The sequence below is a fragment of the Oxyura jamaicensis genome, chromosome 10, assembly GCF_011077185.1.
Source record: "Oxyura jamaicensis isolate SHBP4307 breed ruddy duck chromosome 10, BPBGC_Ojam_1.0, whole genome shotgun sequence".
In the NCBI taxonomy this organism is placed as follows: domain Eukaryota; kingdom Metazoa; phylum Chordata; class Aves; order Anseriformes; family Anatidae; genus Oxyura; species Oxyura jamaicensis.
The window spans coordinates 13085329-13224979 of record NC_048902.1 but is presented as its reverse complement, the minus strand read 5'-3'; the positions used below and the strand labels follow the sequence as shown (position 1 = coordinate 13224979).

General features: G+C 40.4%; 1 protein-coding gene across 6 annotated transcripts; it reads left to right on the top strand.

Moving 5' to 3' along the window:
• The first annotated feature begins 29328 nt into the window (after nt 1-29328).
• ARNT2 (aryl hydrocarbon receptor nuclear translocator 2) lies at nt 29329-132913 on the top strand. 6 transcript variants are annotated; one of them, XM_035335626.1, is made up of 22 exons: nt 29337-29575; nt 47827-47858; nt 53729-53840; nt 60037-60084; nt 63114-63158; nt 63270-63314; nt 65817-66030; nt 68299-68512; nt 87998-88100; nt 90734-90799; nt 91243-91328; nt 100139-100215; nt 102290-102424; nt 103289-103363; nt 109551-109702; nt 117406-117478; nt 117638-117761; nt 121627-121726; nt 124256-124394; nt 126520-126685; nt 129329-129465; nt 131898-132913. In XM_035335626.1, the coding sequence occupies exons 3-22, from the start codon at nt 53731-53733 to the stop codon at nt 131994-131996; spliced, it is 2208 nt and encodes a 735-aa protein (XP_035191517.1). In that variant the 5' UTR covers nt 29337-29575; nt 47827-47858; nt 53729-53730; the 3' UTR covers nt 131997-132913. The 6 variants fall into 6 exon arrangements, with proteins under 6 accessions (XP_035191512.1, XP_035191514.1, XP_035191515.1 ...); XM_035335621.1 differs by lacking the exon at nt 47827-47858 and having other exon boundaries at nt 29329-29575; XM_035335622.1 differs by lacking the exons at nt 29337-29575; nt 47827-47858 and adding an exon at nt 47676-47699.
• Nucleotides 132914-139651: the final 6738 nt, after the last annotated feature.

Sequence of the window (139651 nt, the reverse complement as noted above, 5' to 3'; positions counted from 1 at the left end):
TGGGGAAACTACAGGGGAATTGCACTCACTTCCCTCATATCCAGCTCGAGGGAGATGTATGGATGGGCAGTTTTCTGAGGCTGCTCTGCTGCCCACTCCAACCCTGACCTTCAGAGGGGCTCTCAGGAGAAAAGACCCATTTCGGTGCTGTGCTTGCTTGTTACCCAGGCCTCTTGTGACCTGCTGGTGCTAATTGTGCCTAACCATGTGTGGTGAATTTGTGAAAAAAAACACATAACAGCCCTGGAGGTAAAAATGTAATGTTTTCTCCACCGAGGTGCCCTAATATATAACACGGCAATCATTAATTAAGATTTCCTAAAATGAGACATTGTGTAAGATGTTGATTTAATCATCCCACTAAGACTCTTGGGCAGGGGAGATTTTGTGTACATAATAAACTTTGTAGGAAGATTAACTGGACCCCTTAGGAAAAGGGCAGGCAAGGACAGGCATCTGGAAAGCACGTCACATTTTTTCCTACAGAAAGTGTTTTATGAGCTGGACTTCTTCTTTTTTTTTTTTTTTTTTTTCTCTGGAGTTACTGTATTGATGCAGTTTTCTACAATACCCCTCAGCATCATTAGTGCTGTTGGTATCATTTTCAGGGCCATACATTTCTGCTTGTAAAAATGCCAAAGATGCTCAGTCTTTCTAGCCCACAGATGTTGCTGGAAGGGTGGTGGTTTGCACTTTCACAAAAATAACATCTTGGAGGAGAGGGGAAACCTACACACAGGATATTGGTGTCAGCATCAGTGGGTTCCTACAAAATGAGAAGACACTCCTATAACAGAAAAACTGACCTCCCCCCCCCCCTTGTGCTCACAGCTGTGTTCAGCACCTCAGATTTGTTGAGTCATAGAAAATAAGAACCAAGAAAGGTGCCTTGAATGTTAAGTTTATTGTACATAGCATTTATGCACTGGTGCTTCTGGTTTAACTCTTACAATGCAGAGAAGAAACGGTCTGTGTCCCAAGTTACTCAGTCAAAATTGGACAAAATTATTCAGACGTAACAAACAGGATTGCCAGATGACAGCCTTGTTGCAAGAAGATGAGGAAAACCTGACTGCGTTTGTGAGCTGCAGCATTGGTAGCAGAAATAATTAACTCATCGTCAGGGCTCTCAGCTTTTATAAGACCCTATAGAAAGACCCTCAGTTTCTCCTCTTTATTTCTCTCTCACCCTTTTGGAGCATATTCATCCTTCCAGTAAGTCCATTTACTTCCCTTGGTTGGGGGATAAGTTATAATGAATTTCTTTGAAGTTGGAGTTGGACAAAAAGAATTGAGTCAGCACAGTAATTAGGAGTGAACCTTTTTAACATTCCAGTAGACACCAGAACTGGCCATGGGTAGATAAGTGGTTATTCTAACAAGCAGAATAATCTCATGCTATGGAGCTGTGGTGAGGGCAGAAGGAAGGATTATAGATTTCAGTGGATCGTTTTCATCTGGTTTTCTGGGCTCCTTGCCTCAGCTCAATAACACAGCAAGTTCTGCTGTGCTAACACATCACTTTACTTTCTGTTAGTAGCAGTATTTTAAACCCTGAAAACAAAAAGAATCAAGCAACTGATTTACTGGGGAGAGGCACAAAGGACAGCATTTACCATCTTTAGGAGACGTTTTAAATCTAAAAGCACGGTTGCATGCTTTCCCCCCACCCACCACCCAGTTAAGAAAAAAAAAAAAAGTTGTAAAATAACTATTACATTTAAGGAACAGACCAATAAATACCCTGGAAGTGCAGGGCTGTCAGTTTGTTGTTGAATAGGAAAGTACCAGCACCTAAGAAGCAGTGTTGCACAAGATGATTTAACTAAAAAGCTTTTCCTAGCCAGCTGGAGAGTATATTATATTTGCAAACTGTAATAAAAGAGAATTGAATTTTAACCTTCCTGCTAGGGAAACATAAAAGGTTTATAATTGACTCTGGCTATATAATGGTGAAGAGAGCCAGATAGTGCAGAGTGCCTGTCTATGAGGAAAGTAAACTAGTTCACGTATGGATTTGTTTATCGTACCCATCACTCTCTCTCTCTAAATATATATATCTCATAAATATATCAAGATTTATATAGTAGCAACATAGTTGTGTCAAAAACAGATTCCATAAGCTTTAAAGAATTTGGGAGCAGACTGGATATCCGTTTATTCAGTTCCTCAGTGTGACAGTACAGGGCACATTTACTGTGGCTGCATTTAGCGGCCTTACCAATAGTTGGAGGTAACTTGAGCTAGGTATTGTAGAGCAGAGAGAAGGTCGTGGCCAGAACCGTGGGCCGCTGAGCTGGAGGCCAGTGTTTGCAGGAAGGTTATCTTGTCCCTCCTATTTCAGGTAGGGAATATAAAAATGGGAAGGAAGAGACCGAGCAAAGCCTGCTCAAACCACTTTGAACCCTTAGAGAATGAGGCTCTTCTGTGCCTTCTTCCAAACAGTTAAGCAAAACATCATCTGTTTTCCTTATTTAAGTAAATGATGTATATCCAATGTGAAATCTTCTCTCTCTTCATTATCTTTCATCTGGCTTGGCAGTCAGCTGCTAACTGTGACCCACAGAAATGGAGCACTCCAAAAAGGACTTCCTTACTACACATCATCTTGTGATAGTAATTAGGGGAAAATCAGCCTCGTATTGTGTCCCGGAAGAAAAGTGGTTATAAAAAAAATAGATATTTGCATATTAAGAGTGAGGACATTAATACTTTGATGGGTGAGATCAGATTTGCATACACGCTAATGAAACAGTTATCGTACCTAAACTGTGTTTAAACGTGCGGGGTGCACGCCCATGCGTAACTATAATGCTGATAATCAGTTTGCTATTATTCTGAAATAATTTAAACTGAATGAAGAACACCTTAATTTTCAACAATAGTGTATAACTACAAGCTAAACAGGAATGCAGTTTTAAGGAATCTGCTTTAAGTATGCACCTTTGTAATTTCAGATTAATTTTCTAGAATAGATCGCCATAGGAAGTCCCTGTGAATGCACAGGAGTCATTGCTATCCCATCTAGAAGGACATTCTCAAGTCTTTCTCAAATTGATTTCATCCTGTTCCATTGGAGATACTACAGCTTGTGGAGATGTGCAAAGGGAACTGAGCACTCCATCACTGAAGAACTGTATTTGAATTAGGGATGTGCTTTCTAATTTCATGGGGAAATTAACTGTGGGGATCATTATCTTAATTAGCTTATATTTTTTTCTTGAATTAGCAGATTGTGTAGTGTTCTATATTCTGTTTCTGCTTTTTTTCTTTTGTTCTCTCAGTGCTGATACACTTACTGACTTGCTACAATATATATATATATTTAGTCTACAAATTTTCATCCAGAACATTTTCTTTGTAAAGCCCTGAGTTCAGCTTTTACTTTACTTTTTCACTTTCATGAATAATCATCTCTCTCAGGTCAAGAATGAGGGGAAAATCTTCCTGGAAAAATCCAGGTATGTCCCCAGTAAAACTGAGGCAGGGATCGTAGAACTTGAATTGGGTCTAGCTTAAAACTTTTAAGACCATTTTACAAAAATTGCAGTTCCTGTGCCCAAAAATGTATTTGGCACTTCAGAGGTGACGAAAAGGCAGCACTAGTCCTAATGAGCCTTCAGTTTGGCAAAGGCGTGCATTGAGAGGATGTACTACGGAGATGTGGGAAGCTCCGGTTTTATATTTCAGCATGGGAGAAAGAAAAGCACAGAGTGTTACTGAGGAAAAAAGATGATGTGAACAGAAAGGTATGCAGACAGCCCTGATTGTCTATGAGATCAGAGAATGTCTTTTCTCCAAACACATTTTGGATTTGGATCTTGCTGTTTGTTTTTTGGGGGGAAGTGGTTGACTTCAGGCTCTGAGGGCTTATGTGTTCAGTTTGAAGGTATTTTTGACTTGAGGACCAGAGCTAATCATAGCCTGAATGATAATTTAACTGGAGCCCTTTGGGTTTTGGCAGCATGGGGATGAGAACTTGAGGTGGTCAAGTTCAACAAGAGATAGGAGCTACTTGGAGGCCTGAAGAGGAACTGAGGAGAGTGGCATTTGAGAACAGTGTTTCAGCTGCATCTTAGATTTGCTGAAGGAAGAAGGAAAGTGATACCTGGAGGTTGTGAATAAACCATGGCCACAGCTGTCATATACTGGACACATACCATCACATACTATTTCCATCCCGGACAGGTTATGGGCTGAAGCTAGGACAAGTGTCCAGTCCTTTACTGGGCTTGTGTTACAGTTATTTATTGCACAGCAGTGGGAAATAATGAAGTTCATTTCCCATATGAATAGAGTTAATTTTACCTATCAGGTTTCCTTTGGTATGGAAAATTCAGAAGTATTAAGACAATTTATTTTTACGTAGCCAGTTCCCAAAAGCATCCAAGGGAAAAAAAATGGCATGATCTTTTCTGAGAAATATTTCCTTCTCTTTCTCCTGTGTCTTTGGGAAAATGTACAGTCTGATGAGCTCCTTATCTGTGCATCGTTACTCTTATTCTCTTCAGAGCTGATGTCAAACACTCAAAAGTCTGGGTCAAAAGAAGTGCAATATCAGAGAAAGTAATCTGGCTGCAAATGCAGCCAGAAGAAAGACAAATGCAGTGCTGCTGTGCTCGTGCTGTCCCATTAGCATTCTTCTGACCTAATCTAGAGCAGCAGGGATGAGAGAAGATTCAGTTCTGAGGGTCCATAATTTTCTTCAAGCCTGGCTGGCACTGGTAGTGGTGGTTTCATGCAAGCAATTTGTTAAAGACTCTAGTATCAAATGATAAAAAGGAACACCTGCGAGTTATGTTAATAGCTCGGTGTTTCTCCTCAAAAGAACCAGATTGCTCCTTTTAATATCACAGGGCTGAGAGCATTGAGCAGAAAGCTCAGTGAGCACTCACGAAAGCAAATACATCTTGCTGCTTTGCAGAAACTGATGTTCTCAGTTTTTTTTAGTGGAAGTGAGACTGAATGGCTGTGGTTCGTTTTGTGGTTGCTCTGGGAAAGTTGGTGAGTCCAGGATTTACTTCAAGTAACAGTGAGGGGAAAGAGACTTCCGTTCATTTCAGCTGGCCTCTAAGGGCAGCCACAGACTACTATAACTTGTTGCAACACATGAATTTTGGCTTATTAGCTAATGTCTGGATACATCAAGTGGTCAATATTGGGTGCAAATCTGTTTTTAATGCTTTACGTTAAGCAGCACCTAAAATATATGTATTAATATGTCTAGTAAACAAAACGTAAGAAACAATTATAAGAAGTTAGACTTTCTTAAGATATGGAGAAAATCTCAAACCAAAAATAGGTCATTACAGAACGGATCATAAGACTTGCGGGTAGTAGGATCATACATTACCCCAGAGTCCCTTCAAAAACTTGCCCATGTGTGTATTCTTTGGAACAGTATGCAGGTAAAAAATGCATAATATGTGGAATGTGTAAGTCATAGATTGAGGAATAACAGCTATGAGCGAGCTCATTCATCTGTGCATAATTTTCAGATTATGTTGTTGTTACTCAGTATCACAAGATGTTTCTGACTGCGAGAACCAAGAAGAAAATAAGGACTTGGAATATGAATTGGTTCATCATGCCAAGTGGAAGGTTTTTCTTCTGGAGATCAAATCACATCCTTCTGCCATATATGCGTTGGGGTTTCTGTGCAAGAAGCAGGCATCTTGCTGTAGTTCAGAGGATTGCAGGAAACATGTCTTAAAAGAACATGAACCTTCCAGTCTTTGCCATTGTCAAAAGGAAGATACAGGCTGTTGGGTGGAAGAGTAGTCTGAATGCATTTCCAAAAATGAACTAAAAGTAAGGCTGTTGTTCTGTTTAGCCTAGCATAAAGAAAAGTAGAAAAGATGGTAGGTTGGAGATGAGTTAAGAAAAGGTTAGAGATGTCTGCGGGGAGTTATGATTCTCTTTTGTACAAAGTCAACTTCATATTGCACAAGTAGTGATGGAAATAGGAAATCGGTTATGTTAACTGACGTCTATTGGAGAAGACTCTTCTGTCTCCATTCAAACTTACTTTCAAAAAAAATATTATTATTTTCAGTGGGAAAATGGCATGTTTTTTACATACTTTGCCTTAAGTAGGAACAGGAGAAAGAGGTTTCACCTGCACACAGTTTCCTGCTGAGGTTTTGATTTGTGCTTAGAAGTAGACCACTGTATAAATGATAATCAGGCCTCAAGTCCCCAGCTTTCCTTTCCTGTTGTAAAAAGCAGAGCTGGGATTCAAATGGAAAAACCATATACCCCAAACTCATGGATTGTTTTGCAGTGCATTCAGTGGGGCTGATGCTCCTCTGGAAGTGAGGTTAAGCTAGGAACTGGCCTTTAATTAGTGATCCAGTAGGTGATGGGTTTGGGGAGGTTCATGTCTCTTTGGCTGTCACAGTGCTTTTATTTCAATAGAGCATTTTTTGGCTGTATCAAAAGCAGCACATATATGCCACGTTTTTTTCATTAGACAAAGTCATTTTCCAGGCTTATCCTCTGTGATTTCCAATGGGTGCTGTAAAACAGCATGCCAAGCCCAATTTAGACAAGAACTATTATCTCTGAGGTTTTCTATCTGATGTGCTTGGTAAGATGGTATTTAAGTTGTACCTGTGGGCTGATTATCCAGCTACACCACAAACCTCACTATGGTCCTGAGATCAAGCTGCATAAATAAGACTTTGTTCTGCTTTTGTATCTGTTACGTATTGGTCTGTGCTGTATGTGGGTTCTTGATTTGGTACAAATGAGCCGCTCTGAGCAGAAAGGTAGTTGTAAAGGTTAAGAGCAGAGATGTCTATATCTTGATTTACCTACTACCTGTAGCTCCTAATAAAACATTATAGTTCCAAAAATTAACAGGCAGGGGAGGGAAAGACTGCATTCAGATTGGGAGTTTTCTGAGATACAACTGGTGCGTTAGGATTTCGTTCATTGCACTGCCACAGCATAAGATGCAAGGTAAGTTTCTATCACAAGTTCTGATAAAATCAGCTCAGTTTGGAGAGAAAATAAATCAACCTAAGGCACAGCTAACAACAATTCCACCTGAGACATCTATTTCTTTATGATTAAACTGTCAGACATTCTAAGAAGATCACGAACACAGTTTTTCTGCAAACAAAGAAGTCTTCATTATAATATCCACCATCTGATCTTCTCTGCCCGGTATATATTAGCAATGAAAATAAAATGCCTTTCCTTGAAAGAGAAAATATAAAATAAAAGCAACATAATTTCATTTTTCATTTTACAAAGGACCTGGTTATACCACACACATGTTTATTCTGCTGCAAGCATCGTTTTAAATCAGAATATCTCAATTTCTCAGCTGTTTAAGAAAAAAGCTCTGCTCCAGTAAAGTTGAGCTCAATTATAAAACTTTATTACAGCAAACAAAACTCTCAGCTCCCGAGAGAATAATAACATTAAGAATGACGAGTTGTTTGTTGTTTTATGACCAAGTATCTGTGAAAGGTCCAGTGCTGAACTAATTTCTCTTAATTTTTTCTCATATGAGGATTATTTTTCCTTTACTAAAATAGTTTTTAAATCTCTGCCACAAATTGAAAGCCCAGAAAAAAAATTCCCTCTAGACCTCAGCCTTGTTATTGTAATAGTTTTAGGGTTTTGAGCTTTCAATATTTTTAGTAACCTGCAACTTATTTTCTCATTTTAAAAAATAAATGAGGTTTGCTATTATTTAACACTGCTAGACATTTTAGTATAATGAAAATTCAGAAAAAAATCTAGATAAGAGTGCTGTCTCAGTTGAGTGTAAGACTGTTCTTGATGGAGTAACCATACCAGTGTGACTGATGAAAATCTTAATGGGAATCCCTTTTTTTTATTCATGGCTCAACTAAGAAGGGAGGTTGTCCTGTCCATTTATAAGAAGCCTTACACATGGATAAGAACTCTTACTTCTTTCGTCTACTCAGACCATGTTGATGGATGTCTTCCTTTCTTGCTAAGGAGAATATCATGACTTCCTACAAGGAGTCTCCTTGTCTAGGAGAATCTGAAGACTAGGATATACTTCTCAAGGCCATCCCACAATCTATTTCCACATCCTACTCCAAGAGCAGCTCAACAGAAAGCCTTCAAAGGTCGGAAAAGGACTTTTTTCCTGCCATAGTGTCAGTGCACAGATACAGTCCATGATGCAACTGAAGCTATTCCTGATGTGCTACATTCCCATCTCTCTCTTTCCTATCTTCCTCTCTCAAGATAGTGCAGCTTGTGCACAAGGTTTAAAACCACGCCAGTGCCAGGAGGCTGGGAGACTACATGGGGGCAGGAGGTGAGCAAGCCCTGGCAGCTGGCTGCGGCAAGAGCCACACTTCATTTCTTCTAGCACGGCTCCTGCCAGGCACCCTGCACCGCTGTGCTCACACGTTCACACTGTCTCTCACACTCACCCACTCACTCTTCAGTGGATTAACGTTGACATTCTTCTTGGAAAGAATGTGTTCTTCAGAAGCTCATGACTGCAATACGTGGCTATTTATAAATACCAGCAAGTTGAATAGTTTTCCTGCATTGCAAAGGAACATTTCCTAATTCTGCAGTGAGATAGTGCATTTTATAGAACAGTTGGGTGTTTTGTCTGGGTGGATTTGGCAATGGCTCCAACAGTTTCTTATAAAGTACCATAAAAATCCTGCATTTGCTATTCCAGCTGTTTCAGTTCTACTTCGGTGCTGAATTAGGAGAAAATGGTTGAGACTGGCACTGAGTGAAAAGAGAGTGCTGGGCGTTACCACAATACATTTATTATAGTTCATACAAGGATCCAGTTGACTTTGGGAAGACTTTTACACTTTCTTCTCACCGCTTCTGTTGAAGTGTGCCACCTTCTTAGCAGTGACTGAGGATGGAGCCATATTGGTGTCATCAAAAGACACAAAAGATTTTAGTATAGTGTTACATAGACCTGATCAGCATAAAGTTATGGTAGTGGTTGTTGCAGCCCTATCTTCTCTTTCATTCTCACTGCAGTTTTTGTAGCCTCATGTCAGGTGTGTTCACCTTATAACTTAACTGTACATGTCAGCTGCTAAAATTGACATATATGCTGATTTAAGCTATGTTCTTCCAGAAAACTGAAATGGATTTACAAGTTCTTTTTCCTCTTCCAGCTATTTATGCTTGTCTCCTTAGATTTTAAGTGTATTTTATTTTAATAGGAAGCAGCGGGTGAGAAATCAGGCAAAGAAGTAAGATGCAGTGCTTTGTGTTTTCAGTGCATTGCTTTACCCACAAATAGTGTCTTTCAAGAAGTCTTGAAAAATATTTTCCATCTTATGATGGGAGCATTTGGTTCCCCCCACTTTTAAGAAGTTTTTTTTTTTTTTTTTTTTTTTTTTAAAAAAAAGGCAAGAAACCTCCAAATTTCTTGGAAAAATATTGTTGGTATAAAATGGGTTGTAAAAAGAAACACTATGAGAAGATTATCTTTTGGGGAGGGGCGTGGGAAGAAAGATGGAGAAACAAGTGCTGGAAAACTAGAAAATGCTGAACAAAGGAGAAATCTAGCAGGTGAATTTACAAAGTATGAAGGCTCTGGTTGCTATGATTTTATTTTATTTTTTTTAAAGAAATTACCTACCTAGACAATACCCCAGGTGATGACTTGCCTACCCCTCACTCTTTTATTCATATGAATAACAGAGAGCAGAGAAGACCAACAAAGGAAAGCAAATTCAAGAGTCAAAGAGCCTGCAGGACAAAAGTCTTTTCCACCAGTGATCTAACCTATAAATCTGGGAATTGTTAGCATAGCATTCTAGATAACTAATCTTAATTGCTGTGGTTTGGAGAACCAGGGGAATTAAGTATACCATTTTCATGAAGAGCCTATATGCATCAGTCTGTGCATGTGAAGATTATTTATAGAGTTAAGTACAAGAAAGCTGTTTAGTCTGGGAGAAGATGGAAACCAATGGGCAACAAAAGAGTGGCTGAGACATGATACCTGGGGTAAACAACTTCAAGGGAGTTAAAATAACAAAAACTCAATAATCAGTTGGGAAAATGCTATTTTTCAGACCCCAGGCAGTTGCACAGCTGGCTTGCCAAGTCTGAGAGCCCAGAGATCAAAAAGAATATGAATCTTAAAAGGACCTTGTTGGAACAAGAAAGGAAGGAGTGGGTTGTGAGCAGCTGTCTGGGGATGAGTGGAAGAGCCTGAAAAAGGAAGGGAATGCAGCTGAGCCCAATGATGGAGAAAACTGAACAGACTGCAGAAATGTAGGCTGAAGCTCACTGCTGCACAGTGCTTATTTCAGCAGCAGGTGGAAGTAAATCCTAGTGCACCTGGGAATATGGTAACTAGAAATATCTGATTACCATAAGGACTTGCACTGATACCCAGGCTTTTGACAGGGCTTAATTTTCAGTGATCAAGGCAGAAGACAAAATCTAAAACTGGATTTTGGTGCTGAAATTCCCTTACGGTTTGAGATTCGGCTTTGTTGTTGTTGTTCTAATATTTCCCTGAATTAGTCTGTTTTTTCTATGCAGTTGAGAAATTTCTTGTTGGCTTTACTCAGAAGGGTCTGTAAAGTGCTAATGTCTTTGTCCAGTCATGTCCATGCTATTAATTATGTTGCAGTGCAGTTGTAGGGCAAGGAAAGTTTTTTTTTGTTTTGTTTTGTTTTGTTTGTTTGTTTGTTTTTAAGCAGGAATTGATTCTAGGAGATGCCTATTCAAGAAAGCAAAGCTGACTGTTACTTACTTATAGGAACTATAACTTGCTTATAGGAACTAAAACCTGTAGTGAACTAAGCTAGGCAACCAGTCATTTTGCAGATGGTGCGTTGTTTGTATACCCAGTAAAGAAACAATGTCAGTTGTAGGAAGCTTCTGATTTCTTCCTCTGAATGAAAATTAAATATTTGGAAACTAAAGAACATCCAGTTATGTGCTCTGAGTCCATGCCTTAGTCTCATGAACATAAGGCATTTAGGATTTAACAGTATTCTTTTAGCGTATTTTTTCCAGAATTAAGATATCAAACCAACAAATGATTTGAATAACTGACAAGGAGCTCTGCTCGTGGCAGTGTGCACAGTTTCTTAAATTTTCATCTGCTGCAGGTTTGGCTCACTCAGACATCAATGTAATACCATAACATGCTTGTGCTTTAACACCGTCTGACTTAACATTCCCAATAGTGACTACCGGCTCTAATTCCTCATCTGTTCTTTGCTCCTTTTATTTATTTTCTGTTACAGCTATAAACTCAAATTTTAACAAGGGCTTAAAATCCGCAGAACGTGGGAATTAGTCATCCTTTCTGTCTTCTTTGCAAAATGTTTTCTGTTTCTCTCATTCCTTTGCATTGCAGATCAGGTAGGTGTGTTTTAGGTCTCCCATCTACCAGAAACTAGAAATGAATGTGAAAGTACAAGATATGCACTTGTCTTTCTCAGGAGACCTTTTGCGCTACGGAAAATGGAGTACCTGCATTTTCTGGCTCCATTAATGTTTATCCTTAATAAAAGATAAAACATAATAAAAATAGACAAGCAAAAAGCTTTGGCAATTGTGTTGTAATTTTCCCCTTGTGAAGTTAATCGAAATACAACGAAATCTCTTAATGAGCCTGCTGCTATTATTGGTAATGATCAGTAGGATCTGGGCTTTGAACCAGTGAGCCAGGAGGCTCTGAAGCTTAGATTTCAGAATGGATATAAACTACATTTTACCAGGTAATTGGAATATTAGGGAAGAATTGCTCCTAGATAATACCCTTGTGTTGGAAGCTCATGATTTTTTTTCACCTTAACAGAAATAAAAGCACTAACAGCATCCCTGTAGTGACAAATTTGTGTGAATAGACAGAGAAATACAGAGAAATAATTAGCAAAGCCAGTTGAGAAAATATCATGGATTTGCATAAAGAAGAAACTTGGTCTTTTACAGTTAGTGATATAAAAGCCACACAGAACTGTGAGTTAAGGATAGAGAGACTTGTAGGGAGTGCTCAGATCCTACATGGATGAATAATTCAAACAGTACAATCAGTGTAATTGGAAAGGGAAAAAAATATGCTAAATAGAATGAAAAAAAAATATGATCACATAAAGCTATTTCTTTAGTCCAAGAAGTTTAGGAATACATTATAAATGAAAAAAAAAATAAAAAAATAAAAAAAGTAATTAAAAAGTGAAAGTGAAGGCTCAGGTTTCCAAAGAGAGTTATCAGAGGTAACAAGCTCCTGTTGGCTGACCTGCACTATTTGCTGGTGTTACTGTCCATTATTGGCGAGTGGAAAAATTCTTCAAGATTTGCTTAGAATCTCCTTAAAAGAATGTATTGCATTGAAATTGTCCGGAAAGTAAGTCCCTTAAGGTTGTACTCCTCTCAAAAATACATTGAGGTTTTTTATTTTTTTATTTTTATTTATTTTTTATTTTTTTAATTTATATTTTTATTTTATTTATTTATTTATATATATATATTTTTAATTTAGGTTTTTTATTTTTTATTTTTATTTATTTTTTTTCTTTAACTCTGACCCTAAGCCATACAGGTTAGGACAAGCCATACTCAGCCTTTTGGTAAATGAGTTGTGATCTTCTACATGCATCACTTCTCTGCTGTCAACATCATGTCTGCTAACTCAACTCCCGGCAACTATATTCAAATGCAATAAGGTTTTCTGCTGGAAACAAAAGCTCGCTGAGACAATAGCATGTAAGTACAAGCATCGTCTGTGTGGGATGAGAGTTTATGTTTGGAATGATTCTTTTATCTTTGAAGCTTTGCAAACCATAATAAATATCTGGGAAGCAGATTCCCTGACTTGGGTTTCTTTGGGATTTTTTGGAGTCCCATCGTGCCTGCCTCCGAACCCATCCCACAGATTTGTCTCATCTCTCTGCTGTGGTGTGTCAGTCGAGCTGCAGGCTCCAGAGAGCAAGGATCATCACTTCCCTTGTGTCTCAGTGAGCTGGCTGCTGCGTGCTGTAAACATTTGCTGCAAAATAATAACAGCCTTACCAAGTGGGATTCGGTTAAACATCCAGTTATTGCTTTTGAATTTGGAAATCATTGTTCAAATTTTCAGGAAAATATTGGTTTTTCTGAGAGGAAATCCCTCTGCAGCCTAAAAGCCAAAGCCCACAGCAGAAATGGGATCATTCAGTAGTGGCCTCCACACTGGAGTCAGTGCAGTTGGAACATAAAGCTCTAAATATGCTGCCAACCTGTGGTGAAAGATCACCATTTTGGATTCAATCTTTGGTGGATATTGAGATAAATATTGTATTTTATGGGTGCTTAGAACTGTCCCAGTGGACCCGAGCAGCAAATCAGTTTGCTGAGCAGTTGCTAACAGACCCTTCTGGTGTAACCGAGTCCATTCCCTCACTTTTCAGTAAAATGAATATATGCCAATTTTATTATAGGCACGCATCTGCCCCAGCTCATGTCAGCGTGGGCTCAGATGTCCAGGTCCACCCACAGATTAATGTTAGCAGGGAGTAGCAAGCAATGCAACAGCTCATTTTTTTTCCATCTCTGTAGAGGACTAGCCTAATGTTTCCACTGGACATAAAACTATGCTAGCTCATGCAGCAGAGGATTATAAAGTCTATCAGAAATACTGTGCCACAGAGTGACGTATATCCTCGTTCCATCTGCCTCTTCAAAATTACCATCCACCTAAGCAACTTTTCTGCATCTTGGTTAAGTGCCAAGCATGTTCTCAGCACCAGACAGGAAAAAGGAAGGCTCAGTCCTGCTCCTCAGAAACCACCATCACAAATCAGGCATTGACAGCCTTGTGAAACCCATGGGAGAGCCAGGTCTTAAATCGTCACACATTTGCAGTTCCAAATCGTTACTCGGTGGCATCCTCGCTGGCAGAGGTCTGTGGACATGGAAAAAGCAAGGCCTGAAGGGTGGTTTGAAAAAAAGATATGATATTAATGGATCTGGTTCTGCACAACACTCACACGGCCTGCTTTGACATCCTGCTGGGTATGTTCGGTGACTAGGTAGGGCTGCAGAGTTAGCTGTGGTGACATTTTAGTTAGTTGTGTGGCATTTTGCTACTCAGATGCTCTGAACCAGTGTGTTGATCCCTTCAGCAGTGTGAGAACTAGGAGCAACCCGTGGTGTTTCAGGGACGTTCATTGCATTCCATCAGTGGTGATTTCCACGATTCCTACTGCATTTTTGCTTTGGCTCCATCTGCAGCTCCTGACCCTTTCCCATGAATTCTCTTGCTTCTTTCCACCCTCATTCAGCATAACAGTACCAAGCATTCTGTTTGGTTTTGAAATGTAATGAGTTGTTTGAACTCACCACCAACAAAAACCTTTTCCTTGGGAAAAAAAGACTAAAATTGCTTACAAATAAATAATGAAAAGTTTAAAGGATCAAAAGCATTCAAGCATCTCTGACTGATGTCAGCTGAAGTCTTCTCATTGACACTAACATCATTTATAGCTAGATAAAGGTCAGGAAGATATGCACAGGGATTAAATATATATATACATTTTAAATCTGTTCTGTGTTGAAAAATGACAAAGCACCTGGGATATTGAGATGAGGGTTAAATAAATAGCAGATTAGATAGATTAATGGTGATATACTTAAACAGGTAGGATAGGTTATCAATAACTTCATAACAGCTTGCTGGAGGTATTTAAGGCTGTCTATTCACTTCACACAAATTTCATTTTCTGTTTGACAACAGGAACAATATATTGCCTATTGCCAGGAGACAGTGCGTGAGTAGGGCTGGGAGGGCCAGATTTTGTGTTTCGTCCTCAGTACCTCATTGAACATAGCACCTTGGTTTGTATGGAAAAAAAATATGTCTTAATTTGATTGATAATTTTTACTGTTTGATGGAGGGAAGTCTGTCTTAGCTCTAATAAAATTCCAAAATATCTTTTTAAGCATTTATCCAATGCTACTAATACTCACTGAACAGCGAAATAAAAATGTATTTACTGTCTTCCAACACCCATTCTCACAGAATGTCCTCCACAGAAAGAAGTTGCTTTCATGCTCTTACAGCTCCCATTTATTCTTCTGAATTGTTCTAAAGTGATCCAAAAGGTAGAAATGCAGTGTCTTTCTATCTGTTCATGCATTTTCTTCTTCCAGCATGTATTCCAGAAGTAATCTTGTGTCATAAGTAAATAAAACCAACAACATATATCATTACCTTTTGCTGCTCTGTGTCTGCTGTCCAACATTACTTCATAACCCACTGAGTTTATTAGGGGGATTTTTGTAAGACATTTCTGGAAATGCTGGTCAGATGTAATTCCACTGGAGTGAAAGAAATATTTTTTGACTTTGTGCTTTTCTGTGTCAAAGCCAAATTTATGTCTGGGTAATTTTTATTTTATTTTTTATTTTTTCCAGATTAGACAGTAATACAACAAGGCCACTGTCTCTGCATTCCTCATATTTAGGGATGATTGGTTTAGCAAGTTTTTATTAACAAGCTGTTTTATTTGTTTCTCAGAAGTATACCAGAGATGACATAACCAATGCCAGAATTTAGCTTTGTAGATCCTAAACTCATTTTCATTACATATTTAAGTTGGGGGGATAGTGATTATCCAGAAATCTTTGCACACAGGCTGTATTTACCTTTGCATCTTAGAACTTTTATTTACTTTGCGCTCGTTCTTTGCATCAGTGCTGTGTTTGCCTCAACATCTCAGATCTTTTATTTCCATCCAACTGATGGCTTTCCTTGTACGAATTGCCTTTGAGCTCTTCTGTAGATCCATAGCTAAACTTATTTATCTAGATGGAAATTAATTATGCCTAGTCCTTAGGGAAATTGGATTCATGAACTGAATCTATTGAAGTATTATTGCTGATAAAATAATCTGTGTTTCATTTCTGGCCATATATCACACTCCTGAAAGAGTAGAACAAGACAACCTTTTACTCATCAATGGAGCAGACTAGGAATAAAATGAATTATATTGTCCTAAGTGCTGCTTGTACCTGCTGTAAACAGGAATGATGTTCCCTGATTAACTTAGAGGCAAGGTGGGCAAATCGCTCCATCCCTCTCTGCTGTTTCTGCCTCTGTGATCTTTGTTCAGGAGCCTGGCCAAGAGCTGAGCCATGAATTAGAGCTCCCTTTTCCCACACGTCCCCCCTGTGCCCCAGCTGTCTGACCTTGCTGCCTCCTACACGTGGATGTAAAATAATATTCAGTGGAGGAGGCCAGCTGTGTAATTCATATTAATACAAGAAATCGCACTGAGACAGACAGGATTCTTTGTGAAACTAAGGGTTACTTGTATGAGTCAGAGACCGAATGTTTTTGTAGGTGCAAGCAGTGTCATTAACGGAAACGAGGAATTCAACTAAGTAAGTCTTGATAGCTGGAATACCTCAATGCCAGACAGTCAACGGCCAAATATACTGTGTGCTAACAGGGTGGGAACAGGGAAGCAAAAATATGGAAGTAAATAAGGAAGAGATCCCAATAATAATCCCATAGTGTTTAGTAACACTATGATTTCTTTTAAAACGTTTTGTTCAGTTTTAGTGCATTTTTCTGTGTCTCGCAAGTCTGGTGCACTAGCTAGAGTTGCTGTCTTTATTATTTAAATTAAACTCAGTATCTCAGTCTCATTTTCTCTTCATTTTACTCATTCCTTACAATGAGAAGGTCTTGCATCAGTATATTGCTTTAAACCACACACTAATGAGCACTTCCTCATTAGGCAAGAATTGCAGAATTTCACTTAATACTAGCATGAAGCAGTGAAGATACCTTAAGAAATGTAATCTGAAATTCTCAGCATTGTAAACCTATCTTTTTTTGTAAGGCAAATTCAAATGATGTTTGTTTTGTTTGATTGCTTTGTTTTTTAGATTGTGCAATTGGTTCTCCCCTCTCTGCTGGACATGTATCTGTCCTTTTCATATCCACATATTGAAAATCCTGGAAATCCTGAAACAAAGCCCAACTTCTGTTTTCTGGAAAAGTTTTCATGTTGCTGTGATCTACTTGGACACATCAGTGGGTACTTTGCAGACAATTTAATACATTTGCTACTGTCTGGGTATTTAGGCTCATTCTATTTAAAATATGCACCATGTATTTCTGTGTTTCCAGGTTATTTCTCTAAGACATCAACCTAAATTATCTTCCATGTTTGCCAAGAGTTGCCCTTACCTGCTGAGAGGCAAGGGTAGATCAAACCCCTGTCAGCCCAAAACTTCACTAAAAGGGGTGAGATGAACAGCCAAACCATTGGCCTCACTGAAGACAATGGAATTTTGCCATTGACTTTGCTGGATTCAAGTTCTTGCCTATGTACTCCAGCACTTTGCTTCAGGAATAATGAACTTAGTGAACAGGCAATGCTGGAAAGGGCAGAGCACCGTCCAGTCCGGTGTATGCAGCTCTCCAAACTCTGTAAAGCTCTGCTGAGCTGTGTCATGGGTTGGTCTTTGCAATAAACTCCTACTTTCCATGAAAGTGAAAAAGGAAATGATTTGCTTTTGTCCTGAACTGTTTATTCATGAGAATAATCCCACGCAATCAAAAGAATTACTCAGATTGAACCATTGTATAGCTGCAAGTCTCATGGAAAGTGACAGCCATACAATATTTACTTCTTTATGATGTTGCCGGAAGTTTGTATCCAGGCAGAAATGTAAGATGCCTGTTTTCCTTGTAGTTCTCTTTCCAGCCTTAAAACTCTAAGCATGAGAAGTAAGCAAAAAAGGTCTCTTACCTTGACTGTTGCTTCCTTTTTTGATTTAAAGCTTTGCAAGTAGGAGGGCATGGTGTTGACCGTAAGGAATTTCTGTCCTATGATTTGTGAGACAGTTTGTTTTTCTCAAAGCTTCTGGCTGTCCAAAGGAACAACCCTGTAGACCTGCTTGTTCATATGAGTGAGGGACTTGGATTCCAGCACTTGTGGCTATTAACTCTGTTTCCAGCATGCTACAGCTTACATTGTGAACTTGGGGAGAGATATAGCCCAAGCTGTAATGCTACAGCTTGACGTTTTGTCCTTACATTTTCTTTTTAATGAAAGTGTTTCATGGCATGTTACCCTATAAGCACTTGCATCAACCTGCCATAAAACTGCTCTATGAGTCTTCTTACTTAGCCCCTTAGCATGATATACCCTAGAGAATTTCTGGGACCTGACACTTCTGCTGATGAAGTTAGACCTTGCATATGGAGTAATGTCCTTGATTCCTGCAGCTCAGCTGACAGATTAATGTACAGGACAACCTGTGCAATGAAATCAGGATCTGGGCATCCGTTTACATCGGGCATGACATTTGTGTAATTTAAATAGCCTCCCATGGCCCTTGTGTGAATGTTATTGGTCGTGTAATTACAGACAGAAACGGTTGTGCCCATAAATCAGGTGAACTGTGTATAAGTCCTTGGTATTAGGGAGTAGGATCTTGAAATGTAAGTTATAGGCAGAAGGAATATAACATGCAGAAGAGATTACTCTTGCCAGAAGAAAAAGGTTGATTCACAGAGCTCTATATAGTTTTTAAATTATAATAAACTTCCTTTATCTCAGTTTTTGTACCTTCTGTTAAAATATTAAACAACTTTATATCAAATGTATCCCTTGTGGTATTGGAAAGGAAATGGAAAGCTTAGCCACACATTAATTACATTCCAGAATGTGGTATGTAGCTTAATAAGTTTAATTTAAAGAACCTTAGAACAGAGACGTTTACGTTTTAACTACAGCAAACAAAAGTTGTGCTGCACACTTTTAGACAAACAATTTTTCCTGTCGAGCTAGGCTTTTCCAACAAGGTACACTTCCCTGCAGCATGGCAGACTTGTTACATAGGCTAAATTGACTTCCTGGAGATGGCCGTTGGCTAAGGAAAAGAAAAGAAACAACAACAACAAAAAACACAACTACCAGTAACTACAACAACTACATAAACACCAATAAAAAGCATTATGAGAACCAAGCAGAGAGTACAGGCAGCTTTAAAGCAAAAATTTCTAAAAAACAGATTGGACTTTCCCCGGAAAATGAAGTCATTTATTTCTGTTTGAGGAGAAGATATTAAAAGGACCAGATATCTTCCAAAACCAACAATAAGTGTTTAAGATGATAAATGTTATTTAAATGATCCCTTTCTGCTCTGGTATTCTAATATCAGCACATATGTCTCAAATAAGAAACATCAAAATTTGCAAAGAAACAATTGACATGAGACAAAGATCCCATGCAAAATCAGAGACAGATTAATAGATCTAATTTACTTAAAAGGTATTCACAAACTGTTATAAAAAACAGATTGGTCATAAGACTTAGAGTTGCTACCATATGCATCTCACAGATTCTGTTATGTTCCTTATGCTGGCAAACTGACTAATGATTTCAGGATTGCTCTCCAGACAAGAACATGGCAATTCGTGTGTTGTGCATTAAAGCTCTTCGTGCTTTGCAGCAGGGTGAAACATAAATTTTACGCAATTTAGATGTTCTACCACAATCTGGTCTGGGAAAGAGGAAATTGTGAAGCAGCTCAACATATATTTAAAACAGAGACTCTTACAGAGGGTAGTAAGTATACTGCCCTCATATGTAATTCTGCTTTTTCAGGTATTTGGAAACATATCCAAAATATTTCATTAAAAATCTGATCATAAAATAAAATGACCATTTCTTAGGGAATTCTATCATTTCAAGGATTTTCTTCATTATTAATTTTAAATCCTTAACTTTTGTGGCGACTGAGGTCTCAAAAATGCATTCAAGTCCAGAAAGCTTTAGATTCTGGAAAAAATGGTTCAATTCAAAAAAATGTCAATAGCCTCTATATTGGGGTTCATTCAGGCAGTTTAGTGAATATGAAAACTAACACTTTTTTTTTTTTTTTTTTTTTTTCTCTTTATAATCTAGGATTATAGGACTAGAGCTACAATTTTTTAAAGGGAAATTCATTTTGGAAAACACTTGGACTGTAGAACCATCGGATGTATGTGGCATCAGGCCAAGAGCTTGGTATTAGCTGTTAATTGGAACTCAAAATCTTACTCCTTTTTGCAGGCATGTGTGCCTGAAAAGTGATAAAACCAGAGCAGTTCTATACAGCACTGTGTGCTACAGAAGTTCCTTAAAGCCTTTCCTATAAACTGCCCTACCTCACTAGCAAGAGGTCTACTTATAAATCCTGGTAGACTAGAAACTTAGAGTTCATTTATCTTAGACTGTTAAAGTCCTAAGTATTAAGAGAAAGCCCAACCGCCTACAAAATGTGCTCCCATGCTCTTCTGCACAAAAAGATGATGCCGATGAGCTATGCAATTGGTGCCAGATGATTTGAGAGTGAAGCTCTAAGCCCATGTGATCCAGTGGCGAGGAAAAGCCATGAATTTACCAAGCATTATTTCTTCTGCCTGGCAGTGAAGACAGGAATAAATGAGCAATTACCACTGAGTTCCTCTCCTCCGTTTTAATCCTGAGACATGCCCTGCAGCATCACACTTAAGAATTTGAAAACATTGAATCACACTATTTAATTGTGGTTGCTTAAACCTCCATTTGATTGCGGCAGGGTTTTGATTCTGAAGACACTATACAAAAAAAAAAAAAAAAAAAAAAGCAAAGAAACAAAAAATGAGTTAATCTATACTTATAATTATGGCGTAAATATCATGTGAACTCTGGAAACAAACAAACAAAATCATCAAAATCATTAGTAATTTAAGAAATGTCTTTTCTTCCCTGTTACTGCTATTTTGTTGTAACACAACCTGGCGGAGTGGGTTTTGCATGTGGCTATGTGTTTCCAAGGGATGGTTAGATGATTAGTAATTCAACATGACCTTGAATGCTATCACCCGCAAGCTGGTAATCACACAGCTTATGTCTATTTTGCTATTGCTTTGAACAGGGGAAGATGGAAGGATTTCCCTTCTTCATGAATATTTTAGCAGCAGGGCTAATCTGATTCCATATGGTATTAATAGAAGTTCACTTTTTTATATTTTTAATTCAAATAATGTCTGGGAACAGCATTTGATATTAGTCATGATAGTATGAAAATATTGTGTCAATATGTTGTCCATGAAAAATATTGCAAGCAAAGATGTATTTTGTGGATGCTGGTCTCCAAGACACATCCCTACTGCTCCTGTGGTAAGGCATCAAATACTCCAAACACATGCCAAAGGTTGCGTTCACAGGGAATAAGAAGAAGAGGGTGTTCTTAATTGGAAACATAACTTAATTTTTAATGACCGCCTTTCATTCCAGGCTGAGATTCTCAAAGTCCTGATTTGCTCAGGCCTTTTGAAGATCCTAAATTCAGTGATGTAGCTGAGGGTAAATCAAAGGATACAGCATTTATCCAATTCTCATTTTGGCATGGGACAGTGTCAAAAACGTGCACACATTTCTCACTTGACTACTGAAGCGGTGAATCCACCTGTGTGCCTCTACAAACATTTAGCAGCTTTTGGGCAGCCAGACCCTGATTCGGAAGTCTGTCCATTCTCTATGGAAATCATCTATTTCGGGCAACAGGGACAGCAGAGGAAACACTAGACCGATGCTGAGTTTGATTAAAGGCAAATTTAGACAAGGATCAGCTGTGTCAAGCACCATTCCAGGAAGCACTGGGAACAGTGCTTTCCTGTGATCCTGTATTATTACTGAGGCTCTGGCTAATCACATTTCATATGGCTCCCTCCTGCACTTGCTCAGTGCTCTGGTCTGTCTTCATCATGCATGGTCAGTGCCAGAGATGCTGGTGATGTAATTGCAACATGTGGAACATGTGTAGTCCTGTCCAGATGGACACAGCTGTGTGACCTTAACATTCTCCCTAGCTGGGTTCGGAAATTAGCACCACCTCTGTGGTCCCCAATAGCTCTAATGCACCAAGGGCATTTCTTGAAAAGTTTTTTCTCTGATTTTGCTTTCCATCACCATACAATGCTCTAATTGATGGATTGTAACTTTGAAGAACAGTGTGCCTAGAATGGAAAATCTCTAAAAAAATCTGGAAACATCACATTGTGAAACGATAGCTCAGGCTCTAAAGAATGTCACCAATCCATCATTCTTCTTCTGATCTCTCTGTCTTTATCTGTCCTTCTGCCTCACACCCATGGACATGATAAAGCACATCATGGAAGAGGCAGTATGAAAAAACAGTGACTTGCTTACATCCCACTGACAAAGTTTTAAAGGCATCTTCTTTCCAAGTTTGTTGCCAGCATGCTGCCTTGCAGTGAATTTCTTGCACACCCAGGGAGAAATGCTGCTCTGGAGTGGGTCTTACAGAAGTCTGAATTGATCTTCTTGCCAAACAGGACATGTCCAAAGTAGCATCCCAGCCCTCATCACATTGCATTCCACAATATAGTGATTTAATCGTCAAAAAGCCAACTACTTGATTTTTATTTATTTTTTCTTAAACAGAGATGTGTGGGAAAAGGAAGAAGCTTATATTTCCACTTTCAACACCCCCAAATACATTTACTTAATATTGTCCAGGAGGCTTATCTTCAGCAAACCTCCATGGATGTGAAACAGGCATAGTGAATACACATGGAATGAAACCCAGGAAATGCCTTTCAACCTCAGGATACCAGGGTATTTTGTGATAGATTTCCCTACTATTTTGTCCAGTTCACAGCACACACCTCAGGGATTGCTATTCCACAATCTTTTTCTAATAAGCATTTATCTCCATGTGCCTTTCAGCACTGTTTGCACTGTATCGTTTCCTGTTACACCAGAAGATGCAGCTATGAAACAGCAATCTGTGTGCCAGCTCTATCACTCTACTGTTTAAAATCCTGATGCTGAGCCTCCTATTTCAGGGGATCAATGCACAACACAGCCCAGGTGGGTGGAAATTAATTGATGTGACATTCTACAATTAATTCAGAACACTGGGCTAATGTTAAGAGGGGTTTTAATTATGCAGATGAAACCTCTAAGGCTTCAGAGTATGGCAGAGGGAAGTAAAACTCAGTATTTGCCTTGTCTTTGCCCTTTCTTCTCAAGCATTGCAGAATTAGTGGACATTGCCAGAAACAAAATGATTGGGCAGGTGGAGCTTTGCTCTGATTAGTTCTTGTATATTGACAACTTTTTTCAATGTATGTATTTCAATGCACCTTTATTTTAACATGTTAGCAGATACAGTAAAAGAATTAGATTATATATGAAGTGATCTAGAAGGGCTGAGAAGAAAGAAAAATGTTCTGTGGCTATATATCCAGCTATTAAAATATTCAAGATGGTTTTTCCTTCTTTGTAAATGCAAATGCAAGAACCGTAAAGCATATGGTAAGGGATGCTCTGTCACTCTTAAAGCACACTTTTGCTAATGTAGAAATGAATTATGTCACATTCCATAATTCAAGGATAAGATTTTTGAACATAATTAAGCATGTACTGTCTGGTCTACGAGACACAGGTGCACGTATTCACTTTGTCTATTTCAGAAATAAAATCAAGTGGGAAGCTACCAAAAATATTTTGCACACTCTTTTAAATGCAAGGGTCTGCTGAGAATTTGCATAATATCTTACTTATGAAATGTAAAACCTGTCATAAATCATAATTCAATTTATAACACAAATGCATGTGGTTCTGTTCTCTTTTATGGTTCTTGGAAATTGTTATCTTGCATAGCTGAAGAAAGGGGGGCCGCAGAAAGCAGAGAATGAGCATATTAGAATAGAGGGCAAATATCAGACAGCCATTTCCTTATATATTTAGGCTTTGTTGTTGTTGTTGCTGTTGTTTTTCCAGCTGTCCACTCAACTGAAATAGTGCCACATATTTCAGATTCCTCCTAATTTCTTATTTTATTTAGGACACAGTGTGCCAATTGTAACTTGTGGGACTCAGGCTGTTTTGCTGCAATTATTTCTGAGAAATTTTCTGCGTTTTTAGTCTTTTTGCAGCTTATGATCCTCAGCAAATCTCTCTGGTAAGATAAAGAAATTCTTATCCTCTGCAAAAGGGATAAGATGATGTTTATAAAACTTACCAAAATACCCTTCATAAATTCTCATTTCAAACCAGGTGAAGGCCTCCATTAAGTTGGCAGCAGTATTCTTCTAATACACTGTGTTTTTAAAGTATACTTGTAAAAATGCATTGCCAACAATGTAAACTTGTTCTAGTCCTACCATTAGTTTTATTGTTATGTCAGAACACATTAACCTTTTGTGGATTATAGGAAGATCAGTTCTCGAAATATTGTTGGTTACCAGAAAACCTGAACTGAGAAATGAGAATACTTTTGTCAAAATGTGGATGTTACATTACTTTAACCTTTACATTTCACTGCATTCATGGACTTTGCTTTTGAGCAGCTGGGGCAGCAGGAATCTGGGAAAATGGTAGTTTGTTCCTACCCTAAGCATTGAATATGAAAAAGGCCCTTTTTTCCATGCAAAAGACCACTTCTGGCTTTACTGATCATTTTTATTAAACTGACTAAGTTAATTTTTTACTCCAACTAGTATTTTAGAGCTAGTGAGCTGGATGGTTGTCCCACAGAGGCAGAATTGCTAATGAAAGCCTTCATCTTGCTGTGCAAACTGGTTTCAGCAGAATTTAGCTCAGGCCGTTATTTCTGAAGGTGGAAAGGGATAAAAGATGTTGAGGAGGATCTAGTGACATCAACTCCACTTCTGTGACTCCGACCCAGGTCTCACTTCTTGTTTTAAATCACAATGTTCTAATTACAATATATCACACACACAAACAAAATCCCTTAGAACGGATAAACTTTTATTGTATTCCAAAGTAACACGTGGCATTTTGGTGAAAAGGGCTTTACTTCCACAGATCTGATCTCTGCATCATTTTGCTGATTCAGATCCCAGTGTTATTTCTGGGATCTATCCCGTTGTTTGTGTCTTGGTGTTTTGGTGAGGAGAACAGTGTTGTTTATACCTTTTTGGTTTTTGCCCAGTTGCTTCACAGAATGGTTTCAGGGAGGTAATTAGGTATGCAACATGGAAGCTGCATTCCTTTATGCTCTGCGGTCTGTTCTGCCCGAGTTAACCAGCAGCAGCCTCTGTCATCCTAAGGATGTCACTTGTTGGCAGTTCTCCTGACAGTAAATCGTGTTAACATTAGGAAAGTAAAACATAATCAGCTTAGTAAACCTTGTACAGCAAACAAGTGGTCTGTTAATGTGTTTGTGCCAGCTACTCCTCTCTTAGGCTTGATAATCATCAAGTTTCATCATTTGAATTTTGGTTGTTTAATATGTGGTTAAATTTGCACAGACCTGGAATATATAGAATGCTAGAGCTGATGATATGAAATGAAAGACACCCGTGTGCTTGGTTCCTAGTACACACTAGCATAGGAATGTTTATCTGATCTCAGTTACATTTCTTAGGTAAGGGGAATTCTGCCACAGACATTCCACCTTTAGGAGCATTTCTCCAATACTTAATGTCATTTTCCCTAAAGGAAAAGCACCATAGAATTTAACAGCACTAACTAGAGAACATCATAGAAATTGCATTTCTATACCTCCAGGACTGAATAGAGATTAATGTATCTTCCACATTCTTATCGAGGTATTTTATTGCATTTTATAGGGATAATACAATTTTCTCTTAGATTATATGGGATAGTTTAAAGAACAAGGTTGTAATTTCCTTAACAAATGCTTTTAAGACCTTCCTACAATTGTTCATTTAAAAAAAATCATTATTTTCTCTATAGCTTATTTAGGCAAGGGTGGTCATCCATATGTGACGAAACAAATTTAAAAATGGCACTTTATGTTCCAGTTGCCAACAGTTGGGTGGATGGGGTTGCTTAATATCCAAGACTTTTGGATGAATTACGAGCAATTACAATGGTAACACAGATCAAAGAATGTAGCTAGGAGGTCTTATTAAAGTATGAGACTTTATTAAAATGTCCTGGTTTTGATTATATTAGATTAAAATATCTGAAATATCTCCTAGTTTCTTCATGTCCCCGGAAAAGTAAATTCTGCTGGGGAACTGAATCTTCAAGGTTTCAGACCTTGGCTTTTAATTTTTATAAAGTGGATTTGTCATAAATTGGAAGAATAGCCACATGACCCTTTTTATCTATTTTTTGACATTGAACACATATTTTCATTCACTTCAAATTATTACCTTCTTCTTTTGTGTCTGGACTTTATTGATTCAGATGGAGTAAACCAGCTTGGAAAGACCTCATTTTTTCAAAGGAAATAATTTAACAAACAAACAAAATAACTTTCCACTACTTTTAAATAACTAAATATTTTATAAATTATTAGTGCATTGCATGGAATGAAAACACATGGGAAGATTCAAGTTCAAGTTTTCCAACTCATAGTTCAGTGTGCTGTAGTGCTTAACTTATCCATTTCTAGTTCTTGTGCCAAGATGCAGAAAATACATCTATGCTGCGCACTAGTATCAGTGATTATAGGCCTCTAAATTGGAAACAATCAATGTAAAGACACCTAACAGACTCTTCCTCTGGCACGTAATAACTGGATTGAGATAAAAATCACTTTTCCTAGTTGATTCACTTTCTGTGGCTGTGTTAACATGGTAAGGAAAGCATCCTGTTTTGCCACACAAACAGTATATTTTTTTAAATGCTGTATTGCATATATATATTACATTTTGCACTTGGTATTGATAGAGTGCTGTTTAATCTCTCAGCAGGTGTACAGGTAGAGACTGGCATTGCCCTTGCTTTTGCTATGATGAATCCTGTTCCCTATGAATTATGCTTTCAACCTGCACAGCTAGGCATAAGCTTGGGGAAACAGCAACTAGTTTATTTCATGCTATACTGTATACCTGTTCTTTGTATTGCAGCAAAAGTAAACACACACCGTGTATTTCCACAATTACTAGAACATACTTTTAATAGCAGTGGTGATTTCTTTCTCCAGTTACCAGCATTACAGATCTCGCCACAGATATGGAAAGGCTCTGAATGAGATAGCAAGGAAGTAGTTTATTACAGACAAATAGAGGTCAGTTTCATTCACCTATGGATTGTTTCTGGGATTCTGAAAAACCCTGCTAAAACTACCTAATAAGGTAGAGAAAATGGGGAGGAGGGAAAATCAATCTCATTTCTCAGTCTAAGTGAACAAAGAATTGCATGTGAAACAGAACAAAGTGAGTCAACAAAGCTCACACTGAACCAAAAAAAAAAAAAATAAAAAAAAATCCTTACTTTGCATAATTATGTCTGAATTACAGTAGATTTGACAGAACATGTTCCATTCTAAGCCCTAAGGTCTTATTTAGATGGAGCACGATATCAAATGTAATGGCTGCAATGTGCTCTTTCTGGGCTAATCTAAAGTCTCAGGGGATATCATGCATGGGGACAGCACACACTGCTGTATGGCTTCATTGGCTTATACTTGGCTGTTTGGCTTATTCAATACATATGTTGAAAGCTGGGATAGCGCACTGTCAGATCTCTCTAGGCTTGTTTCTTCCGGGGTGGATTCCCTATCCCCAAAATAGAAATGAAATATAAATTATCAATGTTATTCTGATAAGAGAGGGATAAGGCTTAACCCCTAAATACTTGAAAATTGCTTCAGAGGATACTTCAAAAGTGCCTAATGCTATAAATCATGTTTTTATCAAATGGTATTTTATCAACATTATTGTGTTAGGGGTTTGGCTGTTTCACCTTTATGCATGTAATTAACTTGATGCCACGTGGCTCATGGCAAGGCTTTCATGAGCAGCATTACCTGTGCAATTTGAATAAGGGACTTTATAGAAACCTAAAGGAGCTGAGCTATGCCCTATTTCCTGTTGCAGGGTAAGCTACTTGGAACATGGCTTTTCCTCATGAAAGGTATGAATCTAGAAATACTGTGACCAAAGTTCTGTAAAAGCACAATAACAGAGTTTTATCTGAATGAAAAAAAGTTATATTTACAAAATTGCCAACGCTAACAAAGTCTTCTAGTATTATCAGCATATGTGCCTTAAACCATAGGAATTAAGAATGCTTGGAGAATATCCCAAACTCTACAGCATCGGGAGGCACTACAGCAGTAAGATGCTTAGAAAAACAGCTCAACATCTCATAGGCAAAAGCACAATAAATCAAAGATAAAGTAAGCTTTCTAGATAAGCAAGAGCATTTTAATGTTACTCTGATTAAACTTATCTACAGGAAATGAGTAAACACAGCCTCCATGCTTTCTGTCTTGCTGCCAATTTACAGCTTAATGGCGAAACTGTTGCAGGTTACTTATTCAGCAGAGCAAGGGACTGATTTGCAACTTTCTGCTTTGAGTGCTGCCCTTAAATTCTGCAGGACTGTTCAGGGCAAGTGCGCACGGCGAACAGAGCCGCTTAACTATTAACAGGCCTTCGCAGTGCTACAGGGGCGTGACAGAGTCATTGCAAGACAGACGTGCTTTTTTATTATATATTACATATCACATATGTCTGGTGCAGACACTGGGTGTCTTTGATGAATCTTGAAGTTTGTTAATTCTGTGATACTGGTTTTTAATCTTAAAGCCATGAGGTATAAGATTACGAGAAAAATCTCTGATTCCATTAAAAAGCGTATTTCTTGTCCTTGTGTTTGTACCAGAAAGCCTTAAGACGCCAACTGAGCTATAAAGATCAGTTACAGCTATAGTTATGCTTGAATGTGAACAAAACGTAGGGCAAACCATTGATATTTAAAAGCATGTGACAACTACAATCCGTATACATCCCCTATGAGGAGCACAGAGTGGCCTGTCTGAATTCATGTTTGTTTTTGATCCATACTGAGGAACTCCAATAGTTACTACATTTTCATTAGTAATACAAGGAAAATCATAATAATAATAATGGACCCAGAGGTTTCTGCATAGAATGATCCATTTGAAGCCCCACCTTCGGCTCAGACACAGGCGAGGCACACCACCACACCTCAAAACCTCTGGGGCTCGCTTCACACCCAACCCACCCCAACACCACCCCCGTGCCCGGGGCTCCCCTTATCGCTGGGACCCCCCAGAAACAGCGCTGCCGAGCGGAGAAAGCCCCCACAGGCTGCCGGTGCCGGCGCCCGCTCAGCGGCGCCCACACGGCCGCGCCTCATCGCCCCCGCGCGGGCCTGGGCTCGAGACATCTCCCTCAGGGGGCTGCGCGCCGGGCGAGGAACCGCTGCCGGGGCCGCGGGTTCGAGTCCCGAGGGGGGCGTCTGGTCCCGGACCGGCGACGGGCGTTCGCCCGCCGCTCTTCGCGGGGGGCGGCGGCCGGGGGTCCCGCTCGGGCGCGGTCCCAGCGCACATGTGCGGCCGCCCGGCACATGCTCACTGAGCGCGGCGCATGAGCAGACGCGGCGCGGGGCCATCGGACATCTTGGGCCGCCCCGCACGGAGCGGGGAGCGCCGCCGCCGCCGGGTCCCCGGGGCGGGAGCAGCCCCGGCGCCCCCCTCGCCTCGCCTCGCCCCGGCTGCCTCTCCCTCCCCCGCCTCCCCCGGGCTGCTCAGAGCATCCCTCCTCCCCTCTATGCATTTATCTTAATCCTTCTCAGAGACAAGATGGCAACGCCGGCGGCTGTAAACCCTCCCGGTGAGTAGCTGCCGTTGCCCCCCTGCGCCGCAGGGTCTCCGTCTCGCCCCACGTTGGCCCCGCCGCACCACACGCCCCCGGCCCGCTGTAGGCACACACCGCCCCTGGGGACCGGGACGGGCACGGGGACAGTCCCGCGGCTCTCCCCGCTCCCCCGCGGCTCGGAGCGGGCTCGCCCCGGGACCGGCGGCGGCCGGCGGCAGCCGGGAGGAGCGGGCGGGCGGGCGGCCTCGCACTGAGCCCGGGGGAGACCTCGGGAGCCCGGAGGAGTTGTGCATAAGCACCCGGGGGCAGAGGGGAGCGGGGAGAGGCTGAGGGCCGGGGGCTGCTGTCGGTGTATGGTGCCCTACGCCCGGTCTTTGGTGCCCTGCCGCTGTCCCAGCCACGCTATCTGAAGGGAAAGCAGCATGTCAAAACCCAAGGAAAGCACCTCAAGGCCGGCAGGTCCTTTGGTGTGCTCCCGTTTCCCTGCCAAAAGATGCCATAAATCAATTTCCCATAATAACTTATTATGAGAAAGACCTCACTAAAGTTTTATCTTTAAATTCTTTGTGGAGGGAAGAGGTTCCCTGGGGTGATGTGTGTCTGTGAGGCACAACATCTGGTTCATTAACTGCGTGGTGGTGTAAAGTGGGCTTGTGTGAGGTGCCGTAGTACGTGTTTGGGTAAGGTACTTGGGTCAATGTGGTATTGTATCATCGAGTATCCAACATAAAACACAAATGGGACAGCGGATCTTGCGCTGGGCTCAATACTAATGGGGGACACTTTTACCAAAAGTGGATTCCGGTCCTACCTGTTTTAATACTGGGTTACGTTTTGTCACTTTTCGGTCAGTTTCAGTTCTGGCTGTTAAGGGCTTCCTGGAGGAAATGTCAACAATCGTTCAAATGTTCTTGTAGCTTTCACTCTGAAGGTAAAGGTTTTGGTGTACACAGTTGGTTTGTTTCAGTAAGTGTCAATAAAGTAAGCAGGAACAACAAACCTTTGCCAATCAGATTGAGTTTTCATTTCAGAATTCTATATATTAAATGAAAATCAATATTTAATGACAGATTATTAAATGAGTATTATGTAGCTTCCAGGCTACCATGTCATGCATGATAATGGAGAATTCCGGTGTGTGCACGTGTAGCTGGAATCAGTGAGTGGTTTTGCAGGCACAGGCGGATACAAACAGCTTTTTTGGGGGAGCAGTTTGGTTTACCCTCTTCCTATCTGCTCCTTCAAGGTACGCATAGAAGGAACAGCCCTGATTGCTTAGAGGTCTGTGCAGAAACTGCTGAGGATTTGTGGCAGCCTGGCAGCCCTTTGGCACCACCCTTTTCCACCTCAGTTTCTACCCACCTGCAGCTGGAGTCACCAAAGATGTGGTTGAAGGAGTTTGGGTACGCACGTGCTGCAGGGCAGCCTTGGAGCAGGGCTTCCTGGTCATTCCCCTGTGCCCCAGGTGTTGTGAACTCAGGGAGAGCAATGGGAAACTTACTGAATGCGAGCACCAAGCGTGCTGGCAGTGCAGTGATCCAGCACAACAAGGCTGGCTTGCTGTGCAGTCATCAAGTGCTCCTAAGCAAAGATTGCTGTCCTCCGGAAGGATGAGGAAGCGTGTTGGTTTCCTGGCACGAGCCTACACATGCATATGCGAAGCTGAGGTTGCAGAGCGTCTTCTCACTCCTCGTCTAGGCAGCGGGAGCAGATCTGGGCTGACAGACAATTAATGACCCTCCCACGTTATCTGTGCGCGAGCGTTGCTGTCAGACAAACGTAGCTGTGCATGGGCAAAGGCAAAACGAGGAGACTTTGAGCTGCGAAGAGATGAGAACAGTAGACTTCCCTCTGCAGTGCAGTGCTGCGTTTGCTCTACCACGGACAGCAGAAGATAGAGCTGTGTGCATGACATATCTAGACTTATATTTTTTAACATGATAATCTGTTGCTTTTGTTATTCTATTTTTAGATTAAGCACCAAGCAGTATAGAGAAGCAGAATCAAAAGCTTTACTGAGAGGATTTTAAGGCTGCTCTTTTCTTTTGGGGCCGGATCCTCAGTTGGAGTTGAATGAAAGTAGCCCTATTAGTATTGGTGAAGCTGTGCTGCCTTACGCCAGCTGACTTTCTGATCCACGATGTTAGGGGAGCACAATAGAGAGATTAACTTGTTAAGCATCTTTAATGATGATTAGAAATTACAATATGATTAAATTTTTATTAAGCAATTGTCTGGGGTTCTAATAACATTTGATAATTTAGGCAGGACATTAACCTACAGCTACCACAATACAAATACATGGGGCATTAGTCATATTCTAGGTAGTGGAATGGGGATTATCAGACACAGAAAAGCTGGGTATTCTGTAATTCTGGATGTGGAAATCTTTCCCTGTGGTATCTCCTGGTACAGAGCTGTGCACTGCTCTGTGATGTTATGTTCTCTCCCACGTTAGATGCAGATTTATCCATTTCCCTGCTCTTTTTGCAACAGGGTGGGAGCAGTTTGCAGCACGTCCATGTTAGGGTTCGCAGGAGCTGCATTGTCAGGACCAGATTGTGGCAGGGACACGGCCACCTCTGCGACAGGTCTTTGTGGTGAAGGTGCTCGTCCACTGCTGCAACGAGGCATCGCACTGGGAGCCGGGGGCTCTGCACAATAATCTCTTTTCTTGCTCTCCCTGCACGCTTAACCTTAGGAATAGGATCTGGTTAGAAGTACTTTGTTCGTTTGTCGTAATCTGGATGACTAACCAAAGTGTGAAACACAATACAAGTGTGTGGGAAGCTCATCTGCATTGGCACAAAGCATCAGAGTTAATTTATTTCCTCCTGAAATAAGATTGGCATATTAAATGGGTTTTAAGAACAAAAAAATTGTGGAGGTGTAACAAGCATTTCATAAATTACTGCTTGCAGCAAAGTAACTTAGTGCCACGTCTGTTTTAAATACATGTATTTTTGGAATGCAAACTTGTCCATAACTGTTACTACTTCAGGGTCAAATTTTGCTTAACTTGCGATGAAGTATGTGATGTGGTGGTTCTTGTAGTAGCCCAATTGGGAAGAAAACATGAAACTCTTGATGAAATCAACATTGTCTTTTCCTGAGACTTTATGTGGCCTTGGGTGACTAAGTTGGCTCAAGCTTACAGATGGTACCCGAGCAACAAATTTGTTGTGCTTAGGTGATGGGAGATGGTCTGGCTTTACCCCTTCAGCTCTTCCCCACAGGGAAGGGGCACCCTAGGTAGTACCCACAGGTACACTGCTGAATGCCACACGCTCATACGTTGGATCTGTAGAAACAGTGAGATTAAACACTCAGAGCTTATCTGGAGTTACACCAGAGGGCAGTTCCCTTAGGATGTTTTTGGCTATCTTTGAAGATTTTGTGAATCCTTAGGATCGTACTCTTATATTTAATTGAAAATACAAAACCAAGCAGTAGCTGAGTTGTTCACATAGTCACTAAAGTTCCTGTAATGATTTATTTTTCAGCAGAGAGCCCAAGGTCTGACAAGTAAGTACAGCAACCTGTCTGGCTCACAAGGGCATCTGCCAGAGCTGGGTTGAGATTGAGAGAGGTGCTGGGCAGTGGCAGAAGTATGCTGCTGGGGCTTAAAGCCTCCCTCTTACAACCACAGCAGCTAGCTGCGCGTCCTTCTAGTCTATGGTTAACGCAAGATTAAAAAGCAAACAAACAAAATGCCTGAGGTTGAACCTCAAGGAAGGACAATTAAATGAGCACTTTCTACTTGCAGTTTTTAACGAGTTAGCAGCACACGTCATGTTGTATGAACGTGTAACTCAGCCCTGTGTCTGGCTTCCTGTCTTAGCAAGTGCACGGGTTCTGGGAGCTGGTTGTGTCAGCGTCCATTCACTTCTCGTGGGAGTTCAAGGTGGAGATAAATCATTCTTCCGTTCCAGCTGGTCCTTCTGGGAATGAAGTGGGTTGTTACACTTCATACACTTCAGCCTTACATTGCACTCAGGCTGCTAAGACATTAGGCAATGTGGAAGAGGTTTATTGCCACCCCATTCCATGTTCCCACAAAGGAATTGGCTTTGACAGCCTGGCAATTCTTTTTCTTTTTATTTTTTTTAGCTTTGGTACAGCTTTAAAATTGATGATTAAAAAATCTAATTCAGTGTTTTAGATTTCAAAATTGTGTTTTCAATGCAGAGTCCCAAATTTGTTGTGTTTTATTGCTATGGTAGTAACAGCTTTGCCCTTCATTACAATATAGAGTATCCAGTAAACTCCAAAATGAATTTGACAGCATCCTGGGGAGTAAATGGAGTGTTCTACTGATGGGGATTATAATGGGCCCTAATGTTTCTGAGATAAAACATGTAGACTTGTTTCTAGGATAATGCTGAATCGAGTCTCAAAAACTGAACATTCATTAGCTAACAGGATCCTTAAACTATAGGTCTGTTCCTTCTTTTCATTTCTTTCTTGCTGCAGAATTTGTCCTTATTTCAGTCAAGCAGTGGTGTGAGGTGATAATGCCTACTGAACTGTTCTGTGATAATGTTTTGACCTTCAGGACTTTGTACAAAATAGTAACTTGCATTGATTTTGTTGTTGTTGTTGTTGTTATTTCTAATCTACAGGTATTCCAAAGCATTATATTTTAAAGTATCTCTTTTATCACTGAATATTTATTTAAAATTTGCATATGCAGTTTGTGGTTAGTTTCAAATATTTTTTCAAATAGAATAATGTTTCCACATGCCTCTTAATATGAATGCAAAACAAAACAGATATTGCTGATTGCTGTAATACCAGATGGTACTGCTGGTTTTTCTTTCCAGTAAGAAAAATTGCTGTGGAGATTAGGTAGGAAAGGAAAAAAAAAAAACGTTTCAAAACAATCAAGGCAAAATAACACCTTTGAGTTAGTGATTATTGCTATTAAGAGGACAGAAATGGGGCTGTCATTATGAAGATGAATTCAGAGATTGTGCTTAAATTGCTTGTGAAGATCAGATATGTGTGTAGTTTAAGGTAATTTTTTTAGACTTACTGCTTCATAACTGACAAGTAAGAATGGAAATGCGTTAATTCAGCGGTAACGGAAGAAAGTATAACGCTATTAACATTTCGTAATAGAAAGGGGAAAGAGGGGCCTTGAGTTTAGGACGTGGGGATGTAGATCTCGGTTCTTGTAGGTCTTCTGCAGATTTTCCAGTCTGTGTTGTGGCAGCATCCCTTCGGGTGGCCGGCAGCATTCAGAGATGGGTGAGGATGGGGCCGCTCTGCTCAGCTGCTCAGCCTGGCCAGCACCATGGAGGCATGGACACCAGCCCAAGCTAGGTTCTGCTGCTCGCTGAAGAGCAGCCTCAATAAAGGCCATTTAGAAAAGAAATCTGAAAATAGAGAGGTGCTCCTTCACACATTTGCTAAGATGGTTAGTGCAAGAAAACAGATGCGTTGGACCAAAGAGACTGAAATTTTGAAATTTCGGAGAACTTGGGTGGCCGCTCAGTATATAAACAATTGGTACTTGTTTATTCTTGCTGACAATGTTTCCTTTGTTCGAATGTAAAGCATTTCCTGCCGCCCCACGTGTAGCCTGCAATCTGTGTAACAAGGAAGAGAAAAATTGCGTAAGGCTGCTGCCCTACGTTTTAGCTTCTGGTTATAATCCAAAGTGGATGCACATTGTAACCAAAGAAAAAAAATGCTAAAAGTGAATCATTCATCTTCTATTGTAAAAGTAAACAAAAAACCAAAAAACTCACAGTATCAATTTAGATAACGGCTTATCCAAATTAATTTGAGTATGGAGGGAATACTTTTGGTTGATGAAATAAAAACAATAGCCCTATTTAGTCAGCACATGCTCTTGGAAGATCTTCAAACTGGTAGATCTGATGCTCTCATACCTGTCTTTGGTTTTCTTGCTTCTTCAGTCTTTGTTGTTTATATCAAGTTAGTAATGAAAAGGAATTGGTTGGAAAAATTCATGTGGACCAAATTCCCCCTTCTTGCCTACTTCTGAAGGAGTATTTTTGTCACAAAGTATTGCAGGATTTCAGCAAATACTGGCCTTTTAGATGAGTAAGTTGCGTGGTTTGGAACTTCGGTACCGAGCATAGAGCACCATGTTTTTCAGAAGAGATGACTGCGACTTTACCTTGAGTAGTCAGCATTTCAAATGGATTTATGTTGAAAAAGGCAACGTTAATAAACTATCTTCCATCTGTTTTGGGTTTATTGTTTGCGTGAATTAATGACCATGGTCATGCAATGGGTAATGAATTGGAAGCTGCTTTCAAGATAGATGTAATTTCCTTTTTTGTACCTGAAGCATGCTAGTCCTCCTTGGGCAACGCCATCTGCACTTGGAGAAAGAGAAATCCTTTCTTTTGGATGTTCTGCATTTTCACGTATGCTTCTAAATTTTCAGCTTCCTCCTTTCTTCTGTCAGCTTTTATTTCCATTCTGGCAATCTCCCACATTTCTATCCTCCAGTTTCGATTCGGCGTTCCACTTGTGTGCCCCTGCCTCTCTGATGACTCCTGTGACTGCCACAGTTTGACTGTGGTGCTGAGCTGTGCATTGGCTTCTCTGTTACTCTTGTCTAAATGGAAATGAATCCTGCATTGTACTGCTGCTTCTCTCAAGTCTTTCAACAGTTTATAAGTTGTCTCCATTCCGTTGATAGCAACTCCTTAAAGAAAAGTCCATCATCTTCTAAGTAGCAACTGTGCAGCCTTTTATGTAATGGAGCAGCTACTACAAGGTAAAATCAATTGGCTCAAATTAGGAGCATCTATTAGTTTACATCTTCTCTACATGTATATATGTTGCTGTTTTGTTCAAGGACAGCTCATAACATTAATTTTAAATGTTTAGATTTGGGCTGCTGCTGTTTTTCTCATCTAAATGCCAACTGCATGTGACAAATAGAATAATATAAAATAATTACATATTTTTTCTCCAATCAAGGAAAAGGGGTGTTGAATTGTTTAATTACTGGCTTTGCCAGCATACAGATGGAAAGGCTTTTCAGGTAAGTTGCTCATACAAAATGCCTGAAATGGGTAGTAATTAACAACGGGCTCTTCATTGGTATGTTAATTATGCTGCCATTTCTCCTGGTGCCTGTCCTTGTTTTAAATGTTCAGTTACACTGAACTGAAGCGTTCACTTCCTGGCAAACACAGAATGTATCAGAACAGTTTGACTCTCAGATATATGCAAATATTTTATGGGAAGAGGCATGCCAGTAAATCACTGAGCTGCAAAGAACAAAAACACTGCATATTTGTATTCCTCAGAGGTAAAAGCAAAATCTGTTTCGATGGAATACACAGGCCTGGTTTTGAAAAATGTTCTCCAGTACTTTCCCAGTAATAATCCAGAACACAATTTCATGCGGGTAAATAACCTGAGGGAGCGGTTGCTGCTGGCTCTCTCCATTAGGAAAGGTAGGTGGACCTCTGGGTGCTGTGACATGTTCTTGCAATGCATGTGTTTTTAAAACTGCATTGCCTATAATATCTGGATGGAAAATCAAGCTGAGCTGGAAATGCTTTTAAAATTTGAGGTAAAACAGGTTATTTCAAATGCAAAGAGAATTAAAATAACTTCTTGTGTATAGATCGTGTCAGTAGTTTCAAATCTTATTTAATTTACAGTTCAGTTCTTTCGATAATAGAGATTGTCCTGTTACTTGGCTGGTGCTTTGCCCAGCGCATCCCCGATCTCCGCATATTACCATGACAGGTAAAAGCAGACTGCATCCGGCATGAATCTTTAAGTTATTCATTGATGTCCTGAAGAGGGCCAGGGTGGTGGTTAGGTGGCTGACCAGCACGTCAGAATGAGAGCAGTGTTTGAACTTGCTGAGCCTCTGTCACGTGGAAAGTGGTTCGTCTTCCCAATGCCCCGTGACCCTTGTCATCACAGGGCAAGTCAGACACCCCTGAAATTAGGTGCTGGTTTTGTAACAGTAGCCGTAGGAAGAGGATTATAGTCATAAAATTAGCTATAAAATGGCACCAGCTACTGTGTGTCACTGCCCTCTGACTCATGTTTGAGCTGTTTATTGACCAAAAAAATGTAGTGCTGTTGGTACTGCAGAGCCAGTATGGCTCTGGAAGAGCTGGAGTTGCCTTGTTCCGCGTCCAGCAGACAAAGCTGCTAGCTCCGTTTGGAGTCCAGCTTCAGAGCCTGGAAGTAATGTCAGCTAGGTTTTGGGATGCTAAATTCCTGTGTTCGCAGCCGCTGAGAGGCAGCTCATTTAGCAGAGGCCTGCAGAGGCTGGCCCTATGACAGAGCTCAGAGAAACGGGTCGGTCTGACTGCCCCCACGAGTCCTGTTCATGTCACAGTATATGGGGACACCGATGGTTTCTGATGATTTATTTTTTTTAGGGCATCTTAAGAGATTGACTTTGTCTGCAAGTAGCTTTGTCACCTTGCTCTGCACTTTCTGTAATAAGAAGTGATGTGACCAGTGGAAAACAAGGCTGCATAATGAAAACTTCCCTTTATTGTTCGGGATTTTCAGCAGCCTTAGGAATACAATGGCAAATTATTGGAGGTATGTAAAGATTTTGGTGTTCCTGGGATAAATATTCTTTTACTAATTCATCTTGTTGATGTTTTCATGGAAAAAAGGGTGAAATTTAATTTGCTGGGTGATCAGGTTTGTGGGAGCAGCAATTGCATCTTGGCTGCATTGTATTTTTACTTACCAGTGAAGGTTTGAAGTACACACTTTCATTGTTGAAATTAAAGTAAATGAACCATCACTGAGAAAAACAAGGGAGCGTTTTCAAGCTCTTTTACGAAGACTGGAAAATAAGAATAGCTTCTGAATGTGTGGGCACGTTTAAAAGGTGGGCTGGAGTCCTAATAATTATTCTTCATCTCCTTTCTTGTAGAAATTTTAAAAGGCCAAATAAGTTTCCTCCAAAAAAATAGTTTTGGAGGGGTTCTCTGGTTGTAAGGCACAGTTTGGCTGGAAGTGGTCGGTCTCTGCCTGCCCCACAGGAGGATGGATGGCTCCCTTTTGCCCAGCTCCCTCCTGCCCGGCTCCTGGAGGTGCCTGGCCGTGGTGCTGAGTGGGCTGGAGGTGCTGTGCTCCCCCTCCACTACCCCACTGCCCCCGTGTAGGCTAAAGGCTCACGGGGCCGGTTTGGGTGACATCTTTCTCTGAGCTCCAACCATTTGCAGTTGGCATGTTGAGGGCATTTCTGTTCTTCTGGCTCTCTCATCATGGTGGTGGTTTCTAGCAAAGAGGACAGTGGACTGTGGGGCTAAGGGTGTTTTAAATAAACATTAATATCTTCCCCAAAAGTCACACGGTGAAGTCTGCAGAATCCAAATCTTACACTTGTACTCAGGTACTGAAAAATGTGGAAGGTCTCTACAGGTTCTCCGCCAGAAGCTGTCCACGCTACAAGTTAAGAAGAGAAATGTTCTCCTGTTACGCAGGTGAGGCTCAGCTGGATTCTCACTAACAACAAAACACAGCAGATCAGACTTGTGCGACGTGGAACCCCTATGCAATATTTTTTTGTCATGGACATTTTAGAATAAAGTATAACACTTCCATTATGGATACTTGTGGAATAAGATTGCAACAGAGAAGTTTCTTCCTTCTTTGTAGCTGATGGGCATTGTGAAGAACGTAGGTTTATGAGTCTTCTGTTCCTCTTGTAGGTTATTTAAGCTTGAGACTTGGTTCTTGAATCATAGCTGCTGTTAGTTTTATTTCTTCTAACAGAAATCAAGTGCTCCTCTACCTGGCGTAGTCTGTGAAATCTTCCTGATATAACAAATGAACCTGTGCTCTGTGAGATGTAGTAAATCAAATAAATTTTGATACTCTTCTGCTCAGCAGACAAGCTACCATCATAAGTTTCCAAAGTGTTTGCTGACTCAAGACTTTTTTTATTATTATTTTTTATTTTTAAATGGTGTCCTTCAGCTGCTATAGCCCTTTGGTTCTCAACAGTAAATAGAACGAAGGCTTAGGATTTCAACATTTTAGCAAAACCTGCCAATCTGAATTTCTTTTGCAGTATTCCTGTGGCCTAGAGATAGACATTCTTGCCACGCACGCATGCCTTAAGCATACCAGCTAGCTTTCTCTGGAGTTTTCCCTTTTGCTGCTTTTATTTCCCCCTTCAGGTGCCACATGTGTTTTAAAAAAGGAGACTGTGTAAATATCTAAGTAGTTTTTGAGGTGAGGCAGCTGTAGGAAGGTGCTGTAAAACAAAATCTTAATGCTGTGGTACAATAACCAAATTAAGGGATAGGTGGTTTTACTTGTTGGCATTTTGGTTGGATAGAATCAGTTGGAGATCTGTGGGTGGGTGGAAAGAACATTTACGTGAAGTTCATGCTGAATTATGTTTTGCTTGAGGAAAACTATTCATTATTCGCATAGCTGGCACTAGCTTTCTTATCCCTTCTCTAAAGAGCTGCCTGACTGCTTTGATGAAAAGGTTGAGATGTCATTAAGGAAGCGGCTCTGCCTCACCTACTGATGCTGTGCAAAACCTTTCCTGCCCTTGGTGTAACCGAGTAGGATGCAGGCAGAACCAGTCCTGGCTTTGCTCAAGGAGGGCTGTACATGTGGTGAAGTTTTTCGGGTGCGTGGGGTCATGGCTCCATCTCTTGGGATGGAGTGTGTGGCTATTTGTAATGCACCAGAGCTTGCTGCAGCTCCACCTGTACCCCCTTCTTGGGATTGGTTTTCCAAGATGATCTTCAAGACAACATGTTCTTTCATCATTGCTCAATTCAAAGCGACTGGTAATTATGAATAAGAGTTTTGGAGACCAATAAATTCTTGCTGTGCAGGAGAATTCTTGGCTGTTATAAGCTGCCTGCATTTTTCAGTTTTATGCTGGCTGGACCTCCTGACTGAGAAGTGATGGGGGAAAGAAGACAGACTTGTGGAACCGGCACTAGCCAGGGTTCAAACTTATTTCAGACTTCCTACTTAACCTCTGACAAGTCATGTAATATCCCCGTGCTAGGGTCACCAGTCATCTGATTTTTGTTTCAGTTCTCTTACCTCCACTTTGCCTGTCCTGCTTATAAGTCTGTGTATTCTGGGATGTTTTTTTATGTGCATTTCTGAAATTAGTTCAGTTACAAGGGGGTTATAAAATAATGTACCTGTAGGACAGTGTGGAGTGCCTGAATATCTTTATTTTTTTTCATTATTATGTAATTGATACTATTTTAATAACAGACCTGTATTATGTTGGTCTAGCAAAGAATATTTTTCTCTCATTGGGAAGAAGGAGAGATAAAAAGCAAAATACACATTTTCTTTTGCCTTGGAAACAACAAATATTATTTATTCTAGGTATATTAATAACCATTAATTTCTATTTTATTTATATGGTGGCTATGATGTTGGGATAACGTGTTTTCTTAGTGTCTTTGGAAAGTATACCCAGGAGCACAGATGGATAGCTATTTGATTGCTAAACTACCAATCATCGACCTGGCTATAAAATCCTAATATTTACAACTCATTCCTTGCTCTCTTGACTTATGGTCACTCAATCCGCCTTTGAAAACATGTTGGTTTGTTCTCAGCCAAGTACAGTTTGAATTAAGATTGAGAGCAAAGTATTGATTGCTTTGTACACACACACAAATTAAAAATCTATGAAAAATAGAGTGAATATTATGAGGAACTTTTCAAGTGTTACGTGTTTGAGAGCTGAATCCAAAAAGTAGGAAAATGCGTTATAGGGGGTATTTGGTTGGTATGTTAAACTCAAGCTGCTCTTTCGGAGAGACTTCATTTGAAGTACATACGTTTTCAAAAATCAAATCATGATTTGTCCTAATGTTGAAATGTAATGATAAGGCATTTGTGGTGGTTTTTATGGTTAATGCCTTGGGCATTGCCAGTTGGTTGCTTTGTTCTCTAGAGTTCCTGTAGTAGCTGGGACACAATTGCCATGTTTGGCATTCAGAGTAATTGTATATGTCCTTTGTGCTCATCTGTGCTGCTCTTCCATCAGCAAATATGAAAGTTAAAAACTGAATTTGATCAATATTTATAGACAAATACTCAGCTTGTTTTTTGACAAACATCCCATTTGTTTGTAGTGAGGTTTTTTCAGTGTCATTCTTTGCTCCCGTATTTGGTGTATCCACCGAACTGTCTGTATACTTTTGTGAACAAGAGGCTTGTAATGGATGTCAGTCAGATCATATTTAATGTGAACGTGAGGACGTGAACATCCAGCAAATTCTTGTATTTTGTAATTTTGAAAAAGCAGCAAGAGCATAGCTTTTTTCCTGCAGAACACTTCTTAAAAGCCCAGCAGAGCTTACTTGGAACCATAACTGTTTTTGTTTTAAAATTGGTAATTCTGACAAAAGCAAAGTATAAGATTAAGTATTGATTCAATAAATGTAGAGTAACACCAAGGAACCTTCTGCAGCAGAGCATAGCAGTATTTTGTATTTACTATATGCCTATCAAGATTTCCCTGACTCCATATAGTTGGGGTGTTCTCTTTGGGGCGTGTGTGGAAATTAAACACTCTAGAAAGTAAAGCAAAAAAAATGCAAACACAGCTACCGCTGAATTTCCAAAAGCCTGTGGGCTTGTATTATATTCTTATTTACAGACATGAAAGATGTAATGCTTGAAATTACCTAAAAGGCAGACTGTTCTAAACAGTGTAATTAATGATCCTAGGGCAGTGATGGGTAGAAAAATCATTACGACCTTTGTTTGTAGCCTTTTTGGAAGGCAGAAAAATTCAGCTTTTGGGGAAACTCTTCTTCAAAGACACAGCCAATTGCTAATATGAGTTGGTATGTCAGATCAGTGGGAGTTTCAGAAGTTGTTCCTAAGGCTGTCCTCTGCCGGAGGTTAAACTGAACACATCAAGAGCTGTGAAAGCTGCCAGCTGTAGGTTGGGGGGAGATTGGTGGATGCTTTTTAGGCATCTTTTTGAGGTCCAGTAAGACCTGAATCTGGATTTTCCCTGTCCACAAACCTTTTCCATGATCTAAAGGCTGGACTACAGAGCTTCATAAATTGGGCCTGGAGTTTAGAAAAAGAATGGTTTGAAATAAGGGATCACACAACCAGTCCATTCACTTGTGCATCTTGTTCAAACGGCATGAAATTTTTGATCCTTGTCTCTGTTATAGAAAAGTGAAGATAGCTGTTTTTTCCCATCTCTAGAAAGAAAAATTAAGAGATGTCAATCAGAAAATCTTTTACTTACTGGAATTTCAGTGAGGGATAAAATGAACTTGATATTTAATACTCAAGGTTCAGGCTGGGTTTTTAAAATGGAGCTAAGTGTGTTTTTTTTCCTCACCAATTTTTATGCAGAGAACATTGCTTAAGAAATTTTGAGGAAAAAGGAGAAATAGGAAACCATACTATTTTTAGAACATTTTTTGTGATGCATACTGATATTCTTTTTAGGCTATTTCACACAAATAGTGTTACTTGTAGTAATAAATAGGGATGTGGAAACACCTGAAAAGCCAATTAATTATTGTAACATCAAATAGGCATCATTTGCTTGTTGATCGAGCAGAACTGAAGTCATTAGTGCTATCAATAAAATATTGTTTAATGGAAACAATAGAATTGTGATTACCTAACAGTGCCCAAGGACACTGTAAATACACTGATAATTAAGTATTTGCTAACAGGAGTTGCTGTTCTGAATAGAATTTAGAATTAACATACTCTTCTGAGGCAAACTTAAAAAAATATTTGTAATAAATAATAAAGGCGTTTGAAGGATATGAATAAGTGATTTACAATGAGTAATTTAAATCGGAGTGGTCTAAATTTTGTATCTTTGTAGTTGGACTGTGTTGTTCCTGAGCTTTCTACACATGGTGGAACTGGATGTCCTTGTGTGTGGGTGCATCCCGAAGGCTCAGGTCTTTGACCCCAGCTCAGGACAGCTCGTGGTCCACTGCCACAGCAGCAGTGGTCAGTTTAGTCTTACATTCTTGGACAGACATTGCTTCCTCAAAGGTACCTCATTAAGATCTTTCATCATTTTCTTTAGCATCCTTTGATGACTTGGCTCAGTGAACTGACCACCAGTGGTGATTTCTCTGGGTGTTTGACCTGTGCTCTGCTGTAGTAGGCAGGTAAGGCACAAGACACCGCTTCTTGGTCTGGCTCTGCAGATCTGAAGTTTCAAATTTAGGATAAATAATGTAAATACAAGTACCTGTGAGCTTAGACCATGCTTACTGTGCCTGTCTACCTCAATGAAAGTGGATTAAAAGAATATTTATGTGAAACAGCTAAGAGGGGACCACACATGAATTCATTCACAAGAAAGTCTCTGCTCAATATTTAAGAAAAGTCTTGTTAAAGTTCTTCTAAGTCAAATAAAACATTATATGCATAAACACTGCCTTGCACGCTCATGAAATCTGAGAGCTGACTTACCATAGATGGCTTTACAGAAAGTACGGACAAGAATCTAGTGATGTTGATTCTCAAGTCGCATAATTTGACTTTAATGTGCATTTCTGGGTCGGGATGAAAAGTGAAATAGTCAAGAGAAGGCTTTGGATTCTAAGGAAAGCTAGGCTACCTTAGTCTGCATTTCATTAAGGTCAATCTTGTGGGCAGATTTATTACCCATTACCTTTATTTCATTGCATATTTACAGCCATTCGGTATGTTTTTATGAGATTGATAGGAGCTCGGAGCAGGCTTCCTCTGTGAAAGGAGAGCACTGTTGTATTGTTGATGTGAGCTCCAGGGAACCATGGTGAGGCTTTTCTTGCTTATATAATTATAATTATCTTAATGGTAATTTCAAAACAATTTCTGCAAATTGACATTTGAACTCAAATTGATTTTGTTCATGTACAACTACTGAACTTTGGCCAAAATCTAAACAAGCTTCTGTTGCTGGAAAAAAAAAAAGGCTAGACAGACAGCAAGAAGCCAGCCTTCTTGATAGAAGCGAGCTGTTGTTTCTATTCACTCATCTTCAGATTACTTATTTAAAAATGAAGTCTCAAATGATGGCATAGTAACTGCTCAATAGTTTATCTGCACACATTGCTATTATTTATTTCTCATAAAACAGTTACATAGGAATTTATTAAAGCACGTTAGCTTGTAAACATCTTTGGACAATTATCTTGCAGAACAGGAAAATGAAACAAGATGAAGAGTTTGAGGAAGCACAAATAGCAATGTCTATATAAAACATTATATCGGTCATCAAGAGTAAGGACGTGCTATGGCAAATGCTTAATTTGATTATTTATGAAATAATCTAGCAGTGGGAGTTGGCTAATTTCTTACCTCTGGAGAAGAAGCAAGCTTGAGAAACATGGTGTGCCCTGCTCATCATGTACAACCTGGCCGCCCTGTCCCAGACAAAAGGTTCATCCAGCTCAGCATGCCTTTTCCAGTGCTGGCCAAAGCAGATGCTTGAAGAAGTATAAAATCAGGGCAAGAATGTCTGGTGCTCCCCTGGGTACGTTCCCACCCCTCAGCCATGCGTGACTCAGAGCCTTCCTGAGCCAGGCAGGACATTTGTGTTGAATAGCTCTCAGCAGGTTTCCTTTCCACCGTTTTGGGCAGGCTCTAAAGCCTGTACAGCCTTCTAGCACCCGCAGCCTCCTGTTGCAGGGAGCTTGGAGCAGCCAGAGATGGTCATGGCTGGTTAAGATGGCATGGAAAGAAGGAAAAAATGGTGCCGAGAGATTAAAAAAAAATGAATTAAAAGGAACAATTTGTAGGACAGTTTAACTCAAATGGTTTCCCTTTGCACTTGATGCGTGGACAGGCTCGGGGTGGTTCCCAAGAGGGGACAGGCAGTGCAAGGAACCCCAATTCAGCCATTCTGTTTGAGGCACGTAGTCACACGGACATCCAGGAAGGGACAGCACGGTGCAGGTTAGATGAGAGTGTTTTGCCTTCTGTGTAGAAAGAATTCAAGTCTTAGTGCAGAGGCAGATGCAACAGAATTTAGACATAATTGGAATCCTGGTAGAGCTAATGGTGCAGTGATGTGTGTTGTTTGTTGGTGGTGGTTTTGTTTGTTTGGTTTTGTTATTTTAGCTTGTACTGGAACAAATTGAGAGCAACCCAGTTGGCTTTTTGCTTTCCTGCTGAGCCACAAAATGTCAGAGCCTTACCAAGCCCTTTTAACTAATAACGAGTGAGGATCTGCTGGTGCAGCTCCACATGCAGGTGTTTTGCCTAGGTCCGTGTTACCGTGCCTGGCTTCAGCATAGCTCTGGCTTGTCTTGCAGCTTCCACTTTCCCTGTTGGTGTTTACTGGTTGAAATACAGCAAGTGTTCTGTTTTAAGAAGGGAAAAAAAAAAAAATATCCTGTGCATGAATTTCTAATTGAATGCCAACCCAAACAAGCTAAATGAAACAGACTTGTTAAACGATGAGTTAACGGACTGAACGTGATCTGCCACTGAGAAACTTGAAGGAAATTCATTGCACATTATTATTTTTCATCTTGTTTGTTTGCCCAGGCTGGGCGTATGCTTCAGTTTTTGAGAGTTCATTAACGGGTTAGCTTTGGCCCATTTTGCATAACAGAATAGCCATAGATTGTATTTGCTCGTTCTGACACAGTAAATGAAAATATGGAAAATAACTTTGAATGTTACCTTCTGTTTCTTGCACACAACTTATAATTATGCAGTTATTTTTGGCAAATACAAAATGTCAGAGGAGGAGGGAGGATCACCGTTCATTTTAAATGGAAATGATGCATTGTGTGGGAAGCCTAATTTTTTTGTAATGCAGAATCGTTTAATTAGTACTTTTGCCACATGTCACTAATATCAACTGAAATAATATCAATAAAGCCAGAACAAATTAAGGCAGAAAAAATAAAGAATTATGTGTTACCAGTGTATGATCGTGTATGCACTGGCCTAAGACCAGACAGGGTCAGATTCAAACAGTATAAACCATCCTGGCTGCAGTTTTACCGTGACCCTTCATGTAGGCTAAGTTTCTGCATCTTTTGTTTTAATAAATGTTCCATCCACCCTGAAACAGCCTTTCGAAGCTGGATTTTCATCCTCTCCACAAACTGTCCTTTTACAGTGACTACCCTACTTCCCTGCTCGGTTTGCACCTACACTTTCCCACTTGCGACTATTTATAACCAAGAGTCTGTTGCCGTGTGGTTGAGGCTGAGGTTGTGTTTTCACTCCAAGGCTGGTCCAGGTCTTTGGATATGCTTCTGACCTGTTTTTGGTGTGAGAAGGTAAATTGGCATCGTGCAGTTTGTCGGGAAGATGGGAGGAATGAAGAAGCATGTATCCATCCCGTCCTTCCCCAGCTAGTTGGGCACTTAAAGGAAGAATTCCCATAAAGTAGACCAAAACTGTATCAGTTAAAAGCAGAGCCTTGTAATTTTTTTGGACCCAACCTCCTTTTGCACATGCACATGATGCTGTGGGGCTGCAAGGCACACAGAAGGTATGGTTTGTACTGACATGCCAGGACTACTCTAACTGGCCTTGGGACACAGCAGTGAAATGTGGGGGCACCACACAGGATCTCAGTTCTTTGGCTTCTCAAGCTACTCTCCCAATCTACCTGATGGGACGTGATAGGTATCTCCTAGATTGGTTTCATTGTCCTAACAGCTGTTGGTGTCTCCTCCAGAGTCACAGCAAAGGGAGTGGGCACAAGGTAACTGGAATTGGCCTCCAGACCACCAGTTAGGGCATCTCTTAAAAGGTCTGTGACTGTCTCTGCCGTGTCCCAAAATGATGAGCTTAATCACATAATTTCCCCCCTTTCATGTATGCTTTAGAATTCATCTGTGATGCTGAAGGATGATAAACCCCTGATATTAATTTTTAAAAATGGAGCATTTATCCAGTAACTACTCACAATGTGCCCTAATTTTTCTTCGAGATGGTGAGAGACACACCCCCCTCCCCGAAGTACAGGGCATTTTGATTTTGGTGGAGGAGAAATTTTAAAATTAAGTAGAATTTATATATTATTCATAAAAGCCCTCCCTTTCTTAGTAGCTGTTTCCAGAACCTAAATGGTTAAAGTAGAAAATGTTAGTAATTTTGCTGCAAATAAATTGATCAGTATGCAAGACGGTTGTCACTGGCTGAATCATGGTCCACAGTTAAGGTAAACAGATCTGTGATGACATTTTCTGAGCAGAATACCAATGCTGCTACATTTCTTCCCAGAGGTTTCTGACACTTCTTATATGCGGATAAAATTTCTCTCCAAGAAGGTTTTGTTCACAGGAAAGAAATAGCATCTTTGAAAGAGTCTGCTTTAAAGGTGGGATTTATTGTATTTCCTGATTTATTTGCTATGATAATTGTGTTAGAGAGCATAGAAAAGGATATTTTTGCTTTTCTGCATATCCTCTCTGTACAGTAGATCTTTCTGATGTGGAGTCTATTTAAAGTATCTGGCAGAGAGCTGCAATAAAACAGTATTGAACGGAGTTAACGGGAACAATGAAATGTTTTAATTCTGATATTCTCTGAAAGTCATCTCTTGTTTTATAATCTCCATAGGTAACGTGCAAAATCAATGACTAAATATGCAGCTTGGTTTTAGCATAGGTGTTTCTGTGAAATATTTTTGGCTACATGATGGCTTCATATGTTCACTGGCATATCCTAAAGTAAGAGATACAATTTAGTTTATTCCTGAATGTCTCCGTGCTAGGCAGAAACCCTCCTTTGCAAATGACTGCAATCAGAACCTGTTTGCTGAGATGCATCTAACCCCTGAATGACTTCAGGGTATGGAAAGATGCAGTTTCCAAAGAAGTTTGTGAAATCTGCTCTCTCGGAACACTTAAAATGTCCATGGATGTTGCTGTTCGAGGGAGAGGGAACGTTCGTAATTCTGTATTTAGCCTTAGATCCATGTTTACTTGGAGGTGATTGAGATCTCGGTCATTCTGCGGATTAGCGGTCAGAAATCTGTTACATTTCTCCTTACATAAGGAGAATCCTGTTAGTCTGATCAGATGCTGGTATCTGACTTTAATCCTGTCAATTACAGTAAATACTGAAGGATAAGAGAGCCTTGCTGAGAGCATGCTCCATGATACCTGACATGTCATAGCAGACCTGGAGCTGGTCATTAAACTTGACGTCAGAGGTTCAAAGCCCATTGAACTGGTGAGAGCATTTCTATCACCTCCTGTAGGTGGTGGGTTTAATCTTGGCATGTTGGAAATAACGTGGCTAACAGGTCCTTCTGTAAGGTGGACTTGCAGAGCCTTGCTCCTCGGACAGGTGTCTAAGCCAGTGAGCAAGCCAGGAGGAACTAGAGCTGGATTTCGCTCTGTGGATTTGGGCTGGGGCTGGAGATCGGGTTTAAGAGCTGTGGTTTAATAATTCCCCAACTCAAGAGGAAAGCCCAGATTCATCCAGGCATGTTGTCCCATCCAGAGATTCTTGTGATTGTGGTTCACATGTGCTTCCAAGTTACCCCATGCAATGTTTAGCTTGCTTTCTGTCTACTGCTTTGTGATCCCTCTAGCTATTTTTGTACAGATCTCTGCAACAATTTGAGATTAACTTGGAACTTGCTGGGAGTAAATCCCTGTATTTTATCTGTATATCTTATGTACATTTGCAGATTATTTAAATTATTTTAAAATCCTTAAATATATCTGATGTATATATCTGTATATACATATATTTGGTATATACAGCACTGGAGAAAAGTTTGAGCAAAGCTTGACATATTCAGCAGTAAATTTAATTCCGGACAGAAGCGTAGAGATCAATTCTGCTGCTTTTACGATGTGCAGTGCTGTTGTCCCAGGATTAGCACAGCTCCCCGGGGGTCCCTGCGAGGGATCCCTGTGAGGATTATGGCAGAGTCAGGCCTGCGTCCAGGCGTGGCAGTGATAACACAAGGCCTCTTAGGTCATCTGGTCTGTAACTGGAAGAATATCCACTGCAAATGTGTTTTGCTGAGTTTTATGTTAATAGCATTTCCGTATTCTTTGGCAGGTCTCTAGGTCGCTTTCTAACCTTGAAATTAAATACTGTGTGCATTTTTTAATAGTAGAGCCATTTCCATTTGACACTAAGGAGCTTCTTTTAAACAAGTTATTTTTCAGAGAGCACTGCCACGAAGGTTATAGATGATTTTCTTGAACATTCAGCCTGACACTGTTTTGCTTTCTGAACATTATACCTTTACACTGATGTTTTAATTTGGGGTAAAGTAAGCAGTGTTTGTCTTACTTCTGTTGGCAGAAGGAAAGTCTCCTTGAGAAGTCCAACCTCAGAAAGAGAACAGCTTGTTACCTATTGTTTGTTGCTGCTGAAACCCTCCTTTGAGCATCGGTATTAACATCTGTGTGGATGTGAGCCTTGAAATGTCATCTTTGATTGTTGACCACGTCCTTTCTTTTATTTAACTTTAATTAATTCTTTGGGGTAACCAACTTGACACCTGTTTCTGCAGTGATGGGCTTTGATACTAGTTTATGCTACAGCAGAATAGCTTCATTTACTTGAGGGGGCTACCCAAAATGTGTTTTCATGCAACTTCAGACAATTACATCTTACTCTTCTGATGATGACTATTATTAGGTCTTAGACCAATGCACACTTTTTTCTTTTTTCCTTTTTTTTTTTTTTTTGAAGGTAATAAGTTCCCTGGAGTACCCATCTATGACAACATTTCTGTCAGAGATTGTGGTCTATGGGGGCTTACTTGTCCCGTCTCTCCTTCTGGAGCAGGGACATACAGTTACCTTCTCTGGTCTCCAGTGTGTAGTCAAAGAAGCTGGCTGTTCTATCGGGGTCTGGCTCTGCCCTCCCACATTGGCCTTTGCTTTCTGAGATAACTCTTTCCTACTTTTCTTACCAGCACATTTTGTAGTTATCCCATCCTGTCTATAGAACCCTGCATTATAAATGTAAAAGTAACATCAAAGATCTGTTGCTTTTAGATGCTTGCTGATGAACAGAAACGGAAATAATTTGGGAAGCTGCTCAAACCTCTTCCATCGTCTCCCCGGACATTCTTGCAACCTGGAGGGGAAGGCAGGGAGCAGCTTGGTTTGTAAGCAGAGGTTTTATAGCTGCAACCCAGTGTTCCCACTTCTAGAGCAGCTGTCCAGCTGGGGGATGCTCAGTTGGGTGCTGGAAGCTGCAGTGGGGTCGCTTTGTCAGCTCTGCCCATGGAGCCTCCCTTCTGTGCTCTCGTGTCACTGCTTTTGCACTGAGACCGTAGAAAGAGGATGCTTCTCTGCTGCCCTGCTTGCTTCGGTGAGGTACTGGGTGATCCGAAGAACTGAGTACAGAATTGCTTTCCTTGTTGTGTTCCTTACGTGGCTTGGGAAGACACAGCCCACCCTCTGGTTTCGCCCTCTGCATATATGGTGGCAGGAAAGAAAGCTTGGAAAGCTGACTACTTTTACTAGCAGGGTGCATCCACCCCCTGGGGTTTTGTAAAGCTGTAACATAGGTCAAGCAGTGGCTGGTGGCGCCTTGGCATGGTGGACTCTGAAGTGGAAAGGTAAATTGGGTGTCTTATGTGTGGTTGTACATGCAGGCCTGTCATGCCTGGCTGTCCCTTAATGGAAACCCTTCTGATTTTAAGGGCCTGAAACTATAGGTGCTCTTTGCTGAGCTTTAATGTGTGTGGAGTCCTTCATTTTATTTTCCTGTGCTTATTTTGGAAATGGAAATTTTGAAGACATCCTTTTAGAGCAGTCAACTCAGTGAACTTAATTTTATTCTCCTAGGACCATGAAGACATATTTAAAAGCTATTTTGTGTAAGAATTTGATTTCTTCATTTTGTCTTTATTAATGCGTCATTCTGGAGATTGAAGATACCTACACAGTAACTCGTCATTTGTCTCTCAGGGTACAATCTGATTATATGCTTCAAAATGTTTTATTTCGGTATTCTTGGACACTGATATGACTGAGTCTGTGGTTTGGTCATTCATCTAGCCGTTACCTGTGTTCTTCATTTTTCTTTTTAAAAATACACAGTTCCTGTTTTGCCTTCCTATCTGAAATTCCCTAACTGTCCTTTCCTCTCATGCCTCCACACGTTAAAGGCTGAACATAAGAGCAGAAACCCAACTCATTTTGCCTAGCCACAACCACCTAAATTGGACGTCTGATTAGAACTATATGAGTCTGCCTGAGTAGTCAGTGACAAGAGCAAGGGCCCTACAGAAAGAGGGCTACTCAACCAAATTCAGATACATCCCTAAGCATGGGATGCGTAGTAGTGCAAGGATGGTGTTTCATTTTTATTGCTATCTGTAAAGTTAACTTAAATAATCTCCTTTACTTCTAGACTTTGAGGAGGAGATGAATCCAACCCTTGGCATGGTTTTCTTCTATTTTCTTTTATCCTTGAGGAAAACGAGGCTACAAGAATTTCTCATTACAAATACAGCATTGCGTTCAGTCTCTTAAAATACCACTCAATTGATTTGAAATTGTATTATGATTACTAATTAAAAAAAGCAAAAACTGATCTCCCGAATGATTTACATTGAAATGTGTTTCTGAGCGATAGGGACACTTTGCAGGTAGATTTATGGTTTTCACCATCTGTTTTAACAAATGAGTCAGCAGAGCATTTCTAAATAACCTTCGGTTATACCCATGAAATGTGAGTTTGAATGTTCCAAGTGAATTACCGGCATGAGAGTGCTAAAAGTACTTTTTCTGGAAATAGTGTTTTACCAGTTGTTTAGATGCTCTTGCTTTTATTTGTATGGAACTAGGCCAATATACGTTAATGTAGTGATTCCACATACCAGAAGCTTTAGACACAGCAGGACTTTTCATGGCATGGTAATGTTGTTTGTCCTTGCACACTTCTTTGAAAAATACTGGATGAGTATTTTGTTCTGTTGCTCTTTGCTTGAAAAGGAGTTAATAAAAGTAAATGCACCAGAAGAAATTCATGGAATCAGTGAACAGATAAAATGTTACTATTTGAAATGCATAATGCTGCATAATGGCTTTATATAAAGTGTGGCAGAGATGAAGTGCTCTACAGACATAATGAAAGAAACATGGATTCCTGCTTCCATAATTGAAGCTCTTTTGTATTGATCTGTTGGGAAAGAATAGCAGGATTTTTGAACAGATTTGCTTTCCATTAGTAAATATATTTATCTGTAGCTCCAGATACTCAGCCAAGTTTGAAAAAAGAAAAGTTGGAAGGAGGATGCATTTTCTTTCATGATAATTAAATGTTATGACTGTAGATTTTTACCTCCAGAGTAAGTTAAGTTTATCTGCATTTAAAAAGTTTTAATTGCTTGCATACTTTACAGGAATCACACAGAGACAAAATGTGCTTAATCTGTGAAGTAGGAAAAAATACATTATATAAAAATACAATATAAATACATTATATTCCATTTTTCTTTTTTTAGAGTGTATCAGACTGTTACTGATACCTTGTAGAAGTACTTGCCACTAGTGGTCTGAAGACAGTTGCACTGTTTTTGTTCCTCAGATCAGGGATTTGGGGATCTCATTAAGCCCGGAGCACTGGCAGAGGGATATGTGCCAGCCTGCGTTTCAGGCTCAGGTCAGCTCTACAAGGTTCCACACAGAAATGCAGGGAGAGCAGGAGCTCTGCAAAGTTCAGTCTGGTCCACTGAGTGCTACCAAAATGTAAATAATAAAAGAAAAGCATTGCCCAATAATTAATTCCTGCTCTAAACTCTTGACCTATTTGGCAAACTGGGACGTCTTGGAGGTTTTATTCTTCTCATTTTGTACAGCTTCATTTCTCTTGGAGATTCAGCCCTGCGAATCTCTACGGGGAAGTGTAACTACTGGTAAAGGTTGTTGGCCTTCCTCTGCCAGCCCCTCTGAGAAGCAGAACTGTGACAATCCCATAGGTGAACATTAATGCAAAGGCACCTACTGTATGCTGTGTTTTCTCAGCCATCTCCCAAGGCACACATAATGGTTATTTACAAACCTGCATTTGTTTTAAAGGAGCTGACAGCTTGCTAGGCATTGATGGGAGAGCTTTACGTTTTCTTAGAAATAAGAAGGAAAGTGTTTCCCCATTTATGTTTGAAAGGGCCTTTCTGTAATTTTGTCATCATGGGTTTCTCCTTGGAGGTAATGGATTAAAAGATCTTTTTCCCCACCCTCTTTCCCCACTTCCATATTACAGAAATGGCATCTGATATCCCTGGCTCAGTGGCCTTGCCAGTGGCGCCAATGGCAAGTGGACAGGTGAGAATGGCAGGATCCATGCCTTCCAGAGGAGGAAAGCGCCGCTCTGGGTAAGCCATTTCCTTTTTTTCAGTGCTGAATGGAAACTATTTGTATTGAAAAACTGGAAATATATATATATGTATATATATATATTTGTATCCTTATAATATAATGTTTATATAGGTAAACTGTGTTATGGCATTAGTTGCTGGTGTTTTGCTTTTCTTTTCAATGTATCTGCTCTTACTGCAAGATCAAACTTGCTGATAGGGGTGGTTTTTGTTTTTTTGCACACTTCAAAGGACTTTGGGATTTGGCAAAGCATCCAGAAACAGAGTTTGGATCCCATGGCTGTTTTTTTCTAATGATTGTGTGTTGCCTATGTCTGTTTAATCTCAAAAGCATTTATCATTTGAATAAAGGTTATAAGATGTGTTCTTACTTGTACATGCCGACTTATCCAGCTTCATCTGAAAATTGGACCTGGAATCTCTCAAATAAATGCCATCTGTTGAGAATGTTTTCTTTATAGTCCCAGGTACAGAAATAGCACAAGTAGTTTCTCGGTTCAGAGTTTGTGGTGTATGATATCCTAAACTTCACGGGAAATGCTGCGTAGTGCCCCCAGTTCTGGGATAAATGGCCTGAATCGAGTTCCTAACCTAGATGAAGGTTCTGCTGAAGAAGAGGATTTGTTTTATCCAAATATAAAGGTTGGCATGGTCTAGCCATAGCTTTTCCACATCACGTTCTGTGGCAGCTGATAGTTACCTTCTGTATTAGAAGAAAAACATATCAGGAGATGCAGAAGAGCAGAAAACCACTCTCTAATACTATCAGAACTACCAAAAATACCTTTTTTTTTTTTTCTTTAACAAATGGCTGATCGCAAGTAATGGTGATTCTTTCCCTGAGATATATATCTGTGGTACAAGTGTGCCTGCAAAAGAGATTGGTTAGTATTATACTTAGCCTTACATATTACAGTGGTAGGACTTATTTGGATCGATAGTGTGAATAAAATTTTCACTGACAAGCACCTGGTGAGCGCTGCCCTAGGGATGGCTGGCCAAGACATGCTGCCCGTTCTGGGTGCCTGCCCAAGTACCGGTGCTGGAGCCTCGTTCCTGGAACGAGTTCAGAGAGGAGAACGTGGACCTTGCCTTGGGTGCAGAACTGAGCTGGTGTGAGCTGAGCACTTGGGGTGTTGGCTCTGAGGGAGGTTCCTTTGGACAGGACAGTCTGGAGGTTGTTCCCCTGGGAGCGTGCTTCCCTATGCTGAGCTAACTGTATAGAACTGCTCTGAGAAATTCCTGAGATCTGTGTTTAACAGGCCTCCCATTTTTAATTTGAAACCGTTCAGTGAAAAAGCCTTTTCAGAGTTGCCCTCAGAAGAGAAAACAAAGCATTAACATATTTTTATTGCTCCATGGTTTGTATAACCTTCTGTGCTTTTGAGTTGCAGGATAGTTGATCTCTTTTTTTGATCATAAACCATGTCAACTACGAATACAAGTTTGCAAATTACTGTTACCAAGGGTTGATGCTGCTGACTGTGAAGTCTTCTGATTATATTAAGTCCTGACTTGATATTAATTGAAAGCTGTGCTTTAAATGTTGCATTTTAAATATTGTCAATCTATTTGCAAGGAAGCGGAGTGGGGGAGGATAGGAAGAATGTAAAACCAAATGATTTGAAATGTATTTAATATGCAAATTCAGTGAATAAGATAGTACAGATTTGCCGTTATATCCATACTGTGGTACTTTATCTGTGCACCATAGCTCTAAACTAATAACCCTTCTTCAAGCCTGAGCCAAGGGTGCATTTTTTTTGTTCAGTGTGTACATATTCAGGCCTGGAGGGAAATAATGCCTGCTGTGTCTAATTCCTTGAAGCTTCTCTTTGAACAAAGTTGCAGCTAACACTTGGTCCTTTCATTACTGTCCTGGCAATATATCTTTGTACACCTAAATCCTTGGGCATTTTAGAAATGAATGCTTTGTGTCAGACATAAAGGAATATAGCTCATAAACACAGTCGTCTTTTCTAGCTCCAGTTATCTCTGAAAATTGTTTCTTTTCTCATAATTGCTGAGGCAAGCTGGCAGAATAATTGCTGTATGGACTTGAATGTAGATCAGTTTAAACTCATTGGCTATCCAGGAGGTGTTCTGTGGTGCAGGCATTCAGCTTCATTGACAGCTCAGAAAAATATTTCTCCTTTCTATAAATTATACCGAGCACTTCATAGAAAAAATTGACAGCCTAGTAGTGCATAAGATAAAACATCGCTGTGATCAGTAACTACCAAATGTAAAGTGAAGTCTTTGTTTAAGGTAGTTTTAGAGGATAAAGGAGCTTTTTTGCCCTCCTTGCTTATCTGTACTCGGGGAGGAAGGGCTGTTTTTTTTTGTTTGCTTTTGCAGATGCATTGGTTTTGTTTCAGTTCAGCACATGGTCTTGTTGTTTCTCAGGCACAGAAGAGAGAGATTTGGGGAGGAAGAGACCGCAGCCAGCAATCTCTCTCCCTGGGTGCCCCTGTCTTGCACCAAACAAAGGGCTGTAGTGCAGATCCTCATCCTCATCTCAGCCGCTCTGCCCCATCATTCCTACCTGCCCCTTTCTATGCTGAATAATCGTGGCAAGCCATCTTTTGACATTGCTTGGGAGTTTTGCATAATTATTTTATCGTGTTCAAATTCTCTCCAATCCCATTTTTTAACCCGTGCAGAACCACCTTGTGTTGTGAATTGTTTTTTTTTTTTTTTTGTATGAAAATGTTTCTAATTAAAAATCAGTAATAAAAAATATTTTTGTCCCATTACTTACGTTACCCACACATCTTTTGAGGAAAATGTTTTACTAAGTACCTCGTACATCAGATCTTTCCACAATTGACGTGAACAGTATGAAAGAGGAAAACAAGGCTTATGCTCTTTCTTCAAAACAAAAGAGCACAGTGCAGCTCTTTTTTAGGCTCTTTTTAATGGGAATTTTAAATGAAGATAAGATACTCTTTCTGGAACTTCTGAAATGATGTCATTTGTCTTCTTCAAGGTTGCTTCAAGTGCTTTGGTACTGTGCAATATATTCTATCTGAACAGATCTTATCTGCCAGGGTATGAAGAGTTTGTTGGAATATTATTTTTGTGTGTTCTGCTGTGTTCAGCTAAAGATTGCAGCTGATTCCTTGCCGTTCACTTTGCCTTACTACAAAGCAGATGGAGTGGTTCTGGCAGGAAGTTAGAATCACTGACTTTAAACCTGAGTGGTTTTTTTTTTCAGATTTTTAGGGGATTTTTTTTTTCTTTTTACACAGTGAAATATGAAACTAGGAAACTTAGTTATTAACAAAGAGGGGACAAATACATTTGCATTTTTACAAGTATTGTCATTTTCATGAACTACATGTTCAATTTCTTATTTTTTTTATATTATTGCATTTGGAAAGAAGTCAGGATTTTTTGGTAGTTGAACAAAGCAGAGGTGTTATTTAGAGATTTTAGTATGCTGCAGTCTGGCATTGCACTCTAGGCCGAGCTTCTGCAGTGATGAGCTTACTATGCGTATGGTAGGGGTTACCTATGGGTATTAGCCCATCAAGATCTTATGAGATGAGAAGCTGATAGCCAGCCATTTGGAAAAGCAGGGAGTAAGGAGTAAGAGGGACTATGCACTGAGCACGGGCAGCAGGATCGAGCCTTAAACTTTCATCAGGCTCTCTGTAATTCTCAGTATTATATTCTGGTAATAATAAAATTTAGTCTAAATTGCAGCAGAGACAGTATTTGATTTTTGAGGGGAAAATCCATTTCTTAGCACTCAGCTAGAGTATTTGGCTGGAAGCTAAGAAAATTTTACACAGTATGGAATCCTAGTGTATTGGAGAGGAAGAAAAAGGAATTAAAAAATGAATGCATCCCAAATTTAAGCAGAGTCTTACTAAATTTCTGGGGAAAAGGCTTTTCCCTATAATATGGCTATGTATTTTTTTCTGCCCATGTTCCCTACACTTGAAACTCCAGCTTTATCTCAGTTGTGTTTCAGTTGCCAGTGAAACCAGGGAAGGATATGCCTGACGTGATGATTTTGCAAGTTGTTCTAGCTGCAGCCAGCCCAGTGCCTGCCTGAGTGTGTGCTTTACTTGAAACAGTTCTCACCTAACATTGACTTTCACATTTTTTGGCGTAAGTAGAAACACTGTGAGTGAAATAACCCCCAAATTGGTTCTGGACTATTGTGTATACACGTATATGTGCATAAAGGCACGCTATTATGTGGGGAAGAAGCAGGTAGGTAAGAGGACAGCTTCAACAAGATGATAATGCACAAGTGTTAAAATACAATGAGTGCTGCAGCACATCTGAGGAAATTCAGGCTGTGGATGCCAGCACCGAAGACCACGTTTGAGTCTAGCAGCACGTCGCAGGGTCCTCCTGGTTTAGTACTTCTGCTCAGGAGATGTCGCTGGCCGCTGGAGGTCGGTGTTGTTCTGTGCAACGCAGCTGAGAGAGAGGTCACTGGAAAGGGAAGCGATTCAGGAACTGGGTTTGGTGATAATTAGGTGAGCAAGAATGTAATTTATAGTGAAAATGATGATTGCATCAAACAACCAAATTAAATGTGCATCTCTTCTTAAGACTCTTTTGGGAAAATGGTTTTCTCCTTGCTTTCTTTAGAAATGAATGATCACTATTGCCATCTGGGAAATATTACCCTGTCTTTTCTAATGCCATTTCCAATTCCTGTGCTTATTTGCTGCTCACGTCCTGATTGTACATAGATTGCTGTGAGTCAGATGCATCTTGTATAGACCAGTCTGTCTTTGATATCAAAATTAGGAAGCAAGGCTGTATTGTCTGAAGCACATTCTGCTGTATGTTTGTGCAAATTTAAAGAGTGTTTTTACACCACTGATCCCATACTCTGAATGTATGTCTCAATTTTTAATTGGAAAGTTGTGGTTTTTTGTTTGTTTGTTTTTTAATATTGAGTTAAATATTGTCACTTTTTAGGGTTTTTGCCTTTAATATGACATATATCTATTGTTAACATGAAGTAGTAGAGGCATCAAATTTGTAATTATATAAATTATGTTATATTACCCTGAAATTCTAAAAGGCTTTGAGTGTGAAGAAACCCAACAAAATCATTTGAAAAAAAAAACAAAAACAAACAAAAACACATTATTTCCTATCTACACAAATTACATTTATGTGACTGCTCAAGTCTCTGTCATACCAACATAGGTTCTTATTAATATAAATACACTAACACAATAATTGTATATGGTAATTTTATATCAGATTGGTTCTTAGTCTGACATAATGCCAGAGTGGCCCCCTTGTAATTGGAATATCTATTGGTCTACCTCTTCTTAGGGATACAAAAATGTAAAATATAATTTTACAGAGCTTTGTAGTGACAATATCAACAGAAAGGAAGTAATCATGCTGCGTAGTGTAGGAAAGTAATTTAGGTGACTAATTTAGGAGGTTAATCTTCCTAGTGTCTCTGTGTAGTAAGTGAAGAAAGAAATTCTTGCTTTTTGTGGCTCCCTAGAGCATCCTAACTGGAGGGCTAGGGTTTGGCCCAAGGAAGAGCTCATCTCTTTTACTTAAGAAGAAGGTCTGGGATATAAAGCAGGTAAGTGAGGTGCACAGTAGACCCACAGGTCATTTTAGTATGGCCTCAGTAAGGAATACCACAAAGTAATTGCTACTTACAGCCAGGTAATTGCTACCTACAGCCTGGCTGGTAATTCGTGTGAAATTATTGGTGATATAGGACAGGTCTAAGAGTGTGCCATGGTTACGATCAATAGAGGTGAAATACGTAATCTCTTTGGCAAAGAGGATGGGAGTTCATACTGCTCTACCTTTAATTTCTGTAGACTTCTATCAGACCTGAGAGATAGCACTTCTGGCTGTTACACAAGAATTACATTTGTTTAATATTTCCTTTTATTTGTTGATTTTATCAGTGTGGATTTTTGTGGAGCAGAACAGAGTGGTTGTTTGTTTGTTTTGTTGTGGTGATGGTGGTTGTTGTTTATTTGTTTTTTAACTTGTGTTCTTTGTATTCCTGGCAGCTAGTAAGCTACTTTTAGGGGGTCTGGAGAGTATGAGCAAGACTGGAATCTACAGCCATCACTACCCCCAGTCAAAATATGTACCAAACAACATTGCGAGCTGTTGACTTGAATGTTCATGTCACCATTGCCACCTTCATGATTACGTGTTTGAAATCTTGCTTTTACAGAATGGATTTCGATGATGAAGATGGGGAAGGACCCAGCAAATTTTCAAGGTGAGCCTTAATGAAGAGTTAGCCAAATTTCTTACTTTTTCAGTGGAGAAAGACTACTGTCTCACTACTGCTGTTTTATAGTCTCTGTGGATATGGGCTGAAAAAAATGCCAACAGCTTGACCTAAATTCTAGTTACAGTTTACCAGCTTCCTCTGCAAATTAGGCACACTGGCAAAAATCTGCTTAATGTAGTTATTGGCTTACAAAGCTGACAGAATGTTTGTGTCATAATTTCACTCTGCAGCTAAAAAGCACAATTCTTCTCATTTGACATAGCTTAGTATTTCAACTGCTGTAAATGAATTTTGATAATTTGACATTGCTGAAGTTGTCCTTTTGCCACTGAAAAAGAATTTTATTTTGAACTTAGTTCAGATACTAACTACTTGTTAAGACAATATGACAAGTCCTAGAGGCATGGGTTGTTTTTTTAAGGTTAAAGGTCATTATGTACCATTAGGTGTAACTGAATAGTAGGAATTGCCAAAATAAATGTTACAGTTAATGTGGAATATTCTATGCTAGAAACAAAAACAAACATCAAAGCATCATTGCCATTTTTCACTTTTCCTTTTGTTCCAGTCACACAGTTTGCATTTTTTTCATTAGAAAACAAGTGGCTGCACTGAGAATAGATGCTTTGAGGCCTACGGATAACTGCCAATCATTCAAATTGTAATTGCAGCCATATAGCAGCAGCCATATTCAAGCACAGCTGTCACTATAGGATTTTAACAGGATGTGTTGCAACACCATAACATAACCTCCTGGACAGGACCAGTGGCACACAAGTTTAGCTGACGTGTTTTGCAGAAAGAATATTCCAGTCTATGGCATTAAAACTCCTGGTCTGATGCCTAGTCTAATGTTTGGTAGAAGATGTGTGTGAAGGGTACAAGATTGATGATTAATATGATCTGATTTTTGTCTCCATAAGCATTAGGGTTTCTAGGCACAGTTGTGCACATGAGTTGGTCTGTCTCCAGCCTGGCTTCAGCCATGGGTTGTGGGGAAAGCCAATATTTCCATTATTTTTATTGGAGAAGTATGGTGTACAGTGCATAGACTCTCTGATTTTAGATGCCAGATCAAAATGTGATATTTAAATCTTAAATGATGTAAAAAAAACAAACAAACAGAACAGATTGTTCTGCTTTTAGAGAGGGTATAGAAAAACAATGTAGAGATGACCAGGGCCATGTGCAGATATCCTCTTCTGGCCACGGTTGACCTCTCAAGGAGATGCTATTTTTAGTTGTCCTCCTTTTAGGACTTTTTCCCCTCTCCGAACTGCACACATAACTGATTGCTAGCTTGTGTTGGCCAAAATTAGTTGGTTAGCAAAGAATTGCTTTTTAAAAGTTTAAGCTAACCTAGCTTGCCTTTACTGAAGTACCTCAATAATGCACTCATAGAGGTCGGCTGGAGACTGGAAGGGAGAAAAGAGTAGCTGGAGTCAACAGCATCTTCAGCCCAGCCAACCAGACAATGAGTAGACAATCCCTAAGCTAGCAGCAGCACTAGAAGTAGTGGTGTTAGCATGGTGCTCCATGTGAGTTAACACACGTTGCTTCTCAGGGAGTTTCAAGGCAGCTCAGGTACCTGCATGACTTATGTAACCTGGAGACACATGCATGTACTTCTCACCTAACAGCATGTGGACATTCCTCATTGAATCTGTATTTTTGTTTAAAATTGTTCAGGCACATTATGTTTTCAGGGCAGAGTCAAGTGGAAGAAAGCAACATTTTCACTTAAATGTTTTGAGGGTGTTAGTGCTAAAACAATGTAGAAAGGAATGCGGCTCAAGTGTCACTTAAGCTTTGTCATGAGAGTTTGAATCAGACTTAGTAAGGGAGGAAAATACGAAGCCTCATAGAGGAACTTGCACATTTGTGGTACTTAAAATTACTTTTAACTCATTTCAAATGAGAAAAAGTTAATTATTAGTTTTTAGAAGAGAAAAGATGCTTAGTTATGCTGCGTTGCCTTATCAAGTAATAAGTGAAAGCTTCATAGGCTCTCTGTAGTGATAAATTACATTATTCTGGAAAGACAGGATTCAAATACAAAATCTCACTGGTCTATTCTTAACCAGCAATGCTCTTCACTTGTAGAAAACACATTAACTAAGATTTTTTTTTCAAGATGCAAAAAATGCATCTTCTTGTAACTACTTTAGCAAAATCTAATTTTGAAGGATTAGTATGTTTTTAGGAAATGGAAAGGAAAAGGAGCGTGTCATTTTTTAGTAAAACATCACATTGGTGCCCGTCTCTGGGACAGCACTTCAGAAGCAGTGAAACTTCAATACTGTAGGGCTGAAGTCCCATTGATCTGGATTTCCTCCATAAAGTTGACAGTGATACACCACAAATATCTGTTTGGGCATCTAACTTCTGTTGATTTGGGAGGGAATGAGATAACTGTTTCCTTCTAGGTATTTCTGCCAGTTTTAATTTCACTTGTATTTACCTAGCAGTTTCATCTGCCTGACAGTCTTACCAACAGATGGTACATCATAGATACCTACCAGAGCTTTTTTCTGAAGGCATCCCTCTATATTGCATTGCACTTAAGTGTGTGTCTGTGCCCTCCCGTGTTATCTGTAGACCATCAGTGCCCTCTGCTGAAAGGAGCGAGTTGTGGTTGCAATCTGGGAAAGATACAGCTCATTCACTTCCAACACAGCAATGAATATTTCATGGGCTGCTGCCGATAGAAGCTCAGTGGTGTTTTCTGTAATGGTGCTGGTTGTTAGTTTCCCAAGCAATAAGTGTACGTCAGAGTGTCTGCATAAATCCACTGAAATATGTCTTCAACTTGTTTTAAATGTACAAATGAATCAGCATGGCTTGGAAGTTTCATTAAACTCCACATTTTCTTTGCTTTATTATTTTCATGCCTTCATTTCTCTTGCTGTTATTTGTTATAGTTCGCAGTTGTGAACCTCTATGCTTTCTGCTGTGTGTTGACTTTAGTGCAATGTATAACCCTTGTGAATTTACTTGCTATCTTTTGTTTATAGGTATGATGGTGATCAAATCTCTGGTGATAAGGAAAAGTTTGCAAGGTAGGCGTGTTCCGTAGAGGTCTTCTGCTGAGAGAAAAGAGGGGAATGGTCATATCCAAAACATCTCAGTATTTATGCATTAGCTTAGAGAGCTGGTTATTTTGTTTCTAGGTGGGAAGATGATCAAAGTACTGCTGACACAGAAAGGATGGCCAGGTATGAAAAAGGAAAATCAAAAATGGTTTGCCCCCATTTTTATTTTATGTGATGCAGTTCTGACTGACACAAAAGTGCTTGAAGTCTGAAACACTAACGCTGGACCAAAGTAGGTTTGGATCAGCTCCCACAAACTCCCAAAATGTAATGTGCCTCCAAAACATCCGTGCAAAAACAAAGCTAGAATTGACAGAATTAGGACATCATCTTGCACATGTTTATGAATGCCAGGGTTCCCTGGGCAGGCCCTTTTGGAAAAGGAGCACAGCCCATCTTTTTCTTTTAAGAGTTTAAATTTGAACTAGTTTCAGGAAAGTTTCAGGGTTTTGTTTGGTTGAACCTTTTCATGGCCAATAGGTTAACATACTATTACCTTTTAGTTTTTCTGATCATAAACGAAATAGACTATTGGATATTCTTCTCTTTCTTCTCGGGAAGTCCTGCAGTCTGTTTACTCCTTATAATGGTTGTTTATAATGATCAGTAGTATCAAAATACTTCAGTGGCAGACAGTGGAGTATGTATTTATAAATGTAAAATGTGTGTTGAATATGTGTGTTCTTTGTCTCTCTTGTCTCTCAGCCACCATTTCTGTGAAAATCCTGAATTTAGACCAAGCTTTTATCATGTAAAAATGCATTTTTCTTCCCCTTGTCTGTATTTATCTTTACGTAACAAAGACTTGAACACACAAGCTCTTACGTACATGCGCACTGTCACACAAGATGTTCTACTTGTGTATATGTACACAGTCCGACTCCCACAGGCAGTGTTCTCCCTCACATCTGTGCAGACCCACACAAAGGCTGTGTATCAGCCATTTGAAATGGAAAGGTTTATTATTAAGCTGTAATAGACAGCTAACTCAGTAGAGACCTTAGCTAAGGAACTCTATGTGATGTACTAAAACACCGTGGGCTATCATTGCTGGGATCCATACCTGGATTTCCTGAGTGTAGATATAGTAAGCATAGGCATCAGTAGGAATAACAACAGCATGTAGCCCTAACACTTAGTAATTCTGGATGCAGTGCCCCATACTTAAAACACCTACATGTGCAGGGGAGAGGATATACATTGTAAAGCAGGGCAAGCCCATGCATTTCTCTATTTCAGGAAGCAGCATGCTATAGCATGGATTTTTCTCTGCATTTTCAGAAAGGGCTCCATTATTGAAGTTGTTGAAAAGTGTGCCAAGCCTTTCATGATTACTCTTCATAACATTCAGTTCCACAGAATGTTGCAGTTTCTTTTAAATTTGTGTTTCTGTACTGACCAATGCTGGTGGACTCTCCATGTGATCACCTTTCACATCTTGTTGGATCAGCCAGAGATCCTACAAGAAAATGCCATTCACAGCTCACTGAAATCAGTGGAAGATGCTGCTTTGACATCTGAAGCATCACATACCTGTTGTGTACTTGTATTTAGCTGCCACCTGACAGGTACAGTATCTGAAATATACATACTAGGCAGAGAAGTATTCTAGGTCCCTTTGGACTGTCTCTTGGTTCTGTATTTATTGGTGAAATTCCTTGATAGCGACCAAGCAGTGGTGATTTACAGTAAGGGAGAACTGAACTCCCAGATCTTCAGCTCTGGCAGACTTCAGTGACTGTCAATTTTGAGAATTCTCAGATTTGGCTCAGCAGCTCAGTCATATGTTTTCTATAAAAGATGAGAACACTGGAGCTCAGCCTGAAGCGGGGCAGCATCAAGTACTGTCATTGTTACTTCCCTGCTGTGTTAAATTGTTCTTGTACATAAATCCTGATCTTGTCTGACAAGCCAGATGTTTACTTGCTGTCTTTTGTATTCATTTTATTTATTTACTTTTTTTTTTTGGTATGTACTCTTACACCATATATGGTCCCAGTCCTGTCTGATCCTGTAGGCCTGTAGCGTCTCCCTGCAGGCCTGTGGATTTGTACTGGGATGTGGGACTTTCCACAAAGCATTACAGGACTGGAGACCTCTGTTGTCCTTAAGTGGGTGGTTGTGGGTGTTTTTTTTTTGTTGTTTTGTTTTTTAAACTGTCAGTCAGAACTGACTCTTACTCCTGACATGATCCGGTTGTTAGCAAGAGCTTTCCTCTGAAGGAGGCCTCTTGCAAGCAGAGCCAACACCTTGAGCAAGGACGGGAAGCTGTGAGATGCATGGCATCTGTAGCAAATCTGGCAGGAGTTGACAGGTGTCAGTACCTTATATTTTTCTACTTCCATTATTAGTCCTTCAACAAAGGATACTAAACTGCTTAAGAGATTAAGGCCAGAAACAAATAGGCTAGAAATATGGGTTCTTTTCACATTTATCCTTCTGTGGCCTGGATTTTCTGTCTATAAACTGAGAGATAATAGTGCTTAGCTTTGTAAAGTACTTTGCTCTGCTGGAGGGAAAGCTGCAAAACAAGTGTGAAGTATTATGATTTATTACCTCTGATTGAAATTCTTACACTGATCCTGTCTGCTTTTCTGTTGGTTTGGTGTTTCTCTAAACAATCAGGGAGAATCACAGTGAAATTGAGAGGCGCCGAAGAAATAAGATGACACAGTACATCACCGAACTGTCTGATATGGTGCCCACTTGTAGTGCGTTGGCTCGTAAACCTGACAAGCTGACGATTCTTCGGATGGCAGTTTCACACATGAAATCAATGAGGGGCACTGGAAATAAATCTACCGATGGTGCTTACAAGCCTTCATTTCTTACAGAACAGGTAGATTTTTTTTTTCCACCAATATCTGTTTTCTTTGGTTTGTGGTCTTCAGTGGTGTGAGGAAGTGCTGAGAGGAGTATGGTCTCAGTTTAACCCTTCGCTGTTGAATAGTAACTGGTACAAGCTAAATATCCAAGACATAGATGAACACAGGTTTCTTGTGGCTTTTTGGACTTTATTGTAACCATATGACAGATCCCTTGCTCTGAAGCTGCAGAATGGACATTCTTGTCCATTTTCACAACACAGGGTACTTCACAATGAGGTCTGTCCTTCTGAAAAGCAAATCACAGGCTGTCCATTGTCATTGGAGATGACTATTCATCTCTAGGACTGGGTTACTCCTATCCTAACACAGATTCTCTAAGAAAGATAGAAAGGAATCTGCCAAAATCTGCCTCTCCATCCTTAGTTTAAAGAAAGATTTAAAAAATCATTTAGTTTCGATGCATAAGTTCTAGGCAGCTGAACTGGGCTGAGATGAATCCCATCTGTAAACAGCTGAGGTTACATTTTTGATGGAGGAGGAGGCAACATGCACCCAGTTTTCAAAGAAAACCTGTGCTTAACAGAGTGCACTGGAAATTCCTAGCACCTTCATTGTTTTTGGAGTCCAGTGGGTGTAATGTGCATTTTTGTGGTCTGAACAATTTAAGTACTTACACATGTAAGTTATGGCTAGAGGTACTACTTCTTTCTGTTAGAGAAACAGCAGCTGTTGCTGACCTCTGAGTGTTCCCATCTCTACTTATTCTGGCTTTCCTGAAGTGTGCTTCTAGAGGGACTGCCATTCGATTGGCTTTTGCTAGGGCATCTTGCTCACTTGTCCTTGCAACTTGGCTTTTGAACTTTGCAGGATGACAGAGCTTATCTTTTGTTAATTATATATTCAAAGAAGTTAATTATATATTCCTTATCCTCTGTATAGTGCAGCCAGCCAGCTTGCAGTGAGGGTTTTTTTGTTGTTGTTGTTGTTTTTAATTTACTAAGGGGTTCAGAATTGATGTGCTTTCTCTACAGTAAAGAAGTTGAAGCCAGCAGAAATCTTCAGTCTGTTAAGTGTTTCTCCAGATGTGTTATCCATTTCTTTTGGGCTTTAGTAGAATTAATCAGATTTTGATCCTCACCTTATCAGGTAGTGTCTGCCACTTTCACACCAGCCATGCTGTGCTATCTAACCTGAAATGGGGCTCAGGAAGCTCCCTGAGTTTCAGATGCAGTAACTCACTGCTGTATCCTAGCAAGCCCTGATACTTGCTGAAGCCGCCAGGCAAGGGCTGTGCAAGCTTGTTTCGCTTGAACTGGGGAGACAGTTGCCATCTTTTCACATCAGAAGTTTTCAAGCTCTGTTAACCAAAGGCAGTGTTTCCGTGTGATGCATGCAAAGAACCATTTGCATATGTAATTCAAGATATTGGGTGTCTACACCAAATGTCTGAAAGTGAGGGACAGAACTGCCTTGATTTAAAGGTCTGTGGCCCCCAACTTCTGATCCCAAGGTGGAGTGGAGGCTCTGGGTGCTGTCTCAGGCAGATGTGTGGGTATCTCAGAGTAGAAGTGCTCAAGACAATGAGCAGGAGACCACATAAAGAAAGGCAAAGGGCAAGGGTGTTGCAGTCTTCCTGGGTCTCAGAAGCTTTGTGTTCACAGGTTGGAAAAGGAAAGCAAGAAATGGTGTAAGTTTTTTGTGTGATGGCTTGGGCATCCTAATAGGAGAGGAGGCTGAGGATTCCTGTCCTTGCCCCTTTCCAGTTTCTGTCTTTTATCCACCGACTGTTTAATTTACAAACAGAACTCCTCCTGAGGGGGAGAAAAAAAAGAAAACAAACAAACAAAAAGTCTTTTTGTTTTCTTTCCATTTAAATTATCCAGGACATTTAATTAAGGGATGGGTCTGCCATGTGAGTTCTAGCCCTTAATTTCCTCTGTTTGTACCTAAATAACTTTATAAAAAAATATTAGATATCTATCATGCACCAGGCAGTGAGTTTTACTTTATTTTCTTGAAGTGCATTGAGATCACCAGATAAAAGGCAATAAAGGAAAACAATATTGTTTGTTACTAAGGCCAGCAATTTATATTCTGCTGCTAATTTGGATGTGTTGTTTTTTCAATATTACAATAAAAATTTCAATATTGCAATAAAAATTTCTCCTAAAGTTGTGTTCATCTACAAAAGTCAAAAGAAAGCATTCTTTGGCAGTGATGAATGTGTTATATAATTCCATTTTCTTGCTGGTCTTCTAATCAAATCCTTTCTTTGAAAGGAACTGAAACATCTTATCCTGGAGGCTGCAGATGGGTTCCTGTTTGTAGTTGCAGCTGAGACCGGGAGAGTCATCTACGTATCCGATTCTGTGACTCCTGTGCTGAACCAGCCTCAGTCCGAATGGTTTGGCAGCACTTTGTATGAGCAGGTTCACCCAGATGATGTGGAAAAGCTACGGGAGCAGCTGTGTACATCCGAAAACTCTATGACAGGTCAGATATATCTGATGTATGGTTCTTTGCACTATGGATCCCTGCAGAGTGTTTTGACATTCAAATGCCTGTTGTTACAAATCTGGCAAAAATTGAGTTCTGCAAGATTAGGGTGCTTTTTTTCTTGCAGGCACTGCAGTAATTTAAGTCGACTTTCGCATCACTACATTTTGTTTCCTATTTATTCGACTTCAGTCAAACCACCTTCATGTAGCTCTACCTTTCAGACTTCTTGCTTGGGTAGGTTTGGAAGCTGAATTGTTTTCAGGCACAGTCTGGAAATCTGGATTGTTTTCCTTTCATCCTCAATGAACTTGTGACTTCTTTACAAATGTGTTGCTTTATGGCAGTGTTTATTTTGAAGGCAAAAATCATACTTCAGACTTTTTCATTTTCATAAAAGTTCCTTGTGGTTTGTTAACGGGAATCCTGGAAAAAAAAAATCTTGAGTTTGGCAGCTGAAAATCTAGTGTGGATTTTAAACAAGAGGCTTGCTCCTGTAGCAATGTGGTAAGTTAGCTACAGCTGACTGTGTATCATTTGACACACAAAACTAAATAATATTCACAGTATAACTCTGGCTTTTACAATTTCTCATGCTCAAGACTTGCCAATAGGAAACTGTCATGTCTTTAATAGAATCTGTGTATCAGAGCTATGAGAAATAGCTAAATCCTAAATAGCTAAATTTTAACTCAGAATTGGAAAGGGGGAAACCCAGATTCTCATTTTATTCTTCCATGTAATACATTTAGAGCTAAAGGAAAAAAAAAAAAAAAAGGAAAATTATTTCTAACAAAATCCTGATCGAGGCAAAAGTCATATAATTTCTCCTTGCTTTAATAATGCAGAATTCTGACCTGGCTTGCTGTAGTTTTGTTGTGTTTCATAACTCAAAGGACAGTGATCCAGTTTAGAGTGAACCTGCACACTGTTTACAGCTTCCATGTCAAAACAGTGCCAATTTCATGGTTTCCTGTGGTTTGAATGTGATGTGGTTTTGGCAGAGCTTTCCCGTATTCATATTGGAAACTCAAAGCAAGATTCTGTGGTAAAAAACTCCAGATGGATCAAACCCAAGTGAACATTTAGGGGAACCTGTGCAGAGCAAAACAGCTGAGTTTCATACCACTTTAAAATGTATGTGTGAGATTTGCAAAAGAGCACAATGACTGTTTTTTATTATATAGTATGCAATACATTTTAATGCACGTACCATCTTCCTCTAAGAAGCGATTACTCCAGAACCCCAACGAATGGTCACACTTAGACTTTCTAAAGTGCTCATTTGGGCTTAACATGCTCAAACTGGAGCACAACTAGACAAATACAGAGCACTTCCGGAAGTCCAACTGTATTTCTTTCAGCTTTAACTATATGCTTTCCTTTTACACTTCATCCATCTTTAGCAAGTGGAAAGAGAAGATCAAATAATAGCATTTGTAGGGCTAAATCTTTTTTCCTGTCTGAGTCTTTTAGAGTTGTCAGATCGCTATAGAAGGCTCTTAAAACTGTTGTACATGGGCAGCTGAAAGTTTTCCTGGTGTGAGGCAAACAGCAGCCTGTTTAGAGCCAGGGTGCTGAACCACACACTTTAAGGTGTGCAGATAGGCTGGATGTAGAAAGATGCTTTTTAGGAACTGGAGACTGTGTGTAATTACAGCCATTTCAAGCAAGTGCAAATGACAGTGCACAATTGGTCCTAACTATATAGGATACCTTGTGCAAGTTTTCATTTGCAAACCTGTTGTGGTTACTTGTACAGTGCAATTTTTTGGCTCCCTACACATCTCACAAGCCATAAACACAATAACAAGTCTGCTTCTGAATCAAGCATAGACATACAGTTGTATGTATCTCATGTCCTGTAAGATCATAATAGAAAGAACAAGTTTTTGAGGTGCCTACTGAATTTTTCTAGCTTTTTAATAAAATAGCATGAACCAGTTTACATCATCATATAATCTTGCTCTTTGAGTAGTTTTGTTTTAAAGATGCAACTGATGAAGTACATTTTTTATTTTTTTAGATTAACAGTACTTTTGTCTGTCTGTGGAGCATACAAATAAAACTAAAAGCTGTTTCAATTTGTTGTATTAAACTTGTATTTCCTTGACCCTGCCAAGTACCATTAAATAAGAGAAGCAGTCCTCTTTAAGGACTGTCAGCTAAGCATCACATTGCTTATAAGCAGCATGCAGTCGGACTTGAGGAGCATCACTTGTGGGTCTGTGCAACCAATTCCACTTCCTTCCTGTAACACAAGCTATATTCAGAGTAGTAGCATTGTAACAGGTAGCAGTAACTTGTGGTGAACAGAAATAGTGAGTGCCATAGTGACATTAAAAAAAAAAAAAAGTCAAGTAGGCAAATGCAGTTCTTTTAAGTCAGTGTTTACCTAACCATTTGGGCAGCCTCAAGTCTCTCTAGGATTTCGAAAGTTACATTTCGTGCAAAACAAAGGCCAATGCAGAGCTTGAAGGAGCAGCGAAGTACAAGCCAGCCAGCTGTGCATTTGATTTTTTTTCTTTTCTTACTCGAAGTTCACCCTGAACAGCAGAAAAACCCCCATCGTTCAGCAGCATCCGGCTGTTGAGCACTGGGGTTACTTAGAAAGAAGGGATTTCTGGTGAAAGAGTAATGAATCTTACAATTCTTAATTTTGCTCTCTGCCTCACCTGCTCTGGGTCTGTTTTCTCAGCCCTGTAGCCTCCTCCTTCAGCCCTTGACCTGAGGAAACAATGACAGCATCTTGACAAAGAACCTTCACTTGCTTTGCACTGGATCGGAGCAGTATCCTCTGTGTGTGTTTGTTATTAACGCTGATCGTTATCGCTGCATTGCTGTGTTGTTTTTTTCCCCAGCACCTCTCAGCAATCCTGTCATACAGAGATGTTTCAGACCCCAAGAACTTGTGAGGCTACCATTGCCAGAGAGAAGTGACAGAATGAGCTGGTGGAGAAAGCAGTCTCCCTCTCACATTTCTGCCCCCAGGAATAAGACTAGGACTGTGGTTGCATGAGCGTTTCTTTGGCAGTCATACCAGCTTATGCAATCCTCACCTCGTTTCACCCTCTATTACTTTGGCATTTATGTGGTACTACAGTGTGAGTCACATCAAGGGGGCTGGCCTAGCCGAGAGCTAACCTAAGCAAAAAAAAAGCCCTTGGTTTTAATAGAAATAGCTCTTTCACCCACCTTATCATAGGGCTACTTGAACTCTGTGCTAGTGCAAAGGAGAAGCAGGGAATAGTTATGGATAAGGAGAGGACAGGACTTCAGGAGCAATAAAGGCATATGCCAAGCTGAAGTGGCTTTTTAACTGTGGCCTAAAAAATATGATTTGTTTGAAGAGTTAATTGCTTGCTCTATTTTTAACTCTCAGGATATGGGGAAGGATGGATAGTTTCTATTTCATTTTATACCCTTGGAGATTTTATTTTTCCCTGGAAATGGAACAATTGTCTGCTTGTTTATTGTACATTAATTGCAAACACATTGCAGCAACAGGAAAGCTGAACTGTATGTATGGTTTGAAATGATCTAGAAAAGACAGCAGCTGAGACTTGATAGCAACAAATGGTGCTCCCAAGAAGGGTTTGTGTGTGTCATGGGCATGATTAATTAGAATGGGTCAGATACTCAGAGTAATAATGTATTTTCCCTTTTTGTTCTTGGAAATCTGCAGATGGGAAAAACAAATCACTTTAAATATGTGTAAGATCAGATCCCACGGTCGGATCCATTTGCAAAGACCTCTTTGTTCGTAGGATGCACTGATGAAACTTGATGGATGTTGGGGTTCAGATGCAGGTTCGGGGTTGGATGTTGTGAAGTGGTTGAATAACGCACAGGAGTGGAATCCTAATGCAAGAGAGAGCTTCTAAACGGCTACAGACAAAAAATCTCTGATGGCCCAGAAGATAGATAGAATTTAGAAAGAGTTAAGTGCAAAGAAAAACAGCTTTTGAAGAATACCTCCACTATGTTTACTTCCCCCAGACTGACTGAGGAAGCATTGTAGGTAGATTGTCCTACTGTTAAAATACAATGTTGCAAAACACCTGGCAGATTGATTTCTGCTAATCTAATTCTCCATAAGCAGTTCATGATGAGAGGAAATGAAGAATGAGAATGAGGAATGAGGAAATGAAGAATGAGGAAAACAGGTAACTGTATGGTTGTCTGGGAATACTGCAAATGACTTCGTGATATATACAGAGATAGACCTTTTCAAAGCTGCTAGGTTTCTGTTCCTGCAGCCAGCATCTCCTGTGGTGCTAATAGAAATCACTGAAGTTTATGATATACAGCTTGGAGCTCCCGGGAGCTCCCGGCAGCACAGCACATTGTAATCCATATATAACGTCTTCCTTATAGCTAAGGTGAGATGAGGAACAGCATACAGAGTCCCATCCATGCACAAAGCCTGCTTGAGACCCTCATGTTCAGAAGAAGTCTTTGAAAACCATTTTAGCTGAGTAGCTGAAGGATGCAGAAATCGTGGTCCTGTGACTAGAAGGAAGTGATGTAAACCAGAACCTCCAAAGCTTTCATTTTCAAGTGATTTTAAAATGACTAAGTCAATTTAGTTGCTAGCTGAAAAAGATTAATTGAGGTTACTTCTGGACAGGACTTGTATGCCAAGTTTAGTCTTGGCACAATATTTTATTGCCATATTTTATAAGTACAAAAAAAGTAGAACTCTATGATGGAAAAGGTGACTGACCACAAAAGAAGTTAAGCTGATAGGTACCTTTTTAGAAGAAAAGACCATTGTGCTGCAATTTCCAGTGGTTCATGAGTACTGTGAAAATACCACTCCATATTAGTTGAACAGAGGTTTGGATTGGGGAACCTGTCTCTCAGAACCTTCAAGTAATGTGTTGTCTGGTGGTGATGGTTTCATCATATGTAGTTTTCTGTCCAGCTGCAAAACTCGCTGTTACCAAGCGCAGTTTGTACACACAGCCACAAAATCTAGATGCTGTAGATAGAGTCAAATTGTCTGTAGAAATGAGAAAAACAGTGTTAAATTCAAAGGAGGGCAATGTCAGAGACCAGTGGAGAAGCAAAGTGAAGCTTTCCATAGTACTGAACAGATGGGAAGTGCTCAACAAACAGTAAATAACCGTGTGAGAGACAAGATTAGGAATAACTTCCCTTTGCAACAGATGCTCTTCTTGAAATTCAGCACAAGATTTTTGTGCTGTGAGCTGTCTTATACCTCCACGTCAATTCTTCAACTCTGATTTCTGCATGATCTTTCTTAGAAGAAAGGCGCTTCTTTTCACACACACTGCCAGCCCGTGAGTGCTAATGTGACTCTTACGCATGGTCAGCGTTTTGAACTCCAACTTGAATTAACGTTTCAGGAGAGGATCCAACTGATACGAAAAAGAATTGGATGAAATTCATCCTTGGCTTCATGTGCAAAATTCTCTGAAGAGATTCAAAGACTGACTTGAGGCATGCCCAGAAACTCAGCTCTGACAAATCAACTGCCATTATGCTTTAATGTCATCATCATCAGTAGCAGTAAAATTCATGATTAATGAAAAAGTAATGTATTATCAAAACATTTAATTAATGGGATGCCTTCTGCAATATATTAGCAAACCAGGGAGCTTCTCCTAATCTATTTGAAAATTGGGTCAGCCTATTAATAATTAAAAAAAAAATAATCTATTAGAGTTATCGGTGCCTGAATTTTTATACCAAAAAATATGTTCAGAAATGTCTTCTGACAGAATCTTTGTTCTGTGTTTTGTGGTGATTAAGATACTTGCCGAAGATGGATGTTTTTCTACCCAGAGCTGTTCAAATTCCTTCAAAAAGAAAAATTCTCTTTTGTTCATATAGGTATGTCCTTGCCGAGACAGCTGACAAAATGTAGAGTGGTAGTAAAGCTTGTTTCAGCATTTATTCCTTGGCCTTTGGTTTTGAAGAGCATATTTATCAGAGTTTTATGCATCAGAAAGGTACTGTGCATGCAGAGGGCTGTTTCAACTGGCAACATTTTATTTCTTTTTCTTCTTACTTCTGTGAACTCTTTTAAGTGCGTGAACTCTAAACAACCATCTGCCTCTGAAACGTGCCCAGCCCAGCAGCTTAGGAAGTCAGAGTACAGAGAATTAAAACCAGATCGCAATACATCAGATTTTAACATCTTAGCACAGGATGACTGACCTAGTAAGACCATTAGCCTCTGGACAGGTAGGGAACAAGTTGTATTATTTTTATGTTTATAGAGAGAATTAATAGCTACATGTGTCTTTTATTCTGGGGTAAAACAGCGGTTCATCATCCAGCGTTTTCATTGAATGCCCATGAAACTTAACAACCACTTGGATGAAGAGAAGCAATCATCCAGTAAACAACATACAGTACCAGCAGGCAGGTGTGGAAGAGGAGGAGATTAAGTTTCCATATACATGATATGAGATGTCCTGAAGTCTTCTAAGTCTCTGCAGAACTTTCTGAACCTTGACTCTTAATATTTTATGGGATTTTCCACCCACCCACACCCACCCCGCTTTATTCCATGGAAGGGTGGAAGCCTGGGACAGCTGTGCCAGGATTATTGCACCTGCAGGGGAAGGGAACAGAAATTTTTGAAAACAGAAGCATTGAGTTTGTCCGTGCTTTTTCAAGATGTGAGTTCACGATCTTGTGTAGAATATACGAGTGGTTCATGTAAACTGGGAACTTTCATGATTCAGTCTGCTTTTATGGGGGAAAAAGCTAATTCAGGCAAGACATCTTCTCATATTTAAATCCTGGAAAATATTCAGCTCATTTCTGACAAATGCCGAATCACCACGTGTTACCTGTTTTTCAGCAAAGTTATGTGGTCCCATTGGCATTGCGGAGAATGAAGAGGATGTTTCAGATGTAAGGCTTTCCATACCTGCCAGCCCATTTCTGTGCCATTGTTCCAAAGAACAAAAATCTGCCCACATCTCTGTGGAGTGTTTGTTCTGGTAGCAAGAAGGTCACAGTAGCAGCCAGAGATGGCGTTTGAACTTGGGCAATGCCATGCAAAGGAATTAGTGTTTTTCTGCTTTAGTCTGTTCAACTTGTTTTTACATGTCAGATGAAGGAAATGAGTGTTCTGCTTCCCCCAACCCCATTCTGTTTGCAAGGAAATGAATTAGTACAGTTGATGCTTAGGAGCATGAAACAAGAAAGCTGTGCTGGTATGGCACGTACATCTTGGATCTCCCACTAATGTGCTTAGAAGTGATGCCCAAAGCCTCTGTGTTTCCCACTTCTCTTCTGTTGATGTTTGATTTGATATACTGTGGTTTGCCAACTCTATCTGACAAAATAAAAAGCTTGGTGGGTGAATGAGGTTTGTCTGAATCTGTGAATGTACTGAGATCCAGAAGGAAGACAAGGAAAGTTTTAAACGTTCTGTGCATTAAATTACATGTATGGGACTTGAGGTTTCCTTTAGAAGTGAATCACCCTGTTTTTCAGTTGAAGTGGATGGAACAAATCCTTCATTCATTTGTGACTGTGTGAGCAGTGAATGTGGTTGCATGGTCTTACAGGGGCAAAGAGGAGCATGGAATTTAGCTTTTTGTGTTGTTCACGCAAGGAAGGGGAGTTGGAAGGTTATTTCTGCCTTTTGACACACTGAACAATATCACAGAAATAGAAGATCATAGTTTCCTCTCAAAAAATAGGTACTTTCAAATGATCATATTTTAAATGTATGGTACATTTAATCTCTAATTTATTCCAAGAGAATTTTGTTTTGCTTTAGTCTCAAGGGTTGTTTCTGGGGGGAAAAAAAATCCCAAATGCTGGGAGAAGTCAGCTGTGCATAAAACAGTTCATAAAGCAACTCCTACACAAACACACAGATCCAGTGGCCTCCCTGCTGCTAAGGCACTTGGTATGGGTGGATAGTACTGGAAGGAAAACTAGTGATAATAAATTCAACTTTTAACGTGACTTTACTAATTATAGTGGTTGTTTAAAGAGGTTAGTACATGTTTTTATAAAAATAAGGAAGCAGCTTTAGCCTATTACTCTTAAGACAGACTTACTACACCTGAATAGCATTAGGGGATGCTTTTAGGGTGGATTTTCAGGTGCTTGGGCATGTATCTGCAAGTGGGTTTTGTGGTTGTTATTTCTCTTTAGTCTTCATCGTGAGTTTCTCACTTGGAAAGTGCCATGTACTTAGGTCTGTTATCACAGATGTTTGACTGGATCATTTTCAGTTGCTGGATTTTTTTTTCTGTTGTTGTTTTAATGTTCAATATTTATTCAACCTTCTCTGTTTTGTTATACTGTGTTCATACAGGATGAAATATATGGAGTTAGCAATTTTTCCCCTTTTGCAAAAGATTGGTGTTTCACAAATACCTTACAAAAATGGTCAACTTCTTTGGTTAGCACGTTGCCAATAAAGCAGTCCAAGTGTGCCTCTTGGAGCCTTTTGGCACCGGCCCTGCTTGCAGCCCACTGTAAATCTCGGATGGATCAATGGAAACTCCACAGATGCTGGGAGGGTGCAGTATTAGCTTTAACATCTGCCTTGTGGGGACCCAGCTTTTCCTTCAGTCACATTAGACTGCTGTGCTGTCTCAATTAAGTTAATACAATACAATACAATATTTTACTGTTGTGTGATGAGTTGTAGGGGTTGGAGGAGCAATGCCTTGGAGTGATAGTCCTCGACCCCAAGCATCTGCTTTCTTCAAGTGGGAAATAACTGGCTTAATGCGTGCTGCTGGCATCTTTTCCTCCTTAGCTCAAGCTCTTCTATCTCATAGTAGAGGGACAGCAGAGGCTTCACTTCCACATTATTTTTCTCTTCCCTGCCAGGTTGCTGGGACTATGGCACCCACCTGCCCTGCCCTGCACAGAGCCATGTGGAGGGAAATGCTTCCCATATGTCAGGACACTACTAGCATTGTAATGTGGCCTATCACCAGTTTTCTGTGATGTGATTACAGAATCATAGAATATCCTGAGTTGGAAGGGACGCACAAGGACCACTCAGCACAACTCCTGGGTCTGCATTGATCCAGTATAAATCCAAGTGTGTCTGAGAGCATTGCCCAAACACTTCTTGAACTCTGGTGGGCTCGGTGCTGTGATCACTGCCCTGGGGAGCCTGTTCCAGTGCCTGACAGCCCTCTTGGTGAAGAACCTTTTCCTAACACCCAGCCTAACATTCCCCTATACCAGCTCCATGCCATCCCTCGGGTCCTGTCACTGTCCCCAGAGAGCAGAGCTCAGCGCTTGCTCGCTTGCAGCGCTTGCTCCTCGTGAGGGAGCTGCAGGCCGCCATGAGGCCTCCCCTCAGCCTGCTCTGCTCTGGGCCAAACAAACCAAGGGACCCCAGTCGCTCATTATGTCTTCCCCTCTAGGCCCTTCACCATCTTCATAGCCCTCCTTTGGACACTTGATCTGTTTTAGTGTAGTGCCTTAGATCTGAACTTAAGTAACCAAGAATATTATTCTTTCTGTTTTCATAGTGTGGAGACTTCTGCACATAATTCATAAATGTATTGAGTCTTCAAAAAGAGAATTAAAACCTGTTACAATGTTTTGCAAAATATACCATATCTTCATTGAACTAAAGGAGTAGAGGAGTAGCTTAGGAAAGCAACCAGACAACTTCCCTGAGTGTTTTGTTTTCTTCTTGCTTTCTTTCTACCCTTTTCTTTCTACCCTTCTTTTGTTTAAATTTAGTTCTGTCCCCAGCAAAATATCTCACAAAGTCATCCAGCATTCATTACTTATTTTCTCTAATGGGCTATTCCATTGTGTATGACTGGCTTGTGGAAGAGGCCACAGCCTAATTTCAGAACCAGATGATACTAATATTTACTAATAAGACATATATTCCAGTTATTTGAGTTTGATAATGAAATACAAATAATTCAGAATGCAAGAATTTGAAGCTTTTTTGGCAAAAGTGTTTTTCAGTAAAGCTTCCTGCTGAGCATTCAAGTGGAACAAATAGTTTAATTTAAAAGCTACTTACAAGCTTTATGTATTTATTATGCAGCTGTGAATGGTAAAAGAATAAATTACATTTCAGAGTTAGTTTGGATGGCTGTCCTGTGGTGGGAGTTTCTGTTAATGGTACTTTGGAGTAACTGTTTTCTGTGGTTTTAGATCATTTTTCTAGCTGTAGAAAGGCTGCTTTGTCTTTGAGGAGTTTTGTATCTTGGGTCTTTGGCAGGCCTTAGTGTGATAATTTTCTTCTGATCCTTCAAGTACATCTGATAGTTGTTACAGAATTTCTGCCACAGCTGTGCCCAGCTCATGGAGACATGAACTCAGTGGTATTTATTGATTTAGAATTACCTGTGGAGATCAGAATGTGTCTGTGTCAGGCCTTACGCAGCATTTTAGTACCATAAAGCTGCTGTACAAGTTTAAATGGTCAATGCAAAGATGGAAAAAGAGAGGATCATCATCCAATTTTACAGGTGGGGAACTGGAAATAGAGAGAGAGTGCTGTTGTATTTTTGTATAGGGAGGGCTCAGGTGTATGACCTTGCAGAAACTACTTTATTTAGCATGGTGAATATTTCCCATACATAAGATAACCTGTTGAGTGTTCCAAACTACTTTTAGTCCTTTTTTTATTATTATTATTATTTTTATTTTTTATTTTTTTTAACATTATCACTTAACTTTCATGGTATGCTTTGAATTATTTGCTTAGGATTTTTTGGTCCATTTTTTCCAGGTCCATCAGCACAGAAAATTGCTTGTGATCTGTAATACTATCCATTCCGATAGTCCCTTAAAGTTAATTCAACAGCGTGTTTCAAAAGTCCACATAGTTTCATTTTTAATTTAATTAAAAGGATGCATATTGGCCCAACACTGTGGAGAATTACGTGATGCAGTCTGGCTAGTCAAACATGAAGGCAGTCACAGCAGAGACCTTTTGGCCTCATGAGCTTTTATAAGAACAAGCTGCATTAGGCAAACAGCTGTGTAATGTGACGGGGTTCTTATTAAAAAACAAGGGGGGATGGGGAGAAGGCTTTTCAATTCCCCCTTTGCTGGTTAGTGTCTCCAGTTGGTAAGCAGGGGACAGACAGATTTTAAAAATAGCTACATTTCAATTGCATTACTTCGTCTCTTTTGAAAAAAAATACTTTGCTGTTGATTGGATCGGCTCTTCATTCTATTACAAGAATGTCATAACTTGACTCTAATGCTTATACAACGCCTTTTACAATTAGATGATGTAAACCTTAATATCGTTGGAGAGGGTCAAATAGTCCCCCTGAGGAGGTAGACCAGTAAGAAAAATGAGCTTTGATGGCTTATATTTATAAATGGAACATTATCCATCATTAAGGGATAGGTAGTTCAGGAATTTTTTCATGAGTGCAAAGGGAAAAATGAGCAATAGAAAGCGTTTTGTGGTTTTAAGTAGCATCATGAACATGGGGTATTCAATTTAAGTGAAATTTATTTTCCTCATTTAGGCTAGTTCATTTCAGGTTTTATACTGGTACACCAAGAGGCTATCACTGGATTTAAAGACAGATAAATCAGCCACCCAGTCTTTAGTCTTTTTATGGAAATGTAGCCGTACATTTCACATATAAGCTGATGATGTCCCCATAAGCACAAAGTTGTCATGAGAATTTGTGGACTTTCTGAAAATCACTGTAGATTATGTTACTGAGAATTACTGTCTACATCTGCAGTGTCTTGATAACTTGTATTACTTTTGTGAACTTGGGCCCTGATCCTAACGGCACCTCCTGCTTCTGGTTGACCAAGTGAAAATATTCTCTTTTGCTTCAGTTTTTTCATCTCTGAAATAGGAATAAGGGTATGGATCTCCTTTGAATGTTACTTTAACGTCTGCTAACAAGAAGTACATGCTTGCAGCTAGTTATTTGTTCTGTATACTGATGTATTTGCTTATTGATATATTAGTGATGCTTTGTAATGTGGGATACAGTGCTGCTTATTGCTATGTGATAAAACAAGTACACAAGAGCAGAGAAGCCTTATACCTGTGAGAGCTAAAGCAGTTTCATAACATTTGTGTGGAAGGCACTAATCTTCAGAGCAAGAGCGACTGCATTTTATCCATATTGTCCTGTGATCATCTTTGTTGATATGAGTGCAGAATAATTACAGCTGGGAAGCCCTTTGTGGTCCCTGATTTTGTTCCGGGCTGTGGAAGGCTGACTGATTTAACATTTGTGTGATATTCTCAAGGGTTGTTGGCATATCATCATCCCTATGACTTCATTCTTCTGGATGTCTGGGATTATTCTGCATGGCGTGGTTACTCTGCACCACACCATGCTGTTGAACAGTCAGGCAACATCCCATCTCGATTCTGGAAGGAGACTTGCCTACATGCGATCTGTCAACATTCCCAATTTTCCTTGTAAAATGGCAAGTGGGACAAAGGCAGGAAAGAGCTACGACTTGTTCCTCTAGGTCCCCAGCTACGAGACTCCACACTCACCTTTTCTGCATACCTGAGAATTACTGAATGCTGGAAGCACAGCTGTGTCAGTGGCATTTGTGCCCCATTTGGCTTTTCCTGTTGTCATCCAGCAGAGCCTTGCCCCATTCTCCTGGCCCTGCTATGCCCTGTTCCACCCAGGTGCCACCTCCAACCCTCCCAGTCCCACAGGGGACATGGGGAGACACTGGAAGCAGCATGTATTTCCTTTGCCCACCTCTGCCTGCTGCTGTCACTGTCCTTTTTGGTAAAGCCTGAGGATTAAAGGTGTTTTGTACTGAGCCTCTTGGATGCCTGAAGATCCCAGGAGGGGTTGGACCAGGGCATGAAATCCTATACAGAAGCAGCAGAGAGGTATAAATGGTGTATTGCTATACAGCCTGGGAGGTAGGGTGAAGTCTCTGGTGGGAAAGTCACATCATCTCTGCAGTCAAACCAGCTGGGAACCAAGGGTGGGAGGTGTGCATGGGGTTGTAATGTCTTCCATGCAGAATCCAAGGGCTCTTGCACCCGGAGTGGAGACAGCCTGGAAAACAGCCCCCAGCACCACCCTCAACCACTTTCCATGCGTGAATTAAAACTATGTGTACACTCTTAATGCAGCTCCAATACTTCACATAAATCTGAAATGTGAAAGAGAAGAGCCTCCCGTCTGGTAGGAACCCATCTGTTCCGCATCATTCCAGGTCCTGGCAGCTGTCCTACGTGGCGGTGCTGCGTCTGATTCAGGAGAAAGTGAGTGTGTTAAGGAACGCCAGTGCTGGCACACTGGAGTTGCTTGTGGCAGGGCGATTTGGTGAATGAGTTAAGCATCACGAGGTAGCAAATGTGTTTTGTAAAAACAACCTCATCAGGAGCTTTATTTCAAGAACTGTGTGTTCCTTGTGACCTCTTCGTGTATTTTAAGTGCTATTAAGAATTGGTGTTTTTGTCGTAGGTTTAAAAGACCATTACGAAGTAGTGGTGTTAAAATAAACAACAGATTAGCAGGCACTGCCTGTGAGATCTGCACTGCAGCCTCTGATGGGAGTGAGAACAATGCTGTAAAATCAGTGTTGGCTTTTGGGTGCACACTGTAACTGGTGTCAGTCAGGTAATTCTGTCCCTGGTTTGTAATATGAAGTTTTGATGGTCATAAGTCCACCTATTTTTGAAATATTTAGGCTATTCTTCTTGCTCGTGCTTGTGCTCCCCTTTCAATGAGGGGCCAAAGAGGCATTTTTCATGGGTACGGTTTTACTAGGATTGTGTTCACTCCATGTAGTTCCTATTTTGGCGTTGAGATGCTAAAGGAATGCTCTCTTTTTGGAAGGCCAGCAGCATATTTCCAGGCTGTGGCAGTTTCTTCTCAATCTGAGTGAATGCTGTTTCATTTTTATATTGCGAGTGGCCTCTGGTTTTTATGAACATGATTTCCTGGAGGGAGAACACCCATATTGTGTTTGTATTTCTATTTTGATTCTTAGCATATTTGTAGATCGTCTGTAATTTTTTTTATATTGGGATCCACAGGGTGGAATCTTATTTATTAAACTTAATAAAGCTTAAAACAGTTGCTGAGATACATTAAGCATGAGACCTAACTGCATCCCTTATTAGTATAATGGTATCCATTTTTAAATTGTCTTTTTTCCTTTTAATTGTTGATTTAATGCAAAATAATGGCTTTGCTCTGGCTTGAGTTTATTAAGAGTAATTTAAAATAAATTGATGAATTTTAGGCTATCTAAGCTTATTGACAGTATTTAGTTTATGTATTCATAATGCATCTATTGTTTTCAAGAACGATTCTGTCAGCTGGTGTAAAGCTGAATTTTCAGCAGTAGTTGCTGGATATGTGCAAATGGGTAAAGGGGGGAAGGAAAAAAAGGAGTTAGTTTTCTGGAACTTGGTTGTTTGTCCCAAGCAGTGGACAAGTGGACAACATCTTGTACGTGCTGGAGCTGTTGTGGAGAACCAGCCTTCCAACCACCACTGCTGCCTTCACATCTTCACATCTTTCCTGTTACCAAAGTACAGGAACAGAGACCACTCGGATGCTGGGTCTCCTAGATGATCAACTCTTTTCTATGCTTCCTCCCTAGAAAATCATAAATGACAAGTAGTTCATTTGCAGGGTTTACTTCTGTGTGATGGGCTGGCAGCTAGTAGTTGAGAGCACATATCACTGCTGCTACGTTCTGAAGGCTTCACATAAGAGCAGGGAGCATCAACACAGAATATGTCTTTTGTTTTCTGACATTTCAGTTTGGGTCAGCTTACGTTTGCATCTGTATCCAGAAGTTTCAGTACCTTGACCATCACTTCTATTTTATTTTCATTATTTCCTCTTGTTTTCCTGCATCCCTCTTGCTTTTTCCGTTTTTGCAGTAAGATAAAGATGTTTTTAGTTTTCATAAGAATTTTTTTGTGCAGTATTCCTGTATTCTGTTTTTCTTCCCTGAGTAGCCTGTGGAGTATTTTTGATGAACACAGTCATCTTTTGTTATCTTGTCCAAACCAAACTTAGTTTCACCTTCATTTTATTTTGCCTGGAAAGAAATATGTAGACAATCCAGTGGCAGAGAATAATTATGAAATATCCGGCTGTTCTTTGTAAGACAAGACACTATCCTCTACAGCATGAAGTTTTCTGGGTTGCTGAAGGTTATTGTTTTGAAGGCAACATGAGACTCCTTCTATTAGTTCAGACTGTTTCCTTATCAACTCCAAGATTCTGTGCAGGACAGCAGGTGATCTACTCATGAGCTGGAGGAAGATGGAAAGTTGTATCATGAGCTTTGCCAACAGTATTTTGGTGTGCGTGAGGCCAAAACAAACCTCCTCTGCACCAAGAAAGCAGGTAGAAGTAGCCTTGGGATGCCAAAGAGGGATATTTCCCTGCTGCAAACTCCAGTCCTGGATCTGGATACCATATGATAGTTTTTGAAACAGTTACGAAGCAACTTGCATGGTGTTTTTTTCAGAAGAATACCCTCATGGATCAGGCCCTTCTTTCTAGTTACAATCTGGGGGATTCTTAGGAACTGGAAATCCAGCAGAGAAAGCATTTATGACAGAATTAGGTGTAGATGTCTATTGAGTTTTGGATCCACCAAAAAAATAGTACTGAAAAACTAACAAAGAACAGGCTGTGTTTGATAATCGGGCTATAAACCCTAGCACACAGTGCTTATACGTGGAGGAACAAATTTTCTAGCAGGCTGGTGCTATTGTGTAAAGATGGATTTGAGCCAAAGTTCCGGATTTGAAACCCCATGAACGCTGGTAGGCTCAGACCAGGCTTTGGCTTGGGTTCATCTCAAGCATTGCTAGCACAGAAAAGGCATTTGAACATTCACAGTAGCAATTGGAGGTCCAAAAGGGGAAGGTATCTGCATGATCTGTTCACTGCTTGCACATATTACTGCCAATTTGAACCTTTGTCTCCTTGATTGTTAGGAGAACATTTTTAGAGCATCGTTGAAAACACACTGCAGCATAACACAAAGGGAATGCTCCTGGCATGCATCCTCGCTATTTGAATTGGTTGCTTAACTATTCTCTTCAGTGGGAAGAGCTTTATTTAGCTTCTCTAATTTTACCCAAATAATAAGTCTCTTGCACATTGTCCTCAACTATGTGTTCCCCTCTGACAGCCCTTTTCTGTAGCAACAGCTGAGATCGGGTTCCTCAATTGCATGGTGGATTGGTACATTACAGGTTTAAGCAATGCTGCCCTCTGAAAGTGGGCTCTAATGGGTAGACTTCAATAAATTATCAATTATATTCAGACCGACTAGAGTGATTTATGTGTTGGTTTTAATAAGCCTTGCGGTCATGTATTCACTTTCACTTCTGCAGCAGAGTAAACTCTGGTGTCCTCTGAATTGTGCAGCTGCTGTAAATGGTAACAAGACATGAGTGTCAGTCACAGGCATGCATCCTGTGCTTGCTGTGTCTGGGGGTTGTGTCTGAAGCTGGAGAGGGGAAAAGTTTCACGTGAAAGTGAACTACATGCAATTACCGATTTATGTGGAAGCTCATGGGGGATTCAGCTGGGGGTGGCACTGAATTGCATTCCCCTGTTAAAATTGTTCTGCTTAAGAAACTAGAAGAAGAAAGGGAAAAAATGCATGTGTGCACTGTTACGTTAGAGGAAGTTGTCAGAGCATCCTAAAGTATTTCCGATTAATGAGGATATAATTGCCAGCTTTTACATCAGATGTACTTTATGCAGGTTTCCTGTGGAGAAGCCTAAATGAGCATTTATCACGGCGGAGGCTTTGCTAGTGTAGAGGACTCAGGAACACAGAGAGCTATGAATATTTTATGGTTCTGTGACAGAGCTATCACCAGAGTGTACCATCTCCTTGAACTGAGCTGCGTGTGTGGCACGAGGTTGTGATTTATGTCAGATTGCTTGCCTGCAGAGTGGGACCCACTGAGGTCCATCATGTGAGCAGCTGCAGTGAGTTGCAGATGATACGAAAGCAGGTAGGAGATGATTTTGCAACTCCGCGCTGGCAGGAGTGGAGTCCCCTTCCCAGAGTCAGGCGTGGAGTGGCAAAGAGCCCGGGGAGGGGACACGGCTGTGACTTCTGCCTTGAGACCAGGTGGGGTCATGTTGTTGCAGCTGCAGATTTTCACAGCGGTAAGAAGTTGTCACAAATATTTCCCTGTGCAGCATGGCCACACTGGTTGTATATAAATCTCATAGCAGGTTGTTTCTCAGTGTGCTCTACCAGGCAGACTCTGCAGACCTGATACCATCGGTATTATGAACTTTAAAGCTCCAACTTTGTTGAGAGCCCTGTTACGCCATGTCTTAAGAGATCCCTCTTCTTCCAGGGACGCACTGGCAGGCTGGTTTGAGCTAAACTGAAAATTTTATTCTTGGTCTACTCAACTGTAATTCTTTCCAATTTTAATACAATTTCATCATAAACTTCTAGCAATATGTAAGACACAAATTGCATGTTCTTTATCAAAATTGGTGATAGATTGTTACAGCACACATGGCAGACTATTGAAACAAACTGCTGAGAGAGCTATGTCATAATATCTATGTACCAAACATTTCTGACTCACCCCCACCCCCTGCAGTGATTTTGTAAGTCAGGGCAAAATTTAGAGCATTGTTTGTTATCTGGTACATATTTCTAAGGCATTGCCAAAAAAGAAGTTAATCTTAAAAACTATGACTTCTTGTTGGGGGTTCTAGGCTTGCCAAAGGAACATGTGTCAGCAATTTTAAGCTTAGCAGCCACGTAGCTCTGAAGTATATTTATAGATGCTCTTTTATGACAAAAACTGAGACATTTCCATGAGCTGTTTGAGTCACATTTACAGTCACAGCTTTTTGTTCACTAGTATCACTTTAAGAATTTGTATAGCAATGAAGAAAAACTGAAGTGCATGACAAACAACTCTTCTTTTATTTACATGTATGACAAAGTTACTGGGTTCAAAGAAAAACACTTTTAATGGTTTGACTTAGCACGCATGTTCTTGTGGACAGCTGTGGGGTCCTGAACATATACTCATCTTTAAACTGTTTTGTAATGATTTTATTCCCATTCTTGGATGGAGGTAAATACTTCCAGTTAAAGCAATTCTGAAATGCATATGGTTGGCAGTAGAGTTGTTTCAGAACTTAATTTTTGGACAGAGACTTTTGAGTAAATCTGGTGAGGGAGACTTTGAATATATTCTATATTTCTCCAATTTAGTGCAGACAGAGTAGGTTATATTACTATAACCTACTATTTGGATACTATCGTATCACAGTAAAGGCTATGAAGTCATGTAGGCTTGTATCGTTTCAATAATTGAAAGGTACAGTATCCACCATAAACATGTGGGTTTGCTCATGGCCTGTGTCATCAGCACTGGTGGCTGTAATTTAGTTGTCTCGCGGCTGTTCCACTGCATTTCTCTTGGCCACTGTCACTTCTGTGGTGTATGCAGCCCTGAAGCATTGTGGAGCTGGGCCAGTGATTCATTTCTAGTCCATTTTTGTAAAACAAAAACAAAAACAAAAAAAATTTATGTTCATCTGTTAATGATTGAGCTGTAGATGCAAAATAGAGTTTTGTCAATTCTTTGATAAGCAGTAAGAACCTCGATAATACCCATATACCCATACCCTGCTATTACTGAAGCCTTCTGTAGTACTCACTGCCTTTGTCTTAGGAGCATGGAAAGATTAAGTTATGCTACTGCTTTGCTACCTTTGTGTTGTTTTTTTCCTGAAGACCTCCCCCAGTTTGCTCTAGGAGCATCAGCTCAATTCTCCCTCTGTTTGTCCTCTTCTCATTGCTGTGTCTATGGAGCAAGGGGCTGAGCTTCGTGGTGAGCTCACGCTGATCAGCAGGGTCCAGCCATGGACCTTGCAGAAAGCTGTGGTGAGTCCGATCATCTCACAGATTCAGCTGAAATTTAACTTCAAAAAATGCTGTTGTGTCAGTTTTTGATCAACTCTGAAATGGCCGTACCACAGGTACTGCTGTGACATATTTTGTGTCTCATCACTGAGGAGAAAAAAACTTGGTCTTACATGTTCCTTGTCATCATTATAAGTCTGTATGTGTGAGGTGTTGTTACGATGGGGGTTCTGGAGGGAGACACAAGCACAGAGAAGGAGAAGCAGCTGCCAGAGAAATGGTGCCTGTTGCTTTATCCACAGTTCTGGTAAGGAGCAGAGCAAGCAGATCAAGTCAATAAGCTATTCTTGCTGCAATTGCATACCCTATCTCCAGACATTTGACCCTGGCTTGAAAGCTGGTCTAGGGCCAGTCAAGAAAAGAGCCATCACTCTTGTGACTCAGAGTCAGCTTTGCTGAAATTGTTAGTTAAGCCAGCACTCTACCAATGTGAGACCAGGATTAAGCTGTTTTGTTGCTTGTTTGTTTTTTCCCCACAGCGACTAATGACATTTAGTTTATGAGCTTATTATCTTATTTTATAGTAAATGGGATTCAATTTATGTATTAAACTTTAGTTGCTCTCCCTGGCTTTTCTAGGACGAATCCTGGACTTGAAGACTGGAACGGTAAAGAAAGAAGGTCAGCAGTCCTCAATGAGAATGTGCATGGGATCAAGACGCTCTTTCATTTGCAGGATGAGGTATGTATATACTTGATGTTCCTGTTACAGTCCCTTCTCAAATTATAGGCTTCAGACATTGTGTTGCACATATTTGACCTTGTTTAAAAGCTGAAGTTGTAATGACACATTCCTATTAAGAATTTCCAGAATGCTTACTTTTGTAACTGTAGTAAAACTGAAGCTTATTTTCCTTTATGATTAATGACAAAGCAGTGCCTCATTTGTGTTGCAGTTATTTTTATCAGTATGGGATGTTGTATGCTTTCCCCAGAGAACTGCATGACAACTTCATCCCTGGAATGTAAGCAATTGTCTCTTCTGGTCAAATTATTCGAATCAATACTTTGGGAACTGAGCTTTCGCAAGTGTAATGAAAGCCCAACTCTGTGTATTTTTTCAACAAACCTATAATATTAAAAGAATCTTGAAGACAAACAGGAATTCAGCTGCGAACTTGCCAGCTATGGAAGAATTAACCTAAGCCTGGTATGAATTAACCAGATGTCAGCTGGTTGATTCTAGATAAATGAGTAATTGTTGGAGGATTTTTATTTTGCAATTTTCCAGCTTCTCCTGTATTGCTTGGGCTTCCTAAGAGGTCTGCCTGCCCGATGGTTCTGACTAGAGCTTTATGGACACTTTTATTGTAGTGCAAACTGGATAAAGTGTCTGTTGCTCTTGCAATAACTTCCTCTCTGTGTGGTTGGGGGGGAAGTACATAATTGCATCTGCAGCCTATATCCAATATGTACTCTGAGAACAGATGATGTAGAATTTGTTATGGAATGGAACACGCAAACCAAAATATTTGACTTGTTACAACAGATCCATGTGCGTCTGTTCATTGTGGTGGATATTCTTCCAGTCATGCAAGGAGTCAGAATATATGGCTGTTAGGTGCCTTTATAAGGGGCTTGTATACTTCATGCCTGCAACATCAGACTTGAAAGCTGTAGCTCCTTTTATGCCTTGGCATCCTCGCTCCATGCAGAGTCCCTGTGCTTTAGACTTCACTCTTTTTTTGTAGTGATTTACGCAGGGTAATGGCCATAATTTAAATAATGAGTGTTGGAGGATGCAGTAAGAAATGTGTATTTCAACAGTAGTGTTCATCAGACAAGGAGAATGCTTCAAAACTGGAGGATGAGGGCTTCGCTGTGAAGACCTGTTCTCATACTTTTTTTCTCAGTGCTCTGCAGTATATGAGGTTGCTGCTCCTGTTGATCATAACTGTATTTGGCCTTTGAAGTCCTGAATCCAGTATCATGCATGCATCCTCTCAAGTAACGTTAATTGTAGTTTTCTCTATTGTAGCTTGCTAGGAAACAAAATATGGTGGCTTCAGACAAAGATTTCTTTAGAGACGTTAAGTCTGATATTTGCTATTCGGTAAGCATCTTTTGTTCTCTAACAAGGAGGCAGCAACCCACAGCCAGTGCTAAGGATGATTAGAGCTGACTAGTTAGGCTTTTGGATGTTATTTACCAAGGCTGATACAGGGTGAGGAGCCAGGAGATGTCTTGAGATACATTTCTGGGTGTAGCAGCTGTGGTTGGCCAGCATGGGCAATATGCTGCTGGTTGGCAGCGCCTTGTCTCTTTTGAAAGACAGCAGCCTGAATCCTGTGGTGTTACTACATTTAACTGCTAATTTCACAGGGAAAAGAAATACAGCCTGGCAGAGAGACACTTGGAACACTGCTTTCCCTTCCTCCAAGCTGCACATAATAGTCATGTGAGGAGGACTTTTATGTGCAAAGAAGGCCTAATGTCCTGTTTACTGTTTTTCCCCAGCTTTTAAAACAATTCAAATCACAGTTATTTTTTAACACTGATTCTGGAAACTCCAGTGCATGAAAGTAGTTTTAGACATTCCAGTAGCCCCATTGTTTTTGTAATTCTAAATCTTACTTTAATTGCTCATTCCTTCTCATTGGCATTGACTGGTAAAAATAAATAAAAACATTTTTAGAAGAATGATCCTCAAATAATGTGAACTATCCTTGGGATTACTTCTTTCATTGTTATTGTTCTTTTTGTCAATTGCAAATGAACTGTTTCAGTCCTTCAAACTATTTACTTAGCTTCAAATGGATTGTTAAAATTATGCTGTTACACATAGAAGTGCCACAAAATATACAGGAACAAGTGTTAAACAAAATTACTTGTCAGTACAAATAGTCCATTCTTGCAAAGATTAGTTTAATATCTAACAATGTTATAGCTGGTGTGTGGCAGTTGTAATGCTCTGTCCAAGAAAGCTACTAACACACTGAGATTTTTTTTTGTGTCGGTGTGTGGAGACCTGACTTATATTCTTGCCTAGTTTTCACCTTTTTTGTAATTTATATCTTGAAGTGTATCTATTCTTAAGCCACTCTTGGAATTTCTGTTTCAAATAGTCCTTAGGTTTGGGGGGTTGGAAGGGAATCTTTATTTCTCTTTATAACAGAGAAAATATTTGTAGTATGCTCAAAAGGCTTGAGCTGTGAAACCCACAAGTTCTAAGAAAACATGTATCTGGGACTTCCTGTCAGAAATAAATATCCATTACAGTCTATTTATGCATACTAATAGAGATCTTAAAATGCATTTTCATCTCAGGTATTTATGTTCCTTTTTGAGCCCTTTCAAATATGAATTTACTTTTAGGTGTGGAAATGCTCCTCTGGATCATTTACCTCTGAACAGAATAACCACCATGAGAAAAAGATACAGGTACTATTACTTAATTTACTGCAGCAGTCAGTTGCCATAAGCACTCTCATTTTTCCACTGGTCTAACGCTCAACCGAAGAGTACTACCTGGACAAACATCTGCGTTGGCATACGGTATAAAGTAGCACTGGGTCACAGGGAAGGAGAGCTTGCCACTCAGCTCAGCTGTGGCAGAGTCAATGGATATTTTTGCAAGCTGTTAGCAAGTCACTCAATTTATTTGTCTTAGCCAGTAAATATGCTTCATTATATTTCTCTGAGAAGTATTGTGGAAAACAGGTAAGGTTTGAATAGCATTATAACAGAGCTGATGTTGTGCAGAACTCTAGGTTGGCTGTTTCTAATATAACTTAAAGTTAACGATAAATCATTAATAGTTTTCAAATGTAAGGCTATAATACATGTCAATCAACATGATATTTTTGTATTTCCATTTCATTTAGGAATGGCCTTGGCCCAGTAAAAGAAGGCGAAGCGCAGTATGCTGTTGTCCATTGCACTGGCTATATCAAGGCATGGCCACCAGCAGGTGTGTATCTTGTACGTGGCATGCAGCACACTGTCTGCAAAGAGAGTTGGAAACATGGCTCAGGATCCATTTGGTGGTACAGAGCCAGTCTTCTATCTGATCTTGAGGAGCTTTTGATATCAAGCAATCAGCAGTTGCTACACTCAGAATTTCCCATTGTTCCCTGTGAAACCCTTCTCAATTTTATTGCCACGGAGTGTTGTAGGAGTTGTCAGTAACGTGGGACTACAGCAATTGAAGCCGAAAGTTTTCAGTCTGATAGCCCACATAAAAATGGCCAGATTTTAAGCAGGTAAACACAGAGTGCTTGTACCTCTATAAAACACCAATTAGTGCTTTTATGTTTAAGTACCAAGTTGCAATAACCCACATATGAAAATGTGTAATTTCAATTTTGGTGCATAGGTCTTCACTTCAAAGTGGTGGTGGAAGTGAAGAACGTTCAGTGTTTGTGATAAGTTCTCTATTAAGGCTGTTTTTCTGAGAAACAAGTCTTGATGTGTTTCTTTGAACTACAGAGAAAACATTTACCTTCTGTAACTTAGTATTGCACATGGGAATATTTACATTGGAAAAATTCAAAAAGGAGACAATGGAGTTCATCCAGACATCATCATGAACTGGGCTGGCTGACCTTGGCATTTGCAGTAGTTGAAGAGGGCTGTTTTCAATATGACAGCGCCTGGCATGAATCAAACCATGAGTTGTCCTGCCCTTTTGCGGTTGTATACCACAAGCATAAATCACATTTATGCAGGCATGAATGCTAAAAGTAGTTTGCACCGAGTCTGTACGCTGGTGTACAGATTACAGGCGTAAACCTCTTGTTGATTTCCTGCTGAATTGTAGTTTCAGAAGTTATATAATAGTTCAGTTACCACTGATTTTCATCTCACACACAAGTACACACAAATACACGTTTAAAATGGTACAAAGCTGAAGCTTGTAACATTTTCTGTAACTTCCGTAGCCAAGAACAGGGCTAATTTGTATCGCACGTGATCTGTGCTGGTTCAGACTACAATGCAGACAGTGAAAACCTCCGCTCTTATTGCTAACAGGATTTAGAATCTTAGAATCATAGAATATTTAATACACTTCAGCGTGATGTAGAAGTCAAAATGTTCCAGTTTCATTTCAATCCCAGAAGAGTGAACAGAACAGTGTATGTAAATTGCTTTATGAAAATGAAACATTTTTCTTTGCTTCCACAAAAAGGTCAACCTTTCTGTTGTTAATTCCAAGCATAAGTGAATATAGCTGTGATATACAGGATGTCTCTTCAAGAAAGATGCAGGTCAAACGAGATTTCTTGGAGATCCTCACTCATTTCAAATGAAAAGATTGCTGCACAGTATTGGAACCTTAGAGTCCTAACGCTTCACGTCTGTGAGGTTTTTTTCCCCTACTCCAGCTCTTCCAGAACCACACTGCTGTCCCATGCTTAACATCCTCTCCAGTCTCGTCTTTGATAGTTTATGGGAAGATTACAGCAGTGTGTATTCTTGGACTATATTTCCTAAAAGATCAAACAGGAATTTTCTTGTCTCTATCTCCTGTCAGCCTTTACTTTGCTTGGTTAAACCATCCCACTTCTAATCTTCACTCTTACTATATCTACTTTTTTTCTTCATCCTTGTGTCTTTTCTTTGCACTTACTCATGTTTTAACTTCAGTTTTCAAAATGTGGGTCACCAGAACTATGGAGTCATGTTCCAGATGATACTGTAGTGATATATAATGAAAAGGGCATTTCCTGTCCTGACTGGCAGTATATGATACGGTCTGTTTCTCTTTTATGTGGTGCATCCTGTCAGCATTGTAAGTCACTTAATATATATATATATACCAGACTGTCTTTTCCTCGGTTGTTGTCACTCAAGATCTTCCAGTTTATAACAAAAATAGCTGTGAGTTGTGTGATCTTTTGATTTCGTAATACGAGTTTCATCCCCTTTCTATTGCTGTAGTCTGTGGCAGTTATTGGTCCCCAAGTGCATGCTTATGCATTTAGCAGTGTTGAATTTCATCCCATTTCTATTACTCCTCTCCTCGAAATCCCATGGCGCTCCCCCTATGATATCCCAGTGCTCCTCCACGATGTTAATGCCTCCAGACTATAGCACAATCCTAAGGGATGTTCCAGTTTTTTTTAAGAGCCATATGTGGAATTTCAGTGTTCTTTTTTGTTACCATCCAGATTGTTACTCGTCACAGTCACGCCTCAGTGCCTTTTTCAGGGCATTTAGAGCAGAATCGAGACATCTTTCATGAGTATTTATTTGCCCTCACCCCCAAGTCTTACCAGGATTGTATTGGTGATTATCACGTATACGGTGTCTTTAGGAGCTGAATGGGGATATCTAAAGGTTGAATTGGCTTCCAGGATATTTGGGTAAATCAGTGGCAACATTACTACATTTGTTCTCATTTCCAGAGGTAATTCAACCATAATGTGCAAAGCAAATGAAACAACTGCACAAGTAATTGAATTTGCTAAAGCTTTTCCACCCTGTAATAAAATTACTTTTTTTCAAGTCAGGTAGCAATTAACGAGCCCCTGGCCTTTTCATCACCTCTGCATTCATGGGAATAAATGTGTTAGTGCCAAATGTCAGCTGTTTTAAAAATTAGCTGTAGAAAGTATCATTTCCACTTACTTTTCAATTGCCAAGTGGACACTCCAATATAAACTCTGTATCTTGTTCTTTCACAGTATGCAATGTGGCATGTGCATTAAGCAACTAAGACATAAGGCATACTTCATAAAGAAAGTAGCAAATGTTTAGCAAATTTACTTAATCTGCACTTAATTAAATTTGTTTAGCACCCAGTATTTTCTCTTTCTGGGTTGTATTGCAGTGTCCATCACCAGCGTGTTAATTCTTTTTCAGTCCCACACTATATAACGCAAGCAGTAGTGATGCAGAAATGCTAAGACAAGAACTGCCACACCATCAGTGTTAATGTGATAGACCAGCTGGTCAAAGGTTTGACAGTTGCTGCTATGAGTAATCTATGCTAAATCACTCAGGTAATTTGAATACTTTAAACATGAAAACAGATGAACTATAAGCAGCTGTCATCAGTATGGTGGCGTGTTTTAAGGTTTGGGCTTGTTTTTTTTCAGAGTTCTAAAGCAGAAAGCAAATTCTGTTTTGTCTCATGTCTGTGGTCAGTGTGAAATCACTTCTGCTCATCTAGCTTTTTTTTTTTTTTTTTTTTCTCACCTTTATGGAGCAGCAAGGCTCACTTACTTATTGGCAGGCTGCCCGTAGTGCCTTTTTCACTGTGTGATAGATGGGAGAGAAAACAGAGGAAGCATCATACCTCGTCCTCCTCCCAGGGGAAGCATCATACCTCATCCTGCTCCCAGAAGTGAGCAGGGAGCAGGCAGGGCCCATGGGCAGCGTCTACTTCCTTCTTAGCAAAGCAGACCAAGGGAGAGCTGTGCACTGTGCTCCCTTTTCATTCCCCTGCAGAAGGTGCTCTTTGGCTGTTCTCTTAATCCCATGGGGTTTGCCTTTGGTTGAGTGAACCACAGAGGGAAGACAGCTGCTTGGAGGGGTGGCTCTGTTCAGGCTGGGTGTTTTCCTGGTCTGTTCATTGTCCTTTGTGTCTGCAGCAAAAGGGTCAAGCTCTAAGTGCACGTACAAACCCCAGCATATGATACCTGCACACCCATATGCTCGCAAATTTTAAGTTGACCTAGGTGGACTCTGCATCAGGGTAAGTTTTGTGTGGAAGTGAGAGGATTCAGATCTTCCAGATCAACATTCCAACCTGTTATGTTGTTCATTTCTTATGTGGAGTGTAAGTTAGAATAAGTAATGACAGTGCAGTATTGCATTATTCTGAATGAGATGAAAAGCCCCCTTGTTTGAAAGTGGCTGTGTACCAGCTCCAGGCTTTGTCCCCCTGTTTCCCATGAGGCAGCCCAGCGAGAAAACCGTGTGATTCTTAGCCCAGAGAATGCTTCAGCCTCATAACCAGTCACAAAACTGAGAAGTGCTGACCTTTTCTTGATCATTCAGTTTTGAATTTAAGCAAATACTTACTTTACAAATTTTTCCTCCTAGAGCATCTTATTCCTGAAAGGAAATTAATCTTATGTAGTCCATATGATATTTTCCTAATAGTTTATTTTCATGCCGTAACAATTGATGGAAAATATTTGGTGGAGAGAGAAGATACAGTCTGTCAAGATGTTGTTAGTTTTCTGTAAATCAAAAACAGGACCTGCAGAAGAAAACATTGTGAAGAAAAGGCTTAGATAGATCCTTATTTCAAAACTTCAAATAAAAAGTCCCAGAATAATGTTGAATTCAAATAATGTTGAAATCTTCCTTTTTCCTCCTCAGTTTTTTAAGTTAAAAAAGAAACAGTTTGGTCTTCCAAGTCAGACTTACGGTAACATCTTAACCACAGCATGCCAAAGCTGTTAGGTTATTTTAAAAATTTGGCTGGAATCTGGACGTTTGTGTAGAGTGCTCCCTCTTCCAATACAAAACAAAATAGTTGCTTGAATATTCTTTGCACTGCTGTCATTTTAAAGTTCTGGGTTTTGGTTTGATTTTTAAAAAGAAAGAACCTCAGCTTTTAGTGGGATTTTCACAATCATTTTCTTTGGTATGCTGTAAATATCCACAGTTTCCACTGTTGTGTATGAGAAGTAATGTCATGCAGTGCAGTTTCATGCTCAGGCGTATAACTCTATCAGTAATGGTTCTGGTGGAGATAGGCATTTACAGGGGATTGCTAGAGATCACTGGGCACTCACTCACATCTTTCTAAATACTCATAAATGATTTATTTTTGAGTGTAGTGAAGTGAAACCACAAATCCACTAACACAGTTCTGTGTCTCGCAGAAAGTATGGGGCAGAAGGATGGAGAAAGAAAGCAGAAAATGAAGTTTTTTTCTGTTGTTAGAGCCAACTGGAAGCGCAATGGGAAAACTAAAAAGTTCCTTATGTCCACACAAACACATGCCATTACCCTGTGGGAAACTGTTTGCTGGCACACAGGACACTTGGAAATTAAATATAACCTCTAACAGCACAGTGTTCTATTTGTGATGCTCAGTTGCAGGCTTAGCTTTGTAAAATGTTGATATTAACTTAAACAAGCATTGCACTACATTTATTATTCGAGAGGAGCATATATTTGGTGTTGAGAAATAAAGCCTCTGTCAGGGTTACATGTAAAGAATGTGAATAACTGATGTAAGTTTATTTTGTTCATGTCTTCTAAAGGTCAGCAGCATGGCTGCTCTCCTGCATGCTTTTGGAACCTTTCTGATGATGCTGATGGTGCTTGATGAACTTAAGGAGCAATGTTACATTTTGTTAAGAGCTGCACAAACCTGTCTTAACAAAATCTGTCTTAAGAAAATAACTTCCATCTGTGGAGTGCTATCAGTAACAGCCCCTACACTGCAGACAAGTGGTCAGTCATTTTGGCATATTTTTGCCCTGGGCACTTTCAGAGAAATGTCAGTACTTTACTGGGCCATGTATTGATTAATTCCAGCCAGGTTGTTTTTTTATTCGTAGTGTGTCTTGTGGGATAAACCAACTAGTAACTTTTCCAGTGTGTTATGGAGACCAAATACACTCCATCTTGCAAAAAGGAAAAAAAAAAAAATAAAAAAAGGTGAAGCTTAGATCAACACCTTCCCTTGCCAACACTGAGTTCCATCAGAAATGGTGTTTCTTAGCTTGGTTTAATTTTGGAGATTGTTTATGTTGCTTTGAGTTTATTTGGGCAGTAGCAAGCCTGTACAAAGTTCCTAAAAAGGAAAGTGCTGTTGAAAGCTGCAGAAAAAAGACTGTGCAAAGTGGAAGCCATCCTGCTGGGTGTCTTTGCTGTCCTTTTAATGCGCTGTGCCACCAAGGAAGTGACCGGAACAGCTGTTGGACACAGGAACATACTTCAAAATTGTCCTCTCCAAATGGAAAACTCCACTTAAAAGAGATCTTTTGGTTAAGATTATCCAATCAGAAGGTCTAAAATAACACTCTTCTCTGTGTTTAAATGGCCTACCTCTCAGAAGTACGAAGCATCCCCCAAGAAAATCCTCTGGAGGTGGCAGGATCTTGAGTCACTCACCAGCAATGAAATCAGACCTCGCTACCAAGCTGTCTGAGCATAACTGCCATTATGTCAGGCGCTGGCTTTTAGGATGTTTGGGTTTTTGGCTGACGGTTGAACTTGCAGATTTGCCCTGTGTGGAGCTCGGGGCTGAGCGATGTCCCCCGAGGCGTGCAGTCCCTGCTGCAGTCCTCCAGCCAAAGCGTTACAGTCCTTTCCTGTTGCTCTAATTTTCTTTCTTCATGTGGTTGTTTTGTACGTTGCTGCATTCCTTTCACATCAAAGTCAGCATCCTTGTGTTCCTTCTGCCACATCATTTAATTTGTCCTGCTCTCTGTTCACCCCTCCGTTCACAGCTTTGTAGGATGAAACTGAGTTGGATTCTCTTTGCAAACTGCATCATACAATCCTCAATTAACCATTTTACACCTATATAAAAAGAAAATTGGTCATGTGGAGGAGTCTGCCTTTAGTTTCAGCAGCTCAGCCTTCCCTACCCACCGCATGTATGTGATCAGACAACCATGTGTCTGCCAAAATCCTGTCTTAAGTGGACAGGATTTTTAGTTGATGTGTTTGATGCTGCTTTTTTTCAGGACAGTCTTCTCTTTTTTTTCTTAAGAGGCAGCCAAATTCAGTTCTTTTGCATATTGGAGCTGTCATTAGTTAATTACTAGGCCTTGTGTTGAAGAAATAACTCTGTAAACACAGCAAGAAAGAAAAACAAAATAATTCTGTAATCCGACTCTCTTAGCTGTGGTTTCACGTCGGTGGTTTGTGCACTTGGTGATACGCTGCTCCCTCAGAGCGTGGGGCTTAAGTTTGGAGGCTTTTTCATGGTTTGCCTAGTTTGTGAAGAAAGGGAGACTGGAACAGTGCTGTGTGAGACGTCAAAGCAATGCTTTGTGATTTAGCTGCCCGGAGGACCCGATTAAGGACCCAATTAACAGCGGGCAGCACAACGCAGTCCCACAGGAGGCGTCCATGCAGCCTGTCTTCATTTCAAGGATATTTTACATGGCCCCAGTCAGGTGAAGCTGTGGTTGCATGGAGGTACTTGGTCAGAAGCACAAAATTGAAAAATAATAGGATTTACCCGGGTGTTACTTTTGACTGGTGTGTTTAATGGATGATTTCTTGAAATGTATTCCTGAGGTCAAATATTGCCATCTTGATCTTTTTGCACAACTTGTGAGAAAATATTTCAAAACAAGTGTCTGAACTTTTGTTGAGAGGTACCTCATAGGTTTAGAGCTAAATTTAGGGGCAAATTTCTATCTATGGATAGTAACATAATAGAAGGCAAAGGATTTCTGACCTTTTTTCACTTCTCTTGTGTGTGACATGGAAATGTCTTACTGTGCTTCAATTTCCCACTTGTTAGAAGGGACAATAGTGCTTCTCCTTTGTTAAGCCTCTTGAGGTCCCTTGGAAGTATCCTAGTTGCCTGTTGGTGGCTGCAAATGGTTCAGCCCCCCAAAACTGAATTTTGTTGCAATTAAAGTTTGTGATCATGATACATCTATATATAAACATATTTTCATCCATGCTTTCTGTACCTTGTTTTGTTGCATAGCACAATAGGAACTGAAAAATACCTGTAGAATGATACTTGCAAACTGTTAGATAAGGTTGAATTCTGAAACAAAATGCAGCATTCAGAAACTCCTTCATTCAGTTCCTTTACTAGCATTTATTGCCATTTTTCAAAGGCATCATTTAAAAAAATTGTATGCCGTCATCCTCTGCATGGTCCAAAGATTAACCTATGTGGGGAATTATAATTTTTGACAACAAGGTGGCTGTTGTTTCATAATTGGTAACTGCTTTCCATTAATTTCATTGATGAATCTCATTGAAGCAAAAAATGCATCTTCATGATTCACTGCCTGTTTTGACTGAATTCCTTGAAAAGTCTTATGAAAGAGCTTGCAAATCACACAAAGTCATGAGTGTCACTACTGGGAGATGTTTTTTTCAAATCCTTCATAGGAAACTGGTATCTCAAAACTTGAGTTGGGAAATAGCCTTACTAAAAGTTTAGCCAGCAAGTGAGTAAACAGAGCTAATCTGAGTGTTCCTATTTGTGAAACACTGAGATGGAAAACAGTACACATGTATGTTTTGAAATTATTCCTGTGTTTATAGTAATTACTCCCGTTACACAACTGAAACATGCACTGTTAGCTAAGCATCCGCATTTTTTCAGTCTTTCAACGTAACGACCCAGATTTAGTCCATTATAGAAAAAAGTAAAACCTGCTGTTAAATATGAGCACGAAGTTCATGAATAATCTAGGCTGTGCCTGGTTTTTAAGGCTGTTGATAATAGATTATTCACAAAGAAAACTGAATGCAGTGTGCGGTGACTGACCATATTAAGTGACAACGTGGTTCCGGTAACGTGCTGCAGAGCAGTACTCATGGAAATGTTGTTGCCCATCTCAGTGTGGCATGGAGTTTTTGTACCTGCTTTGTCTTCAGCAGCTGAAATATTGCTGCAGTATTTGCTGTGTTTGCATTTGAGATGTGTAGGATTGAGCACAACTGAGAAGGATCACCTGATCTGAACCCAGAGATAATGTCTGAATCCTAGAGAAGGTGATAAGGTCAGTTGGTATGATTCAGAGCAACTAGAATAGCACAGAACCAGGCCAGCAGTGTCTCTGCTCATCCCAGTTTCCTAATTATAACAGTATTTGTTATTGTTTAATTTAGGAATGACTATACCAGAAGAAGACGCTGATGTGGGACAAGGTAGTAAATACTGTCTCGTCGCAATAGGAAGGCTTCAGGTAATGCCAGTCTTTCCTTATGTAAACTACTTCTGAAAACTTAATCAGTGTTGTGGTTTAGGTGTAAAGGATTTGCACGAAGTTCTGGTTCTGGACTATAACTTTTAATACGCTTCCAAAGCATAAAGTGCCTTGATGTCTGTGTGCAGTCTGTGGCTTGCTTAGAATACATTGACAGAGCAATGAGAATGTGATTTTGGTACATGTATGTTTAACCCAACAAACAGCAACAAAGATGCTCCTGGAACATGACCACGTGCAGACCTGCTGTTCTGTAGGGTGCGTGGGGCTGCAGTGCTGTGGGTGGTAGAACCATGGGAGTACAGGTGCTGCAGATGGTAGGTTTAAGTGGCTCCCAAAACCAGCAGTATGCTCCCTGCTGTTCTTTCACCTGTCCTCTCTTTCTGGTTAATCAATTACTTGAAGGAAGGTAATTGCAGGAGTTATTTTGAAAATGGTAAAGACAAGGCAGTCAAGAGGCACTTAACATCTAACGGCTTTTTTCTCAACATGTGTTGTATTTTGCATTCAGAGGTGATGCCAGCTGAGGGAACTGTGAGAATAAAACTTTACTGCCTTTTGTCCCAACTGTTGCAACCGATGTATTATATTTTCTTCCTTTGCCCATTGCTGGTGAGAATTCTGAGCCGGATCTGGAGCAGTCGCAGTGAATCCCCTTCACCACAGCAGGAAAGCTAGTTTTTAGTTTTGCAGTGTGGGAATTCTGCCATGAGTGAATGTGTTTGAGCCTCCTGCATGATCCCTTGTTGGCCTGCACTCGTTGCCATATGCTAGGATGGCATCACTCCTTGCGGGGTGGAAGGGACCCCTTGGTAGAGCACAGGTGCCAAGCCTGCCTTAGTTGAGGCGCACAGCCTCCACGTTACTGGAAACGTCAGCACTTCTGTCAGCACATCTATTGTGATGGCAGACCTACAAAAGTATTGCACGATGTTTTCAAAGTTAATCATACTTTTATAATCAGGGGTAATATATTCCACTAATGGAGGGAAGGAAGTTATGGGGATTCATATGTTAGAGCTGCCAAAGAAAAACTGTTTCCGAGAAAATCACATTAGTAACATGTGGAGTGTCAAAACATCTGTTAGGTTACAGAAGCCAGCAGGGCTATGGGCGGGAGGGCAAGAGGAGGCTCCGGGGATGGGTTTAATTGCAAAGGAGTCAAGGTACAGAAATGAAAAGCTGTGCTCTGTAACAGTAAATTGAAATCTTGCATACAGTTAATTGGCAAGTCTTCCAGTTAACTGACGGCAAAAAATGAGATTTTGTTCCTTTTGCGTTGGCACCTTGTTAGCCTCTCTGGCTCTGAAAGTTAAAAGAAAAACAATAGTCTCATTTGTAGCCCCAGCAGGAACAAATGGATATGAAGTGGCCTGATTGCACAGGTTTCAGGCAGAGAACTGGAAGTGCTTCATTCTGTCTGATGAACTTTGAGGAGCATTTACAGGAGAACTGTGTCTCTTCATTGCTAGCAGCCCCTTGCTGGTCTAACAGCATAACCTACATCAATCTCTGGAAAATTTCGTCAGGTTGTCTGGAGTTTCAGGTGAGGCTCATCTCACCTGACTGCGGCTATCTGAAAGTTGAATGCTTAGTCTGAGCTAGTCCTAGATACATTCACAGATAATGAGTTGGCCTCTTCTAAAGAGTGACCTTCCCATCCTAAAATGGCTGGCTTGACTTGTCCTTGGGTAGGCTCTCGTTCTTGGTTGGCAAGGGCAGGAACCAAGATGCCTAACGTCAGTGTGGTCCCACACAGTGAGATCAATCCAATCATATTGTATCCTTACTGTATCCTTCGTTATTGGGAACTTCTGATGTATTTGTTTTCCTGCTGTGCTCTTAATCCTAGGAAAGTGCCATGGGGTGAGGTAATAGCACTGCAAAGTAGCATAAAGGTGGTTCTATGTCGTATACCCATGCTGTTGCTTTATATATGACTCTCTCAGTAGTTACTAGTCTGCCAACTGATTTTGTTCTTTAGCTTTGTTATCAAATTTGAATTCAGGTTGCTGTTCTGTGAACTAAATGCTGTGGGCTTGATTGGTCCTAGGTAACCAGCTCTCCAGTGTGCATGGACATGAATGGCATGTCGGTCCCAACCGAGTTCTTGTCGAGGCACAACTCTGATGGAGTCATCACGTTCGTTGACCCCAGGTGCATCAGCGTCATTGGCTACCAGCCCCAGGTCAGTGAGCCGCTGTCAATGAGACTGGTTAGGCCTGATAAAGAGAATTCTGTTTGCACATTAAAAACGAAAGCAGCAAAACATGAAATATTTGAAATATTCATATGTTGTGAAATAAATGATGTTCATTTTTCTTTGCTGTCTCTGCTTCTGTAAAATTTGGTTTTCCCCTTCGTATGGGGGATATCTTCTTATCCCTTTTAGATCTGATTAAAATCCAAATGGCAAGATGCTTTAAATCTTGCATGGCTAGCCAATGAAGATATGCTGTGACAGAAAGTTTAACAATGCTTGGAGAGAGCTGTAGCTCTGTAAATCTTAACTTCTGCCGGTCTCTTGAAAAGTAAGAGAAGATCATTTATGGCATCTACTTTCCTTTAGGCTTACATCTGTTCCTCTGAGTAGGAGTCTAGTAATTGAACTGAGGAGAATAATAAATGAGCTTCTGACTGCCGCAGCCCTCCCTCAGATAACTCAACAGTTGCAATTTACAGGCAAAAGTCATTTCTTGCTCATTTGTTTTTCCATCTATTTTGAATTTAGGTAGCTTTATAATGACTGTTTTTACAAAAAATAGTGTCATAGAATGTATTTTAGTAGAGGATGTCAGTCTGTTCAAGACACTGTTTCACAGGTATTTTTAAAAAATCACTTAATATACGTTTGCAAATGAATGTGTCTGTGCAGCAAGACAAATACAATGCAGGACACGATGCCTATAAACCTTGCTTTTATGTTCATCTTTGATTAACTGAGTAGTCCCTTTGAGGATGATGGATCTAGTGTCTGCAGGGATTACTTACAGATCTGCCCATGGATTTGTGTTGTGGTTTGGGTCTTTTACACAGCTTTGTTTTATTCTAGGATCTTCTGGGGAAAGACATTTTAGAATTCTGCCATCCTGAAGATCAAAGCCATTTGAGAGAGAGTTTCCAACAGGTGCTGCACCATGTTCCTTTTCTTTTGCTATTTACTTATTTATTTATTCCTATTTCATTCAGAGAAATTGCTTTTATTTTACACTTCAAGGTATTTTTCTATTATCCAGGGGAAGGAGTGGCAAGATATGAAACAGTCTGTTAATCAGTTAAGGCAGTCAGTTAAGCTGCATAAACAGTAGCTTAAGCTCAGCATCTGTTGGCTCTATTTTCAGAAATAAATCACCTTGTTATATATTTTGTTTTCTTTTTACAAAAAGTTAACCAAGTGTTTGCTGCACAGCTAGAGCTGTCCTTTCACTTCAGAGATGCCTGTATAGATCCCACCGTGTTAAGTGGTAACCAAAATTATTTGCCTTCAACAAGGTGGGCTGTTGATTTGAAAGTAATTATATTCATTTGTAATACTGTGGATTTTTTAAGAGGGGAATATAAAAGCAATATATAGATACATACAGATACAGTTTGGCATTGTTAAATTTGCTTAGCAGTGGACCTGACTCTCTTCCTCCTGATGCTCTTCTAGCGGCTTCAGTGAGAACAGGTTTAGCTGAAACTCAGCGAGTTTCAAAATTAAACCTGCATATAGTTTGTGATGTAAATTCTCTGCTTGTATAGATAATAGGCTTCATATCTTTTGTGGGAGTTACGCCACTTTACATCAACAGAGGCATTTATTCCGTTGTAGAGCTTATTGTTTCAAATTGATCTGGGACATACAGTAGGAGTGTTTCCCCCAAGACTTCTGCTCACTGCTGGTCTTTGCAGTGCCTTCCCTCCGTGCACTGGAACAAGTTACGTATCATGTTTAACTGATTACTGAGATCCAGATGATGTAAGTGGTTCCAGATTTTCTGACAACAGCCTATAGCTCAACCAAAGTTTGTTGATCCATCTTGTGCTAGATGTTGAGATGTGTTTTCAGCTGTGAAGCATGGAAATGAAGTGATTTTTAAACGAAACTATTTACTCAGGCATGGCATGCAAAAACGGAGCTTGAAAAAACTTCTCCAGGGAGAATAACAGAATGGTGTTCCATGTCCATAGATTGTGAAACTCAGCTTATGGTCTCTAAGTTTGGTGTAGTGTACGATACCAGTGCTCCTGAGCTATTAACACCACCACCACCCTCAAATGGACAAGTGTGAGCACTCAGCATCCATTGCAGTGGCCTTTGAAAGGATCAAATTCAAACAGCAGCTTTTAACTTTAAGGTGTCAATTCACGGGCAGGAGCATCTACGAGCTGGATGCTTGAAATATCTTACCACACCCAGTCATCTCCTCTGCCCTACCTTCACGTGGGTGTGATGCTGCAGGTAAACCTACCTGATGGTGTCCTGTCACCAGGAGTCAGGTCCTACTCCCCCTTTTCTGTCCTCCCTGACCTCCTCCTTGCCCTTCCTACTGTCCTGATACTAGCACAGATGGCCTTCCCTGGTGGACTAGCCAAAGGACCACTCAATTTTGCATAGGACTAGCTTTCAGATGGCTCAGCTACCTGAGCTGATGGCACCAGTGGTGCAAGAAAAGCAGGGAGAATGCATACACTGTTTTTCACTAAAGCCCAAATGATTGATTTCACTAATTCATGCAAGAGACAGTGACAGAATGCTGCTGGATAGTACCATGTCAAATATCTGTCTCTGCAGTGACTGAGTGCAGCCTGGGGCTCAGGAAGGCTGACTAACTAACATTGCAGTAAATGACTCGGTGCTCATGGAGTGCACTCGGGCCATAGGAGGCTGCTGCTGTTTCCCTGAAGTCAGTTGCTGGGGACTTGGCTGTCACTGCTCAGTACTGGGCATGTCCATAAATGATTTGCTGGATCAGGGACTTCCACGATTTGCTCAAGGTCATGCAGAAAGACTGCAGGAAAAAAAAAGCAGATTAGAAGTGAAAGTTCCTGTTCACTCAACCTGTGTCCAATCTATGAAAATATCATGCTGTTTCTCTAGCAGGCGATTCCTTCTTCTGTATATTTTTGTTCAGTACAGTAGCGATATGATTGGAACTGTTATTTCAATCATGGAATAAAAGACCGAAGTAAACAGTTGAGCTATGCACCAGGTGGTTTTTATTTCTGAAGAATGTAAGAAGGTAAAGGTTAAGCATTAGCTTTGAATCTTTTTTTGTTCTATTTTGTTTGTTTGCACTGTATTGAGACAGTTCACAATTTTCCCACCAGTGATCTCTGTGCTTTATGTATTATTACAGGATTAATGTTTGCTTTATTCAGACTTCAGAACAATAGATCATTGCCATTTGTTTTATTATTGTTAGTTTGGCCTTACAAGACTTTTCATTAAAAAGGTAATTGTGATTTCCAGTAAACTCTTTTTTTTCCTCCTCAAAGCTCCTGAAAACTTGACATTTCTAGTTTGCTGGCAGTCTCAGAACCAGGTTGGTGCATAATAGAGGAGGAAAGGAGGGAGGGGATCGCAGGTTTTGGTCAATTGCCAGCATCCATCTCAAAGCTTTTACTTCCTTGGGAAGATAAATTCATTCATCAGGGTGGGAAAATCAGGCCAGAATGAGATATTCTCCAGGCCAAGATCAACAAATAGAGTTTAGTATCAAAGGATCCAGAATATAGCTATTCGATATCCAGTCGGATGCTATTCAGATTAGACACTGGTACATAAGTTCTGTGTTTTTTACCCTGGGTGTGGTAGTAGAAAATTGCTGATTATACAATGTCGCTCACTGAACTCAAACTACAAAAGCATTTATTAAAAATAAAAGGCCTTTGCCTTACTATTATTTAGAACTTTTCCAGGCATTTCTAAAAGGTTGTGTTTTTTTGTTTGTTTGTTTTTGTTTGTTTATTTGTTTGGTTTTTGGTCATTCTTTCCATTTAGTCCTGTAGCTAGTTGATCAATTTGAAATGCATTGGAGCACATTTCCTAACCTGATTGCTTGTCAATAAAGACACAGGGTAAATACTGAATTTCTGCTGAGATAACTACTTGTGGGGAATATAGAGGATAATGATTAAGAACCCACAACAAGATGTGGCATTTATTTGCAATAGGCCTCCCCTGAGGCCCAGCTGAGGTAGCTTAGTGGAAAAAGTAATAAAAAATAAACACACACATCCCAGGCAAGTGCCAGCAGAATGACTTGAAACCATATAAGTTTTCTTCTGACTTAAACCCAGGATTATTAGATAACACATACAATGCAGTTACAGTGCCAGTGTGCAGGTATTGTTTGAGCATGCTTCTTAAATTCAACCATGCTTGTCACAGAGAGAAAGATCCAGGCCTCAAAGTTTGGAGTAAGCACATTTATATCCAGAGTTCCCAGGGACCAGGACCACATTACTCATTTTGAGATAGCCTGTTATTACATCATCTTTGGTGCCATCAAAGCCTTTGTTTTTTTCCATCATACTGAGAGAATCGAGGTGAAACTTCTCTCTTGGTACCCAACTGTTGACTTCAATGAAACTTCAGCTACCAAGGCCAAAGTTTGAAATGATTATTGCCAGACACTTAAATTCTGACTTAGTTATAAGCAAGTAGGCTGTTGAAGTAAGGCTGTCCAAGAAAAATTGATGCTCTGTTTTCATTAATGCTATTAAAATGGATTATCTCTGCTCTCTCCATTCAAACACTGGCTCATTCTTTCTTCTTGTGAAAGCCAAAAGTGTTTCTTGTTAGCATTTTGCCATCATAAGTTTTTTGGTATATACTCATGGATGCTCTTTCACTTGATTTATTATGTGGCGTGTTTATTTTCATATACAGAGATACTGAATTTCCCCCCAAATTGTCTTTCCTTGCAATGTGTGAGCTCTGATTAGCTTTGTGTAATTACTGAAACTATTTTAGTGAATATTTTAGTTTGTTTATCAGCTCTAATTTCTTATTTTGGAATAGTCTGTTTTAACTTTAGGTATTGCAGAAGTAATCTTCAAGGTTCATTTCAGCAAAGCACCGCAACTTGTACTTAACCATTAGTAGGTGGTAAATTCATTTATATTCAACTATGCCCGTAAGAGCAGTTTAATTTAGCACATGCTTAATTCCCACTACATTTGAAGCTTAGTGCACTGCTAAGTATTTTTTGCTGAATTGGAGACAAATCATTTTTGTCTGTTCATACATATGGCTATACCTTTATGTATCTGTTTCCTTCCAACGTAATTGCTGGCTCCTTTGTGTTCTTTGGGAGTTCTCATTCCCCGATCTTCACCATCCCAGCAAGGTCTTGCTGGGTCTATTCCACACAGCAAAATTCACCTACGCATCAGGTCAAGGGCATCTCTGCTTTTTATTCTTTTTGTCTTTCCCATCAGCATTTCTCTAATTAGTTATCTTTCCCTGATTAAAAAATGGTAAAATTATTTTCCCATCTTTCATGGCTTTAATTATGAATTATTACCCTTCTCTAACTGCTTTTCTTCATTCTGGTTTATCGCTTCTTGACAAAATGTAGAACTTGTTCTTCATCTCTTCTCCTATCTTTGTTTGTGTTATCTTGGGCAATTTAAATGCTGTTTTTAAATACTGTTACCAGTTCATTTGTTGGAAAAAATAAGGTATAAAGGGAACTTGTCAGCCTTTGGACAGGAAAGCTTATAATAAGGAAACAAGTGCACAAGATAAGAATTATTTTTTTAGGCATTTGCTATCATTAGGAAGAGGCAGTGAAAAGAAGAGATGAGATATAAGGGAGCAGATGCTTAGCAGAGCCCTAGCTAGGTGCCAGACTAAGACACTGAACATGGATTTCTGAAAAGGGAGTTAAAATTTGGTAGGATTTTTTTTTGGATAGTCTTTCTTAAAAATAGCCTGTGGGTCCTGCTAGCTGTGTGTCTTGAAGTCTGCGTGGTTTGTCTGTCCTTATGCTTCAAGGGCAGCGTGTATGTTAAAGCTTTCTCCAAAGTGGAGTTATGAACAGATGCTTTGAGAGATAATCCATTTCTGAGTAACCCTGACTTAGTGCAGTGCTGTTGGAGAAGAGGAGTTATGTCAGGGTGTGACATCAGGTGAGCAATGTCCTACGGCTTCTTCCTAATATGAAGACAGAAGAGACTTGCAGTCCAAAACATGTGCTGGTGTTTCATGGCTGTCTTGGCAACAGAAAACACAGCTGTCCTGAGCAGCATTTTGAGGTCTTTTGTCTTGGAGTGGTTCTGCCTTTTAGTAACGCTCAAGAAAGATAACTCATGAGGTCTTCCAAGTCATGCTGGGATGGCTGAAAGGCCCCGAAGCTGTCTGCCCACCCCTCTGACAGAGGTTAATGCCCTGAGACCAAAAGGGCTGAATCCACAGAAATGTTTGTTTCTCAGCTACCTCTGAATTAACACCCAGAACCCGCCATCAGTTTCCATTCATGTCAATAAGCTGGCCCCCAAATTGTGGTGACTGGGTGCTTCTGTTGACTCTGTGTGCCAAGACTGTCACACCCCATGGGGGAGGAATGGCAGAGTTAAATCGTGCAGGGAAATATATGTCAGAATCCCTGGCAAGCTTTGATAGGTTAAGGCGCTCAGTAGGTAATGCTCAGGGTGTTTCAGAATCCGATTTTAGTTATGTGAAGAAAGATTTGGGCACTAGGGTAGAGTTTATCAGACTTGTAATGTTTGTAGGGAAAAAAGCAAAAACAGCCATATGCAGTTTCCAATTGTGCATATATATATAAATTTCTTAAATATTGTCCTAAATTTTGATGCTATTGTATCATTTGCCATGTCACACATAATCGTATAGCCAGGTATCCAAGCAGAAAAACAGGTAGCCAACCTTATAAAAAAAATCTGTGGACTTTTGTTTCAGCTGCAATGTTTAGTTTATGATATACACATATATACATAAATATTTAAAAGATGCCTCGGTATGGTTTCTGTCAATCTCTCTTGATAAATGTTCCACATTAAAACCTTCGTAAAGCTTCCCTGTTGGGATAACAGCACAACCTGTTGGTTCCTGAATCTGTGTGCTGCTTATATGCAGGCTGGAAAGGACATTTTCCATAACAAAGTGTGGGGAGCTGACTCTGAAGGAGATGACTTCAAACATGAATCAGATTTTGGTTATTTTCTTTGAATTAAGAATTTTCCTGCTGTGTCCATGGCTTTCTGTAATTTAAGTTCAGAACACACCAGTTACTGCTGTTTACTATTCATCTGCACAGCAGGTAGCCATCTCCCTTTATTAACCTTTCTAAATGGTTTTGCAGGTTGTGAAACTGAAAGGTCAGGTCCTGTCTGTGATGTATCGTTTTCGCACCAAAAACCGGGAGTGGATGCTGATCAGAACCAGCAGCTTCACGTTTCAGAATCCTTACTCCGACGAGATTGAGTACATCATCTGCACCAACACCAATGTGAAGTATGTGCCTTTCAGATGCTCACGTACGTGGTTTTGAAAGAACTGAAGCATTACTTTTTGCTGTCAGCAGTGTAAATGCACATTCAGATTCTTGTGGTAGCCTGTTTCTAGCCACATTTCATGATGCTATTGCAATCCGTAGTAGGGTTTTTCTGCATTATAAGATCCTGCAGCATAGCTGCTTCTCTGTGTCATTATCTTGCAATGCTTCCAGGGCCTGGCTGCACCGGGAGAGACGTCACTTATCTGTTATGTCATGCAGCAAACCCATTGATCTCAATCCAGGCTTTTTTAAACTAGCAGAGAGCTTCCAGCAGCCAACCAGCTGTCATGATATTGCCTTAATTTGTTAGCCATAAATAAAATTGTGTCTATGTTAACAGACATAAAGAAAAGCTTCTAAAGAAAAGTCTTGCTAGGCGTACAGCAGGGGTTTGTCACTGTGTAACTGAGCAGAGAAGGTTTTGGAGCCTCCTGAGTTCAAGCCAGCAACTGCAAAAGATGATCTGGTCTTGATAAAGCTGTTGCTTTATAGTTGTTAGGTGGTGTGTGGTGGTTTTTTTTTTTTCATATATATATTTTTTTTCCAATATAAACTTACTCTGTTTCTAAAACAAGATCTGTGTCTGGTCTGACCAAACTTTTTTTTTTTTTTTTTTTTTTTTTTTTCCAAGCATTTAACTTAGAGGAAATTGTTGAATTTAAGATCTCAACCTGTTAGACTGGAAGTGCTGAATGAGCAGTTTACTAGTGGAGATGCATGCTGAGAGCTCCACTTGTAAAACCAACCCCCGTGGCTTTGGCATTTGAACTACTAGAAAGCTAATATGTGTGTGTGTTCCCTGACTTGCTCCTGAAGAAAGGTGTTTGGACGTGACACCTACCTGGGCTAGAAGAGTGGCGCTTTCAGTCTTTTGGAACTCATCATCAGAATCAATTTGCTTAGTTTCTTTGTACCCCAAAAGTTGTGTTTAAACAACTGAACTGTTTGTGGAAAACAAGCGTGTCCTGGAATCAGACAGCTAATCATCCCTGTCTGCGCTGTGAATCAAAATAGATATTTCCTCATTTTTGTTGCCCCATATTTGTTTCCAAAATTATTTATATATGCAAAAACAGGCCTGCAAAATAAAAGGCAACTGCTCCAATCTGTCCTAGGATGGCTTAATTGTCCTTTGTTCCCAGGAGTCCACAGCTCAGAGAGTGGGAGTGCAGACTATGTCGTGTTTACTCTGGGAATGTTTTTCCGAGACTCTGCTATACTGTGCAGCTTGGCATCACGGCACTCGCTGAGATGAATAGGGTTGTGCCAGCTTCTGGCTCTTGTTATATCTCTCTTACTAGGTCTGAATAACAACCCAGCAATGTTGCCCTAATATGGGGATTGCCTGCTGCTACTTTGACGAAGGATGTTCCCTCTTTTCTGTAGTGTTGAAAATGTTCTCATCCTATGGCAAGATAAAACCCATTAGATGTCTGCTTTTGAATAGTAGAAAGAATGCATTATTCAGACTGTTTCTGTTCTTCTCCCTGTGCTCTCACACTCCTCAGACAGATGTCCAAAGAGGACTCGCTGTAATAGAGTGCTCTTCCTGCCTGGTTCTGGATTTATTTATCGTTGGGGGTCATGTTTTGAATTTTGATTTCCTAGAGGCATTGTTCGGCATGGCAACTGCTGATTTCTGCCTTGTTCGGCTCCAGCTAGGGCTGGCTGTTCAGCCCCAGCATGCATGGCCGTCCTTGCATGTTGGTGGCTGCATCCGATGTTCCAGATCCAGCAAAATGCTTCACAGCAGCATCCGATGCTCTGGGTCCAGCAAAATGCTTCATATGGAGACCAAGCAGAGGTGCCTTCCCCTGCGCAGCTAGAGGCAGTTCTGCACAGAGATGCATTTGGCTTTATTCCTGAGATAACGTAGCCAGCTCCATAAAATGCAGGTTTGAGGTAGTAAAAAAATACAAGATGCAATTTTAAAAAGACAACGTACCCAATTGAACTAGGTTTAAATCAGTTTTTAACTTAGAAGAGTTTAAAGCCACAGTCTGTGCACCTGTGGGTTCTGCTCAGGCAATAGCTCTAATTTGTGGTTGTCAGTGAATAGTGCTTTCCCAAACACTAGACTGTAGAGGGCAGTGATGGTTCCAGTTGTGGAGGTATTAGTTGATGTTTTTGTTGTTTTTTTCTTTTCTCTTTTTCCTGTTTTTCCCCTCTTTTCTTTTTTCTGTTTTATGGATTTTCCTTTAGAGCTTCAGTCAACTTTCCAAATCTGCTTTTGGTGCACAGGATAATGAAAGATTAGGTTCAAATGTTCAGTTATTTCCTTGCAGAAAAAAAAAAAAAAAAAAAAAAAAAAAAAAAAAAAAACCTCTTAGTTTCTCTTGGGTGCAGTCATCCAAGAGAAACTTCCTGGAGAAATGAAGCATTTAATGTTTAGCATTTGTGCTGTGTTCGGCTGAAAAGAAGAGTCACCCGTTCAACCGCATCTTCCTGTGTATTTGGGGCTGTTTGATTTCCAAAAAGAAATAATAATTTTGATTAATGTTCATTTAACAGCTACATAGGGTAGAGCTTGAGTGAAATAATCTGTCTTGGTGATAAATGATTTTTTTAAGCCTTTGTATATGTAAAAAAATATATTTTTTTCTGCTCTATGTGGAAATCTTGATGTTTTCATTTTTGTAAACACCAAAGTCTGTGCATGTTGCACTGCATTCATTTATGAATCCTCTGGTTGTCCTGAGCCTCAGGATTATTTTTGTCTCGGAGAGGGCTGGCGCAGGTCGCTGTTGGAGGCAGCCTGCCGGATGAATCAGCCATGCCTGTGGGACTGATGCATTCCGTTTCTGATTCCCGTGGGCCAAAATACAAATGAGATTGTCTCTCTTGATAAAATATCAGTCTATGGTAGTGGTGCTGAAGACTTGCTTTCTCGTGATTGCTGTGCATCTGTGGGCTATCGAGCCCCATCAAGGCTTGTGTAAGACAGACAGTGTTGTAGTGGTGACTTTGAGATTGTAGGCTAAGAGAGAGAGACTTCAAGACTTTCTGAAAGAGGACTTTATGATGGCAGCCACAAAGCTTTTACTACTGCCTTTTCGTCCAAAACAGATCTGGGAAGTATGTGTGCTTGTATCATGTACAATAGCATGGTAAAGTGTGGTGTTGTTTCCATATAGAGACCGTTAAATTTGAAGTTCAGATCCTCCTTATCACTTTGATGTCTGAAAAGGAACAGGTAAGTACAGTGTTTATGTAGAGAGATTAATCCAGTTAAATCATCTCCAATGTCAGAAGGAACTTGTTCAGAATATCTCCTTTTCCTCTGTCCTAGTTTCAGCTAGGATAGAGTTAATTTTCCTCCTAGTAGCTTGTATGGTGCTGTGTGTTGGACTTAGGATGAGAACAATGTTGATACCACGCTGTTTTAATTGTTGCAGAGCAGAGCTTACACTAAGCCAAGGACTTTTTGGCTTCTCACACCTCCCTGCCAGTGAGGAGGCTGGGGGTGGAGCAGGAGCTGGGAGGGGACAGAATGAGGACAGCTGACCCAAACTGGCCAAAGGGATGTCCCATACCATGTGGCATCATGCCGAGCAATTAATATGGGGTGGCTGGCTGGGGTAGGGGGGGATTGCTGTTCAGGGATAGGCTGGGCATCGGTCAGCAGGTGGTGAGCAATTGCACTGTGCATCACTTGTTTTGTATACGTTCTTACTATTGCTATTATCATTATCATCATTATTATTTACGTCCCGATAAACTGTCTTTATCTCAACCCGAAGCTTTTACCTGTTTTTCCGATTCTCTCCCCCATCCTGCTGCATTGGGACAGGTTGAGCGAAAGGCTTGGTGCTGCTTAGCTGCCAGCCGGGTTAAACCACAACATCCTCCAAATGCATTCTCCAACGAAATTTGAATTAACTGTCAAAAAGCTTCACATTTGCTGAGAAATTTCTTGTTCAAGCAGAGGACTTTCCCAGTTTCACATTGGACCGGTGGGTGAGCGAGGAATTCCTGCAGTACAGGCAGAAGCCAGTGTTGACCTAGGCAATACCTTACTTGCTATGTTGGGTAACATGCAGAGCCAAGAAATTTTGCTTTCCCCCCCCCCCTTTTTTTTTTAAGCTGCGAAACCAAAATCAAAACCAAGGATAGTTTGGGTTTTGGTTTTGAAGTCAGAAAGCAATTTCAGTTTTGCCCAAACTGACGCTAAGTCCCTGCTCCATATCATCTCTCAAAAACCATGTGGCAGTGAGTGACCTGGGTGTGTTGCTCATTCAGTCAGAAGGGCTGGTTGGATGGCAGGGTCTGAAATGACCACAACAGCAGTGTTCGGCTCTCCCTGGTCGGATGCTCCTTGACTTGCTGCATTGTCTTCTTCCAGGTTTCAGACATCATTTGGTCTATTTATACAGTAGCACCTAACAACAGCAGAAGATGCTAACCTGCCTTTGCATTTCAATCTGAATTAGGTGCAGCATAACTTATATAGAGCTCAGGGAAGAAACACTGAAGTATTTGATTTTTATAGGAAGTGGATTTGCTAGGTTGTTCCCAAAGTCCAGTGCTGTTAACACAATGTGGAATTTAGATTGTATTGCACAAGTACAGTATAAATACTTGAGTATCAGAGAATAGAAAAGGGTGAAAGAGTACTAAGTTAGAGAAGAGCCTACAAAATGAGTAACTAGTAAGGATGCTGTTTTACTTGGCTCATTTATGTGTATGTGGCTAAATGAAGAAAACATGCTTTATACGGAACAGAAGAGACCTAATGTGCTGTTTATTGACACGCGCACCGAGTCACTGGTAATAAAAACAAATGAAACAGTGTAATTAGCTTTCACGTTAACAACAGGATTTAATGGGTGTTTATTGTCCACAGGGTAGTATTTAGAAAAACTTCCTCATAGATTTGCCATGATTAAATTACCTCCCATAGTTCTGTTGGAAGAGTATGCATTTTGTGCTTGCAGAACAAAGAATGTCTATGCATTCCAGGGGTAGTTTTTTTTAGGAATTTTCTGTTGACTAAAATAACGTGGAAAATCCATGCCTCCATAATCACCTGGACGAGCAACTTTTTTGCTTGTTACTCATGGTACAGAAGTGATTCTGTCTGTTATGTATTTTTAGATAGTAAGGCTAGCAAAAGGCATTTGGGCTTCTGCTATGATCTTCTGTGTGATGCAGGTCACAGGTTTTTGTCCAGTTTCCCATGGAGTCTAATAGTAACATAATAGTAACTCTAATAGTGCCTGTGTGAAGTATTGTCTAGAAAAGCAACAAGTCAAGGTTAAAGGCATTAAGGAATGGAAAGACCTTTTGTGTCAGTAGCTTGTTGGAGTGGTCCCTCGCACTCCTATCAGTTTGCGCCTAGTTTCTTGTTTGACTTGGTCTTTATGTTTGTTTCTCAGTTGTTTGACATTTGAGTCTATCTAGATCAAAATTTTAAAGAAGGTTTGGATAAAAATCTAAAATTTAAGCCTAAATCTAAAATTACATCCTAGTTATCCAGTGTTTTGAAATCCACAATCTTGCTCTTCTGCAACAGCTCATCTACTGCAACTGCCTCTTAGGTGATTTTTCCTTTGCAAAGAAGTCAGAAGCATGCAGAACTGCAACCCCTGTCAAGTATTATTTGCACATATCAAGCTTGTTAGTCCAACTCCAGTCTTACACCAGAGCTCGAAGATGAGGATAATTTTGAGGGTTTTATATCTCCTTTAGTATCTGAGCAAAGAGCATTATAGATAGAGTGTGCTACTTGCACATCCTCAGGTCAGAAGTAATCCTGCCAGTTGTGACCAAGCAACAGAAAGCAGCCGTTAATGGAAGGTGCAAAACATTCGGGTGATTTCTCTGTCGGAACAGAATTAAGTAATGGAGATTGTAATCCCAAAAAGACAAAATATTTGATAACAAAATATTCCTGTTGCACTTCTGTGAAGCTAAAACCTTTAACTGAAGTGCTCTGCAGTGATTCAGATCTTCTTCCTCAGGCAAAACCATGTAGTTTTTTTGAGGGACTATTCCAACACTTAAGTCAGCAGTGTACCAAAAGTTGATTCTTCTGTCTTACATTATCTAATTTTATAGAATGCATTTAGGTGAGCTGCTGGGAATGGGCTTGAACGACATCAGCATGCCCATCCTGCTCGAGCCCTGTGTGGCTCTCACACTCTGCTGTCCCAGCTCAGCACTGGGACAAAGCTGGGTTTGTCTTTCTGCAAAGAGGCGTACAGATCTGTGCTCGGACAAGTGAGCTTCTCAATGACCCAGCATGGGGATGGTGCAAGTCCAAACATGAAGGCATACGTTCACATTTTAATAGTAAAATTCCGTTATCAATAGATTGTTGGCAATTCCGCCTTTCATTTCAAAAGGGTTGGTTTTTATGTTGGATAAACTTTACTGCACAGTGGCTTCCTGTGTTGTCATTTTATTATGGTAACTTCAAAATTTCCAATAGCAACAATTAAAATACTAGTCTTTGCTTTAAAATAAATAAAAAAAAAAATAGGAGCTCTGAATTAGAAAAGCAAGAAAAAGAAGGTTATATTACAATTATGTAAAGGATATTCAAAATTTTATAAATAGTATTTGTGCACATAGAATGTGAATATGTTTGACTTAACCACAACCTGCGTACTGTCCCCACAAGTCTTCATCTGTAGAAAATATCACCTGTTAGTTATTTCTCACAACTTCCAAAGATCTTATCTGTTGACCCTGGCTAATTGTTGTAGTTAAGTAACAGTTCCTGACGCTAAACACAAATCGAGTGCATTGCAAGGACCTGCAGTTTTCAACACTGAAGTTCTTCATTCTGGCCTACAGCCTTAATATTTATTGGCTCTGGCAGCTTCTTCTGAACTGTTTTTCTATTGCTGCTGCACATTTAATTTTTCCTAAGTTCATATAATTGGATTAAAGCTATTACTTCCAGTGATTCTTATCTCATTTAAACAACTGATTTTTTTTTTCAGTTCCGATTAGCATTAACATGAGACTTGTGGTTTCTGTAGCATTTCTCAACCCAAATTGATTTTGGGTAATGCCTTGATTTTAGATAGTAGTACAAGTAATTTATCTCTTGATATTCACTTCCTTAAAAGCTTCAGAAATTAGATAGAATCTGGACGTTGGTTCTGAGAAGAGTAGAACCAAAGCATGTTAAATAGGTGTTACTATAAATTAGAATATATGCAGTTCATGCTCAACAGATTGTTGCATTTGGTCTCAAATTTGATCTCTTTTTTCTTACTGACTGGCATAATTCTGCATTTTTACTGAAGTTTTACTGGTTTACTTCAGCAGGATCAGAGAAGGAATCTGATATATTCATCTTAAACATGAGGAAGATATTCTTGGAGTCTTAATGGTGAAGTCCTAAAGCCTGTCTAAAGGAAGTTGTATTCCATCCTCTATCACTTACCCACCTATATTTCCGTGCTATTACAGAAACACCCTTCCTGTGCACTACTGTGCACTACGTTCCTGTGCTGCAAGCTTTCTCAGTGAGAAAGCTTAAAAAAACAGATGAATCTCACTGGAAAGGACTTACTAAATCACTTGAGAGACACGTCAGTTAAAGTATAAAATAGAACATGGTGGGTTTTTGTTTGTTTGTTTGTTTGTTTGTTTTTGTTTTTGTATCTTAACTGTCTTTTGTAATGAAGTAATTTTGTCTCCTTTGCAGACAACTTCAACAGCAGCAAGCAGAACTTGAAGTGCATCAAAGAGATGGGCTGTCATCCTATGACTTATCACAGGTGAAATTTCTCAATAGTTTTTATTTCTGTGCCTGTGATCTTTTAAAATGTAAAGCAATGGCAGATTTCAGCAAAATTAAAAATGCACTGTGACTATCCCTGGATTCCTTTTTGTCAAAGTAGCTGGAGGGGTTCATCTTCCTCTGTGTATCTCAACAGGTGCCTGTTCCAAGTATACCAGCTAATGTTCACGAGGGTGGAAAGTCTGTGGAGAAGCCTGATGCTATCTTCTCCCAGGAGAGAGATCCTAGATTTGCTGAGATGTTTGCTGGAATAACTGCTTGTAAGTGAATGTCTCTGGTGTTTAATTTTTAATACTGTGTTAAGTTTGGTTACATGATGTGGAACACAGCCTTGAGATATCGAAGAGAAAATATTACAAACAAGGTCAATTTGCAAAGCATTTCCTAGAATTTGTCTTTAGTTGATATTTTCCCTAAAAATGATGAGGATAATAGCTTGAGGAATTAAGAGCTGTTGTTTCACCAGAGTTACATATTTCTGGTTCTCTTTTCATTCCACAGGAGTACCTTAAACAGTGCTCATAGATACTAAACATACTGAGCAGAACTTGCAGCTTCTAAGAATATGTTTTTTCTTAAACAGCAGATGTGAGTTCATCTCTCTAAATAGACATGGACTAAGAAAGCTACTAAGCAGTCTCAAGATAGGACTGCAATTTTTATCGTATTTTGCGTTGATGTCTTGAGGTGCATATGCTGCCTTGAAGTATAGCAATATCCGTGTTCTCTGGGGAGTTGAGGCATCTCCAGTCATGTCTGTCTAGAGTCCTTGCTCTGCTCCCCACAGCTCTTCAGCCTGTTGGCAAGTACTTGTAAGGTGATACGAGTCTCAGAAACAGTATGTTCTTCTATATTTCATGAAAATTACTGTGAGGACAGAGTCCTCACCCAGTGCTCTTGCTGAAGGATTTTGCAGCCCTGTTCCAAGAAGTAATAGCCAACTTGTCAGCTGGACAGACATAGTCTCAAACTCACCCCAGATTATGCTGCCTGTTCCCTAACAGACAGAAGTCATTGAGAAGACTGGCAGCTGAAAGGGTCACCCAAAATGTATCTGTAGGAAAGCAGGCTCATTACTTCCACTACTCATGGAAGAACTTGTTAATTGTTTATTGTTCTTAACTGTCCTCACTGAAAAAGAGAAGTTTTTACATTTGTTTTAAATAAATCAATGTGCAAGTGTCACGCAGCGCATGAAGGAAACAACCCACAGGGTCTAACTCCAGGGGTGCTGGGAGGTGACCTCACTGCATTGGTTTCTTATGTCTGGCTTGGCCGTTTCAGATGGAGAAGGCAATGTAACTGCAGGATAGTCTTGGTACTCTGTCCTCCTGTTGCGGAGACTTCTCTGTTATTCCTGTTCATCCTTTTCTGTCTACTCTAACAGTGAAGTCAACAGCTGAGGCCATAAAAGGGGTCCATTAGAAGGTAGCAAGACTCCAACCTCAAACACCGGAATATGTTTTTCCAAGCAAGAACATCTTGCTTTTGGCTGCCTTATTGGCTCTTTTTCAGGCACCTCTCAACTGTTTGCGGGAAGGGGTTAGGGTTAAGGATGTAGCAAGCTGGGAGGTTATGTTCTTGGAAATGCCATTTCTCTTTTCATTCTTATCAATTTACAGGCTATGCTTTTTTTGGGACATTCATCCTGTCTGAATTTCTCATGGGAGCTGTGATCAAGGTCTTCTCTGAATGATAAAAAGAGATGGTTCTCAGTTGGAGATAAGATAGTCTGTCCAAAACCAATATTGACAAACCTGCATGCTGCCTGCAAGACACTTGCATTATGTTGATACCAGATCTCGTGCTCTGCTACGTTCTGTAAAAATCCTTGACATTCAAGGATTGTTGCTGTAATCACATGCAGCAGCCACACATTATTAAAAAACCTAAAGTGGGGATAGGAGGGCTTCACCCATTCACGCAGGTGCCTTGAGGCATGGGGTGGTGCAGTTCTTACGGAGATGTTTACTCATACATACTTATTGCTCTACCAAAGGTGAGAGCAGTGAAGTAGTGTGTAGAGACCTGAGTGGAAATAAGAGATTTTAAAGCCAGTTCAGCTGCTTGCAGTTAGTTTAGCTCTTCCCTTTGCTTCAGTCTCATCTGCAGCATGAACCCGCTAGCTGCCGTGGCAACTCCTCACTTGAGGAATTTGAGTTCATTTAGGACATTCTCAATATTGTTGTTCAGACATTGTCCAATATCTGAAGTAGCTGCAGGATTTTGGCTCAGTCTCTTCCAATCCTGAGAGCTTGATATCTTAGAACAGGGTGGCCTTAGGAAATGGGAGATCTCAATGACATCACTGGGGGCAATAAGGCAAAATCTGTCTTTCTTCCTGATGTCCTTATCCCAGCCCATTTTCATTTCTTCTCTCTTACCATATGCACAACTTTCTCTAAACCTCGTCCTCATTTCTCCCTGCTGTTTTTATATCAGACTGTAGGTTTGCAGCCCAGACTCACAGTCTAAGCAATATGTAGCCAGTTAGGAATTTCTACTGTCTTCTATATTAAAGTGGAAAGCAATGCCAGCTTGCATCAGTGGCATACACGGCCCTTCTCTGATGTTCTTGTGAGGTAATTTGAGGCAACTGCTCCCTTTGGGAAGGTGGGCTTAGATATTTGTTAAGAAAGTAGTGCAATAAGAAGTTAAGTAGCAGAGAAGAGCTGATGTGTGTTGGAGAATTTTTGTAAGCCAAGCTCACGGGGTCGCTAAATGCTAGAGAAAATTAAAAAATACTTGGAATACTTGTGAGTTGAGTGGGCCTCGTGTCCAGGAGAGCACCTTGTGAAATGAGTGGGAGTCTGAAAAGAGCAGAGGGGAGAATGAGGAGGCAAGCTTGATTTCTAGGCCTGTCAGAGGTGCACAGCAACAGATGGCTGCAGTCATCAGTGCGTTGTGGCATGTTTTGCACCTGGAGGTGGTAAGGGAAGATGGGGAAAGTGAATAAAGGGATTGGAGAGGACCTTTCAGTTATTTTAAGGAAAGTAGTAGTAGTAGTGAGTTTCTCTGGGCTTTAGAATAATCCAGTGCAAGAAAATTAATTTAAGGGTCTAAATGGCATTGTTTCTTGTCTAATTCAATTAGAGATTGATCTCCAGTTGCCACATTAAGAGTAGGCTATAAAAGTTAATGACATTTCTATGTGCATGTTACGTACTATGCTAGCCTGTCTTCCCGCACCCCTGGGATGCTTGCATCCTATTTCTTGGCTCCCTCAAGCCACATATAGGACAGTGAAATCCACAAGAGACCAGTGTTATGCCTTGCTGCAGCTCATCTGCATGAGTCTCGCTCACGCTCAGAAGCAAAGAGCCTCCAGACACCTGTGATACAGACACAGGCAGAGGCAGCAGGATTGCCATGGTTAGCTGGTGACCTGGGGTTTGCAGGAGTGCCTCTGAACTGGGAGGGTTGGGTACTCCACTCCTGCTGTCCCAGGGGCAAGCAGACACTCAGCTGGTTAGGGCAGGAGCTCTTTGACACCATTCCTTGCAGCATTTAACCCACCTGGGTGTGAGCCCTCACTACAAACACCTGCAACAGCAGTGGCACTGTGAGGACTTCTCCTGGTGCCAGAAACAAACCCTTGCCTGAGGCCATCCTCAGACAGACCACAGAGGTGCACGTGCATCAGGCCTTCTGCAGGCCTGGCTCATTTCATGCACCATTCCTCCATTCCTCTTCCTCTATTTCAGCAAATCCGTGTTCCCCTTCCCAGGCAATAGCTGGGACTCATGTACCCATCGCTCCCCCTCGGCCGTTGCCTGTGGCTCCCCTCCTGCCTGCAAGGTCTGGAGCAGCTTCCAGCGGGCACAGAGAAGGTCTGGACTGCATGGCTGGGAGGCATGTACCAGTGTTATGTTCCATGCAAACAATAGCATTAATGAGGTACATCCTGGAAGGGGCTGTGAAGTAGACACAAACCAGCTGTGGCTCTAGTTTCATATTGAATTGTCATATGGCCCTTTTGTATCATTCCTAATGTATTCCACAGGGCCTTTTCATGAAGGTTTAAGAAGGGAAGAACAATCCCTGCTGTGTGTATACATAGCAATTTTCATTAAAAAAAAATATCTCTAAACTTTTCTCTTTCTGTGATTTTATTTTCTTTTGTAGCAGATAAAAAAATGATGGCCTCAGCATCCACAGCAGGAAACCAGCAGCTTTACTCACAGGGAAGCCCATTTCAGCCAGGACATTCAGGAAAGTCTTTCAGGTACTGTAGTCCAGATCTTGAGCATATCAACTGGTGACTGAGTGGGGACTGTTCTCTTTGAATTTGGTGGAAACTGAATGAACCTATGGTGAAAGGACTTTCTTTACATTTATGAACTTTTCTTTGTGTATGCCTCACTCCTACATGACATCTCAGCATTTGGGCTAGGCTTACAAGCTGAGAAGATTTGGATCTCTCTGTTAAAAATAGTGACTGGTAAGTGCAACTGGAAAAAGCTAAGAAACAGCAGCAAATCATGAAGGGAAACAAATCTGAGAGGTGGTGGGGAGCCTCAGAGATCTGTCTGAGGAACATTCACCTAACCTAGGAAAGTGCAAAGATTTGTTGTGCACTTCAGGCTGTCAGTACATCTGCAGGCTGCCTTAAAGGGCATCTGTCCATGATCCAACCTCGTGTGGACACCACTATTAAGGGGAGAAAAGGAATGCTTCATCCTTAGTTTCTGATGAAGCCTGGGACGCAGGCATGAACAGTTTCCTAAGGCGCCTTCCAAACATGTATTGGGTGGTGGTGTAACACTTCCTGGGGTATTTTTGAGTTATTCAGAGTGCATGTTGTTGCCTACCATCTGGCAATACAGATCTGGCTAGTAGGAAGTTTCAGAATTTGCATGATCTTCCATTCACTTCTTGAGAGTGTGGTAACAGTGATTATATTTACTTTATTGTCCCTCGTGTCACCATTCTGCAACTGTGACACTGAAGTTTCATTCAGACGCTGTTGATTCCAGGAATTAGAAAACATCTGCAAATTATAATTTTATATAAACCATTGTGTTCTTAGAGTTATAATTGCTAATAATCTCAGTGGGGAGAAGGATAATCCCTCTGCTTGCTTTGTCCAAGTAAAAACCAAGAGTAACTTACAATACAATACTTTCTGTCAGTAAACTAAAATGTTTTTTACTTGGATGTTGTATATTAGTGGATGGTTGACGTGCCATCTTGGGGTTTGGCATGTGTTTTGTTCATTTCCTTTGTTCATTCCTGATGTTTAACTGTAGCTTTATTTCTCCTGTTCTGTTACATCGAGTAACAACACGTAGACCAGCATTTTTACCCTTGATGAGCTGTCCTTCCTGAATACTCTCCAGCCAGAGTTACTGAGCCCAGCAGCCTTTACGCACTGTTTTTTAGACTCATGGTTTCAAACTGTACGTTCCAGATGCCGTCCAAGCCCTTCAGACGATGCGATTTGCCATTGTGGCTGAGAAGGTGTTGGCATTAGGGCCAGCCCTCACGAACAGCTATTGTGTGCTGCCAGAGGTCAGCCAAAGTTAGATGGACGTTATGGTTCACATTGCCCACTTGGGAGACTCTGTGCTAGTAAAAAAATAAAAATAAAAAGTAATAATAATACAGACTCTGCAAGGAATTTCTAGACACGCACTTTTAGGCAGCTGAAGACAGGATCACAAATCCCATATTCAGATGCCTGCCACATTTTGCTTACTACTGTGGGAAGTATTTAGTCAGTCTTCTCAGGATTCAGATTCCTGCGTCCTCTTTGCTCAGCCTGGTTTACTTCTTTTCCCAATCCGCTCCCTTCTTTATCTGTAAAATGATTGTGAAAATAGACAATAGCAATGACATTGAAGAAAGACTGAACCGTTTCATTTGATGTACAAAAGCATTTTTATATGTTGTCTTCATTTATATTTATTTAAATATTTATATAGAATATGTAAAATTGTGAATATGTATATATACTCATATGCGAATAGCATAAACACATATTCACAATGTGTGGTTATATATATTCAGTTGTTCAAGTGTTAAAGTCCTTTATAATATTTTCTTTCTGATTAGAAAGGTCAGGGAAATTTCTCTGTAGCAAAATTCATCAATTAGGAAGCACTGACATATAAACAAATTCTTTTGGGAAAGAGTTTAATTCCACATGTGTAATTTTTTAATTCCACGTTAATTTCATTTTTTTCTTGCTTACTGTTTTGCATGGATATATAGCAACATATTCTTTTTAGCATTAGTTGATAGAAATGTAAATTAAAAACTTGAATTTTTAATACATAACACACACTTCTTCATTTTCAAGGTAGGAAAAAAATAAGGACGTATTTGTAATTATCTTTTTGTGCGTCTTCATTTAGGATGGCATTTCAGCAAATGCTTAAATACTGTTGACTTTTAGGACAAATTCAAAATGAAGTACCTGCTTGAATACTCTCTGCAATCATTTTTTTAGTGCATTAGACAATAAACTCGGATGGAGCTAAGTGTTTATGTACAGTGTGCTAGATTACATTTTTTTTTGCAGGGGATTATAGAAGTCTAATTCAAAATAATTTTGTCGTCTGTGTCTATTTGAACCTTCATTTTAGAATGCCAATAATCTTGATAGTTTTCTAGTGGTTCTAATTAAATTTTAATTAATACAGGATGAGCAATTAGTTTTACTGAGATGATTATCAGAATTTCAGTATCTGGAAATGCTATTTGTGCATTGAGAATATATCCTACAAGCTGGGCACTGTTTCTGTTTCTTTAGTTCATCTGTGGTACATGTGCCTGGTGTGAACGACATCCAGTCTTCTTCATCAACAGGCCAAAATCTGACACAGATATCTCGCCAGCTAAATCAGAGTCAGGTGGCCTGGACAGGAAATCGCCCACCATTTCCAGGACAGGTATTGATTAAAGCTGTTCTGTTTTCACGGTCATTAGAGACTTGCAATCCCTCTTCTTTTTACAAAGGGATTAGTATACTCCATTTATATTGTGATTAAATGTACTGTGTTTGGTTCTCAGAGGGAAATCTGTTCCTCCACTTCTGTTCCTTGACAGGTTATAATAATTTGAGACAGCAGCCCTATGTGTAACTGCATTTAGTTTGTAATAGTGTTCATAATAGCGACAGTCACTGTACTGTCATAAATCCCAGTAGAGGTCTCAGTCCTGCATTTATTTGTGTGTGTGCACTGAATGAAATAAAAGAGGACAGCCGCTATGTGTTAGTATTAAGCTCACTCCTTCTTTCTTTCTTGGACCATGGTCTAGCCCCCAGCAATATTACCCACAGTTAGCGGCATTATCTAGAAGTGGCACATACAAATCCAGGCATGAATTTGGAGCAGAGGCTACTTAGTCCATTGCCCTTCCATTAACCCTGCCCAGTGCATCTCACAGTGTGACGTGTACTGGAGGAAATGTGCTGGCACATCTTTCAATGAAATGCCCCCCTTCAATAACATCAGGGCTGCATTAACCCTGAAATCACCTCTTGTTCTGGGTAACAAGAAATAAATGTTTCAGAACTCTGTTAAAGAATATAGAATTACCACGTTTGATCCATTATTTATGCTGTTCTTAATCACTGACTTTCCTTTGTTTAATAGGCTAGAATGGCACGGTGCTGTGGGCACTAAATAATTTTTGTGTAACTGAGTTATTTCCACATTTGTCACATTGGTGCATAGCCCCCCGTGTGCCATGGTTATTCTGTTACACCTGCTTAACAAAATACAGTTGTAATGTTGACACTTTTTTTTTTTTTTTCGGAAGGATATGGAGGATGCTAAAAATGATGTAAAAAAATTACTCATCTCTCTTTCTGTCCAAGTCAATGGAGTTTATATGTGAGCATGGGGAAATTGGAATTCATTCATCCATCCTAAATAAATAGAATTAAGCCTTGCAGAAGTAACACATCATGCTCTCATTGTCATTGTGGAAGCCTTTCAAAATGTACTATGTATTAGGTTGGAACTGAGCTGAAGACTTAATAGCATCTCCATCATGTTATATGCCTGTTGGGATCTCTCTTCCTCCCCCAGGTCCCTTGCATTTGTCTAAGAGTAGCTTCACTTGAGTGCATTGATTGCCAATAAAAGTGCACATCATTAAAAGTATCTAGAGATGTAATCACTTTTAACTTCTATTTGTGGAACTGATTAGGCAGTGAGTTTTTCTTGGAACTGCTGGATTTGTTCACGATGTGGGAGATGGGAAAGAGTTTATAAGCAGATTTAATCTGTAGCACTATATGTTGTTTTAGCACATGATTTTGGATGAGACACTTCACCTCCCTTAGTCTCAGTGTACATGTCTCAAAGCAGTCTTGCGGTGTTTAATCATTTGTATTACATTCTTGGAGATCCTATGACAATGCCATTATGGAGATGAAAATGACACCAAGTTGTTTTTTAATACCCTTGAATTAACTTGGCTACACAATTAAATCAAAGTTAGACTGTTTATTCCCTCCTCCCAGGACTGGTGATTCACACACCCTCCCAAACCTTTTACAAGGCAAAATAACTTTGCTCCTTGCATTTCTTAGGCAGGGAGAGAAAGCAACTCATGAGCTTTTGAAACTTCTTTGGCCAATTTCCCCCAAGCACTGAAGACTCTAATCACCTGAAAACAATTTATATTCTACAAGACATTCACATAACTGATTTTACTGTGGCACAACAAAATCAAAACGTTGCAAATAAAGGTGAAGTCTTCGTAGCTGTTCAGTTTGAGGTTAATCCTCATAATAGAGGCCAAGGATATCATGTTTTTGCAAGTAGCTCTATTATTGAGTACATGCAAATTAATAAGCAGGAGAGCTATGTTGGTTTATAGCTTGTTGTGTTCCTTATGCAGCAATGCGTTGGCTTTGACAGAAATTAAACTTGGCTGAGATGGGGATAATGTGCCTGTTCGCATCTGCAGAATTTATTAAGTCTTTGCCTTGTTAAAACATGAGTCTGCTGTGCTGCTCCTCAACAATAAAACTCATTCCTTTCTTATTCCCTTATTCCTCAGCAAATTCCGTCGCAGTCTGGGAAGGCTCAGTCATCTCCCTTTGGGATTGGAACAAGTCACACCTACCCAGCTGATCCATCATCGTACAGCCCTCTTTCCAGCCCTGCCACCTCTTCTCCGAGTGGGAATGCCTACTCTAGCTTAGCAAACCGAAGTGCAGGGTTTGGTAAGTTTTAAATGAGGTAGCACAGAAATGCACATAAAAAGGAAACTCTTCAGTACTAACGTAGTTTAAAATCCTTCAACCATTTCTTTTGGTGAGTCGGTTGGGAGGCCCAGGATGTAAAAGGGTTTTGGTTTCTCCTGTTGAGCACGGTGCACTGAGATGACACGGTCCCTCCATGATACCTCTCCTCTACATTTAGTAGACTTCAGAATGTTGTGATGTTTTGTGATGCGAGGGTACTCATTTCCTCTGTAAATTGTGTCATGACAGATTCAAAAATTGCTTACATCACTAGTACATGTCCTCCCAAGTTGTGGCCAGGAGGTTCAGTCTCTTTTCACTTCTACCAAGATTACTTATATGGAATGTTCAAATTTACATTCCTTCAATTTTTCAACTTCCCTGACTGCATATCATCATCATCTCCTTGTCCAGAGATGGCTTGCTGGAGTGTGGCTGGACACAGGATTTTCTGTACCTACACTGCTGCTAACCTGATCAGAGAAGCTGCCATGTTTTGAAATGGTTTTATTTGCCAATTATATCATCATTGAATGGCTTTCAGACTGTAATCTAGTGGGTGACCCCTTTGTGAAGATTTCTGGACCCAGCAGCAGAATAATATTAAAGAGTAAAAAAAAGTATGGATCTATCAGTGAAAAGCACAGATGGAGTCCATGAAAGATGTTGCTGGCTGATAATAATCTGCTGGCTGATAATAATCTGCAAAAAGCATAGGTAGCATCATGCTAATGTGTGTAATTTTCTTTTCTCTCTTGAGAATACCATGGGAGCAGCTCTGCCGCAGATCAGCCTCGCTGAGTGCAGACCTGTGCTGCATTGCTTAGAATAAGTGCAGTGAAATGGAGCTCTTCCCACAGAGCTTATTCATGACTCCATTTTCATTTCCACTAGGCTTTGTACATTTGTTTATGAGACAGCCTTGCATTTCAGGCCTAAGCTACTTGGCAAGAACCCTTTCACCTAATGAGAAACATTACCTGACCTACATCAGTTTGGATGCTATTAATAACACAGCCTTCAGAAAGATGAATGTCTTCAACCTCCGGCTGGCAGTAACCGTTTTGCTGAAAAGAAGCATCATTTGCCTCACTGACTTAATTTCAATGTATTCTTCTGAGAAAACAAGTGTGGCAGCTTTCTTTTAAAGGGTAACTTAGATGAATTTTATTTTGGCCAATAAAGCGACTGTAGGATTTCTGAGTCAGCTGAATTATTTGTTGTAGTAATGTCAGTAAGGGAAGAACTGTAATTATCTACTTAAGATGTGATAGAAATACGTCACTACAGCTTGTTTACTCCCCTGTAAAATGTTCGCTTTATCTGTTTTGCATGGCTTAGCTGGTAGTCAAAAAGACAGGATTAAGCATGCATTCCTTTATTTTCTAAAGCAATGACTATGGGGTAGTGATTGATTTGACATTATAGGATCTGGTTGTCAGAGACGTGACATAACATGGTTTGTAGAAATTTGGTGTGGGGAATTTGGCATCCTTGGCAGAGGGTGCTGATAATCTGGAAGAACCAGATCTACACAGCTTGGTTCTTTGCAGTGTTGGGAAGACAGGCAAAAAATAGTAGGAATAGCTATTAAAAAAAAGGGATAAAGAGGGGGAAAAAATAGAGGAAAAGTATAAGCCTGGCAGCAAACTTTCTAAATAATTCTTAGAAGGAGATGTTGTAAATAAGTAAAAGAAAATTATGCAAAAAAAAAAATCTAAGTTCAGTGCCAGCTTGTAGAACTGCAGGGTAAAATGAGTTCAGCTAAAGTGTGAGCTGTGACTGTGCTCATGAAAAGTGGATGTGTAATAGGTGACTGAATTAATGTGTGTGGCATCATGTTTTTTTCTGGCATACTGTTTAGAAAAAATATCTCCCCAAAGTCATCATTTTAAGTGTATTTACCATAAAACCTAGTTGTTCTCATTACTTGCTGTGAAATTTAAATGGCCTCAGACTTTTAAGAAGCCATCAGCACATGAACAGGATAATGACTTGCTATAGGCTGCCTGTTAAATAAATCATTTTGCATCTGTAATATTGGCAGACGTGACAGTCCAGCACAGCACTCTGCGTTTAGTACAGCAGTGTCTGCATTTAATAGGCAAGTCTGTTGCCTGTTTTTAAATCTTACTGTTTTTACATCTGTTTACAAAATCTGAAAGTGTGCTTCTCAGATAAACAGGTAACTGTGCACCCACTGCTGCAGCAAGGATTAGTCTTTTAAAGAGACAGCATTTGGATGCTACAGTATAGTTTTTAAGTGAAATGGCAAATATTAGTGACTAATAATGGCCTAATAGTGCCTACAAAGCTGTAGAGGGATGCTTGGAAATTGTCTTCCATGCTTGGCTTATGGCGTCACAATGCATTTTGCTGTTAACAATTCATCTGCTATGTCTGTGCAGCTAGGGCAGTGAGCTTTGCTCTCAGGTTGGCAGCCACCCTGCCATCAGCACTGAAACTGCCTTTGGCTTCCACGCAGCAGGGGCAGGGTGGCACTCAGGGTGCTTTTTCAGAGAGGCATTTGCAAACATGGGCATCAGTGGATGAAGCCTCCAAAGCAGGCCAGTGTTCTGAAGGAGCTGCTCTCTGATTTCTGCCTTTTCTCCCCTCCTCCAGCTGAAGGTGGCCAGAGCAGTGGCCAGTTCCAGGGGAGACCATCCGAAGTCTGGTCCCAGTGGCAGAGCCAGCATCACAACCAGCAAAGTGGGGACCAGCATTCGCACCCGCAGCCCAGTCAGACGGAGGTGTTCCAGGTGAGGAGAGCTCAGTGAGCCCAAAGTCCCTCTAACAAGTTCTCATTGCTAGTTTGAATAACCATGGCTCTCAATGAGCTGGGGGGCTAGCAGGGCTTGGAGCAATTACCTCTTGCTGTGTGCTGCTGTGGGTTTGCATTGCTGGTGGCTGGTGTTAGCTACAACTCAGATAGTTCTGTTTTTTGCCAAAGAACAGCATCTTTGGTGATTTAAATGTTGTTTTCCCTTCTTTTTCCTGCCTATATTTAGAGCATAGGTGTTTTGCAGAGAAGCCATAAAATAGTCCCAACTGGAGTGTCAACCTTACCCCTGGTGCTGACCTCTGAAATCCCAGTTGAGTCCAGTTAGACATCAGTCTAATTCTGGATAGTTCCAGCAGGAAAGGAGTCTGATGCTTCATAGAAGAAAGCGTCCAATAAGTTTTTTAGGTTAAATCCATTCAGGTATTGGATGGCTGGCAAATAATCTTCAGCTACCTGATTTTGCAACATCAAGTGTTATTTTTGGACTTCAAAATGGATGGAGTGGTCTTTATAAGTTAGCTTATAAGGTTGCTGTCCTTGTATAACTTGTTTTTAAATTAAATGAAGACAGCTTGCAACAAAACAATGCAGAAAAATACAAAAAAAAAAGACAGCTCAAGCCCCAAGCTAGGTTTAGAAGTGGGGCACCTCATTATCTTATTTGTCTGCAAGACTGGGCTCGTGCTCAGTTGCTCTCAGGAATGCTGCAGAAGAGGAATTAGCTTGAAAATGTTCCTTTGTGAAGCTATGGTTCATTCACACAGGAACAAATAACATCGCTGCATCTAGAATAACTACCTGGTTTTATGCCACATGGCCAAAGCAAGATAGATCTGTTATAGCTCTCTATAAGCAAAGTTTCATCACTTTGCATGTACTTTAACCCAAAAGCATCTCCAGGATAATTCCAGTGGAGCTGATGGCAGCGTAGTTCGATTGCCCACAGAGATGCAGGGCTCCCCACAAGCAGCATCTTGCTTGTGTCTAAGGCAAGTGCTGTGTCCCAGCAAATGTTTTATGAAATTATGGGGAAGGAGTGCCAAGGATTAAATGGGAGAAAGGAAGAATTAGACTCACCTGCAGAGTACTTGGAGGTGAATTTGCATTTGGAGGGATTTAGGATAATTACTGGATGTGATGAGAAAGTTGGATGAGCTTAATTGAAAGGCTTCCAAGAAGCTGCTTGGGCTCTTTGTACCTGAAGCCAGCCGTGAGTTAGCTGGACATGAGGGGAGAGGCAAAACTCGAAAGAGGAGCTACCCTGCCAGTCTTTACCTGAGAAGACCTTTCCTCAGAGGCCCCAGCAACAGAAATGCCTTCAAAGGGATGGAAATTTAAGCAGGCAGGGACAAACAAAACTTCTCTTTGGCTGGGGAGGAATGTGGGGAAAGATAAAGGCTGACCCTGACAGCTGGGAAACTGACAGTACTGTCCACTGCCTCATTCTCTACTGCTGATAGCATCCTACAGAGACCTCAGATGGATTTTAATCTTCCTTTATTTTGGGGCTACTGCTCAGTACTCAGCTGCTCTTGGTAGTTATTCCTCCACAGAGCAGATCTGGTGAGCTTTCTCATATGTTCTTTAGTTTTTGTTTTATTGTAAGGATAATGATCCATCCATGGCAAAACTTGGCTTTGCAGTAAGGGCTTATTAATATAAGGACTGACAGGAAAAGCAAGCGTAAACTCTGGTTTTCTCAGCAAGGGATGTCTTTTCCCTGTGGCTTCAGTCTCTGGCGGAGAGGAAAGGTTGAGTATTTTTGAAGCCTCCTGCAGGGACCTCACTTGGCTCAAGACACGTGGGAGCAATTACCGTGAAATCCCATTTCTTCTGAGAAATTCCTGTCATTTCCTCTGCCACTGCATGTGCAGGAAGGCTGCTTGGGCAGCTTGTCAGCCAGGGTGGATGTCCAGGCTTCAGTGTTCCTCAGAGGACAAAGAACAGTAGTATGTTCACTTACAGAGTGCTACTCCCCAAACCCATGCTGACTTAGCAGAAGCTCCTTTTGGTAGGATGCAGGAGTGTGAGAGATGTTGAATACTTCCCATGTAGTGCTGCCCTCAGTGAAGCCAGAGAGTTTGTTTCTCTCCATGTGTAACTACCCACTGCACTGGGAATTGTCTCAGCCTGGGACTAATATGGGATGGCTCAGCTGTGGTTTACTCAGAGGAGCAATCTGAAACTTCTGCACTGCTGACATCCCACATGCAGCACAGAAAAGCTCCAGCAAAGCCATAAGCGGCACATAAACCTTAGCCCAGTATCCTGCAGAGGCCTGGTTTTATCTTATTTATCTGACCTTTGGCCTTTCCTGGTTTTACACTGAAGAGATGAAGAGGAAATGGTTTGTGTCTGGCTAACATGTGAGAAAGTGACACTTCACTTTGATTTTTCCTTATCATGCAGGACATGCTGCCAATGCCGGGGGATCCGACGCAGGGTACTGGCAATTACAACATTGAAGATTTTGCTGATCTAGGCATGTTTCCACCATTTTCTGAATAGCTTGTGAAGCAGAAATGGAAGCTCTTCTCCAAGGCCCCTTCAGTGTATTTTTGGCTCTGCTTTTTCTGTGTTGCATTTCTGTAGAAGCTACTAAACCAGAAGACGCATTTCTCATATTTCAGATAGTGGTGTAGGGCTTGCTCTTACCTCCTTGGGGTGCGTCAGTGCCAACAGAGGAGCTCCAGCTCGTTAGTGTTCATTGACAGCTCCATTTTTTTTTTAATGTCATCTACCTCAGAGATCAAAAACTTTGCTTGATTGAAAAAAATAATCTCTGAGTCTTAAATATTTGAATGTGAATTATACCTAATATTTCCTTTTGAATGGTAATTTTTAAATAGATAATGAAGTAACAAAGACTAACAGAGAAAAGGTAAGGTAATGTCTTGTTACAGTGCCTACCGCTCAATTTCGATGCCTTGCTTTAAGCTTAAGTTTCTGGAAGCAGACACAATATTCTGTTTTCTTTGATTCTTGTAGTTCTTAGGTCACTTTAAATGTGAGATTAAGCAACATAATGTAGGCCTCTCTCACCAGAAGATTCAGCTCCGCCTTTTCTAACTTAAACTTGAATGTGTGTACATTTTGGTACTTTATGTATATCTTGTGCTGTATGAAGTGATTTCCTGTACTGGTTTCTTTTGCCTTTAAATAGGGTCCGTTCTGGAGCATACTGAGAAGGCTAACAATATGTGGAGGATTTAGGTATTGGAGGAGTCTCCATCACTTCACATAGTGTTCTTATTTTTAATTCAGGTGGTTCTCTATTCAGAACAAGCATTTACTTACATAAGCTATTAGTCTGGTTTTGCACTGAATTGAGGCCTATAACTCTATACGTTTCTCACTGGCTGCTTTAATTTCTATTGTTCTTGTTCTCCCAAAAATATTGCCTCATAAAAATGACTATAAACACACCAAGATCGTAATTTCTATATTAGCTGCATTTCTTTTCTGTGAAGTACTTTTTATACTGTGAAACCTCACATTTTAACAGTGCAAGGTGGTGGCCTATTACAATGGAATCATTCAAGCTCATTTGCTGCAAGCAGTGAGATGGTTTTGTAGTGTGTAATTTTTTTAGAGTGAGTTGGTAACAGATACCAGTTGGACTCCTGTCCACTGCGTACACAGTGATAACTTGAATTTTTGCTTGGATTCCCAAGCAGTCTCTTCTGTTAAACCCTGTTAACCCTATTCTGTTAAATGTGGGATTTTCACCTTACCAAGTGTTTTGAGGGCTCTGACTATTCTGAATGCTATGTGCTTTTCCACAGAGGTAAGTGAATCACCTTCCTCCTGAACTACTCATTTACCACATACACTCATCAGAAATGTGGTAGAAAGTTCTTTATTTGGTATCTCATATGCATGATGAGTTACAAGAGGTTGGGTTGAAAGGTCAACATTTGTATCCATTTCTTTGGGATAGGAGGAGAAGAAATGGCTCACAGGAGAAGGAGCCCAGAGTTCCTGTGTGCAGGGTTTCTGTGACCTTTGAGGTTGGAATGTGGTAGTCAGCCTTTACAGAGGGATGGGGTCAGCTTCTTAAAGCCTTTGCATATTCAGGAGCCATTACAGACCTCAAAATAGCAACCCCAGGGCATAGCCCCCCTTCTAGAAGATCTCAACATCCACAACAATTCTTAGACTTCACAGCGCCCTTCCGCTGGGAAGGGCCATGCACGCTGCTGCCCGCCATTTTGCCAGGCAGAGCAGCCAGGCCTCGTCCTGCGGCCTGCCCTGGTGCTGAAAGGCACTGCAGGCTGCCGGGACACAGCCAACGTGACACAGGGACACTGCTTTAACGCTTAACCACAGGGTGCTTTTCCACCTGGATTTGCTTCCCCAGCCCTCGGGTAGAACAGCATGTAGTTTTCAGTGTGCAGGAAGAGCCTTTCCTACTGTTTCTCTTGGTAAACCTGGGACCAATCTCTTACCCTACGTGCAAGTGGGGCTAGGGACTCTTTTTTTAGGAATTTTTTAAATATATCTAGATGCAGTACTGCAGAGGCCTCAGGTCTCCTGGCCTGTACTTGGCTGACCAAAACCATGCTGAAAACAAATTAAAAAAAAAAAAAAAAAAAGTCCTATCTCTTCTCTCCCAGAGATAGGGAAAATACCTTCCTAGGTAAGCAAGCCATGTGCTTATGCACTATTCATTTAAATACATGGATGTTTATTCTCTTGGAGCCTTCTCCCCTTCCGCCCATGCTGCTCGGACAAATGACTGCTCACCGAATTAGATAAAAAAGCTCTGCTGTCCTCAGAATGAAACTCAACAATTTCTGTCAAAGGTGCATAGATGGCTGTGCAGGCTGGAGGGAGATACAGTCAGCATCTGCTTGATTTTATAATTGGGAGCATTCTGTAGGATCTAATCACAAGGGAGAGAGCAGTAGATGAGTAGCTTTTATCTCTGTGCAGAAGACACTTGACACGATAAATTTCAGTTCTAGAACTTTTTAAAAAACATTTGTCTGTAAAGTGAAAATGAATCAAAAAATGCTGTTCCTCTGTTTCATTTAACGTGACAGACTGCTCTATTTATAATTTATTTTCGTTCCTGAATTCAATTTAAAAATAAGATCTATCTAATTTTCTTCTTCCTAATATCAGCAATGATAACTTCCTCAGTGTATCATGTTTTTATACTACTGTTGAAGGCTTCTTGTGTACCGAATTTGACTGTGCAGTTAAAAGTGCACTGTTAGCAGAATTTCAAGCACGTCTCCCCCTTCTTGTTTTGTTTTGTTCTTCTACATACAGTATTATTTTATTTTCTTTTAAGCCAGTATGCCAGAGGCATCAGGGCTGCTTCTCATCTTGTAGAGCACCCCTGCCTTTGTGGTTGGGAAAAAGGGTTGCTACTCTGTTAAAGGGCAGCCCGGAGAACACCAGGTTTGGGTTTTCCTTGCAAGCCTTTTTCACCCTTATTCCTGGTGTGCCATCCAGATCCAGAGCTTTCTTCTCATTTCCATCCTTCCTTACCTCCCAGCCCGGTCCCGGCCATCACATCCTTGCAGCACCTTGCCATGCACAGGTGGGGAGGTGTGGGGCAGCCCTTCCCTTGCCAGAGAGGAGGGAGCGCTTAACAAGCTTTAAGAGTTTGGCAGCTTCGTGCTTCTGGCCAAGTGAACAAGCAAGCTCAGCACCTGCTGCTGCTGGGCATCCCGCGCTGCCGTGGCTGCGTGCCGCCGTCGTGTCAGTGGCTAGCTCCTCTGCAACAGCCTGGTCCCGGTTCTTGTGGCACAACGCGCAGTGTCGCCTAAGCTGTGCTGTATCTTTCTGTCACGTGTTTGGTTGCTAAAGCAACTTACTTATACTATAGCTGAAGTTATAGAGTGCATTTGGAATGCTGACGTCTTTATTACGTGCCATTGGTGTAACTTTGCAGGCGCTTTGGCTGCCAGTTTCCAGAATTTCACAGGTGGTGGATTTCTTGTTTCTTTCGTGGTTTTTTTTTTTTTTTTTTTTAAGCTGGAAATAAAGCTGTGATTTCTGATCGAACTGTGTTGCAAACACAGTGTTTCTTGAAACTGAATCTTTTGATTTTTAAACTGCAAATAATAATGGTCTGGGTGAGTTATTTCCATGAGTGGGCATGTAGACTGAGACTTTAGATACTAAAATATTTACACTTGTTTATTCAAACAAGCAATCCTGTTTAACAAGAGGGACTCCATCGCATTACTTGTTACAAGTGCTACTGGCAGTACCGACGTTTATGCTTTAACCGGATAGTTTCATTTGTAGCTTTGTTGCTTTTTTTTTTTTTTTTTGAAGTACAGTATGAAACTGTAAATACTTCTTGCAGTACTGCCTTTTTAACTCTTAATTACTTTTGGCACAGTGTTAAATAGTGTTGGATTTACCCAATTGCTATGACATATATTTTTATACATAGGTGTACTCTTTTTTCGAGAATAATACAGCCATTTTGTCATTAATGCCTTATCAGTGTCATACTGCTGTTGCTCTTTGTTTGCAAGGTATCGAGTGGACTAATTTCTAGTTCGGATATTTTCACTTTTCCTGGCAGTGCTCAAGTTTGGATTCAGGTGATTTTTTGCCAGAGTCACATTTTTCACAGTTGTTGGCTGTGAGAAGAGGAGAATGTGGGCTTTGTTTTGTTTCTATTAATGGAGCAAAGAAAAAGTGATGGCATCTAATTGTCTGTAGAAGGTCAGTCTTTTCCTACTCTAAACCAGAGTGTATTTCATGGAACTGATGACTGGGCACTGATTACTTTGCGTAGATTAATGGTCTTTAAAAAAAAATAAATCTCAAAAATGGGCTTCTGTCATGGTTAGGCACTTGGTTACTTATCTGTTTAAACTCTTCATATTGATGTGAAATTGTGCTGTGGATAAAGTGTATTTTGTACTTCTGAATGTTCTATATTTATGACTAACAAGTACAGAATCAGTTGTGTGTATGTATAACTAATAACTGCCTTTTTAAATTTCATTAAAATAAAAATGTCATGAGCTGTTGTTACTTCCTGTCTTTTTGTAATTAAGAAAGGCTGTTGGGAATCGTCAAGTAGGAATTAACCCTGAATGATAAGATTCGTGGCAAAAATCAGAAGATCAGGCATTGATCTTTTCTTTGAAATCTGCTTCTGTGCTGTGTGGTTGTGCATGGGAAGGTCCCCTCTCCTTGTACAAAGGGTGTCCAGAGGGAGAGGAATGTTAGTTTGAGATCTCAGGTTTTGAAAGAAGTTCCAGAAAAGCATTAATCAACAGCCCTGTTCTGCTGGTCGTGCTGAGGTGTGTGATTTGGTATCTGTATTGTACAGTGCTTCATTAGAACACAATTGATTTAGAATTGATTCATAGTCTGTGGCAATTTTTATTCAGTCTCTGGGATGGCAGCACAGTGGTTTCTTTGTCCACCTTTCGGTCTCATTATTCAAAGCTGAAAAATACTTGTACCCTTCCCACAAACATTCTGGTGACCTTTCCAGACTTTCTTATGTAAAGTGCATTTGCTTTTCACAGTGCTTCTTCATTGTGCTTATACTGTATTTCTTTGTCTACTTGGTATTTTGTGAGCGGGATTTACCTTGCCAATAAATCCAAAAAGCTGATGCCTTGGCCACCGCAGGGAGCTGAAGATGCTGAGCTCCAGGGCATGCATTCCTGTTTCGGGGTAAGTGGTGTTTTCACAGCCCATGCGCCTTCTTAAGGGCTCTGCCTGTGGAGAAGAGGCACGATCCCTGCTGGGGACCCAGAAAGGACACCCACAATCAAAGCAGGGCACTGGGGTGTCCTTAATCAGATGGTGGTGATGAGGACAGGTTGAAAATGTGCCATTCACACTGTTTTGCTGTGAAAACTGGGTCTTCAGCAAAGTGACGTTCTTTTTTTCAGTAGTGTCTTTGCTAAAGGTATGCCCAAAACTATAAACCCCCAGAAATGGTTCATTCTTTCATCATGGCAGCTGTTTGTTGCTTTTTTGTTGTGTTTTAGTAGGCTTTTATTTGCTTCTGGAAGGACATTATCCAAGTAGAAAGGAGCACACAGAACGGGTGGTGCGGCACTACCAAGCAGGGTATGGTGTGGCTGGGCTCTTCCAGGATCCCTCCTGGCACTCCTTGCGGATTGATGGTCATTAACCTGTACTTTCACATGCTGAATCAAGGGTACTGCTGGGCACCGTGATGACAACTGGCTGTGGAATTTCTGGGGCTATTAATGTTGGTGTGGAATTTGGGTTTGGAGATGGAGATGTGGAGGGGAGACAAATGTTCAGTGACAGTTGATGTAGCATGGCATGGTGGTGAGACACCATGGGAGAAATCAGGAGAGAAACATGAAAAGAAATGAAGTTGAGTATATCCCAACACTTACCACCTTTGGCTCTATAAACTGGCGTTAATGACTCATAAAAATGGCTTAAGTCTTTATTACGATGATAGAAATATATTTTTCTTAATTTTTCCATGGGAGCTAATTCTTAGCCACGTTTCCATCAATATACCATCATAGTTCAGGAAGTATTACTCATTTAATTTTCCCAGTTTCTCTCCAAGTTGGATATAACGAGGACAGATACAGATGAATTCTTTCATCCTTTTTCACCAAGCTTCTGCATGTTCCTGGTTGGAAATACTTGGCAGCATCTTTCTTCAATTTTCTTGTTCTGTCCCACATAAAATGAAACAGAATCACTTGAAATGTATTACTGGATTTGGGATCAGATCCAGAGGTTGCGAGGGCATCTTTTCATTAGCTCTGGAAAAAAATTATCTTCTAATTATAGACTGGCACTAAATAGTAATGTACAAAATGTGTCATTTGGGACCCAGCTGAAAAAAAGTCAAGTGAAGGGTCACACATAGAAGATGCACATGCAGCAGTGCAATTACCATGGCTCTCGCGGACAAAATTTAACAGCTGTACACACATTACTGTAATTACAAATCTGCAGGCACAACTCAGAGGGACAGAAGAAAGCCCCAGCTGCAGCTTGGAAGTCTGCCTCAGCTCATGTGTCCTCTTCAAGATGGTTACATTTTCCAGCGCTTTGGTGCACCTCTGCCTCTTACAAATAGCAGGTTCTTAGCGAAGAAAGTGAGGTTTTAAATACTTGAAATGATTTTAAAAGCAGCCTTGAAGCACTGTAAGGCTGGTTGGTGCACCCAAAGTATGTTTGGGGTGGCTCCCAGGGCCTTCACGCCCAGCTGCCCATCCCTCCTCGCAGTGACCGATGGCAGCCCCAGCGGTTCTGTGTGTGGCCTGGACAGGAGGCGGCTTCGCTCTGCAAAACAAAATCATGGTAGAGTTGTTTTCCTCTCAGCACTGGAGTTACTGGCTAGGCAGTCAGACGCGTTGTCATTGAGGAGCGAGTGTTTGGAAGGCCTACGTTACTGATTTTTTGGAGTTTGGAGACCTCCACTTTGCTAAATAAACTCAGAGGAGAAAACAGCCTCATACACGTACACACAACCCACACTGTCTTCAGTGCACAGACCTGGGGGCGAGGACCGGATCATAAAACTTTCCACTTAGTGGAGGAATCCATACTGTGGGATTTCTCTCAGTTGCCGCCTCCTCTTGCCCCTGGTTTCCCTCGCTGCATGGAATTGCAATTTGTCCAGGCCCAAGTGTGTGTGAAGGCGTCGGGCGAGGGACACCAGAACATGACTCACAAAGGAGATGCAAGCGCTGTGGGATTCCTCCGTGTAAAGCACGTTCTCTCAACCAAGTATAATGACTTTGTTTCTGGTTTACATCTGAGCAGAAGACATCAGGAGGCAACACTACAGCACGAGCAACTGAAGACTAAATTATTTTTTTAAAGGGACTGCTGGTGTGTTGCGTCCTCTCTCCTTTACCTGCTGCCTTCTCCAGCCACCAAGAGAGCTCAGTGTGAACACTGAGGGCTGCTTGCGGTAACCTGGGCCAGGCTGTGGGTACGAGGGAACGATGCAGGCAGTCTGCTCGCCCCACCATACTCCGTGTGCGAAGCGTGGGCGCCCACGGAGCATCCCTTCTTCATGAAGGTAGCTAGAAGAAACAGCTCCTGACCATGTTGCAATGTCCCTTTGCTGGATTTGCAGCCCTCCCTGTGCCCCCGCTGCTCTGCGGTGTGTGACCACCCAAGCCCCTGCTTGATGGAGGAACAAATTCTGCTATGCTTAAAAAATA

Coding starts and splice junctions, on each gene's coding strand:
- ARNT2 (XM_035335621.1), top strand. CDS start 29,545: ATGGCAACGCCGGCGGCTGTAAACCCTCCCG. Junction 121,727..124,255: donor CATTCAGGAAAGTCTTTCAG/GTACTGTAGTCC, acceptor CTGTTTCTTTAG/TTCATCTGTGGTACATGTGC. Junction 124,395..126,519: donor GCCCACCATTTCCAGGACAG/GTATTGATTAAA, acceptor CTTATTCCTCAG/CAAATTCCGTCGCAGTCTGG.